This window comes from Nerophis ophidion, linkage group LG02, assembly GCF_033978795.1.
Source record: "Nerophis ophidion isolate RoL-2023_Sa linkage group LG02, RoL_Noph_v1.0, whole genome shotgun sequence".
In the NCBI taxonomy this organism is placed as follows: domain Eukaryota; kingdom Metazoa; phylum Chordata; class Actinopteri; order Syngnathiformes; family Syngnathidae; genus Nerophis; species Nerophis ophidion.
Genome location: NC_084612.1, coordinates 30,425,170 through 30,569,348, shown reverse-complemented (window position 1 = coordinate 30,569,348; position 144,179 = coordinate 30,425,170). Strand labels below are relative to the sequence as shown.

The following is a 144,179-nucleotide window of genomic DNA, read 5'->3' as shown; positions in this document are numbered from 1 at the left end:
CCCTTTTTAAGTAGCCCAAAGCGCTTTGTCAGTATTACCACATTCGCCCATTCACACACACATTCACACACTGATGGCGGGAGCCGCCATGCAAGGCGCTCACCAGGACCCATCAGGAGCAAGGGTGAAGTGTCTTGCCCAAGGACACAACAGACGTGACTAGGATGGTAGAAGGTGGGGATTGAACCAGCAACCCTGTGCTGTGTTACAGCTTAGCATAGCAGCAGAGAAAACTAAACAGAAGCCAACAAAGCCGAATTACTTGCATAAGATGGGTGAGTGCAAAATCTACGATTCATAGGTCCATAACGATCAATTTAATGCGTGCTTGAAGCTGGTGGATGGACACGTATAAAGTATTTAAGACCGGGAAGCATTTTTAAAAATTTCTGTGAAAGTGAATGAAATGATAATGTAAAAATAGAAAATCTGAGATAAATCTGTGTCAAAAGATGCTGAAACGCTACAAACACTTGCACAACTATACAAGGATCAACCTAACGCCCCCAAAGGAGTGTTATGTGGGTAAAGTGGCGCCAGTTCCTAAAGGAGATCAATATGAATTTTTTTATTACTGAAATCATACTACTACATACAGTAAGCACATGCTAATTTTGTTGTGGTAGTAGTGTATTCACAGCAGTAAAACTATAAAAAAAACACAATTATCTTATATTATTTCAATATGTATTCCAATATTTTCAGGTCAGCTTCTCATGCCTAATCTTTTCTACAAGTTTATACAGCAACTGACTGTAAAAGCTATAAAGGTTGTCTGTTTAGTGTTTACACTCATCTTATTGTGGGGTGAGGAATGCAAGGGAGATTTGCTAATGTCAACATGCCATGCCTAAATGGCATACCTAAACACTTGTCCTTGTTTATTAACACTATGTTTTCAAAAAAGTCACAAAAACAGGAAAAAATGTATTCAGACACACCTGATACCAAATGCGCTGAGCCAATTAGAATGTTATCCACATTATTCACATCCAAATTCTGTTTGAGGCCTTTCAAGCCGTAATCGTATTCCTTCTTTTTAGACAATCGCTCTGTCTGCACTCTGTTTCACAATTTTGTGCAGATACAGTAGTAGAACTATAGATGTTTTTAATCTGTTTTCTGAATCCTCACAGCCACAATAACACTTGATTGGTTTTAGACTCCCCCTGCTTCAGTATGATGCAGACTAGCAGTGCTACACTTCAACTGCTTAGTCAATTTAGCTACACTCTGTCAAGCTTTTTTTGATTTCTTTCTTTAATTCAATGAATATGATCCACTTTTTCCTCAACACTGTCCTTCAAATTAATGTTCTTCCCCCCATGCCTGGAAAAACAAAGTTATGTCAATCTCTGGCTATAAACTAATAATAGGATGTAAGATCAAAGGTTAAGGGCGCATTTTACTGGGTTCACTGTGACATTTGCTATGCCATCTAATGGCGAGGATTATGGTAACTCAAAGTTTTACTTGCAATTTAAAGCATAACTATTAGCTGAGAGACATCTATCACAAAACACTCTCAAATTGAGGTATGTGTGGAATCATTTGGATTTTTGTCATTGGAATGTCAAATCAAACTTGAATAAGTTTAGTATAACCACTGTATTGCTAAGAATGTGCTTTCCCCCTCTTTTGTCAGATTTCAGACTCCGGCCTGATAGAGATTCTACAAAAAGTCAGTCAGCAAACAAAAAACAACACAACGGTCAAAGTAAAAACACAACTAGGACAACACAGATATCCATCTTGTCAATTATTTGGTAGTAATGTATCATCATCCTTTTTCTCAGTTCAACAGGCAGAAGGTGATGGACTCGGATGAAGAAGATGATGATTAGCTGACAACCGGATCCTTGGAATTAATTCTTGAGGAATTACAGACATATATTTCACCAGGACTTTTGTTGTACTTCTGGCAACACTCCGCTGGTCTTCTTTTAGTAGTTACTTTTTTTTCCATATTCACTATGATTTCTATTTTACATACAGAGAGAAGTTAGAATAATGAGAAAAACGTGGCGCAAATGAAGCATTTGGAGGAATCCTACTCCAGTAAGAAACTTGGATCACTTGCTGATATGTATCTGAAATGTTTACAAAAAAATTAAATAAAAGGCCTTAAATGAACAAATACCGCTGTATCCATTCATTTACTAAAGGTACAAGTTCAGCTGACTTGGGGTGAGAGGTACACACATTGGACTTATCACATGTCAAACAGTTAATTAAAGGAATTTTGATATCTAACTCTTAAGAATTAAGTATTTTAAAGTTGATGAGTAACATCATGCTCTAAGGCAGGGGTCACCAACCTTTTTGAAACCAAGAGCTACTTCTTGGGTACTGATTAATGCAAAGGGCTACCAGTTTGATACAACACTTAAATAAATTGCCAAAAATAGCAAATTTGCACAATTTACCTTGAATAAATAAATCTATATATATAAAAAAAAATGGGTATTTCTGTCTGTCATTCCGTCGTACATTTTTTTCCTTTTATGGAAGGTTTTTTTGTAGAGAATAAATGATGAAAAAAACAAACGGTTTAAAAGAATGAAAAAACCCGAAAAAAAATGAAAATTTAATTTTGAAAAATAGTTTATCTTCAATTTTGACTTTAAAATTCGAAATTGAACTGAAAAAAATGAAGAGAAAAACTAGCTAATTTGAATCTTTTTGAAAAAATAATTTATGGAACATCAGTAATTTTTCCTGATTAAGATTAATTTTTGAATTTTGTTGACATGTTTTAAATAGGTTAAAATCCAATCTACACTTTGTTAGATTATATAACAAATTAGACCAAGCTATATTTCTAACAAAGACAAATCATTATTTCTTCTAGATTTTCCAAAACAAAAACTTTAAAAGAAATTCAAATGACTTTGAAATAAGATTTAAATTTGATTCTACGGCTTTTCTTGATTTGCCAGAATATTTTTTCTGAATTTTAATCATAAATTTAAAGAAATATTTCACAAATATTCTTCCATCTAAAAAACAGAAGCTAAAATTAAGAATTAACTTAAAATGTATTTATTATTCTTTAAAATAAAATAAAAAATACTTGAACATTGATTTACATTGTCAGGAAAGAAGAGGAAGGAATTTAAAAGGTAAAAAGGTATATGTGTTTAAAAATCCTAAAATAATTTTTAAGGTATTTTTTCTCTAAAATTGTCTTTCTGAAAGTTATAAGAAGCAAAGTAAAAAATAAATGAATTAAAACAAGTGAAGACCAAGTCTTTAAAATATTTTCTTGGATTTTCAAATTCTATATGAGTTTTGTCTCTTAGAATTAAGAATGTTGAGCAAAGCGAGACCAGATTGCTAGTAAATAAATAACATTTAAAAAAATAGAGGCAGCTCACTGGTAAGTGCTGCTATTTAAGCTATTTTTAGAACAGGCCAGCGGGCTACTCATCTGGTCCTTACGGGCTACCTGGTGCCCGGGGGCACCTCGTTGGTGACCCCTGCTATATGGTGATTTATAAAGAATGACATTCCCTAATCAGGACTACACTGGTTTGTCTTTAACAAATAACGAACAGCAAGAAATAACAACGATCCATTGTGTTTTAACTTTCAGTGATTATATTTTTTTTTAATCAATGTTAAGGTTGTGGCAATATGTCAAAAGTATGGGACATGGTTCGATCTAGTACGCCACTCCGCACCAGTGTGGTCAGATAATCTGCAATTGGCTAGGCAGACTGCACGCGCCAAACAGCCTAGTTTTGATTGGTTGTTGCTTTAGCCACGTGTTGAACATCAACCAATCACAATAACAGTAGTGGTGAGTCAAAGGCATGGTTCAGTTGTGCTAGCCAACATGGCTACTAAACTCTACAGTAGCCTATGTTGTGGTTTTAGATAGTGGTACTACGACAAATATTATATAGAAATGCAAATAGGCCACAAGGACAATATGGAGAAGGCACACATGATTACGTGCACAGCTCCTGTGAATATAGCTGTCGTTAAATACTGTGAGTATTATCTTGACTCATTTATATGTTTTACTGACTTTCAGCTTTCACTATAAAATGTCAATTTTTTTCCTGGCCAAGTCAATGTTGGTGGCATTTTAAAAAAATGCATGCATATTTTCAGGGGGAAAGAGAGATGAGGACCTAATCCTACCCATTAACTCATCGTTGAGCGTCACACTTCATCAAGATCAGGTAATCAAATATATACCACTGTCAGGTGTTTGTTGATTGATAACTACTAATTATGTGTGTTATCAATATGGCAGCAGTAGATAACAATAGGTACACCTACACAATCGTTGCAAACATTCTGATTTTAAACTATGACACGTAACTTCTTCCCGGTGTTGTACCGGAATCTGTTACCCATCGGAATTTGTAACTCCAGGGGGCGATGTTCCCATGGCGTTTGTTTGATGGTTAAACGGTAAGGCCAAAGAGGAGGAGAAGAAGAACGCTTGCGTAAATGGCGTAAACCAGTGGTTCTTAACCTTGTTGGAGGTACCAACCCCACCTGTTTCATATGTGCATCCACCAAACCCTTCCTTAGTGAAAAAAAAATATATATTTTTTTAAAATTCAAGACTGAAGTTCTAGTGGGGCAAAAAGTATTTAGTCAGCCACCGATTGTGCAAGTTCTCCCACTTAAAATGATGACAGAAGTCTGTAATTTTCATCATAGGTACACATCAACTGTGAGAGACAGAATGTGAAAAAAAATCCAGAAATTCACATTGTAGGAATTTTAAAGAATTTATTTGTAAATTCTGGTGGAAAATAAGTATTTGGTCAACCATTCAAAGCTCTCACTGATGGAAGGAGGTTTTGGCTCAAAATCTCACGATACATGGCTCCCTTCATTCTTTCCTTAACACGGATCAATCGTCCTGTCCCCTTAGCAGAAAAACAGCCCAAAGGCATGATGTTTCCACCCCCATGCTTCACAGTAGGTATGGTGTTCTTGGGATGCAACTCAGTATTCTTCTTCCTCCAAACATGACGAGTTGAGTATATACCAAAATGGATACATGGATGATACAGCAGAGGATTGGGAGAATGTCATGTGGTCAGATGAAACCAAATTAGAACTTTTTGGTATAAACTCAACTGGTCGTGTTTGGAGGAAGAAGAATACTGAGTTGCATCCCAAGAACACAATACCTACTGTGAAGCATGGAGGTGGAAACATCATGCTTTGGGGCTGTTTTTCTACTAAGGGGACAGGACGATTGATCCGTGTTAAGGAAAGAATGAATGGGGCCATGTATCGTGAGATTTTGAGCCAAAACCTCCTTCCATCAGCGAGAGCTTTGAATGGTTGACCAAATACTTATTTTCCACCATAATTTACAAATAGATTATTTAAAATTCCTACAATGTGAATTCCTGGATTTTTTTTCATATTCTTCCTCTCACAGTTGAAGTGTACCTATGATGAAAATTACAGACCTCTGTCATCATTTTAAGTGGGAGAACTTGCACAATCGGTGGCTGACTAAATACTTTTTTGCCCCACTGTAAAACAAGAATGGGAAAGAATTCCACTTTCAAAGCTTCAACAATTAGTTTCCACGGTTCTCAAACGTTTATTGAATGTTATTAAAAGAAAAGGTGATGAAACAGTTTTAGAACATTTCTCAACGAGCTATTGCAAGGAATTTAGGGATTTTACCATCTACGGTCCGTAAAATCATCAAAAGGTTCAGAAAATCTGGAAATATCACTGCACGTAAGCGATGATATTACAAATCTTTGATCCCTCAGGCGGTACTGCATCTACAACCGACATCAGTGTGTAAAGGATATCACCACTTGCCTTTTTAACAGTAATTCTCAGAACACAGCCTGTCACACAGCATCATGAAGCAGTTGATAGGTTGATGTTCCTGGCTAAAATATTTGTGTGTATGTCCTATAAAAATATTTACCTATAAAAATACCATTGTTAAAGGTAAATTATTTTCATGTTGCTGCTAGCGTTTAAACATGTCCTCTTAAACCAGGACACTTTATTTCACATGTTATTTTGTGTTTTTTGTTTGCAGAAGAATTGAGCATAGCTTGAAGGTTTTTTTACTTTTGTTTTTTTGAAGACGATTGGAGATTATATTTGACTTTTCTCATACCTATTAAATACTTTTTGTTTTTTCTTATCTAAAAATACCAATTAAGTTGGGATCCTACAATGTAAAACCTACTTTTCTTACTTGTCGGTACCTGTTTTGTATATTTGGGATCCCAAAAATTTTAAATGAAGACATAGTGGAGATATTTAGTTTTGTTTCGTACGTTACGTTTTGCATTTGAGGGTCAGTCTATGGGCCAAACTATATGGGATTATGAGTTTTGGTCCATATTGCAAAGCCGTACACTAATGTTAGTGACAGTGCTAGCACAATTTATGGACATTCTCTGTGTTTAATTGAGCGTTACAGTACGCCTTATGATGGCATTATATTTATATGTCATGTCATGTGCAGATAGACAGACAACATTCACACTATCTGTGTTGGCCCTGTGATGAGGTGGCGACTTGTCCAGGGTGTACCCCGCCTTCCGCCCGATTGTAGCTGAGATAGGCGCCAGCGCCCCCCGCGACCCCGAAAGGGAATAAGCGGTAGAAAATGGATGGATGGATGGATGTCATGTGCATGTGTACGTTTTTTGATTGTTTATACTGAAATTGTAGTATTTAAAACCATTCATAATGCTACAAAAAATGTCTGTGCTACAAATGTTTTTCATTCAGTAGCACTGGTGCTACTACTAAAAAAGCTAAGTGTACAGTAGTAAGTGGGTGTAAATTTGAAATCATAACCAATAACATTGTCTAAAACTTTTGCTGAAGTTTGGATTACACTCAAAGTTTGATATAGTGCGGCCCTTAACAACGCGAAATTCTACATAACGGGATTGTGCTGTTGACCCCAAATTTTAGTTTGTTTTCTTCCATTAGAGTGTATCGATTGTTTTTCATCAAATTGCCATATTTGAAAACTTACAGAGTAAATCACTTTGAAAGTCTCTAAAAACAAGAAATGGGGAAAAAATAAATACATAAAAATTAAAAAATATTGATACTACTGGTGGATAAGGCCCACCCCATTCTGTGACGTGGTAGCACAATCCAACATTCACGTCACATCACGGGCACTATCCACCAAGCAGGTTTAAGCAGCTGAGCTACGGGCATAACTTTTTCTCGAAGAACAGCTTGAAAAATAAGGATTTCTACATAATGCGATCTCGGCAATCAAGCGATTCGTATTTTATGGACCCCATTGACCGTGTTGTATGGAACTTTAAGTGTACCACTTTTAAACTGCTGTTTGATTTTGCTGACCTATGGTGTTATTATTGTACATGCATTTTGACTGTATCTTGCAGTTGTAATGTACAACTGTTAAAAAATATTAGCATGCTTATTCACTGTAAAAAAGGCAGTAACTTTTTTGTTCCGTCCAGCTAAAAACAACCACAACAGTGACCACCAGTAAGTCTTTCCAAGAAGATCGACTATGGCTCAACGGGAAAGAGGAGGATATTAGCCATCCGAGGTTACAGTCCTGTCTAAGAGAGAGTAAGACTGGTCGTCATTGTCTATTCTTATAATCAAAATTGTAATGTTATTTTCAGCATTCTGTCTTTGTCTCCTGTGTTTAGTTCGACGTCTTGCAAGGAAAAGACGAAATGACGCAGACCCCGATTTGGATTCAACTTGTTTGTCTCATAAAGTTCACATCTGTTCCGTCAACAATTTCCCCACTGCTGCTGGACTTGCTTCCTCAGCTGCTGGTTTCGCATGCTTAGGTGAGTTCATGTGTGGCGTAAATGATGATTAACTTGAAAGCACTCATATTCAGTTTCCATCACGGTTTTTACAGTGTACACGCTGGCCCAGGTTTTTGGTGTAGAAGGGGACTTGTCTGGGGTTGCTCGCCAAGGTTCAGGCAGTGCATGCAGGAGTATGTACGGGGGGTTCGTCAAGTGGATCATGGGGCATCAGAGTGACGGCAAGGACAGCATTGCCCAGCAGGTGGAGCCAGAGACTCATTGGCCCGAACTGAGAATACTTGTGCTTGTGGTATGTTGCTGATTGATGGAGGGAAGTACTTTACTTGACAACATGAAATATGAAGAAACAATACGAGTTAGGCAAGTTGGTTATAATTGGATCTATTTTCTTTGTGACAGGCCAGTGCTGAGCGCAAACCTGTGGGCAGCACGTCTGGCATGCAAACGAGCGTACAAACAAGTTTTCTTCTAAAGGTACCTTATGTAACCCCACAACATGCTGTTCATTTATGCTTGGCATTTACCAAGCAGCCAAGTTTCGGTTCTCAATTTGTGACTTAAAACAGTTATGAAGTGTTTAAAAATAACAGGCCTGAATCTTTACCACTCTTTGTACCTTTTTTTGTCACTCACTTCTAATCTTAGTTTACCGTGTAACTTTTCTTTTTTATTAAGTTATAGGCAGGTTACATTCTGTTGCATTGCTTTGGTATCTTGCTATTTATAAAAGAGTCATCCAGCCTACACACCCTGAAATGGAAACACAATCCACACCATGTCATATTTTGTCATCTTGAGCAAAACTGAATTGCGCTGATTGGTGGAAAAAGGGCTTGACATTACAATTAGAGACACATTAATTTCTCAACTATGAATTAACAGACCTGAAAACATGTTTTTGTGTTTTGTAGCACCGGGCTGAGTCGGTTGTCCCAGGACGCATGGTCGAGATGATTGAAGCAGTGCGCAGGAAAAACTTTACTGCTTTTGCTGAACTAACGATGAAGGACAGTAACCAGTTTCATGCCACCTGCCTGGACACATACCCTCCGATATTATACCTCAACAGTGTGTCTCATCAAGTCATCAACTTGGTGCATCGATATAATCGACACTACGGCGAGACCAGAGTAAGCAAGGCACTGGAAAGAAAGTTGAATGATGTCGCACACTAGTTTTAATCAGGGGCCAACTATGTAAGAAGTGACGTAACTAAACTAACACAAAAAAATGCTGAATAAAAATAGCTCCCGTCAAAGAGCTGACAGGCCACCGTTACGTACTGCACATGTTTTAACTTCCTTGTTGTTGCCACTCAGGGCATATTTTTTTTAACATGATTTTCTTGATTTAAGAACAATTGCTGTGTATGTTATTTAATGTTTGTGTCGGTCTAGGTGGCGTACACCTTTGATGCAGGACCCAATGCTGTGATATTCACTTTACAGCAGCACGTTCTTGACTTTAGTCAAGCTGTCCGACATTTCTTCCCTCCAGAAACCAATGGACAGTGAGTTGGCAATTATCTACTTTTCACCATCCATCAATTTTCTGTACCACTTGTCCTCATTAGTGTTATAGGAGCGCTGAAGCCTAAACCAGATGACTTTGGGGACATATTGTATAGACAAACAATCATTTACACTCACCAGTCACACCTGTAAGGCCTACATGCTCACCAGTGGCCAAGTGGTTAGTGTCCGCGCTGAGATCGGTAGGTTGGGAGTTCAAACCCCGGCCGAGTCATACCAATGACTATGAAAAAAATGGGACCCATTGCCTCCCTGCTTGGCACTCAGGATCAAGGGTTGGAATTGGGGGTTAAATCACCATGAAATGATTCCCGGGCGCGGCACCGCTGCTGCCCACTGCTCTCCTCACTTCCCAGGGGGTAATCAAGGGGATGGGTCAAATGCAGAGGACAAATTTCACCACACGTAGTGTGTGTGTGACAATCATTGGTACTTTAATTTTAACTTTATTAGGCCACTGTGCAGCCCTTATTAAGGATTTGTACGGTAATAAAAAAACGTGAAAAAGTCATGACATTTTCAAGTACACTTTTAAGGGCCAGAAAAAGTTGTGTACAATTATATTTCTTTCAGAAGTTTAAAAAAAAAAATCATGTAAATATATCCAAAGTTTCATTAATGCAATCGAAATTGACGTGTCGTAATAAAATTGCTAAGGACCCATCCATCCATCCATTTTCTACCGCTTGTTCCCTTTTGGGGTCGCGGGGGGCGCTGGCACCTATCTCAGCTACAATCGGGCGGAAGGCGGGGTACACCCCGGATAAGTCGCCACCTCATCGCAGGGCCAACACAGATAGACAGACAACATTCACACTCACATTCACACACTAGGGCCAATTTAGTGTTGCCAATCAACCTATACCCAGGTGCTTGTCTTTGGAAGTGGGAGGAAGCCGGACTACTCGGAGGGAACCCACGCATTCACGGGGAGAACATGCAAACTCCACACAGAAAGATCCCGAGCCTGGATTTGAACCCAGGACTGCAGGACCTTCGTATTGTGAGGCAGACGCACTAACCCCTCTGCCACAGTGAAGCCTTGCTAAGGACCACGGTGATGTTTTGGTCGTGTGGAAAATGGATTGTCTAGTCTGTGTGAGCATGGCCTTGATGAAAAATTAGAAATAATACATTAAATAAAACATGATTTTTAAAAAGTCACAATAAAAATTGTGACTAGCAAAAGACACGACATTCTAAATGCAAACTGGGCTGTAAAACATTTGACATTTCAAATTTGGGCAAGGCAGTGCTCGTTAGCCACTCAAATGAGAAAAAGCATTAAACTGTAGCCACTTTTGCTGGCAGTGCAATACTCGTAAGTGATAAAGGCTAATGCTGTGATGAGTCAGCAACAGTTCTACTGTTTCCACAGCATCAGGAAGACAACTTCGGACATTTCTGCAAAAAATTAAGTGCTCAAAGCCGAGATACCAGGGCCACAAAAATTAGTTAAGTCATACTAATTCATGTCCTCACAGGACACAAGCCGTCTTTTTTCCGCCAGGTTCCTGTACAGGCAGATTACTGCAAAATCTCCTCGTGGTGGGATGTAGTGTTCCTCTGCGTGCCTTTTGGGCTTTTTCTGCACTTTAAAGGACTCTATAAATGGTGTCTCGACAAACGACATGTAGTGCTGTTTAACAAAAACCTAAACCACCATTTGTCCGACAAATAGATATATCTGTAGGATGGAGCAGAAGTCAGAACTAAATATGTTGGAACTGTAATATGAGAATGTGTATCCATGTCTATGTCCACACGAACACAGAGAGTTTCAAAAACACATTTTTGGGGTTAAAACCATCTCCAGCTACACAAGTGTAGTTTCAAAACTGTCTTAAGTCTACACACAAACACATACATTTGATGTCATGCACATTTTGTCCAATCAGAATCCTAGTAAAAGTAGCCACAGATGACCTGGTGGCATTACACCTGTTTTTATAATGTTTATTTTGATATACTAGACGTACAATGACATGTACATTATTTTTAAAACCAGCCTCCATTTACACAGAGCCCTGGGAACATTCATGAATTTCATTTTTTGGTGTTTAAAGTGCGCATGCAGGCCTGTGCTGCTGAAACCCAACACTCATTGAATTATAACATGTTTAATCAGCAACATGTACAGCAAAGTGTACATAAATTCTAAAATCAGCACACACAAACAAGCCAAGGAAACCCTTTTGCATGTGTAAGTGCCTAAAGCGCACAGACGTGCGTGTGCAGCTGTAAAACTCTCTTTGAATTATTACACATTTAATAGTCGATACAGTGATTTATGTGCAATGAAGTGTACATTGTCTTTAACATTAACAAGGAGGAAGAACACATTGGATTTTTTTAGTCGCTCGGTTGCGTTAAATGCACATGCACAGTCGCGTGAGTTAACTACATGATCTGTCGTTAAACAATAATTAAAAACCTGAGATAATGTACTGTTCTTATGACCCAGACCAAAAAGTCTTGCCAGTCAAAGTTGTTCCATCAGGTGGAGGTCAGACAGCAATCGTATCTCAAACAGATGACTGTCATTGTTACTACTGGCAGGAGAATCGCAAAGCCCATTTTGATTTGTCTTTCTTTTTTTTTTATTGCTGTTAAGTGAAATTAGCAGCATATTTACGGTCAAACATACAGTAGTCTTCTTATAGTGTGTTTAAAGGCAGCAAGGCGTGTTTTTGAGCTTTCGAAATGACGCACAAACGTGACATCCTCAGAGGAGTTCAAGTCTCCGTTTGTGAGGTGGACATGCATACACTGGACGAAGAGTTTTGGAACTCTACAATTTGGCCAACGTTTGCAAAAGTCTGTGTTTTTAAAGGCAGAAGTATACGTTTGCGTGTGGCCAAGAGACCTAAACGCAGAGATAAGTATGCGTTTACTAAGTATCCGTTGTTTGTGTGGACATGGCCTAAGTGTGCCTCTCCGGTGTTTTTTGTTTTAAAGAGGGACCAAACATTTCTGATATTAACCTAATTTTACTTAGGATTCAAGGAACTTTATTGCCATAGCAGTACACATGGGACACATACAATGGCCCATAATGTAACACATTACTATAAAAAACAATCGTATATCCATAATAATGTAGTATTAATGTTAGGATAATTAGATTTTGGTGGTCCCATTGAGATAAAATAATGTATTTTAATCATGGAAATTCAGTGAAAGATTTTTGAAAACTCATTGAAAATCATCAATAGTGTATAAAGCGTTCATGTCACGGCTATCTAACTAGTGGCTCAAGTTTATTTCAAAACTTGGGAGACAAATATTTTTGCAGCAAATTTCTAAAAACATTAGTGACCACTTTAGACACATTGGCAGATCCCTGCTTTGACATTTTAACCTTACAAGCAAACCTAAAACACTGGGGTCCAGATTTATGATGTACATAACTGAGGCGTTCCTCAAGGCACACCTTTAAGTCCTGTCTTCTATGGTAGTAACACTTGTTTATTCGTAATGGGAATTATGTTAGTAAGGTGTTGCTTCAGATGCAGTCAGCAGTTATTTGTTTAAACCAATTTAGTTATATTATTGGTGTTCCTAAAGATTCCACTGTAGGTCCTTTTTTTCATCAGTTGGGCGATTGGTGGCTTCTGAGTTCAGTTTAAAAAAAATCTGAGACCCACATTTTTGTAGCTGATTCTTAAAAATACTATGGTGCTGTCATGGAGATGATCTTTTATTAGCTTCTTTAAAGAAAGTCCTTAAAAGCAGCAGAGCGCTCCTGCAACTCTTGACAAAATAAAAGGAGCAAAATTAAATCTGTACTGTAGAGAAAGCTGGTTCTCTAGAATATACAAAATAAGACTAATAGTGAAAAAAGAAATTTGGGCCCCCGGTCTTTGGTTCTTTGGAAATAATGTAAGACCCCTTAAACAATTTAGTTGAATATCTCTGTATGTATACTCTAAAGATGTGTATTATTGTGAGTTGTGTTTGCCCACTCTAAGTGTGTCATCAAATGTTTTCTTTTCTGTAGGTTTATAAAAGGTCTACCAATTCCTCAAGCTGATATTTCTGTGGAGCTAAAACAGGCTATTGGTTTGGAGCCCATGCCTAAAGGAATTAGCTACATTATCAGTACAAAGGTATGCACAAACAAAATACAGTTTTTCATTATTCACCAGTTTTTCATCTCAGATGCTTGAGTCCCACAGTTATACTAGATCTTAAAAAAGCTGTAGCTGCTTCAGACTGATATGATTAATTTACAAAACATATTGTGTGTGACTTGTTTTTGTACTGTACTCACTTTGTGTCTGTGGTGTATTCCAAAGGCTGGTCCAGGTCCTTGTGTTGTGAAGGATCCCACACAGCATCTGCTTGGACCTGATGGGTTACCAAAGCACAGTGAGAAACATCAAGACAATGGATTAGAACACAACATTGGTTTCTGATATGTACATGCATTTCCTATAGGTCTCTCAATTGACAGATATTTTAGAATTACTTTTTTTGTAAGGACATTGTTTTTACCACTGAACACTGATTTACAAATATGGATTTTGTCAACAAGATTGTGAATGTGTCATTGGCCTTCGATTGGCTCAGCCTCAGGCAGAAGAACATGGTAGCGGTGTAATCATGTTTTTGACCAACATACTGAACTATAAAAATGTTTGTTGTATAAGTAATTGCTTTAATTCACTGTGTATATATCTACAAAGTTATATGAAATTGTGTAATAAAGTAGTACCTCAACGGAGCTCTTAACTCAGAAACGTGTAACTCAAACCAGTGTCTCCTATTAAAATTGGAGATTTAGACTTCCTTTATTGTCATTCAAATTTGAACTTTACAGTACAGATAAGAATAAAAATGTGTTACATAAGCTCGTTGTAGTGCAGGATAAAAGAGCAATAAGGTGCAGATATAAATAGATTTACTGTACAGATAAAGATATTACACTTTTGCATATACATCCACGTTTATAGCTGTATGTTATATTGTATTTATAGTCCAGCGAGTTAATCTGTTTTTTTGGGTAATTGAGGGGATTATTATGATGCTTTCAAGAGTCTTATGGCCTGAGGGAAGAAGCTGTTACAGAACCTGTAGGTTCTGCTATGGAGTCTGCGGAACCTCTTTCCAGAGTCCAGCAGTGAAAACAGCTCTTGGTGGGGGATGGGAGGAGTCTCGACAGATTTTCTGAGCTCGGATCAGGCAGTGCCTTTTTGCGATCTCCCGGATAGGAGGAAAAGGAGTCCTGATGATCTCTTCCACCGTCCTCATCACTCTCTGCAGAGACATCCTGTCTGAAGCACTGCAAGCTCCAATACATTGATATCAATTGAATTGGGGCTTGCCCCCCAATACAGCACCCTTTTAACATGTAATATGTTTTGGGGTTTTTTAAAGTAAAAACTACAAACTCCTTTTCCATATAAGTTGGGAAATTGTGTTGGATGTAAATATAAATGGAATACAATGATTTGCAAATCCTTGTTGAAGCTTTGAAAGTGAAATTCTTTCCCATTCTTATTTTATCTAAATCTTCAGTCGTTTAACAGTCCGCTGTCGTATTTTACGTTTCATAATGCGCCACACATTTTCGATGGGAGATAGGTATGAACTACATGCGGGCCAGGAAATTACCCGCACTCTTTTTTTTACGAAGCCACGCTGTTGTAACACGTGCTGAATGTGGCTTGGCCATTGTCTTGCTGAAATAAGCAGGCCGTCCATGAAAAAGATGGTGCTTAGATGGCCGCATATGTTGTTCCAAAACCTGTTGTGTAAGTTACCCATGCCTTGGACACTAATGCACCCCCATACCATTACAGATGCTGGCTTTTGAACTTTGCGTCGATAAAAGTCTGGATTGTTCGCTTCCCCTTTGGTCCGGATGACACGATGTGGAATATTTCCAAAAACAATTTGAAATGTGGACTCGTCAGACCACAGAACACTTTTCCACTTTGCATCAGTCCATCTTAGATGATCTCGGGCCTAGAGAAGCCGGCAGCGTTTCTGGATGTTGTTGATAAATGGCTTTCGCTTTACATAGTAGAGCTTTAACTTGCACTTACAGATATAGCGACAAACTATATTTAGTGACAGTGTTTTTCTGAAGTGTTCTGAGCCCATGTGGTGATATCCTTTAGAGATTGATGTTGGTTTTTGATACAGTGCCATCTGAGGGATCGAAGATCACGGTCATTCAATGTTAGTTTCCGGCCATGCCACTTACATGGAGTGATTTCTCCAGATTCACTGAAGCTTTTGATGATATTATGGGCAGTTGATGTTGAAATCCCTAAATTTATTGCAATTTCACTTTTAGAAACGTTCTTAAACTGTTTGACTTTTTGCTCACGCAGTTGTGGACAAAGGGGTGTACCTCACCCCATCCTTTCTTGTGAAAAACTGAGCATTTTTTGGGAAGCTGTTTTTATACCCAATCATGGCACCCACCTGTTCCCAATTAGCCTGCACGCCTGTGGGATGTTCCAAATAAGTGTTTGATGAGCATTCCTCAACTTTATCAGTATTTATTGCCACCATTCCCAACTTCTTTGTCACGTGTTGTTGGCATCAAATTCAAAAGTTAATGAACATTTGCAAAAAAAAAAGTTTATCAGTTTAATCATCAAATATGTTGACTTTGTAGCATATTCAACTGAATATGGGTTGAAAATCCATCCATCCATCCATTTTCTACCGCTTATTCCCTTTCGGGGTCGCGGGCGCCTAACTCAGCTACAATCGGGCGGAAGGCGGGGTACACCCTGGACAAGTCGCCACCTCATCGCAGGGCCAACACAGATAGACAGACAACATTCACACTCACATTCACACACTACGGCCAATTTAGTGTTGCCAATCAACCTATCCCCAGGTTGAAAATGATTTGCAAATCATTGTATTCCGTTTATATTAACATCTAACACAATTTCCCAACTAATGGAAACGGGGTTTGTAATTTGTATAACAAATATTGTATGAAACAATATAATAGAATGTAGTACAAACAACTACAGTAGTTTTATGAAGTAATAATGTACAGTATTTTGGAGAGTGTACTTCTACAATATATTCTTCCAGCTGCTTCTTCAAACACACTTTGATTGATTGAAACTTTTATTAGTAGATTGCACAGTACAGTACACACTCCGTACAATTGACCACTGAATGGTGACACCCGAATAAGTTTTCCAACTTTTTTAAGTCGAGGTCCACGTTAATCAATTCATGGTACACGATAAGCAGCTTCCTTTTTTTAATGAAAAAAAAGTTTTGTTGATCCAAACCAAAATGACGAGATGTTTTGGGTGAATATTAGGGTGTTCATTGTGGCAGGGACGCTTGTAACGGAAGTTTTTGCTCGTAATTTAAAGCGTGACAATTAGCCGAGACACAGCTTTATCCAGTGACGTGCGGTGAACTAAACACCAGGTGAGGTATGCATACTTTTTTTTTTCTTCTTCTTTTTTTAACTTATATGCATATGTGCAGCTCTAGTCATTGTTGATTTAGGATGCACATTAGAGTAACAGGAAAAAGGGGGAATTATTCGCTTTCATTAAAATGGTGTAATGATATTAGGATATGATAAATGGTTCCAAAAAGTATTTAATATAGTTATTATATTAATACTTTTTGGTCCCATTTCTTTTTAACAAAATAAATCAAGTATTGTGAGTGTATCTTACCTTTCTGCATTTGTATCTGAAGCAGCAACAACTATCCTCCACGAAAACATACTGTGTATGACCACATTCATTTTATCAAAGTCTAGTTTAGAGAAGTATTTCACCTTGATACAGTATATAATCCTCCATATTGGCAGACACATTCATTTAATTTAATATCATTCCAAAAATATAAATATTTTTGCATCCGACAAAATACCCACAAACGCTGGCTTACTCTAATAAAAATGCCATGTTTGTTATATATACAGTTAAAAAAAGAAAAGAAAATGGCTGGTTTCTGCTGGAGAGACCCGTGTCTGCTAACTTGAGCGCTACCACTTCTCCCAGTGTGGCGAGTCAGAGTCCTGCTGAGGCATTGAACTGCATGTTGACAATATATCGCCCCCTACCTTGAGACAGAGGTCCATGCTGCCTCATGGCCTGCCTTTTCCCCGTGGCAACAATATGCGCCCCCTCGCACGCCCGCGCCCAGTACACACTGTGTGTAGCCGTGGAGGCACCGCCTGGGTCTGCCTCACTTCTCTTATGCTGCGTTGTTATGATTTCCGCGATTTTGACCATGAAAATTGTCAAAATTTACAGGAACCACACCAAAATCACATAGAGAGCATAAACCAAAAGAGAAATATTAAAACCTATTTTATTCTTTTACTTTGTTTTGGAACATCTCATGGTTAAGCCTCATGGTGGCAGGTGAGGCATTGCATCACTTGCCTCCCCTGACAGCACGTCACTGGCTTTATCTCAATACACTCTTAAATTGTGTAAGGTACCACTGTTTAAGACCTAATCGTAGCAGTCACTGAAAAAAAAATGAAATTGACTTATTTACACTTGTCTGTTTATTGAATATGTTTGTTGGTGTAAAAAGCAACAATTCAGCAAGCTGAATAGATGTGGATTTTACTATTAAAGAATGATATTTATTTTTCAAAAGTCATATGTGACTGGCTGTAAACTGACCTAGTGACAACAGGGATGTTTCACAAGCCGCGCTGCAGTTGCTCCTCCCCTGCCGGAAGTGACGTCAGTAGGCGGTCTCAGGTAGTCACCTTTTATATCTTGCTGCAACCCACATTTCTCATTACAGAAATCATTTCCCTGTCGAGAGCGCAGAAGAAACCATGGGGAAGATCGAGTGGGCTATGTGGGCCAATGAGCAGGCTCTAGCAGCTGGACTCAGTAAGTTTAAATACTTTTATTTTCAATTTGGTTTGTATGATGTTGATTTTTGTTGTACTATTACTGATTATTGCTTTTTCTTTTAGTTATGTGTTTTTGTAAATGTTACTCTGATATTACACTAAATTAAAACGTATTCTTTTAATGATTAAGTGTAACAAAATATTAACGTATTTTTTGACAGGGTCAGTGTACAATAAAAAAAAAAAGCACCAGAATTCATTCTTTTTTATTAATATTGATTTCTTTTATTTGGTCATTCAATTGTTTTTTTTTAAATTTGACATTTTTGACACACTTCCTTCTTTCAGTTCTGCTTACAGGCGGCATTGTGGGGGTGGCAGGACTCTTCAGAGGATGGCAGTTTGCAGCCTATGCCATGTATCCTTTTATATTTCGTTACGTACATGTACATGTACAACTCATACTGATACAAGGAACCCAAATTTATTTAAAAAAAAAAAAAAAAGTAAAATGACACAAACCGAAAGCTATTATAATTCAGCATTCAAGGAACATTACTGTGTTCTTGTATGACAATACATGCTGGAATATGATGCATCATCATTTTTGAAGGTTTTCTCTGCACATTCTCACAGACATTGTATGTAGCACCACCATAGAAAAAAGCTGGCTCTCCAAGTACCACCAAAATGTTAAAATAAGGTAGCGTAGTAGGCCCAAGTATTCATTAAAAACAAGGTAGAGGTTTTATAGTACATTTGATATTTATGGCCACTGTAACATTACACACAGGTTCAACATTAACACATTGTTTAAATATAGGAAAATAAAACACCGTACTTTAATCAAGTGATTTTGTGGTGTACCACAAAAACTGTTCACTGGTCTGTATGTTCTGAACCACTGGTATGTATTTAAAGAGGCCTTTTTCTGTTTAATTATACCCGTCGCCCAAAACCTGTTCGATAAGAAAGTTCTTGACTGCGTTGTGCAGCGCTGCTGGTGTGTTTGTGTGTCTTCTGGAGTACCCAAGAAGCAGGAAGGCAAAAGGCACGGGTGTTGAACGGAAGTAAGTGGTGCCATTTACTGATGGCTTTTGATTGATTGATTGATACTTTTATTAGTAGATTGCACAGTTCAGTACATATTCCGTACAATTGACCACTACATGGTAACACCCACATAAGTTTTCAACTTGTTTAAGTCGGGGTCCACGTTTATCAATTCATGTTATTTTAATGCTCATCCTCTCTTTTTCTGTCCTCTACAGGGGCCAGTACTGTTTCACTGTGTGCGTGAAAGCATTTGGGCCCCTGACAAGGAACTACTACATCAGAGCCTTTCTTCATGCTGCGTGAGTTGAAGAGACAAAAGCATCTTTCCATTGCAAGGCAGCATTCCTTCCAACCAAAGACTTGTTTTGTTGTTTCCTTGCTCTAATGAAGCTTCTGTTTCCCAGGCTTTGTGTTCCCGCTGGCTTTATGCTGGCGACTGTCCTTGGCTGCGTCTGCCTGGCTATCGCCAGCCTTATCTACCTTTCAGTGAGTGAAATTGTTGCATTTTAGGAAACGCCGATGCAGGAAGTTGATGAAAACAAGGAAATAGCTGCAAGGCAATAAGGAAGAGATTGTTTCAGTACTGGTGCAGCTATTGAGACATACCTCCCTAATGAAATCTGACCAGAAAGAGGCGTGGCAGAGTCATTTTGCAGTTGTTTATGTGCCGTCTCATCTCAAAGGTTTTGTGGTGAACCCAGGCCACCCCAGGCTAAACAGGGGCCCTAAGCTTATTTGTATTTGAAGGGCCCCCTCATTTTCCCCATTACATTATCTTTTTTGCACTTTTTTTATTACATAACTGTTTTTTACTTTTTTACTTAAATTTTAATTTAATTTGATGCATGTTTTTTAAGGAAACACATGTTTCAATAGTTTGTAGTGCAAAATAACAATTTTATCATTAAACATACATTTATAAACATCCCTAAATTTGACTAGGATTCGAATCTAGTACCTCTGCTTTACAAAATGAGGACGTATGCAGTGCGTCACGAGAGCAAGTGTGGCTGTAATTTGTTATCAGTGATGGAGCAGGAAGGGATGGGTTTATGGCAAAATTCATTAATTGACATTTTTCAAGACACAAAATGCTTTTTATTTGTCATTGCACTAAAACAGTACAACAAAATTCAACAGTTGACGAGGATTTGTCACAGTCATTCGTTCCTCCACACAAAACGGGGGCTCCCAGGAATCGCGGGGCCCTACTGATGGCTCATTTGTTACATCTTACTGATAAAAAGTATAGTTTTAACAGTTTGAGTCACGTCACATTTGCATTACTAAATTGTTTTTTTTACTGACTGGTTTCTTATTTGTACTCTAATTTTAGGCGGCCATTCATGGTGAACACTGGGAGCCCATTCTCCCAAAGAAGAAGCAAGTGATGAGGCCGGCTCCAAGCATTAAAAATCCCCCTCAGAATCCTCCACCAAGACCTCCACCAGAGATGCGGAGGAAAAATGTTGATTACATGGACGACGCTTCTTACGACAACCCCATGACCGTCATTGAGTCGAAGTAACCTGACATGTTTCTCCGTTTTGTGATTTTTCACCTCAAACATTGTGTTGCAAAAAGTATGTCACAATACATACATTGTAGCTGCTAATTGGCATTCACATAAAATGGAAATAAATGTTTACGCCTGTGATGAAGGTTTCTTGTTCCAGCTGCAATATCTATTCACTGCCGCAAGTTGCAACTGCACTAAACTTAACTTGAAAGCATTGATATTTGGTTTCTTTTGCCTGTGTCACACTTATAGGCTGTCATTTATTTATATATATATATATATATATATGTATGTATGTATGTATGTGTATATATATATATATATATATATATATATATATGTATATATATAAGTTGTGTTTATATGTTCTTCTCCATAATGTAAATAAATTGTTATCTTTGTTGGGTCTACATTTTATTGACTTACTTCTCCTTTTAAACCTGACAGTATATTGCGTTTCCCATTGTGAAAACACCCTGAATTTCACCAAGTTAGAATTTCCCCCGTCATATTTCCTGTACTCGTTTTCTACGCTTGTCTCAATTCCCACAAATTTATATTCTGTTCCGACACGGTAGGTTGTTGAACAGGTTCAGTGCACTGACGTTGCACATTCCAATAAGATGATCTTTTTGTTGGGTCATAGTCAATGTCTTGTGTGGGAATATGAGGAAGATTACTTCCTCATTTCCAAAACTCTATTTTTAAACAGCTGTTCAAGCTTAATCATAATATCATTGCATTAACAATGTAATTAGTGTATTTAGGTGCATATTCAAGCAGTCAATGTATATCCGTCCTAAAACAAAAAACATTCATAATTCAGTTGTTTTTTTTTCCATAAAATTATGAACTTACTGTTTATTCCATTAATTGTTAGATGCCCGGCACAGTAATTGCTACATTTTTATTGGATTTAGTTTTACAAAGCAAGCTTATCGTCATTTTAATTTTTTTTACAAAGCAAGCTTATCGTTATCTCCTCTCTGAGCTGCTACCTTACCGTGGTAGAGGAGTTTGGGTGTCCCAATGACCCCAGGAGCTATGTTGTCTGGGGGCTTTCATTCCCCCTGGTAGGGTCTCCCAAGACAAACAGGTCCTAGGTGAGTGATCAGACAAAGAGCCGCTCAAAGACTTCTATGGAATTACAACAAAATGGACTCAGATTTCCCTTGCCCGTACGTGGGTCACCGGGGCCCCCCTCTGGAGCCAAGCCCGGAGTTGGGGCACGATGGCGAGCGCTTGGTGGCCGGGCCTGTCCCCATGGGGCCCTGCCGGGCACAGCCCGAAGAGGTAACGTGGGTCACCCCTCCAATGGGCTCACCACTCATAGGAGGGGCCATAGAGGTCGGGTGCATTGTGAGCTGGGCGGCAGCCGAAAGCAGGGCACTTGGCGGTCCGATCCTTGGCTACAGAAGTCACCTCACTGGGGGGGAAGGAGGTTGAGCTAGTGCACGAAGTAGAGAAGTTCCGGCTGGATATAATCGGACTCACCTCGGCGCACAGCAAGGGCTCTGGAACCAGTTCTCTCGAGAGGGACTGGACTCTCTTCCACTCTGGCGTTGCCGGCAGTGAGAGGCGACGGGCTGGGGTGGCAATTCTTGTTGCCCCCCGGCTCAAAGCCTGCACGTTGGAGTTCAACCCAGTGGACGAGAGGGTAGCTTCCCTCCGCCTTCGGGTGGGGGGACGGGTCCTGACTGTTGTTTGTGCTTACGCACCAAACAGCAGTTAAGAGTACCCACCCATTTTGGGTACACTCAAGGGAGTACTGGAAAGTGCTCCCCTGGGTGATTCCCTTGTCCTACTGGGGGACTTCAACGCTCATGTTGGCAACAACAGTGAAACCTGGAGAGGCGTGATTGGGAAGAATGGCCGCCCGGTAGAGATGGCGGGGTTTGCTGCTAGCGGGGTGTATAAAATAGTCAGGAAGTGTCATGAATACAAAGGATTATGGGTGTTTGTTGTGTTACTGTGAGAATGTTCTCCCGAAATGTGTTTGTCGTTCTTAATACATGGGTTTCCGATGATGTCACACCCGTCCCACAATTCCCTTGTCCGCCATCTTGTGTGTAAAAAAAAAAAAACCCTCGTAACCAATGACGCCTCCGTTGTTATTTTTGTGAGAATGGGTCACACGTGTCGTTTGGGGCTGTGTAAACCGCGCCAATTCAGGACAAAGAACAACAAAGTACTACGATATCCCTAAGGTTATAGTAAAACAGGGAAAAGAAACCGAGCGATTGTCGACAGAAAGGAGCAACCTGTGGCTAGCTAGAATCAATCGAGTGGGATTTACCCCTGATCCAGCAAAACGACATTACAAAGTTTGCTCTGATCATTTTGTAACAGGTACTTTGAATTATGTTGCTCTCTGTATCGATGATAAAATGTGTTATGGTTAGAATACATATTAAAACATAGGAGGAACTACTGTGCCTGTGCTTGTACTTAATAACGCTCGACATCTGACGTCGTTATTGCACAAATATCCATCCATCCATCATCTTCCGCTTATCCGAGGTCGGGTCGCGGGGGCAACAGCCTAAGCAGGGAAACCCAGACTTCCCTCTCCCCAGCCACTTCGTCTAGCTCTTCCCGGGGGATCCCGAGGCGTTCCCAGGCCAGCCGGGAGACATAGTCTTCCCAACGTGTCCTGGGTCTTCCCCGTGGCCTCCTACCGGTTGGACGTGCCCTAAACACCTCCCTAGGGAGGCGTTCGGGTGGCATCCTGACCAGATGCCCGAACCACCTCATCTGGCTCCTCTCGATGTGAAGGAGCAGCGGCTTTACTTTGAGTTCCTCCCGGATGGCAGAGCTTCTCACCCTATCTCTAAGGGAGAGACCCGCCACACGGCGGAGGAAACTCATTTCGGCCGCTTGTACCCGTGATCTTATCCTTTCGGTCATGACCCAAAGCTCATGACCATAGGTGAGGATGGGAACGTAGATCGACCGGTAAATTGAGAGCTTTGCCTTCCGGCTCAGCTCCTTCTTCACCACAACGGACCGGTACAACGTCCGCATTACTGAAGACGCCGCACCGATCCGCCTGTCGATCTCACGATCCACTCTTCCCTCACTCGTGAACAAGACTCCTAGGTACTTGAACTCCTCCACTTGGGGCAGGGTCTCCTCCCCAACCCGGAGATGGCACTCCACCCTTTTCCGGGCGAGAACCATGGACTCGGACTTGGAGGTGCTGATTCTCATTCCGGTCGCTTCACACTCGGCTGCGAACCGATCCAGCGAGAGCTGAAGATCACGGTCAGATGAAGCCATCAGGACCACATCATCTGCAAAAAGCAGAGACCTAATCCTGCGGTTACCAAACCGGAACCCCTCAACGCCTTGACTGCGCCTAGAAATTCTGTCCATAAAAGTTATGAACAGAATCGGTGACAAAGGACAGCCTTGGCGGAGTCCAACCCTCACTGGAAATGTGTTCGACTTACTGCCGGCAATGCGGACCAAGCTCTGGCACTGATCGTACAGGGAACGGACCGCCACAATAAGACAGTCCGATACCCCATACTCTCTGAGCACTCCCCACAGGACTTCCCGAGGGACACGGTCGAATGCCTTCTCCAAGTCCACAAAGCACATGTAGACTGGTTGGGCAAACTCCCATGCACCCTCAAGAACCCTGCCGAGAGTATAAAGCTGGTCCACAGTTCCACGACCAGGACGAAAACCACACTGTTCCTCCTGAATCCGAGGTTCGACTATCCGACGTAGCCTCCTCTCCAGTACACCTGAATAAACCTTACCGGGAAGGCTGAGGAGTGTGATCCCACGATAGTTGGAACACACCCTCCGGTCCCCCTTCTTAAAGAGAGGAACCACCACCCCGGTCTGCCAATCCAGAGGTACCGCCCCCGATGTCCACGCGATGCTGCAAAGTCTTGTCAACCAAGACAGCCCCACAGCATCCAGAGCCTTAAGGAACTCCGGGCGGACCTCGTCCACCCCTGGGGCTTTGCCACCGAGGAGCTTTTTAACTACCTCAGCGACCTCAGCCCCAGAAATAGGAGAGTCCACCACAGATTCCCCAGGCACTGCTTCCTCATAGGAAGACGTGTTGGTGGGATTGAGGAGGTCTTCGAAGTATTCCTTCCACCTGTCCACAACATCCGCAGTCGAGGTCAGCAGAACACCATCCGCACCATACACGGTGTTGATAGTGCACTGCTTTCCCTTCCTGAGGCGGCGGACGGTGGTCCAAAATCGCTTCGAAGCCGTCCGGAAGTCGTTTTCCATAGCTTCCCCGAACTCTTCCCATGTCCGAGTTTTTGCCTCCGCGACCGCTGAAGCTGCACACCGCTTGGCCTGTCGGTACCTGTCCACTGCCTCCGGAGTCCTATGAGCCAAAAGGACCCGATAGGACTCCTTCTTCAGCTTGACGGCATCCCTCACCGCTGGTGTCCACCAAGGGGTTTTAGGATTGCCCCCCCGACAGGCACCAACTACCTTGCGGCCACAGCTCCGATCTGCCGCCTCGACAATAGAGGTGCGGAACATGGTCCACTCGGACTCAATGTCCAGCACCTCCCTCGTGACATGTTCAAAGTTCTTCCGGAGGTGGGAATTGAAACTTTGTCTGACAGGAGACTCTGCCAGACGTTCCCAGCAGACCCTCACAATGCGTTTGGGCCTCCCAGGTCTGTCCGGCATCCTCCCCCACCATCGCAGCCAACTCACCACCAGGTGGTGATCGGTAGAAAGCTCCGCCCCTCTCTTCACCCGAGTGTCCATAACATGAGGCCGCAAATCCGATGACACAACTACAAAGTCGATCATGGAACTGCGGCCTAGGGTGTCCTGGTGCCAAGTGCACATATGGACACCCTTATGTTTGAACATGGTGTTTGTTATGGACAAACTGTGACGAGCACGAAAGTCCAATAACAAAACACCACTCGGGTTCAGATCCGGGCGGCCATTCTTCCCAATCACGCCTCTCCAGGTTTCACTGTCGTTGCCAACGTGAGCGTTGAAGTCTCCCAGTAGGACAAGGGAATCACCCGGGGGAGCACTTTCCAGTAATCCCTCGAGCGTTCCCAAAAAGGGTGGGTACTCTGAACTGCTGTTTGGTGCATAAGCACAAACAACAGTCAGGACCCGTCCCCCCACCCGAAGGCGGAGGGAGGCTACCCTTTCGTCCACCGGGTTGAACTCCAACGTACAGGCTTTGAGCCGGGGGGAAACAAGAATTGCCACCCCAGCCCGTCGCCTCTCACTGCCGGCAACGCCAGAGTGGAAGAGGGTCCAATCCCTCTCGAGAGAAGTGGTTCCAGAGCCCTTGCTGTGCGTCGAAGTGAGTCCGACTATATCCAGCCGGAATTTTTCGACTTCGCGCACTAGCTCAGGCTCTTTCCCCCCCAGTGACGTGACGTTCCACGTCCCAAGAGCTAGCTTCTGTAGCCGAGGATCGGACCGCCAAGTGCCCTGCCTTCGGCTGTCGCCCAGCTCACAATGCACCCGACCTCTATGGCCCCTGCTATGGGTGGTGAGCCCATTGGAGGGGTGACCCACGTTGCCTCTTTGGGCTGTGCCCGGCCGGGCCCCATGGGAACAGGCCCGGCCACCAGGCGCTCGCCATCGTGCCCCACCTCCGGGCCTGGCTCCAGAGGGGGGCCCCGGTGACCCGCGTCCGGGCGAGGGAAATCTGGGTCCATGATGTTTCTTCTTCATAAAGGTCTTCGAGCTGCTCTTTGTCTGATCCCTCACCTAGAACCTGTTTGCCTTGGGAGACCCTACCAGGGGGCTTTATGCCCCCGGACAACATAGCTCCTAGGATCATTGGGACACGCAAACTCCTCTACCACGATAAGGTTGCAGCTCAGAGAGGAGTGCACAAATATAACCTTCTATATATAATATAGGAAATCGCCGCTTATTTTTGGACGATTTTATTAAAATTTGAATGAATTAAATCAAGTAACCCTAAACTATGCAGTTGCAGAGTTAGAATCATATAGTTCTGAAAACACTTTTGGGTACTTTTTATCAAGTGCTTCTGGACGTTAGTCTTTAGCATATCCTGGAATCAGAGAAAGTGAGACAGGCTTAATTTTTCGTTTGGTTTTTAATTCTCTGTACAAGTCTGACAGTTCATCTTGTGTCCCCTTCTGTACCTCCGGTAGTTTCCTCTGTTTTAATGGTGCCGGTGTATCTCCAGATACAATTACCTTGTCTAGCTTTCTCTTCATTGTCTTGGCGGATGGGAAGTTAATGTCCTGTATGGTCTTGTACCCAACTTTCTTGACTGCAGATGGAAGTAGCCAGTAAGATTTTTCCAGTGTGACTGTCGTGTTGGCCCGCATCTTGACGCTCGCTTCAATGTCAAACAACAAATGCAGAAACATGTGAACATATTTCGCCAATGCCTGCCATACACGTACAGTGTCCTGATAAAACACGACCCGTCTTCTCTGATATGACCCATGGCACCAAACACGGATCAGTTGATTTCTGAGAGTGACGAACACGAGCGATGAGCACACATTTATCTTCCATTGTAGCCAGTTTCATTTCCTGTACCCATCCACACACAAAGTAATTGTACGCTTCGAGCGACTTGTAGCCCTTGAGCTCATCCAGAGTGTAGGCACTAACATTGTTCACCAAATAGTTGACGATGTCGGGGTAAGTTATATCAGGATAACATTTCAAGTCCGTAGTCCATTCGTGCTTTCCCATCTCATACGGATCATTGTCGCCAATATCCTTCAATTTCTGTAAATACCTGGCTTTGCAAACCCCATCTAGCGTCTGTCTGTAGGGAACTTTTACGACTTCTTTCAAATTTCCCGAAGTGGACGTCATTGTTGCTGCAAAAGTGTGGAAATATATTTAGAAAACTGCCGCAGACGAGTAAACAAAGTTTTGACACACAAGATGGCGGCTGCCTCGAAGGATTATGGGTAATCGCCGCTAGCGGAAACCCATCTATTGGTGTGGCTTCACAGCGTGACGCATATTACTAAGAATGTTAAAATTGTTTATATCACAACCATTAGTGTACTCTGTGTCACCCAGTATGACTTACAGTAGTGTGCGTGACACACAACATGATGCTGGACTGACAAGCATATCGTACATGTTGTAGTAGGTGACAAAGCCAATGGCTTCATAGCACGCCCTAATACTTTTTATCTGGGTGACTACCGGCAGTCATTCAGGGGAATAATAGCGTCTCTTATTGTCTTCTTCGCTTTATGACACTTTATGGCACTTTGAAGGGCAAAGGATACCGATCACAGAACCATGCGTATCAAATATTTCCGGATGGTTCAACCGCCACCCGCCCGAATCTAATTAAAATATATTTTTTCGTCATGTCAACCGCCCGACCCGCGGTTTATCCGCGGACTCCGCGGATGAGACCGCAAACCGCGCATATCTACCGCCCGGATCTAAACCCGAGTGGCGTTTTCTTATTGGACTTTTGTGCTCATCACGGATTGTCCATAACAAACACCATGTTCAAACATAAGGGTGTCCATATGTGCACTTGGCACCAGGACACCCTAGGCCGCAGTTCCATGATCGACTTTGTAGTTGTGTCATCGGATTTGCGGCCTCATGTTTTGGACACTCGGGTGAAGAGAGGGGCGGAGCTGGTGAGTTGGCTGCGATGGTGGGAGAGGTGGCCGGACAGACCTGGCAGGCCCAAGCGCATTGTGAGGGTCTGCTGGGAACGTCTGGCAGAGTCTCCTGTCAGAGAGAGTTTCAATTCCCACCTCCGGAAGAACTTTGAACATGTCACGAGGGAGGTGCGGGACATTGAGTCCGAGTGGACCATGTTCCGAACCTCTATTGTCGAGGCGGCTGATTGGAGCTGTGGCCGCAAGGTTTTTGTTGCCTGTCCTGGCGGTAATCCCAGAACCCGTTGGTGGACACCAGCAGTGAGGGATGCCGTCAAGCTGAAGAAGGAGTCCTATCGGGTTCTTTTGGCTCATAGGACTCCGGAGGCAGTGGACGGGTACCGACGGGCCAAGCGGTGTGCAGCTTTAGCGGTCGCGGAGGCAAAAACTCGGACATGGGAAGAGTTTGGGGAAGCTATGGAAAACGACTTCCGGACGGCTTCGAAGCGATTCTGGACCACCATACGCCGCCTTAGGAAGGGGAAGCAGTGCACTATCAACACCGTGTATGGTGCGGATGGTGTTCTGCTGACTTCGACTGCGGATGTTGTGGATCGGTGGAGGGAATACTTCGAAGACCACCTCAATCCCACCAACACGTCTTCCTATGAGGAAGCAGTGCCTGGGGAATCTGTGGTGGGCTTCCCTATTTCTGGGGCTGCGGTTGATGAGGTAGTTAAAAAGCTCCTCGGTGGCAAGACGCGGGGGTAGATGAGAGTCGCCCGGAGTTCCTTAAGGCTCTGGATATTGTGGGGCTGTCTAGGTTGACCAGACTCTGCAGCACCGCGTGGACATCGGGGGCGGTACTTCTGGATTGGCAGACCGGGGTGGTGGTCCCTCTCTTTAAGAAGGGGGACTGGAGGGTGTGCTCCAACTATCGTGGGATCACACTCCTCAGCCTTCCCGGTAAGGTTTATTCAGGTGTACTGGAGAGGAGTCTACGCCGGATAGTCGAACCTCGGATTCAGGAGGAACAGTGTGGACCAACTGTGGACCAGCTCGATATTCTCGGCAGGGTTCTTGAGGGTGAATGGGAGTTTGCCCAACCAGTCTATATGTGCTTTGTGGACTTGGAGAAGGCATTCGACCATGTCCCTTGGGAAGTCCTGTGGGGAGTGCTCAGAGAGTATGGGGTACCGGACTGTCTTATTGTGGCGGTCCGCTCCCTGTATGATCAGTGTCACAGATTTGTCCGCATTGCTGGCAGTAAGTTGGACACGTTTCCAGTGAGGGTTGGACTGCGCCAAGGCTGTCCTTTGTCACCGATTCTGTTCATAACTTTTATGGACAGAATTTCTAGGCGCAGTTCCGGTTTGGTGGCCGTGGGATTAGGTCTCTGTTTTTTGCAGATGATGTGGTCCTGATGGGTTCATCAGGCCGGGATCTTCAGCTCTCACTGGATCGGCTCGCAGCCGAGTGTGAAGCGACCGGAATGAGAATCAGCACCTCCAACTCCGAGTCCATGGTTCTCGCCCGGAAAAGGGTGGATTGCCATCTCCGGGTTGGGGAGGAGACCCTGCCCCAAGTGAAGGAGTTCAAGTACCTAGGAGTCTTTTTTCACGAGTGGGGGAGGAGTGGATCATGAGATCGACAGGTGGAATGGTGCGGTGTCTTAAGTATTGCGAACGTTGTATCGATCCGTTGTGGTGAAGAAGGAGCTGAGCCGGAAGGCAAAGCTCTCAATTTACCGGTCGATCTACATTCCCATCCTCACCTATGGTCATGAGCTTTGGGTCATGACCGAAAGGGTGAGATCACGGGTACAAGCGGCCGAAATGAGTTTCCTCCGCCGAGTGGCGGGGTTCTCCCTTAGAGATAGGGTGAGAAGCTCTGCCATCCGGGAGGAGCTCAAAGTAAAGCCGCTGCTCCTCCACATCGAGAGGAGCCAGATGAGTTGGTTCGGGCATCTGGTCAGGAGGCCACCCGAACGCGTCCCTAGGGAGGTGTTAAGGGCACGTCCAACCGGTAGGAGGTCACGGGGAAGACCCAGGACACGTTGTGAAGACTATATCTCCCGGCTGGCCTGGGAATGCCTCGGCATCCCCCGGGAAGAGCTGGACGAAGTGGCTGGGGAGAGGGAAGTTGGGCTTCCCTGCTTAGGCTGCTGCCCCCGCAACCCCACCTCGGCTAAGCGGAAGATGATGGATGGATGGATGGATGGATGGGCTTATCGTTATCTATTATTATTAGAATTTAACTCCATCTTACTAATGAATTTTTTTATTCCATAGTTATTTAAGTTAATTGGCCCAAGTCACTTTCCAAATGTGAAATTAGATTTAAAAAAATAAACAACTGCTAAAGGGCATAATACAAAGTGAGGAACTTGGTGGTTTTTGTTTATATTAATATTCAGCATAAGTTTGTCACCAGTAGCACAAAGCTCTTGTTTTTCTTATCATACTGTATTAACATGTGAGCATATCTACATGGTTTGTTGATAGGCTGACCATATTCTGAAATCCCAAAAAGAGGACACATATATGCGTGCCAAGGCTGGGACTCGGTGAAAATTTGCCGATGATACTCAAACTTGCTTTATAAATAACATATTCATTTAAATAAAGCATTTTTTCTCCTATGTTGACAGCAGTGTTGGTGCTAGGAACTTTTAAAAATGGGGTCCCATGGACCCCATCAAGTCATAAAAATTGGGTCCCTTAGTAAATTTTTAGGGTACCACTTTTTTGCAAGCGTTTTGAAAAAAAAAAGATAAACGTATGCATTATCCCGTTATATCTAACATTCCATGTTGTGTTTTGGAAAAAGGTTGTCATAAACGTTATTTCGTCCATTTAAAAAATAATTAAAAAAAGAAAACACATTTGTATGCATATGTAAATGTGTTCAGTTATAAACATTCATTCACTTTCTTCTTTTCTTCATGGATCTGAACTTTACCGCTGCTGGTAGTTTTTTCTGTTTTTATTTAATAAGTTGTAGGTGTATTTATTTCAGTATAAAAGTGTAAAAAAAGTGTTTTGCTTGGGTCATGAAATGATGATAATGGTGTGCCAGGGCATACATACATTTTATATTTAACATTAAAATCTCTGGAGTCTACATCAACTTCTTATCTATCCCTCATTTCAAAATGTTTTAGTTATTTTTATGTTGTTTGTTTTCCGCCCTTTTTTTGTCACACAAAACTATGTTTTTAATGGAAAACGCACAAAATATGCAAAATCTTCCACCAAAAATATTTTTCAAAGTGGAATATTTGATGTGATGTAATGGGAACGTTGGATAGGTCAATAATTCATAATAACATTGATTTTGATTCAATATTATGTTTTGAGCAACGATATCAGTCAACATTGCAACTTTTTCTAAATTACATTTCACCTTTAAGCTTTTTTTTTCACTTTTGTTATGTTTTTGTTTATTTGAATAGTATTTTTTAGAATGTGCCATGGGCCTTTAAAACATTAACTGCAGGCCGCAAATGGCCTCCGGGGCACACTTTTGACACCACTAATTCTGATAAATATCATAAAAAGCGGAGCCTGGCCACGCATGCGCGTTTATCATAACTCTCTTGCTCTCTCTGTCCCTCCCTCACGAATGCTGCTGCGTGCGCACACACCTTCACAATTTGTTTTGTTTTTAACCCCAACCCCTTCTTAACCTTCGTACATCGAAAATACCGTGCACGCAACCCTAACTCAAAATACCGGACTTTTGAGGCATTTACGAAATTGCGCCCGGACATCTCCCGCAAAAGAGGACATGTCCGGGGGAAAGAGGACGTATGGTCAGTCTACCTTTAAAGCCTGTTTTAAACAATCCCAGAATTATTTGATTTGTGTTTTGATTGAACCTCTACTGCCATCTACTGCTGAAAAAGAAAACTACTGTATTAGCGGTCCTATGACCTCAGAGGTTCGACTGTCTTTCAGAAAGGAAACATAAGAACTAGCTTAAAAAATAGATGTGTTTCCGTCAGGGGGGTATATCTGTGGAACATCTTGGATGATTCCTTAAAATGTTCCAGTTCCATCCACACATTTAAAAACACTTTAAAACCAATGTCTTGGAAAAATATATCCCTCTTGAATCAGTATAATAGTTAATCCTATGATCAATGTTAATTACAAAACAAAATGTGGGATATAACTAATACTGGATGTATAAGTGTTTGTATATAGCATATTGTTGGTACAAATGTTTAACAAACTGCGATGAGTTGGCGACTTGTCCAGGGTGTAAACTGGCTTCCGCCCGAATGCAGCTGAGATAGGCTCCAGACCCCCCCGCTCCCCCAAATGGGACAAGCGGTAGAAAATGGATGTTTAACCAACACGTGTACAGGGATATTTCCCATGTCTTTACTGTGTATTTATTTAAACAGTGTTTATGTAGTGGAAATTTCAAATTTCTAGGAAGCTCATCTTGAATTTGAGATTTTTTATATGGTTAGCCGAAATAAGTGCTCAACTTCAGCCTAAACCCTTTCGGGTCAATTTGTGAATGTACAACTGTTTGTTTATGTAAAATTGTTTGTTTATTTTGTTGACCAATGACCGAAGAAATAATGAACTAACACAATTATTTATAAAAAACTAAACTGGCTGTTTTATTTTTTTGTTCTATTTTTCTGACCTACAATGTCTTATTTACTGTTTAATTTTTGTCTGCTATTGTTTGATTGGTTGATTGAAACTTTTATTAGTAGATTGCAAAGAAAGATAATACGTTATATGTAACTGTACAGTTTACACAGTACAGTACATATTCCGTACAATTGACCACTAAATGGTAACACCCGAATAAGTTTTTCAACTTGTTTAAGTCAGGGTCCACGTTAATCAATTCATGGTACAAATATATACTATCAGCATAATACAGTCAAATGACTGTATTATGCTGATTGTATTCTGATGATTAAGTTGTGTGATAATACACAAGTTAATCATCAGAGCAAGGATGCCATAATAGTGTAGCTCTCAGCTTCTTATGGTATGTTTTGATTGATTGAGACTTTTATTAGTAGATTGCACAGTACAGTACATATTCCGTACAATTGACCACTAAATGGTAACACCCGAATAAGTTTTTCAACTTGTTTAAGTCGGGGTCCAAGTTAATCAATTCATGTTGTTGTTTGCATTGTTTTCCAAGGCAAATTTAGCACTGTATTACTAATTATGTTATCTAATATAATAGTCATGTCTACCACATTTTTTTTTCCTGAAGGTTTCACCTCATAATGAAAAATCGCTAATACACTAACTAAGACAGTGGTTCTCAACCTTTTTTCAGTGATGTACCCCCTGTGAACATTTTTTTAATTCAAGTACCCCCTAATCAGAGCAAAGCATTTTTGGTTGAAAAAAAGAGATAAAGAAGTAAAATACAGCACTATGTCATCAGTTTCTGATTTATTAAATTGTATAACAGTGCAAAAATATTGCTAATTTGTAGTGGTCTTTCTTGAACTATTTGGGAAAAAAGATATAAAAATAACTAAAAAGTTGTTGAAAAATAAACAAGTGATTCAATTATAAAGATGTCTACACATAGAAGTAATCATCAACTTAAAGTGCCCTCTTTGGGGATTGTAATAGAGATCCACCTGGATTCATGAACTTAATTCTCAACATTTCTTCACAATAAAATACATCTTTAACATCAATATTTATGGAACATGTCAACAAAAAATCTAGCTGTCAACACTGAATATTGCATTGTTGTATTTGTTTTTTTTACAGTTTATGAATATACATTCATATTGCGTTGAAGTATTATTCAATAAATATATCTATAAAGGATTTTTGAATTGTGGCTATTTATAAAATATTTTAAAAAAAATCTCACGTACCCCTTGACGTACCTTCAAGTACCCCCAGGGGTACGCGTACCTCCATTTGAGAACCACTGATCTAAGTGTTATTCCCTTTATGTCCTGTTGGCGGCAGTAGACCTCGGTGAAGCGGTTGCACATGCCAAGAAACGGACAGAAGAAGAACAAACTCCAGAAACATGACTGTACCTGTTTATTATTTATGTTAGCTTAAAGAAAAGCTATTTTAGTCGCCATCATTGTTGTATCAGTGTCAAAGCAGGCAGTGGACAATGTCCAGCAGGGCTCTGCGAAGACTTAAAGGCAAACAGCGAGGCCAAGAGGCGGTGGCCATCGAGGAGCTAACTTTGACAGGTAGCCCCGATGAAGTGGCAGAGAGCGAGGGAGACGAACTGAACGCGGCCGGCGTCAGTCCACCGCCGCACGGCAATGGCACCAACCCAAAGTCAAAGAAAAACAGGGGGCGTAAAAACATCTGTGCCATTTTAGAGATGGTAAAGTGACACCAGTTCATATGTAATGTAATTTTGTACATATGCATGTTAGCAGAGGCTAGCTGCTGTTGGTAGCCTGTTTCATAAAGCCATTCATGTATTGCATATTTATGTTTGCATTACTTAAAATACTAGCCCTTATTCTATCTAGCTCAGAGAACAAACAGTATGTCGTTAATGCTCAACAATGGCCGTGGATTGTCAACTAAGCAAGAACTGCTAGGATTTAAAGACATGGGTTGCACAGATTAGGTGCCCACAAATGAAGCGCTAGCTGTTCAAAGTCGGAACCCGGGGTGGACCACTCATCTGTGCATCAGTTGGGGACGTCTCTGCGCTGCTGACCTGTCTCCACTCAAGATGATCTCCTGCTGGCCCCACTATGGACTGGACTCTCACACTATTAACCAGATCCACTCGACGTTGTTGTAGGCACAATACCAATGTGAGCAATTTGCAAAATGCACAACCGCATTTTGCAAGTTTGTGTAATGTGCAATCCTTTTTTGCAAATTGCTTCCAGCTATATATTTGAGTAATGTGTGGTGCACATTTTGCAAATCAATGGGCGCAAATACATGTTTTGTGGTGTCAAAATAATTGATTAAATACTTATGTAAATCTATTAATTTGTAGTTGGGACAATATAACTGAGTATTGCCCTCAAATCAGTCCAACCCTAACCACTATACAGTGTACATCCACGACTAAACTACTGACTAAACTACTACCACAACTTGGTTTACTATTTATAAAATATAATAATGTAGGGTTACTGACTAAACCATCCACAAAATCTCGTCTTAAATCTCGTCTTGCGATATGCAAATTGCTTGCGCACAATGGAAATGACATATAATTTGCAAAGTGCACGAGATAGGTGAAATGCCTACAACAACGTCCAATGCACCGATCCCCTCCAAGTATTCTCATAGTAGCCTGTTGGGTTTGGTTTTTCCTTGCCCTGATGTGGGATCTGAACTGAGGATGTCGCAGTGGCTTGTGCAGCCCTTTGAGACCCTTGTGATTTAGGGCTTTATAAATAAACTTTGATTGATTGATGTTAGCCCTGGTCGAATTGAAATGTGCCAGAAAAAAAATCCATCCATTTTCTACCGCTTATTCCCTTTTGGGGTCGCGGGGGGTGCTGCCGCCTATCTCAACTACAATCGGGCAGAAGGCGGGGTACACCCTGGACAAGTCGCCACCTCATCGCAGGGCCAGAAAAAAAAAATCAACTTTTTCAATGTCTTTTTTTTTTTTTTTTTTTTACCAGATAAGTGATCCAGAAAAAAATTCAGCAGATGAAGACCTAGAAAATGTTGAAGGAAATAAATCAGTTGAAACAGGACACATTGACAGCAAGGAAAACAGCAGTCAAAGGCCAAATGAGGTAAAGCTTAACATGGTTGGGATGTGGGACTGTCCTAAATATTAATTACTAGACAGTCTTATGTTTAATGTTGGAATGTCATTGCTTTGTATTCTTTTTCAGCCTGCGGCTTGTGTTAAGAAAAAAAAGAAGAAAAAGAAAGCAAAAGTAAAGTCGGAAAATGTGAAGGTAAATGCACTGTTTGATAAGGACCTGTGTGAAGATGCCCCTGCCCACCTTATCCAGATCTCCCCAAACATTTCCCGAATGTTTGTGCTGCCAAATATTCTTGGTCTAACTATAGTTTTTAAGTTAACATTTTATTGTTTTAATGGTATTCAAATGATTGTATTCATAACTAGCCCTCCAGACTTTCTCCAATAATTTGTGCTGCAAAACATTTTGGTCTATTCTAACTATTATAAATAAATAAATGGGTTGTACCTTCAAGGTACTCAAAGCGCTTTGACACTACTTCCACATTTACACATTCACACATACATTCACACACTGATGGAGGGAGCTGCCATGCAAGGCGCTAACCGGCACCCATCAGGAGCAAGGGTGAAGTGTCTTTCTCAGGACACAACGGACGTGACGAGGTTGGTACTAGGTGGGGATTGAACCAGGGACCCTCAGATTGCGCACGGCCACTCTTCAACTGCGCCACGCCGTCTCGCTATTATATTTTTCAAAATTCCCCTAAGCCAGTCCCAATCGTTTGTGCTGCAAACAATTTTGCTCTACCTAGTTATTATATTATTAACAAATTATGATTAATAACCAGCTCCATAAAATGTTATAAAACAATAACAGTTAGACCAAAAGTTTTGCAGCTTAAGCCAGCACAAACAAATGGTACAAGCTTAGGGAAATGTTGACATAGTTGGAGGGCTTTAAATTAATAGTAACATAAAATGTTAATAACTTAAAAACTATAAAAGTTAAACCAAAAAGGTTTGCAGCACAAACATAAAAAAACAAATTTAGACAAGGTAGGGTGAGGGGGCAACTTCTTCACACAAGTTAAAAAAACATCCACTGCTTGATTTACTGAGTCTCCCAAGTATTATTTCACAATGGATATCTCTCTGATGTCAGGAGGCACTGGTTCCAGATGACAATATTGATATATTGCTGGAAAACATAGAGCAGTCCAATGGTTTGACATTGCAAAATAATTGTGGAACATCCGACCGAAGACCCGTCTTACATGTGGAGCACAGGTGAGGAAAGTAAACAATTCTCTAGTTTGTACAGGTTAACCACACCACATTCACCACTAAACATCTCCTTTACAAAAATGATAAGCATTTTCTGTTTGAACTGACGCAAACACACAGGTTTTTATTTAATAATATATTTATTAAAGTGGTGGAGGATTACTGTAATGTATCCAACTGAGAGATGTATTTTGTATTCGGTACTTACCAATGATTGTCACACACACACACTACGTGTGGCGAAATTATTATCTGCATTTGACCCATCTAGCTGACTAATAAGATTGATTGTACAGATATGATGTTCTTTCTGCTGGGCAAGTATGCCTGACACGCCTTGGGTCAGCTGCAGGGTCGTCCGCCGGGGACCACAGTTCATTGGAGTTTCGCTCTCTTTAACCCTTGGCATTGTCTTGCTGAAATAAGCAGGAGCGTCCATGAAAAAAAGGCGCTTAGATGGCAGCATATGTTGTTCCAAAACCTGTATGTACCTTTCAGCATTAAAGGTGCCTTCACAGATGTGTAAGTTACCCATGCCTTGGGCACTAATGCACCCCCATACCATCACAGATGCTAGCTTTTGAATTTTGCATCGATAACAGTCTGGATAGTTTGCTTCCCCTTTGGTCTGGATGACACGATGTTGAATATTTCCAAAAACAATTTGAAATGTGAACACGTCAGACCACAGAACACTTTTCCACTTTGCATCAGTCCATTTTAGATGATCTCGGGCCCAGAGAAGCCGGCGGCATTTCGGGATGTTGTTGATAAATGGCTTTCGCTTTGCATAATAGAGATTTAACTTTCACTTACAGATGTAGCGACAAACTGTATTTAGTGACAGTGATTTTCTGAAGTGTTCCTGAGCCCATGTGGTGTTATCTTTCATAGATTGATGTCAGGTTTTGATACAGTGCCGTCTGAGGGATCGAAGGTAACGGTCATTCCATGTTGGTTTGCGGCCATGCCGCTTACGTGGAGTGATTCCTGCAGATTCTCTGAACCTTTTGATAATATTATGGACCGTAGATGTTGAAATCCCAAAATTTCTTGCAATTGCACTTTGAGAAACGTTGTTCCTAAACTGTTTGACTATTTGCTCACGCAGTTGTGGACAAAGGGGTGTACCTCGCCCCATTCTTTCTTGTAAAAGACTGAGCATTTTTTGGGAAGCTGTTTTTATTACCAATCATGGCACCGACCTGTTCCAATTAGCCTGCACACCTGTGAGATGTTCATAATAAGTGTTTGATGACCATTCCTCAACTTTATCATTATTTATTGCCACCTTTCCCAACTTCTTTGTCACGTGTTGCTTGCATCAAATTCTAAAGTTAATGATTATTTGCAAAAAAAAAAGTTTATCAGTTTGAACATCAAATTTGTTGTCTTTGTAGAGAATTCAACTGAATATGGGTTGAAATGGATTTGCAAATCATTGTATTCCGTTTATATTTTCATTTAACAGAATTCCCCAACTCATATAGAAACGGGGTTTGTATTAAATCCATAAACCGCTATAAAATTAAGTAGCGAGCGAGTTATTTTGATGTAGACCGTGTTCTTCGGGAAGTCCTGTGGGGAGTGCTCAAAGAGTTTGGGGTATCGGACTGTCTTATTGTGGCGGTCCGCTCCCTGTACGATCAATGTCAGAGCTTGGTCCGCATTGCCGGCAGTAAGTCGGGCACATTTCCAGTGAGGGTTGGACTCCGCCAAGGCTGCCCTTTGTCACAGATCCTGTTCATAACTTTTATGGACAGAATTTCTACGTGCAGTCAAGGCGTTGAGGGGTTCCGGTTTGGTGGCTGTGGGATCAGGTCTCTGCTTTTTGCAAATGATGTGGTCCTGATGGCTTCATCTGGCCGGGATCTTCAGCTCTCACTGGATCGGTTCGCAGCCGAGTGTGAAGCAACCGGAATGAGTACCTCCGCACCTCCAAGTCCGAGTCCATGGTTCTCGCTCGGAAAAGGGTGGAGTGCCATCTCCGGGTTGGGGAGGAGACCCTGCCCCAAGTGGAGGAGTTCAAGTACTTAGGAATCCTGTTCACGAGTGAGGGAAGAGTAGATCGTGAGGTCGACAGGCGGATTGATGCGGCGTCTTCAGTAATGTGGACGTTGTATCGATCCTTTGTGGTGAAGAAGGAGCTGAGCCAGAAGGCAAAGACACACTGGACCCTCTATAGTTTGCCTACCGATAGAACCGGTCCACTGAGGATGCAGTCAACACCGTCATCCACACCACCCTCACCCACTTAGAGGGCAAAGACACCTATGCCAGGCTAGTATTCATCGACTACAGCTCTGCTTTTAACACAGTCATCCCACAAAAACTCAGTGCTAAACTTCTCACTGCTGGTCTGACACCAATCTCTGTGACTGGGTCCTGAACTTCCTCACAAACCGGCCCCAGTCAGTCAGAATCTGCAACCTGACATCAGGCACAAAGGTTCTAAGCATAGGGACCCCCCAAGGCTGCGTGCTGAGCCCCCTACTGTACACCCTCTTCACCTTTAAATTCCTCGGGACCCACATCAGCGAGGACCTCACCTGGGATCACAACACCCAACAAACAATAAAGAAAGCCCAGCAGCGACTGTACTTCCTAAGAGGGCTGAGAAAATTTGGTATGCCACCCAAAATTCTCAGCAAGTTCTATAGAAGTACGGTTGAGAGTGTCCTTACCAGCTCAAACACGGTCTGGTATGGAAACTGCACTGCTAAGGACAGAAAGGCACTCCAGCGAGTGATTAAAAGTGCTCAGTACATATCAGGAGCAGCCTTCCCCTCACTACAGGACATGTACTCTACCACGGCCACCAGGAGAGCACACACCATCATGAAGGACAGTACACACCCCCCAGCACAGTCTCTTCAGCCTCCTACCATCAGGCAGACGTTACAGGAGCCTGAAATCCAGGACTACGAGACTGACAAACAGTTTCTACCCACAGGCCATCAGGCTTGTGAATGCTAACTTGTGAATGCTATCCCCCTGCCACCCATTCTTACTTTGTGATTTTTACTTTGTCTTTTTGAACAAAAGACAGGTACCTTGACCACCCCCGAACTGTGAACCATTACTGTAGACACTTTTCACCTTTGATCACTAAAGACACTTTAACTGCTGTTGTGACCCAAGGTCACCTCCATACTTATACTGTTGACTGTCAATCAGAATGTGCAAAAATGTTATGTTACTTACTGTGCCTTGTATATACATTTTTATTTATTTTTTATTTTTTAGCTAAGTACCGTGTGTACCGGACTAGGAAAGTAAGATTTGCATTGTACGGCAAACTGTCTAACTGTGCATATAACAATATACAATCTTGAATCTTGAATCAAAGCTCCCAATTTACCGGTCGATCTACGTTCCCATCCTCACCTATGGTCTTGAGCTTTGGGTTATGACCGAAAGGACAAGATCACGGGTACAAGCGGCCGGAATGAGTTTCCTCCGCCGGGTGGCGAGTGTCTCCCTTAGAGATCAGGTGAGAAGCTCTGTCATTCAGGAGGAGCTCAAAGTAAAGCCGCTGCTCATCCACATCGAAAGGACCCAGATGAGGTGGTTCGGGCATCTGGTCAGGATGCCACTCGAACGCCTCCCTAGGGAGGTGTTTAGGGCACGTCCAACCGGTAGGAGGCCACGGGGAAGACCCAGGACACGTTGGGAAGACTATGTCTCCCGGCTGGCTTGGGGACGCCTCGGGATCCCCCGGGAAGAGCTGGACGAAGTGGTTGGGGAGAGGGAAGTCTGGGCTTCCCTGCTTAGGCTGCTGCCCCCGCGACCCGACCTCGGATAAGCGGAAGAAGATGGATGGATGCAGAAATCCCATATTTTTACCAATGTTCCCAGGAGATTCCCCATATTAGGGAATGCAAATGTTGATGTTCCTCTTAGACACACGTAATAAAAGTGATTGTGAAATCCCATGATGTTTTTTCCAGGAATCTGAACCCAGAGACAGAGCTGAAGAGATACTTTGGGAGTAGGGCTGTTTTAGGAGATCAAAGGTAAATCTATAATTGGTGTGCATTCAAGGAACTACACATCTAACATCTTTGGTCTACATGCCCCTCATCCTCTTGTAATTTTTATAAGACCTCGACAACGAAATAGACAGTTTCATCGCAGCACCTGGATGACCAGCCCCAAGGACAGCTGGCCTCGCTTCAGCCGGCAAGGTTGGTTTTGCCTTCATTTCTTTGCCTGTTTCTATTCAGAATGAATTGAAATGTTGCAAAAGTAATGCTTGTGCATTGCATTTGTCTCGTTAGCTTTACCGGGTTTTCCCCTACCTTCATTTATTTTAGTGGTCCTCAGCTAATAAATTTAGATCCCACAAATAGATTTGAGGCTACCTCTTAGGTGGTAGTGTGCATCATAACTGCACTTCTTAAAATAGCTCAAGGCATACTGTAAGCATAATGGCATAATGTATTGATAAAAACTGAAATGGGTATTCTAACAACTAATTGTAACAAATGTGTTGTCAACCTTTTTAAACAACTACCCCAAATATATAGCATTCTGCTTTTTATAAATAATTTAAGATATTGGTCAGCTTAAGTCTGAATCTAAATCCAAGACTAAATCTGACTTATCTAAGTGTATGAGCATGAACTGGTGAAGCTTACTTGGATGAGAGGCAAAATGTCTTCAAAGAAACATTTACAGTACAGTTGCCATCAATTGAATGCCCTGGATGAATGACAATAAACTGTACATAGACATAATTTAAATAATTGTATGTTTAAACATGCACATCCTTTGAAACTTCAAGCCAATAGTAAGATTTATTACACTTACTTTAGGGTTTTTTTTTTAACATACTATTAAGAGTTTAATGCAGCTTTTGTGATACTACATGACCACGTGAGGGACAAGCGGTAGAAAATGGATTGACATACTTCTAATGACTGCCTCTGTGTGTGCACTGAAAGTCATTTTTATATGTCTTTATGAAATAATATCTCTTTGGTTTCCTTTGTCTTGCACACAGTCTGTGCTTCATGCTTTCTGTCTCTGCAGGAATTTCAATGACCTTACTTGAATCAAAAGATGGCATTCAGTACTTCACCTTTGAGCATGGCCGGGATTACCAGCAAGTACAGTTCAAGTTCCTTGATGCCGTTGAGTCCATGGATCCAAACAACATTGTGGTAAAAGACATTACTCTGCTGTGCACGTGTTTGATTCTAACTTAAGTAATAACATTCGGTTAAAATAGCGCTTCAGTTTGGCCCCCTAGACATGAGTTCAATAGGGAATTTGGCCTAAAGGGTGTTTTCAATTTAATTTAACATGTATGACAATCTGACTGTGACACATTTTCCACTATTCTGTGGACAACGTGAGTTAGGTAAATAACTGTGATTTGTGCTTTGCAGTGAATATAGCACAGCATTCACTTTTTTGACCCAATGAGCACAACTTTCCCTGGTCATGGCGCAAAAAAAATTTAACCTACACCAAAGGTCCACACATGGTCACACATTATAACCTTTTTACTAAAATCTGTGAATATTATATATATAAAAAACAACAACCAAGCACCTTAACAAAATTACACTCATTCAAATCCACTACAATGCAATATGAGAAAATGCTAAATATTCTCTCCACACTTTTCCATGTTTGGCACATTTCAGCTGCTTGATATTTCTGATTGATTACAAAACTTTAAGGACGTCGTCACAAAACACAACAAGGTAGGTGTTGAACATTCACATACGTTTAATATTCAATTATTCATCCATTTTCTACCGCTTGTCCATCTTGTGTGCATTCGGGCGGAAAGAAGGGTAAACCCTGGACAAGTCGTGATGTCCAATTATATTAATTATAAATTATATATTCATTATATTTAATATTATATATCTATCCATTCATCCATTTTCTACAGCTTGTCCCTTTCGGGGTCGCAGGTGGTGGTGAAGCCTATCTCAGCTGCATTCGGGCGGTAGGCGGGTTATACCCTGGACAAGTCGCCAGCTCATCGCAGGGCCTAAACAAATAGACAGACAACATTCACACTCACAGTGTTTCCCCCACAAAATGTTTGAGTTAAAGGCCTACTGAAATGAGATGTTCTTATTTAAACGGGAATAGCAGGTCCAGTCTATGTGTCGTACTTGATCATTTCGCGATATTGCCATATTTTTGCTGAAAGGATTTAGTAGAAAACATCCACGATAAAGTTCGCAACTGTCGGTGTTAAGAGAAAAGGCCTGCCTCTACCGGAAGTCGCAGACGATGACGTCGCAAGTGTGGGGGCTCCTCACATATTCACATTGTTTTTAATGGGGGCCTCCAAAAAAAAGTGCTATTCGGACGGAGAAAACTACAATTTCCCCATTAATTTGAGCGAGGATGAAAGATTTGTGTTTGAGGATATTGATAGCGGCGGACTAGAAAAAAAAAAAAAAACAAGTTTAAAAAACCCCCCAAAAAAACGCGATTGCATTGGGACGGATTCCGATGTTTTTAAACAAATTTACTAGGATAATTCTGGGAAATCCCTTATCTTTCTATTGTGTTGCTAGTGTTTTAGTGAGTTAAATAGTACCTGATAGTCGGAAGGGTGTCTCCACGGGTGTCTTGACGTGCAGTGTCTCAGGGGAGTCGACGGCAGCTTCATGGACGGTCCAAGCTCAGCTTTTCTCCGGTAAGAAGCGACTTTTTAACCACAATTTTGTCACCGAAACCTGCTGGTTGACATTCGGTTGGGATCCATGTCTGCTTGACCGCGCTCTGATCCATAGGAAAGTTTCACCTCCAGGAATTTTAAACAAGGAATCACCGTGTGTTTGTGTGGCTAAAGGCTAAAGCTTCCCAACTCCATCTTTCTACTGTGACTTCTCCAATATTAATTGAACAAATTGCAAAAGATTCAGCAACACTGATGTCCAAAATACTGTGTAATTATGCCGTTAAAGTAGACAACATTTAGCTGTGTGTGTGAGTACCGCTCATACTTCCTAAAAACGCATGACGTCTTCCGTACACGTCATCATTACGCGACGTTTTCAAGACGAAACTCCCGGGAAATTCAAAATTGTAATTTAGCAAACTAAAAAAGCCGTATTGGCGTGTGTTGCAATGTTAATATTTTATCATTGATGTATAAACTATCAGATTGTGTGGTGGGTAGTAGTGGGTTTCAGTAGGCCTTTAAGGTGGTGACTCTCCAGGGGGAGGGGATTGGTGAAGGGGGTAGGTGGGTGTAAGGATCAGTGTAACTCGGCAAAACCCAATAATGAAGGGTGAATCACAAAACACTTCACTGCTGGGATTTCCTTTACAGGTGACTAGAATGTAAAGTCCATGTTAATAATGGAGTTCCTTCAGAGAAATCTCAAAAAACTCGGTGCAGTTTGTTCATTCTTAGAACTTGACGGCCATTAATTTTAAATGTACAGCCCTATGAAATAAAGTGCCATAACATTTACTGTGCAAACACACTTTTAACCACATTTTTAAACAGTTAGCAGTTAAACAAAATATTTGTAAATCTTCAGTCTCAGCTTCAACAATGTTACAAAAGCAAATACAAAATTAAAGCTTATTGCCACTACCTGGGCATTAATGTTATGCTGTTCTTTATGAAAAATAAAACAAAGTCCTGAGCCTCAATCACAACAATTCTACAGGCAATTTCTGAGGTAACAACAGAAAAGTTTTACGGTCATCATGAAGCAGCATAACCAGTCTATATTCAGTACCAAATGTCCCTATTAGAGAGAGGTGATGCTCTCTCTATTTAGGAGGGCGGGGCCGTGGTTGGGGGCGTGGTTAAGAGGGGAGGAGTATATTTCCAGCTGTTTTGTGCGCAGTTGTGCACTGCACATTCTAAAAGCCGTAGATGTTATTGTCACATATGCATGATTGATTGAAACTTGTATTAGTAGATTGCACAGTACAGTACATATTCCGTACAATTGACCACTAAATGGTAACACCGCAATAAGTTTTTTAACTTATTTAAGTCGGGGTCCAGGTTAATCAATTCATGGTACAAATATATACTATCAGCATAATACAATCATCACACAAGTCAATCATCATGGTATATACATTGAATTATTTACAATACGGGGGGTGGGGGGGATGAGGAGCTTTGGTTGATATAAATAAATGGGTTAAATGGGTTGTACTTGTATAGCGCTTTTCTACCTTCAAAGTAATCAAAGCGCTTTAACACTACTTCCACATTTACCCATTCACACACACATTCACACACTGATGGAGGGAGCTGCCATGCAAGGCACTAACCAGCACACATCAGGAGCAAGGGAGAAGTGTCTTGCTGAAGGACACAACGGGCGTGACGAGGTTGGTACTAGGTGGGGATTGAACCAGGGACCCTAGGGTTGCGCACGGCCACTATCCCACTGCGCCACGTCGTCCCGTACTTTAGTCATCAACAATTGCATCAACAGAGAAATGGACATTGAAACAGTGTAGGTCTTACTTAGTAGGATATGTACAACGAGCAGAGAAAATAGTGAGTTCAAATAGCATAAGAACAAGTATATACATTAGAAATACATTCGATTATTTACATTAGGTTATTTACAATCCGGGAAGATGGGATGTGAATGTAGGAAAATTAGTAAAGGATTGAAGTTGCCTGGAGGTGTTGTGGTGCATGTACAGTAGATTGCAGTATTGTCATGTTTAAGAGTGTCACCTGCTGTTTACGGTAGACGAACTGCCTTACGATGGATGTAAACGTGGCTGCTGTTGTTGTGTGTTGTTACTGCGCTGGGAGGACGTTAATGAAACTGCCTAACAATAAACCCACATAAGAAACCAAGAACTCGCCCTCGATCATTCTATAGTTATAACGTCATTGGGCAGACACGTTCTTTGGAGGGGGCATGGCCTTCAGATCCGCCTGAATTTCGGGAGATTTTCGGGAGAAAATTTGTCCCGGGAGGTTTTCGGGAGAGGCGCTGAACTTCGGGGGTCTCCCGGAAAATCCGGGAGGGTTGGCAAGTATGCCCAAGGCAAACTGGTCCTAGGTTTGAGGGATCAGATAAAGAGCAGCTGGAAGACCTCTATGAAAAATAAAAACAAAGGACCCAGATTTCCCTCGCCCGGACGCGGGTCACCAGGGCCCCCTTCTGGAGCCAGGCCCGGAGGTGGGGCACGATGGAAAGCGCCTGGTGGCCTGGCCTGGACTAATGGGGCCTGGTCGGGCACAGCCCGAAGAGGCAACATGGGTCCCCCCTCCAATGGGCTCACCGCCCATAGCAGGGGCCATAGAGGTCGGGTGCAGTGCGAACTGGAAGGCAGCCGAAGGCAGGGCACTTGGCGGTCCTATCCTCGGCTACATAAGCTAACTCTTAGGACGTGGAACCTCACCTTGCTGGGGGGTAGGAGCCTGAGCTAGTGCGCAAAGTGGAGAAGTTCCGGCTGGATATAATCGGACTCACTTCGACGCACAGCATGGGCTCTGGAACCTTTTCTCTCGAGAGGGGCTGGACTCACTTCCACTCTGGCATTATCAGCAGTGAGAGGCGACAGGCTGGGGTGGCAAATCTTGTTGCCCCGTGTCTCAGTTCCTGCACGTTGGAGTTCAACCCAGTGGACGAGAGGGTGGCTTCCCTCCACCTTCGGGTGGGGGAACGAGTCCTGACTGTTGTTTGTGCTTACGCGCCAAACAGCACCTCAGAGTACCCACCCTTTTTGGATTCACTTGAGAGAGTACTCGAGAGTGCTCCCCCTGGTGATACCCTCGTTCTACTGGGAGACCTCAACGCTCATGTTGGCAGCGACAGTGAAACCTGGAGAGGCGTGATTTGAAAGAATGGCCGCCAGGATCTGAACCCGAGTGGTGTTTTGTTATTGGACTTTTGTGCTCGTCACAGATTGTCCATAACAAACACCATGTTCAAACATAAGGGTGTCAATATGTGCACTTGGCACCAGGACACCCTAAGCCGTAGTTCCATGATCGACTTTGTAGTTGTACCATCGGATTTGTGGCCTCATGTTTTGGACACTCGGGTGAAGAGAGGGGCGGAGCTTTCTACCGATCACCACCTTGTGGTGAGTGGCCTGCGAAGGTTGGGGAGGATGCCGGACAGACCTAGCAGGCCCAAACGCATTGTGAAGGTTTGCTGGGAGCGCCTGGCAGAGTCTCCTGTCAGAGAGAGTTTCAATTCCAACCTCCGGAAGAACTTTGAACATGTCACGAGGGAGGCGCTGGACATTGAGTCCGAGTGGACGATGTTCCGTACCTCTATTGTCGAGGCAGCTGATTGGAGCTGGGCCGCAATGTTGTTACTGCCTGTCGTGGTGGTAATCCTAGAAGCCGCTGGTGGACTTCAGTGGTGAGGGATACCGTCAAGCTGAAGTAAGAGTCCTATCGGGTTCTTTTGGCTCATAGGACTCCGGAGGCAGCAGATGGGTACCGACAGGCCAAGCCTTTTGCGGCTTCAGCTGTCGCGAAAGCAAAAACTCTGACATGGGAGGAGTTCGGGGAAGCCATGGAAAGCGACTTCCAGACAGCTTCGAAGCGATTCTGGATCTCCATCCTCCGCCTCAGGAAAGGGAAACAGTGCAGTGTCAACAGCGTGTATGGTGCGGATGGTGTTCTGCTGACCTCAACTGCGGATGTTGTGGATAGGTGGAAGGAATACTTCGAAGACCTCATCAATCCCACCAACACGTCTTCCTATGAGGAAGCAGTGCCTGGGGAATCTGTGGTGGGCTCTCCTATTTCTGGGGCTGAGGTAGCCGAGGTAGTTAAAAAGCTCCTCGGTGGCAAGGCCCCGGGGCTGGATGAGATCCTTAAGGCTCTGGATGCTGTGGGGCTGTCTTGGTTGACAAGACTCTGCGAACATCGCGTGGACCTCGGGGCGGTACCTCTGGATTGGCAGACGGGGGTGGTGGTTCCTCTCTTTAAGAAGGGGAACCGGAGGGTGTGTTCCAACTATCGTGGGATCACACTCCTCAGCCTTCCAGGTAAGGTCTATTCAGGTGTACTGGAAAGGAGGCTACGCCGGATTGTCGAACCGCGGATTCTGGAGGAACAGTGTGGTTTTCGTCCTGGTCGTGGAACTGTGGACCAGCTCTATACTCTCGGCAGGGTCCTTGAGGGTGAATGGGAGTTGGCCCAACCAGTCTACATGTGCTTTGTGGACTTGGAGAAGGCATTCGACCGTGTACCCCGGGAAGTCCTGTGGGGAGTGCACAGAGAGTATGGTGTAACGGACTGTCTTGTTGCGGCTCCTTGTATAATCAGTGTCAGAGCTTGGTCCGCATTGCCGGCAGTAAGTCGGAACCAGCTTCCAGTGAGGGTTGGACTCTGCCAAGGCTGCCCTTTGTCACCGATTCTTTACGTAACTTTTATGGACAGAATTTCTTGGCGCAGTCAGGGTTTTAAGGGTATCTGGTTTGGTGGTATTTGTAGATGATGTGGTCCTGATGGCTTCATCTGGCCAAGATCTTCAGCTCTCACTGGATCGGTTCGCAGTGTGAAGCGACTGGAATGAGAATCAGTACCTCCAAGTCCGAGTCCATGCTTCTCGCCGGGAAAAGGGTGGAGTGCCATCTCCTGGTTGGGGAGGAGATCTTGCCCCAAGTGGAGGATTTCAAGTCCCTCGGAGTCTTGTTCACGAGTGAAGGAAGAGTGGATCGTGAGATCGACAGGCAGATCGGTGCTGCGTCTTCAGTAATGCGGACGCTGTATCGATCCGTTTTAGGGAAAAAGGAGCTGAGCCGGAAGGCAAATCTCTCAATTTACGGGTCGATATATGTTCCCATCCTCACCTATGGTCATGAGCTTTAGGTCATGACCGAAAGGACAAGATCACGGGTACAAGCGGCCGAAATGAGTTTCATCCGCCGTGTGGCGGGGCTCTCCCTTAGAGATAGGGTGAGAAGCTGTGTCATCCGGGAGGAGTTCAAAGTAAAGCCGCTGCTCCTCCACATCGAGAGGAGCCAGATGAGGTCGTTCGGGCATCTGGTCAGGATGCCATCTGAACGCCTCCCTAGGGAGGTGTTTCGGGCACGTCCGACCGGTAGGAGGCCACGGAGAAGACCCAGGACACGTTGGGAAGACTATCTCTCTCGGCTGGCCTGGGAACGCCTTGGGATCCCCAGGGAGGAGCTGGACGAAGTGGTTGGGGAGAGGGAAGTCTAAGCTTCCCTGCTTAGGCTGCTGCCCCCGCAACTTGACCTCGGATAAGCGAAAGAAGATGGATGGATGGATGGATATTTATGCTGCATTTACATATTATTTCTCTCTTACATGAAATCGGACAGGCCATTGAGTAATATGATGTAAAACATACCTGCAAGATTCCAGTAGCGTTTCCAACCTCTGCAATTTGTCCATTTCAGCTGAAGTTGGCATTGCAATCTTGGTGCTTGTGGTGAGGACGTCATGCAGAGGCTGTTCGTTTCTGCGGATGCTTTTTATTTATCATGTTCAGAGTTGAATTCCATCTGGTTGTAACATCTTGCAAAGGGGCCTCTTTCTTTTGTCCATGTTCAACTTGTTTTTGCTCTAATTCTGCTGCATTTGCTGAACTGTGTTTAAAGTGCCCGACATTTTTGTGCACTTGGAAAGGACGTTGTCAAACGCACTGTTGTGCAGACAAATAATGACAGAACGCTGGAGACTCTGCACAAAGCAGGTGATATGATCAAAAGGCAGTTGTCGCGCAGCAGAAATCATATTTCGGGCACTCTCCATGCTAAGTGTGGTGAATTTATCCGTCAAATTCCACTGCTGTATAACTTCAGTGAAGTTCCCCGCACATATTTCAGCATAATGCCTCTCTTCGGTTTTCATTATAGACGGAGCATGTGAATGCAGCACCCACTTTTCATCAATATAATGCACTGTATCTCCGAAGTAATTATGGTTACCTGAGAGCAACTACAGCTGCACGTTGTAAAGTTGTCAGTTTTACAGTCCTCTCCTTTTCGTACAACTCGTGTATTCTTCGTGCGATGGTGCGTCTTAAGGGCGGCTCATACGTGCTGTCACTTGTTGCGATTCGCACAATGTTTCTCAGGCAGGCGTATTCCACAACACTAATGGGCGTACAGTCTGTAACTATCCACTTCGCTATGGCATTTGTTAGCTTCTCCCGCACGCTGCATTTAACGAAGTCTGCCGAAGACTGGCTCCACTTTCTGCTTTGTTGAATGGTTTGCTTGCATCAACAGTGTGCTTCGCGTTAAGGTGATATTTTAGTGGAAGTACTCCTGTGATAAGAAAATTCAACTTGGCAGTGGCTACAAAAGACTTTGCTTCTGTCAAATCCGCCGCCTGGAAGTGCTTTATAATGAAAATAATCCTGTAAAAAATCTGTTAAATTACCCTTCTTCTCCATGCTTGTTTTGTTTTATTCCGCGTTCTCCTTACTTTTCCGCAGGAGCCAGCAATAGGCGTTAACAAAATAAAAGCATGTAAACAACATACGCAAATGCGCGATAAATTAATTGTCGGCGTTAACAAATTGATGAGTTAACTCGAAATTAAAAGCCTGCTGAAATGAGATTTGCATTTTTAAACGGGGATAGCAGGTCCATTCTATGTGTCATACTTGATCATTTTGCGATATTGCCATATTTTTGCTGAAAGGATTTAGTAGAGAACATCGACGATAAAGTTTGCAACTTTTGGTCGCTAATAAAAAAGCCTTGCTTGTACCGGAAGTAGCAGACGATGTGCGCGTGATGTCACTGGTTGTAGAGCTCCTAACATCCTCACATTGTTTACAATCATGGACACCAGCAGCTAGAGTGATTCGGACTGAGAAAGCGACAATTTCCCCATTAATTTGAGCGAGGACGAAAGATTCGTGGATGAGGATAGTCAGAGTGAAGGATTAGGAAAAAAAAGAAAAATAGGCGAGGGCAGTGGGAGCGATTGAGATGTTTTTAGACACATTTACTAGGATAATTCTGGAAAATCCCTTATCTGCTTATTGTGTTACTAGTGTTTTAGTGAGATTATATGGTACCTGAAAGTTGTAGGGGTTTGGCCACGGGTGTGGTGACCGCCAGTGTCTCTGAGGGAAGCCACGCAGCTGCAGGAGGACGCAAGCTCCGCTCATAACTACGGTAAGAGCCGACTTATTACCACAATTTTCTCACTGAAAAATGCCGGTTGACATGTGGTCGGGAACCATGTTCGCTTGACCGCTCTGTTCCATAGTAAAGCTTCACCTTCGGTAATTTTAAACAAGGAAACACCGGCTATGTTTGTGTTTGCTAAAGGCAGCTGCAATACACCGCTTCCCACCTCCATCTTTTTACTTTGATTCGTCCATTATTGATTGAACAAATTGCAAAAGATTCAGCAACACAGATGTCCAGAATACTGTGTAATTATGCGATTAAAGCGGACTACTTATAGCTTGGATCAGGCTGGAAAAAAATGTCCGCTACAACCGGTGACGTCAAACGCACGCGTCATCATACCGCGGCGTTTTCAACAGGACACTTCGCGGGAAATTTAAAATTGCAATTTAGTAAACTAAAACGGCCATATTGGCATGTGTTGCAATGTTAATATTTCATCATTGATTTATAAACTATCAGACTACATGGTCGGTAGTAGTGGGTTTCAGTAGATCTTTAACGCATTAACTTGCCCAACCCATATATATATATACAAACCCCGTTTCCATATGAGTTGGGAAATTGTGTTCGATGTAAATATAAACGGAATACAATGATTTTCAAATCCTTTTCAACCCATATTCAATTGAATGCACTACAAAGAAAATATATTTGATGTTCAAACTCATAAACTTTATTTTTTTTTGCAAATAATAATTAACCTAGAATTTCATGGCTGCAACATGTGCCAAAGTAGTTGGGAAAGGACATGTTCACCACTGTGTTGCATCACCTTTTCTTTTAACAACAATCAATAAACGTTCGGGAACTGAGGAAACTAATAGTTGAAGCTTTGAAAGTGGAATTCTTTCCCATTCTTGTTTTAAGTAGAGCTTTAGTCGTTCAACAGTCGGGGTTCTCCGCTGTCGTATTTTATGCTTCATAATGCGCCACACATTTTCGATGGGAGACGGGTCTGGTCTACAGGCGGGCCAGGAAAGTAGCCGTACTCTTTTTTTTAAATTTTTTATTTTATTTTATTTTTTAACGAAGCCACGCTGTTGTATCACTTGTCTTGCTGAAAGGAGCAGGGGCGTCCATGATAACGTTGCTTAAATGACACCATATGTTGCTCCAAAACCTGTATGGACCTTTCAGCATTAATGGTGCCTTCACAGATGTGTAAGTTACCCATGCCTTGGGCACTAATACACCCCCATACCACCACGGATGCTGTTTTTTTAACTTTGCGCCTATAACAATCCGAATGGTTATTTTCCTCTTTGTTCTGGAGGACACCATGTCCTCTGTTTACAAATATAATTTGAAATGTGGACTCGTCAGACCACAGAACACCTTTTCACTTTGCATCAGTACATCTTAGGTGAGCTTGGGCCCGGGCAAGCCGGCGGCGTTTCAGGGTATCGTTGATAATTGGGTTTGGCTTTGCATAGTAGAGTTTTAACTTGCACTTATGGATGTAGCGACCAACTGTAGTTACTGACAGTGGTTTTATAAAGTGTTCCTGAACCCATGTGGGGATATCCTTTACACACTGATGTCAGTTTTTGATGCAGTACCGCCTGAGGGATCAAAAGTCCATAATATCATCGCTTCCCTGCAGTGATCTCTCCAGATTCTCTGAACTTTTTGATGGTTTTACAGACCGGAGATGGTAAAATCCCTAAATTCCTTGCAATAGCTCGTTGAGAAATATTGTTCTAAAACTGTTGGACAATTTGCTTACAAAGTGATGACCCTCACCCCATCCTTTTTTGTGAATTACTTAGCTGATTTTATACCCAATCATGGCACCCAACTGTTTCCAATTAGCCTGCACACCTGTGGGATGTTCCATATAAGGGTTTGATGAGCATTCCTCAACTATCAGTATTTATTGCCACCTTTCCCAACTTCTTTGTCACGTGTTGCTGGCATCAAATTCTAAAGTTAATGATTATTTGCAAAAAAAAATGTTTATCAGTTTGAACATTAAATATATTGTCTTTGTAGCATATTCAACTGAATATGGGTTGAAAATGATTTGCAAATCATTGTATTCCGTTTATATTTACATCTAACACAATTTCCTAACTCATATGGAAACAAGGTGTGTATATATATATATATATATATATATATATATATATATATACATATACACACACAATTGTGTTAGATGTAAATATAAACGGAATACAATGATTTGCAAATAATTTTCAACCCATACTTTATTTAATTGAATGTGCTACAAAGACAACATATTTGATGTTCAAACTGATAACTATTTTTTGTTGTTGCAAAAAACCATTAATTTAAGAATTTGATGCCAGTAACACGTGACAAAGAAGTTGGGAAAGGTGGCAATAAATACTGATAACGTCTATGAATGCTCATCAAACACTTATTTGGGACATCCCACAGGTGTGCAGGCTAATTGGGGACAGGTGGGTGCCATGATTGGGTATAAAAACAGCTTCCCAAAAAATGCTCAGTCTTTCACAAGAAAGGATGGGGCGAGGTACACCCCTTTGTCCACAACTGCGTGAGCAAATAATCAAACAGTTTAAGAACAACGTTTCTCAAAATGCATTTGCAAGAATTTTAGGGATTTCAACATCCACGGTCCATAATATCATCAAACGGTTCAGAGAATCTGGAGAAATCACTCCACGTAAGCGGCATGGCCGGAAACCAACATTGAATGAGCGTGACCTTCGATCCCTCAGACGGCACTGTATCAAAAACCGACATCAATCTCTAAAGGATATCACTACATGGGCTCAGGAAAACTTCAGAAAACCTTTGTCACTAAATACAGTTTGTCACTACATCTGTAAGTGCAAGTTAAAGCTGTACTATGCAAAGCGAAAGCCATTCATCAACAACATCCATAAACGCAGCCGGCTTCTCTGGGCCCGAGATCATCTAAGATGGACTGATGCAAAATGGATAAGTGTTCTGTGGTCTGACGAGTCCACATTTCAAATTTTTGGGGGAAATATTCGACATTGTGTCATCCAGACCAAAGGGGAAGCGAACCATCCAGACTGTTATCGAAGCAAAGTTCAAAAGCCAGCATCTGTGATGGTATGGGGGTGCATTAGTGCCCAAGGCATGGGTAACTTAAACATCTGTGAAGGCACCATTAATGCTGAAAGGTACATACAGGTTTTGGAACAACATATGCTGCCATCTAAGCGCCTTTTTTTCATGGACGCTCCTGCTTATTTCAGCAAGACAATGCCAAGCCACATTCAGCACGTGTTACAACAGTGTGGCTTCGTACAAAAAAAAGTGTGGGTACTTTCCTGGGCCGCCTGCAGTCAGGACCTGTCTCCCATCGAAAATGTGTGGCGCATTATGAAGCGTAAAATACGACAGCGGAGACCCCGGACTGTTGAACGACTGAAGCTCTATATAAAACAAGAATGGGAAAGAATTTCACTTTCAGTGCTTCAACAACTAGTTTCCTCAGTTGCCAAACGTTTATGGAGTGTTGTTAAAAGAAAAGGTCATGTAACACAGTGGTGAACATGCCCTTTCCCAACTACTTTGGCACGTGTTGCAGCCATGAAATTCCAAGTTAATTGTTATTTGCAAAAAAAAAGTAAAGTTTATGAGTTTAAACATCAAATATCTTGTCTTTGTAGTGCATTCAATTGAATATGGGTTGAAAAGGATTTACAAATCATTGTATTTCGTTTACATTTACATTAAACACAATTTCCCAACTCATATGGAAACGGCGTTTGTGTATGTATATGTATGTATATATGTATATATATATATATATATATATATATATATATATATATATATATATATATATATATATATATATATATATATATATATATATATATATATATATATATATATATATATATATATATATATATATACTGTATGTATATGTACATATGTATGTTAATTTATATACCGGTCTGCCTGTGAGTGGGGATATATGGATGGATGGTTACTTCACATGCTTTTGTCACCGAGTTCAGTTTGTTTTAGCCTGATGCGGCCCGCAAGTCAATACGTTTGGATACCCCTTCTCACAACAGTAAATAGCGAGAATTGAAGACCCAATGATGGGAAGCTACATTTGTAGCCCCAGCTGCCCTGGGGTAGACTTACGATACGTGGCTGCCAATTTGCACCTAATCCTCTCCGACCATTACCAAAACATTAATTTACTTACATACACACCAGTGTGAGTGGCATTGGGAGCATGTGGGTGAAGTGTCTTGCCCCAATGACTGAGATGGCGAAGCTGGATTCGTACCGGTAACCCTCAAGTTTATTTATAGCTGCTCAACCATCTGAGCCACTCTGCCCACTGAGTGTCTCTTATTGTGGCTGTATAAGATCAAAAGCTAGCTTTAGGCGCACTATTACTCTTTTTTTAAGGCTGAACGACGCGTCGACGTAGTCGACATCATCGATGACGTAAATACGTCGACGCCGTTTTTGTTCATCGACGCAACGCATATTTACGTCACACTACCGTCATGGCGGAGCGCAAAGCAGACGATGCGAGCGAGGGGAAGAAAGCATGCCAAAAGTGTGGCAGTTTTTCAATAAACGGCCTAATAATGTTGTTGAATGCACACTGTGTCGAGCGGAAATGGCCTACTATAGTAGCACAACGGCTATGAACGAACATTTGAAAAGAAAACACCCGACAGCGTTCTTGCCATCACCATCAACTAGTCAATCGTCCGCGTGAGTATACGTTGTCATCATCACACAAAAACATGAATGTGTCATTTGTATCTGCGTTGTAAATTCATAAACTTAAGCACCGTTTCGCTCTGAGAGGCGCGTTTGGCGTGCCTGTTTAGTGTTTACAAAGACACGCTCCTCTTTAACGCTAATGTTATTAAGTTGTGCAAATACCTTTTACATCATTAACAGTTACATATACTATGTACAAACAAACGATTAACTTTCACTTTAACAATACTATCATTGTTGTTTTATCAAACTAATTCAACAAGATAATGTGTGTAGTTACTAGACACACTTTTTGGCTCAGATTCAGATGAACTCAGCAACAATGAGGAAGACAACAATGACAGTAATGATGCTGAAATGGTCAGAAACGAGTTAGTGTCTTATTTTGGAGAATCCCCCATTTCCAAGGATGAAAACCCATTAAAATGGTAGAAAGAACATCAGGCAAGGTTTCCAAATCAAGCAATACTGGCTCGGCCTTACCTCTCAGTTCCAGCCACATCGACCCCTTCTGAGCGCCCATTTTCAGCTGCTGGGAATATTGTAAACAAGAAAAGAACCAGCCTCACCCCAGAGCATGTAGACATGCTAACCTTTCTTCATTACAACTGTTAGTCACTCACTGGAATGAGTAGAATTGGTTATTGTGTACTGTGTTGGACTGGATGTTTATTTTGCACATTTTAAAAGCAATACTTAATGTTTACAGGGCTCCAGAATATTTAGATTGACACTTTTCTGTGCTGGATGTTTATCTTTATTTTTGAACATTTTAAAGCAAAATAAGCAATACTTTTTCTATTGCTGAAATGTTTACACTGTTGTTACAAAATATTTTGTTTTGCACTTTTTTGTATTGGATGTCTATCTTTATTTTTGCACATTTTAGCAAATAATCAATACTTTTACTTTTGAAATGCTTATACTATTGCAGAATAGTAATTAATAATTCATCTATAGATTAATTGAAAAAAATGAAGTATAGATTAATCGATAGAAAAATAATCATCAGCGGCAGCCTTACTCTTTTCACATGATGTAGTGAACCTAGAACCCTTAGATTGCTGGCACGGCCACTACCAACCGAGCCACGCCAAGCCATGTGTTGTTTATTGTGCATTCACTGAACCTTTTTTAAAATCAAACTGCTGTTCTTTAAAAACAAACTGCCATTATTCTAAAAAAATAAATAAAATACCATCTATCTGTAATCACTCACACTTTGAAAGGGAACAAGATAATTGTAATCACAATATAATATAAATTTTAGCATAAGTGTTCTAAAAATGTTTTGAAATTTAACCATAGAGGCTTTTTTCATTACATGTATTCAGCCAAGAATTTTTTTAAATAATATCGATTGTAGCTGAGATAGGGTACAGCATCCCCCCGCGATCCCGAAGGGAATAAGCGGTAGAAAATGGATGTATGGATGGACTATTGCTCTTAGGGTTGTCAAATAACATTAACTCATGTGATTAATCACTATACCGTATTTCCTTGAATAGCCGCCGGGCATGTAATATGCACCTGCCTTGAATTACTGCCGGGTAAAACTCGCTCCCCAAATTAATAAGCGCATGCTTACTTTTACTGCCGGGTCAAATTTGTGACGTCACGCGTGACGCTTCCCCTGCTGTCATTTTCAAAATGGCGGAGGAGTTTTCTTTGCTTTTACTGTGTGTAAACCAGGGGTCTTGTTCCACAGCCATACAGATCACACTAATGGTTGTGATATAAAACAACTTCAACACTCCTACAAATACGCGCTACACTCCGCGAACCCACATTAAACGATGACGAACACACTTCTGGAGAACATCGGCCCTGCAACACACCACAAATGCAACACAACACCTACCCAGAATGCAATGCATCCACGACTCCTGCCCCCACCCCCCTCTCAGGCGGGGTTGGGGGCGCGTGTAAAATATAGCCAAGAGTCACAGATGCACAACATTATTGCTAATCCCTATGCTGCGTTTATAATGTGCCACAGAGCCAATGCTCTCCAGAAATGTGCTTGGTGTGGGTTCACAGAGTGTCGCGCATATTAGTAAGAGTTTTAAAGTTATTTATATCACAAACATCAGTGTATAAGGTATGGCTGTTGACCAAGTATGCATTGCAATCTCGTATAAGAAGCAGCGAAATGCATGCGTCAGGTCGGCACGCAGATAGCATGGTGTAAAAGTGGGCGCGATGACATGTTGTAGAGCAGTGGTCCCCAACCATTGTGCCGCGGACGCAGAATAATTTTTTATATAATTATTTTTTTTATCACGCTCAATTTTTTACTGCATGCCATTAGTAAGTGCAGGGAAGAGAAGAGGTTTTAAAATTATTAGCGCCTGCTTACTTTTACCGCATGCTTTGAATAAGCGCAGGAGTGAGAAGAGGTTTTAAGTTAATTAGCGCCCCGGCGGCTATTCAAGGAAATACGGTATACGCAAATTATTCACACAATTTATTTTGACCATACATGCTCCTTGTGGGCACGGATTGTTATACGCTCAGTGATTAGGTCAATCCATACGTCAGTGCACCCAGATGGAACTTTAGATACAATTGTTCCAAATTGTTAAGCAAATTATTATATGCATCTAAGTAAAACATTTAAAAAATTTCCATTCTGACAACAAGATAAAAAATGTTTTCAAATATTGTTAACTTAAGTTGCGCAAGTGAGTAATAACTTGTGATAAATCATAAATAATCCAAATTCGTAAATGTGATTAATCAGATTTTTTTTTTTTTTTTTTTTTAAATACTCATACGGCAGCACTAATTACTACATTGTGATTGTTAAGAATGTTGTCTTTTGTATTGAATTGATTGTTGATCAACACTTGGCTGCACATAGCTGTGGCACTCAGGCAGCTGAGTCTCAACTCCTTTGATTTCTAAAGAAGGACAACATAACAGTTATAGAACTTTATACACTTACATGACTAGTGTGATGGGGACATGGAAACAGAAGTTTAAAACATTCGGTGATTCTCAACTCTCACAAAAAATAATATATATTTTCTTAAGCAACAGTGATGCATATTGTAAAACTATGTTGATGGCTCTTTTTAGGCTCTGCTGCAGCTGAACCCATACCACATTGATTCTATGCTGCAGCTCTCTGACGTATGTCGCATACAGGAGGATCAAGAGATGGCAAGGGACCTCATTGGTGAGAATCCTTGATTCGGAAAACTGGGAACAATAATTTTTGTTCCCAGTTCATTACCCATAAACTAGCATACTTGAAAGCAGCATTATGTGATAATGTACAGTAACCTTAAACTAAAAGCATTTCCATCTTCAATCATGTATGCTCTGTGAGCTTGTAGTTATAACAGCAACTTCTGTTTTATTTCTGACCGCCGCATGATATCACTTTTCAAGTAGTCCAAAGGCAAAGTAGACCCACCCAGACTCTTTTTTTTTTTCTTTTTTTACTGTTTTACTGCAGGCATCACCATTTAATTAATTGCATGTTGTCTACAATATTTATTTGGGTGAAAAAAATACAAAAACTTGTATTTTTTGGACCACATTTCTTAACACTTTTCAACAGATAATCATCGACTACAGCTGTTGGCAAGTGTTATATGGCATTTGTCTAATAAGTATTTTATACCAAACCTTTGAATCATAATCTCCGTCACAGTAATAATTTGAACAGCTTTTGTTTATATTTTTCAGACAACAATGAATATTTAAACATACCACTTATATTTTTACATGCACTTAACTGTGAGGGAAATACATTTACTAAATGGTACAAGTTACCAGACGACTGCAGGATACCACTTGACGCCAAATCCAAGATTGATCATCATCACGGTAATGCTCGGTGTCCCACAATTTATCGCCTGACATTATATTTTAATCAACCGTGAAAGTGCCTTGGCATCATGAAAGAGTGTATCATCGCGGTGCTGTGACAACAATATGCTCTACTGTCAACCCTTGCCTAGCTAAACAGTCAATTCAAATGTAATTTATGGCGTTTTTATTTGTCCAAAGTCACCGGTATTTACCAATTATGTAAAGTATTTGCCCCGCAGAACAAAGCAACCTCATCACCATGACTTTCTTTTGAATGAATACATAAAAAATCCAATGCAGACACTCTTAGATTTATTCGGGTTATTATAAAAAAATCTAAAAAAGTAAAAAAAATAATAATAATTTTGAGCAGGAGTTTTCCATAAAGTGCCCCAAACACAATTTGCGCATGTTTCTGTTATAAGGGTGCGTAAATATGGTGCAACATCTGTAAGATTTCCAGTGATCGGCAGTAACAAGCTACACGTTTAATGGGTAGAAAAGCGCTATACAAGTACAACCCATTTACCATTTAATGAGTAGCTTTTTCTGTAGCTTAGCTACTTTTAGACCCATGTAGCTAAGCAGTTTACATTAAAGCGACAAGCTACAAAGAGAGAAAATGGACTATGAATCTAGGCCAAAAAAAGATGGAGAAAATACAATGACCTCAAAGACTAAGCACATCCATTCATATGGAAAAAAATCCATTATGATTGATTGGTGTTCGTATGAACAGTAAAAATTGGCAAAGTTAAGGGTCAAACATTACGGACTGGCCAGTCAGAGGCAAGATAAAATGGGCCATCTAAACCAGGAAGCAAAATCTTAAAAGTCACACTATCATGTCACATGACAACGAGGGAGTCAGAGACAGAGGGATGCTTCAAGCTAAATAAAAAAGAAAAAAAAGAAACATACGTAAAAATGGCAATTATTCTCTCCTATAGATTAGATGTTTCCTTTAGTGATGAAGATGACATCCAGGAAACGTAAATAATGTACGTTCTTGGCCAAATTTAGACAAATGTATGTGTTTAGAGAAAACAATGTCTTAAACCTTTGTTTTTAGTTGTTTACTCTGTAAACCGAAATCATAACTGCTCTCTTCATCTAAGATATCCAACACACATTTAGAAACACACATCCAGGTGAGTTGAGTTCATGAAAAAAGTTTGCACATTACGATGACCAGCTGTTCCCAAACAACACACATCCATCCATCTTCTTCCGCTTATCCGAGGTCGGGTCGCGGGGGCAGCAGCCTAACCAGGGAAGCCCAGACTTCCCTCTCCCAGCCACTTCGTCTAGCTCTTCCCGGGGGATCCCGAGGCGTTCCCAGGCCAGCCGGGAGACATAGGCTTCCCAACGTGTCCTGGGTCTTCCCCGTGGCCTTCTTCCGGTTGGACGTGCCCTAAACACCTCCCTAGGGAGGCGTTCGGGTGCCATCCTGACCAGATGCCCGAACCACCTCATCTGGCTCCTCTCGATGTGGAGGAGCAGCCGCTTTACTTTGAGTTCCTCCCGGATGGCTTCTCACCCTATCTCTAAGGGAGAGCCCCGCCACACGGCGGCGGAAACTCATTTCGGCCGCTTGTACCCGTGATCTTATTGTTTCGGTCATGACCCAAAGACCAATGACCATAGGTAAGGATGGGAACGTAGATCGACCGGTAAATTGAGAGCTTTGCCTTCCGGCTCAGCTCCTTCTTCACCACAACGGATCAGTAAAACGTCCGCATCACTGAAGACGCCGCACCGATCTGCCTGTCGATCTTACGATCCACTCTTCCCTCACTCGTGAACAAGACTCTTAGGTACTTGAACTCCTCCACTTGGGGCAGGGTCTCCTCCCCAACCCGGAGATGGCACTCCGCCCTTTTCCGGGCGAGAACCATGGACTCGGACTTGGAGGTGCTGATTCTCATTCCGGTCGCTGCGAACCGATCCGATGAGAGCTGAAGATCCTGGCAAGATGAAGCCATCAGGACCACATCATCTGCAAAAAGCAGAGACCTAATCCCGCGGCCACCAAACCGAAATCCCTCAACGCCTTGACTGCGCCTAGAAATTCTGTCCATAAAAGTTATGAACAGAATCGGTGACAAAGGACAGCCTTGGCGGAGTCAAATTCTCACCGGGAAGGTGTTCGACTTACTGCCGGCAATGCGAACCAAGCTCTGACACTGATCGTACAGGGAGTGGACCGCCACAATAAGACAGTCCGATACCCCATACTCTCTGAGCACTCACCACAGGACTTCCCGAGGCACACGGTTGAATGCCTTCTCCAAGTCCACAAAGCAAATGTAGACTGGCAAACTCCCATGCACCCTCAAGAACCCTGCCGAGAGTATAGAGCTGGTCCACAGTTCCACGACCAGGACGAAAACCACACTGTTCCTTCTGAATCCGAGGTTCGACTATCCGGCGTAGTCTCCTCTCCAGTACACCTGAATAAACCTTACCGGGAAGGCTGAGGAGTGTGATCCCACGATAGTTGGAACAGACCCTCCGGTCCCCCTTCTTAAAGAGAGGAACCACCACCCTTGTCTGCCAATCCAGAGGTACCGCCCCCAATGTCCATGCGATGCTGCAGAGTCTTGTCAACCAAGACAGCCCCACAGCATCCAGAGCCTTAAGGAATTCCGGGCGGATCTCATCCACCCCTGGGGCCTTGCCACCGAGGAGCTTTTTAACTACCTCAGCAACCTCAGCCCCAGAAATAGGAGAGCCCACCACAAATTCCCCAGGCACTGCTTCCTCATAGGAAGACGTGTTGGTGGGATTGAGGAGGTCTTTGAAGTATTCCTTCCACCTATCCACAACATCCGCAGTTGAGGTCAGCAGAACACCATCCGCACCATACACGGACGGTGTTGATAGTGCAATGCTTCCCCTTCCTGAGGCGGCGGATGGTGGTCAAGAATCGCTCCTCCCATGTCCGAGTTTTTGCCTCCGCGACCGCTGAAGCTGCACACAGCTTGACCTGTCGGTACCTGTCCACTGCGTCCGGAGTCCTATGAGCCAAAAGAACCCGATAGGACTCCTTCTTCAGCTTGACGGCATCCCTCACCGCTGGTGTCCACCAACGGGTTTTAGGATTACCGCCCCGACAGGCACCAACTACCTTGCGGCCACAGATCCAATCAGCCGCCTCAACAAAAGAGGTGCGGAACTCAATGTCCAGCACCTCCCTCGTGACATGTTCAAAGTTCTTCCGGAGGTGGGAATTGAAACTCTCTCTGACAGGAGACTCTGCCAGACATTCCCAGCAGACCCTCACAATGCGTTTGGGCCTGCCAGGTCTGTCCGGCATCCTTTCCCACCATCGCAGCCAACTCACCACCAGATGGTGATCGGTAGAAAGCTCTGCCCCTCTCTTCACCCAAGTGTCCAAAACATGAAGCCGCAAATCCGATGACACAACTACAAACCCCGTTACCATATGAGTTGGGAAATTGTATTAGATGTAAATATAAATGGAATACAATGATTTGCACATCATTTTCAACCCATATTCAGTTGAATATGCTACAAAGACAACATATTTGATGTTCAAACTGATAACAATTTATTTTTTTTGCAAATCATTAACTTTAGAATTTGATGCCAGCAACATGTGACAAAGTAGTTAGGAAAGGTGGCAATAAATACTGATAAAGTTGAGGAATACTCATCAAACACTTATTTGGAACATCCTAGAGGTGTGCAGGCTAATTGGGAACAGGTGGGTGCCATGATTAGGTATAAAAACAGCTTCCCAAAAAATGTGCACCCCTTTGTCCACAACTGCGTGAGCAAATAGTCAAACGGTTTAAAGGCCTTCTGAAAGGAGATTTTCTTATTTAAACGGGAATAGCAGGTCCATTCTATGTGTCATACTTGATCATTTCGCGATATTGCCATATTTTTTCTGAAAGGATTTAGTAGAGAAAATCAACGATAAAGTTCGCCCATTTTTGTACTTCCTGAAAAAGCCTCGCCTTTACCGGAAGTTGCAGACAATGACGTCACATGTTGATGGCTCCTCATATATTCACATTGATTTTAATGGGAGTCTCCAACAAAAACAGGTATTCTGACTGAAAAAAACACAATTTCCCCATTATTTTGAGCGAGGATGAAAGATTTGTCTTTAAGGATATTGATAGCGACGGACTAGAAAGAAAAAAAAAGCAAGTTAAAAAAATAAAAAACGCGATAGCATTGAGACGTATTCCGATGTTTTTAAAGACATTTACTAGGATAATTCCGGGAAATCCCTTATCTTTCTATTGTGTTGCTAGTGTTTTAGTGAGTTAAATAGTACCTGATAGTCGGAAGGGTGTCTCCACGGCCGGGTGTTGACACGCAGTGTCTCAGGCGAGTCGACGGCAGCTATGGACGGCACAAGCTCAGCTTTTATCTGGTAAGAACTGACTTTTTAACCACAATTTTCTCACCGAAACCTGCTGGTTGACATTTGGTCTGGATTCATGTTGTTTGACCGCGCTGTGATCCATAGGAATTTTTTACCTCCGTGAATTTTAAACAAGGAAACACTGTGTGTTTGTGTGGCTAAAGGCTAAAGCTTCCCAACTCCATCTTTCTACTGTGACTTCTCCAATATTAATTGAACAAATTGCAAAAGATTCAGCAACACAGATGTCCAAAATACTGTGTAATTATGCCCTTAAAGCAGACGACTTTTACCTGTGTGTGTGCGTAGCGCTCACACTTCCTAAAACCCTGTGACGTCGAGCGTACACGTCATCGTTACACGACGTTTCTGAGATGAAACTCCTGGGAAATTTAAAATTGTAATTTAGTAAACTAAAAAAGCCGTATTGGCATGTGTTGCAATGTTAATATTTCATCATTGATGTACAAACTATCAGACTGCGTGGTGGGTAGTAGGGGGGTTCAGTAGGCCTTTAAGAACAACGTTTCTCAAAGTGCAATTACAAGAAATTTAGTGATTGCAACATCTGCGGTCCATAATATCATCAAAAGGTTCAGAGAATCTGGAGAAATCACTCCACGTAAGCGACATGGCCGGAAACCAACATTGAATGACCGTGACCTTCTATCCCTCTGACGGCACTGTATCAAAAACCGACATCAATCTCTCAAGGATATCACCACATGGACTCAGGAAGACTTCAGAAAACCACTGTCCCTACATAAAGTTCGTTGCTACATCTGTAAGTGCAAGTTAAAGCTCTACTATGCAAAACAAAAGCCATTTATCAACAACATCCAGAAACGCCGCCTGCTTTTCTGGGCCTGAGATCTTCTAAGATGGACTGATGCAAAGTGGAAAAGTATCTGACGAGTCCACATTTAAAATTGTTTTTGGAAACAATGGACATGTGTGTCCTCGGGAACAAAGAGGAAAGGAACCATCCGGATTCTTATAGGCGCAAAGTTCAAAAGGCAGCATCTGTGATGGCATGGGGGTTAATTAGTGCCCAAGGAATGGGTAACTTACACATCTACGAAGGCACCATTAATGCTGAAAGGTACATACAAGTTTTGGAGCAACATATCCTGCCATTCAAGCAACATTATCATGGACGCCCCTGCTTATTTCAGCTAGACAATGCCACACCACGTGTTACAACAGCGTGGCTTCATAGTAAAAGAGTCCGGGTACTACACTGGCCTGCCTGTAGCCTGTCTCCCACTGAAAATTTTAAAGCCTAAAATACGACAACAGAGACTCTGAACTGTTGAACAACTTAAGCTGTACATCAAGCAAGAATGGGAAATAATTCCACCTGAAAAGCTTCAAAAATTTGTCTCCTCAGTTCTCCAACGTTTATTGAGTATTGTTAAAAGAAAAGGTGATGTAACACAGTGGTGAACATGCCCTTTCCCAACTACTTTGGCACGTGTTGCAGCCATGAAAGTTAAAAGATAATTATTATTTGCAAAAAAAAATAAAAGTTTATGAGTTTGAACATCAAATATCTTGTATTTGTAGTGCATTCAATTGAATATGGGTTTAAAAGGATTTGCAAATCATTGTATTCCATTTATATTTACATCTAACACAATTTCCCAACTCCTATAGAAACGGGGTTTGTACAAAGTCGATCATGGAACTGCGGCCTAGGGTGTCCTGGTGCCAAGTGCACATATGGACACCTTTATGTTTGAACATGGTGTTTGTTATGGACAAACTGTGACGAGCACAAAAGTCCAACAACAAAACACCACTCGGGTTCAGATCCGGGCGGCCATTCTTTCCAATCACGCCTCTCCAGGTTTCACTGTCGTTGCCAACATGAGCGTTGAAGTCCCCCAGTAGGACAAGGGAATCACCCTGGGGAGCACTTTCCAGTACTCCCTCGAGTGTACCCAAAAAGGGTGGGTACTCTGAACTGCTGTTTGGTGCGTAAGCACAAACAACAGTCAGGACCCGTCCCCCCACCCGAAGGCGGAGGGAAGCTACCCTCTCGTCCACTGGGTTGAACTCCAACGTGCAGGCTTTGAGCCGGGGGGCAACAAGAATTGCCACCCCAGCCCGTCGCCTCTCACTGCCGGCAACGCCAGAGTGGAAGGGAATCCAGCCCCTCTCGAGAGAAGTGGTTCCAGAGCCCTTGCTGTGCGAAGAAGTGAGTCCGATTATATCCAGCCGGAACTTCTCCACTTCGCGCACTAGCTCAGGCTCCTTCCCCCCCAGTGAGGTGACGTTCCACGTCCCAAGAGCTAGCTTCTGTAGCCGAGGATCGGACCGCCAAGTGCCCCTGCCTTCGGCTGCCGCCCAGCTCACATCGCACCCGACCTCTATGGCCCCTGCTATAGGTGGTGAGCCCATTGGAGGGGTGACCCACGTTGCCTCTTTGGGCTGTGCCCGGCCAGGCTCCATGGGAACAGGCCCGGCCACCAGGCGCTCGCCATCGTGCCCCACCTCCGGGCTTGGCTCCAGAGGGGGACCCCGGTGACCCGCGTCCGGGCGAGGGAAATCTGGGTCCATGACTTGTCTTCTTCATAAAGGTCTTCGAGCTGCTCTTTGTCTGATCCCTCACCTAGGACCTGTTTGCCTTGGGAGACCCTACCAGGGGGCATAAAGCCCCCGGACAACATAGCTCTTACGATCATTGGGACACGCAAACTCCTCTACCACGATAAGGTGGCAGCTCAGAGAGGAGTCAACAACACACAAGTCATTGTTTTTTTTGTCAATATATAGATGGATGTTACCATGAATTGATTAACGTGGACCCCGACTTAAACAAGTTGAAAAACTTATTCGGGTGTTACCATTTAGTGGTCAATTGCACGGAATATGTACTTTGCTGTGCAATCTACTAATAAAAGTTTCAATCAATTAATCAATGCTGTTTCTATACTGTAGGTAGAGAAAATGAATAACATTATAGGGGTGGGCCAAAGAAAAGGCTAACTAAAATAAATATATACAGTGGGGTGTGGGGACCCCTCACGGTAGTTGTAGGCTGTCGCCAGCTAAATCCCCCCTATTGGGTCCATTTGTATACTCTGTTACATCATCATTGATATTATACCTGTGGTCCCATAGATAGAATTGCCGTCAAATGTAGCTTTGATGTCACAAGCTACTTTTGAAGTGTAGTTTGCTATAATTCTCCGTGGATAGCTTGCCTAATAGCTAAACTACATTTATTTGAGAGTAACTTGTAGCTTACCTTTCTACATTTTCAAAGTAGCTTGCAAATCACTGTTGATTTCAAAAGAGAGACTCTGCTCAGGAAGTTTTTGGATTTTAAATTTTGCCGCATTTTTTTACCCTCAATATAGAAGAACCATATAGTCACCAGCCTGATCACACACCGCTGTGGGATGGTGTCCCATTCTTCAACCAGCATTTTCTCTGTCAGACAACGGGGTTGTGTTGGTGACTCATACATGAACAGCAAACCCAAAATGATCCCACAAGTGTGCTATGAGGTTGAGGTCAGGGCTGCTGGCAGGTCATTCTATCCTATTTTGTCACAAATTTTGGAGGTAGCCTCTGATAACCCTGCTTTGTGACGGCAAGCATTGTCACCTGGGAGGATACAGTTTGTGCTTAGACTATAGAGGAGATACGGTTGCCACTGGTTGGCGGAATCCCATCTCGATATTTCTGCATTGAGATTACCTCCAATTATGTCAAAGGTTTGTTTTTTTCCAAGGAGGGTGATGCTGCCTGCACCAAAAGATGTTGCAGCAATAAGGCTGGGCGATATATCGAATATACTCGATATATCGCAGGTTTGTCTCTGCAATATAGAAAATTACTATATCGTGATATTCGAGTATACGTCCTCATGCAGTTGCTTTTAGCTGCGGGCATTACACTACAGGCTGTTCTCAGTCTTTGTTGTCTCTCCTTCTCATGGAGACTTAAAACAAGCGCACCTTCTTACATACGTCACATACTGTCGCGCGTGCAACGTCATACGCTGTCACAGAGCATGGGTAGCTGCATGGGTAACGTTAGCTGTGATACTATTGGTGCGGTGCGAGTGGTAATACGAGAGAAAAAAGATACAAATCTGGTAACAAATGAAGGAAGAATTAATTCCGAAGAAAAACAGCCCGGGGTCTGGCGATGGTTTGGGTTCAAGCAGGAATATGTTGAACAAGTATGCGGCAAAAGCGTTGCTACAAAAAGTGGCACCACTGCTAATGTGTAGCACCATTTGAAAAGTCACCTGCTAGAGAATGAAGAGTGCTTGAAACTCTGCATGTCAACATCTCCGGCCAGTGTCACACCAACAAAATGCCCAAGCAACCATTTCCAGATCAACACCGTATGAAACAAATAGTCTCTTTGGTTCCAGTGGGGTACACATCATCCACCTTAATGTGAACAGCCTCTCTGAGAAATGTTCCACAACAACAAGGTAAAAATCCTGTGTTTCTCTGAAACTAAATTAGATGAAAGTGTTTCTGACTCGGAGATACAGATAGAAAACTTCTCGGTTATCAGAAAGGACAGGAATAAAAATGGTGGGGGTGTTTATATGTATATTCACCAGTATATAAAATACACAACTCGTACTGATCTTAACCACAATGCCCTTGAATCTACTTGGGCGGAAATCATGTTCAGAAACGCTAAGCCGGTACTGACAGGGACTGTATACAAACCTCCTAATCAGAGTGATTTCTGTGGGGCTCTCGAGGAGTGCTTAGCTGAGGTAGACAACTTGGAGGAAATTTTAACTGGAGATCTGAACACAAATATTCAACGCAGAGATGCGCCTGTCTTCAAATCTTACAGCAAGCTTTATAATCTGTACGGTCTCACCCAGCTAATAACACTACCCACAAGGGTGTGTGATTCCACCCAATCAACCATGGATGTCATTCTCACATCAGACCGGCCTAACTTAAAAAATAGTGGGGTCATGATCTGTGGTCGCTGAGACCACAATCGAACCTTCTGCACCGGCAAAATAGCTAAACCCAAAGCCAAGGGCCACATAACAGCTCAATCCAGATCCCTTAAAACATACTCCAGTGATAATTTCAACCTAAAACTAGGTGAGTGGGACTGGTCCCCTGTGCTCACAAGCAACTTGGTCGATGATGCTTGGGATCGCTTTAAAACAGCGTTTCTAGCTATACTAAATGATATGGCTCCAGTGAGAACAGTCAGGATTAAAGCCCGCTCTGAACCATGGATAAATCCTGACCTATTAGCTGCCATAGAAGACAGAGAGAGAAAATACTCCGAAAACCAAAAGTGCAAAACCGAAGTAGATAAACAACCCAATGATAACCTCAAGTCACTCCTTACAACGCTCCAAAAAAAGCAATGCAATAAATTAAGAAATAAGGCAAAAAACCTGACTAAAAAAACCTTAAAAAAAAATTATATTAACTCAAAATAGAGGAAAACACAAATAAGCCACGTGGGCTCTGGAAAATCCTCAACAACCAGCTTCCAGGCTGTGCCAGAAACATAAAACCAAACTCACCAACATCAACATCAAGGAGGGCGACTCCCTCATTACAGACAAACTGGAGGTAGCAAGCAGACTTAACACCTTTTTCACCAGCATAGCCACAACTAGGGATGATGTTTGATAAGAAATGATCGAGTTCGAGCCCATTATCGAATCCTCTTATTGAACCGATTCCTTATCGATTCTCTTATTGAATCCAGATATCTTGTAGTATATGGAAAAAACACAATATTTGGTTTAACAAAAGCTCACTTTTATTTTATAAGAAAAATAAATTATAAAATAAATAAATATTGACTGTTGTTACCTCCCTTAAAAAATTAAATAAATAAATATTGACTGTTGTTACCCAAAGTAACCTGTCTCAGTGATCACAATAAGTGTATAAATAATAAGTGTTAAAAAAAATCAGTCCCTTGGTTACATAACTGAAAATAATAGTGCTCTTTAAAAAGTGCACTTCTGCTGCTATTGGAACATACTAACTACACACACTATGACACTAAGAACGCCACAGTCATCAATCAACAATTCATCTTCCAAAAAATTAGCATGTCTGCTTTTTCAGGATCAAGTCTGACCCTCTCTTCACTAATCGTGTCGCCAGCGGTGGAAAAAACACGTTCACTTGGCGTGAAACTAGCTTGGACACACAGATAGGTTTGACCACATCCTCCTCCAGTCTGTATGTAAATCTTCTGGGGTCCATCAGTGTGGCCTCCTCCAGAAATGACTGCACGTCCTTGTCCTGGCGGGAAAATGAGGGACAGACATAGCATAGAATTAAATGGGAAATTAGCTGAATGTGAAGACTAAGGTGTCTGTTATTAAGTCTTTAGCATATCAGAATGTGGAATTAAATGATGGAATGGATTAAGTAATGAAGTTAAACATTGTACTGATATGATCCACTTTAAGAGGTTGGTCAAATTAATAGTGCTTACAAAGTACAAAGAAGAATTATGAGAAATACTTTCAAACTTTTTGAAAATAAGATATTCTTCATCTCAGTATATTAATAATGACTGAATTAATTACATATTACAAAACTGTTGTATATACTAATTCACAGATGTTATTTTATTATAAAAAGGTCAGTAAATGATGTATATATTTGTAAACGCTCTGAAGTGGGAAAGGGGTAGGATTAGATAAGATTTACTTCTTCCAACTCATTTTCAGACATGATGTAAAGTGAAATGATGTGAAACTGTGATGTGTTATGCTGTAAGTGTGTTCACGTACGAAATAAACTAAAGAAAGACAGAAAGCACTAGTTTATTAGACAGACCTGCAAACCCTGGAGTGGTGTAGGCTACAAGATACTGTTAACGTTATCAGACACATACAAAAAGGCTAACCTTAACGTTACCATTTGCCACCGACTATGACTAGGTAACGTTAAGTCTAGCTAACATTACTGCGGTCCTGGTTGACATAAGAGGTAACGTTATTTTAGCCTAAAGGCTACAAGTGAGCAGATATGGAAATAAACCGGCAGCAGTTAACGCGAGTTACTCACCAGCACTATCACTGGAACTGGGGCGGCAGGTTGAAACAGAGGAAGAGGGGCGTGCTTCGTCATCTCTGTCGCTGCTTCTCTACGTGTCGAAGACACGCCACGGTTCTCGAACCTTCCGGTTATGTGCGGCCTGAACATGCTTCAACATACTTGTTGTACTTCCCCCTTACATGAGTGCGAAACCTGGCAATAATTGCATATTTCTGTTTCCTTCGTCTTATTTTTTTGTAAAATAAAGCCGTGCCTTGAGGCGTTTTTTTCCAGTCCATTATTTTCGCTGCTTTCTGAATCTGCCGCCTAATTAACTGTGATGTCCCGCAGGGCATTTCCTGTAGGACAGGATTCGTTCCCAGGGATTCAAATAAAGAGCCAACTCTTTTTCTTTACTAGAGTGGCCTCGATAACGGGAACCGGTTCTCAAAAAGGGATTCGAGTCCATAGAATCGATTCTTTTCTTTCGAACAACCGGGAGAACCGGTTTCGAACATCATCCCTAGCCACAACTCTAGTTAACAAGCTGTCCCACCACTCTGGTCGTTTTGGTGTAGAACACATTAAAGCCTACTACAGAAAGCTAGGAGTATTCAACAACGATTTCAAATTAGAAATGGTCTCAGCTGACGAGGTGCTCAAAAAATTGAGTGCGCTCCACCTAAACAAGGCCACCTGCCTTGACAATTTCCCCTCCAAATTCCTCAGGGACTCTGCCATCACTCATCACACACGTAATAAACCTCTCAATAAAACAAGTCCATGTACCAAAAGATTTCAAGATAGCAAGCGTAACTCCCCTTTTAAAAAAGGAAAGAAATTAGAACCTGGTAACTACCGACCTGTTTCTATTCTCAGTTCCATTTCAAAAGTAATGGAAAAATAGTTTATGAACAGGTCGATAGATACCTTGCCACTAAAAAACTCATGTACAAATTCCAATCCGGCTTCAGAACTAACCATTTCACTCACACAAGCCTTTTCTATCTGACCGACCCCATCAAACATGAGGTGGATGCGGGCAAATACTGAGGCATGGTCATACTGGACTTTCAGAAGGCCTTTGACACCGTTAACCATACTATACTGTTGGATAAGCTCAGAGCAATCGGAGTTGATAAAACCTCATCGAGCTGGATGCAATCTTACCTGGAGGGAAGGAAACAGGTGTTAGAGGTGAATGGCATCGTGCCCCCAACCCCTCATTAAGCTTTGGATTCCCCTAAGGCAGCATATTAGGGTCTTTACAGTTCCTAATATACGTAAACAACATGTCATCAGCCTGCGACTTACCTGTGATAAAATGGCAACCAAGGTAATCAAAAAAGTCAACCAATTAACAGGATTTCTCTACAGAATCTCCTCTCTGGTCAACAAAAGCACCATGAAGATTCTAGCGGGAACTCTCATTCAACCCTTTTTCGACTACGCATGCACCTTCTGGTACCCCAGCACTAAAGCCTCAAATCTAGACTCCAAACATCCAAGAACAAGCTAGTCAGGTTACTTCTAGACCTCCACCCCAGAACACACCTCACTCCTACCCACTTCTCCAAAGTGGGCTGGCTCAGGGTGGAGGACAGAGTAAAACAACTTGCACTGTACCTCGTCTATAAAATTTGCTACACCTACCTGATACCGAAGTACATGTCAAAGTACTTCCATAACGTAAATGACCACCATAACCACAACACCAGGGGGAGCGCTACAAACCACGTTAAACCCAGATTCCGATCTAACAAAGGGCTCAACTCATATAAATTAAGTTGAATTGATTTGATTGTCCTTTTATGCCACATCAATGTAGAATGCACTCCCAACAGGTGTAAAATAAAGTGCATCTCTATCTCCCTTCAAAACCGCACAAAATTAACACCTCCAAGCAGCTACAACCCTAGACTAACATCCTCCCCCAACCACATCTTACCTCCCCAGATTGTAAATAATCAAATGTATATACTTGTTCTTATGCTTTCTGAGCTCACTATGTTCACTGCTCGCTGTACATATCCTATGAAGTCAGACCTACACTGTTTCAATATCAATTTCTCTGATGATATAATTGTTGATTACTGAAGTGCTGATATCAACCAAATCTAATCCCCCCACAGCCTACCCCCCGGATTGTAAATAATTCAATGTATGTACTCTGATGATTAACTTGTGTGATGACTGTATTATGCTGATAGTATATATTTCTACCATGAATTGATTAACGTGGACCCCGACTTAAACAAGTTGAAAAACTTATTTGGGTGTTACCATTTAGTGGTCAATTGTGCGGAATATGTACTGTACTGTGCAATCTACCAATAAAAGTTTCAATCAATCAAACAACAGAAGGAGATAACGTCCGCAGGAACCTACCACATAGGGAAGGACATACACTATTTGATATACTGTTATGCAACTCATTTTTATTTTACAGTTATTGAATTATCTTAGAAGTGCACTTGTTTTAAACTATTGTAGTGGCTTTCTGTACAAAAAGTGAACTTTAATTTAGTGTTTTTTTGATTAGTCATCTTAGTGACATTTAGTGCACTAATAGCTTGTTTTAAAATGTCTCTGACAATCTTGCACTTTATTTTTTAAAATTACATGAATGTTTGTGCCACTGCTTCATAGCTGTTTAATAAATGCAGTTTTGGTCAATTGACTTAGTTGTGGTTTCCCTCTCTGCATGAAAGTTTAAAATGAGCATATATTGAAGCAGTATGAACAAGAATGTTTTAACGTAGACACATAGAATCATACTGCTGTGATTATATGCATCAAGTGTTAATTCAAGGCTAGGACAAAATATGGAGATATATATCGTCAAGATGACATGGCCTTAAAATATTGAAATATTAATAAAAGGGCTGTATCGCCCAGCCCTAATCAGCATACCGTGTTATCTCCACACTTGGACCCTGCAGCTCATCTGCAGGCACCTTGGGTTACAAGAAAACTAAACTAACCATTATAAAATGTTTGCTACTGTCAACTAAGTTTTTCATGGGCACAGCTCCCATACTTATCCCTGTGGCTCATACCTTAATACATGTTCCTTTACAAATGTAGTGCCATTTATAAGGGTAACAAACAGGCTTTTCAGCTGTTTATTGATTAATATTTGCCATCCATTTATTGCCAAGAAGCGTTGTTACAACAAAGACAGCAATTTCCTGACTTATTGTTTAGTTTATAATAATCAAAATGAGTAAGAAATACAATCTTGATTTTATGTGTTGTAAATCCATCCATCCATCCAGTGTCTACCGCTTATTCCCTTTGGGGTCGCGGGGGGCGCTGGTGCCTATCTCAGCTACATTCGGGCTGAGATAGGCACCTCATCGCAGGGCCAACACAGATAGACAGAGAACATTCACACTCACATTCACACACTATGGCCAATTTAGTGTTGCCAATCAACCTATCCCCAGGTGCATGTCTTTAGAAGTGGGAGGAAGCCGGAGTACCCGGAGGGAACCCACGCATTCACTGGGAGGATATCCACATTCCACACAGAAAGATCCCGAGCCCGGTATTGAACCCCAGACAACTCAGAATCTTCGTATTATGAGGCAGACGCACTAACCCCTCTTCCACTGTGAAGCCCGTGTTGTAAATCAATACACAAAAATACTTTTTTTAGCTAGATACTTTTTAGAAAGAAAAATGTTTATCAAGTGTATCTATTTCCTTTTAAAAACTCAAAGTTGAGTTTAAAATAAATAAATAAATATACATGCTTTCAAAAACATTCAAATATATTTGGATGTGCCTGTTGTCTTGTGTTTTGTAATTATACTATAAATTACAGTAGGTAGGTATACAGTTATGCAATGAAAAAAATGTTTTGAAGCAGACAGTTACTAATGTGTGACGCAGTTCTGCACGTCTAATCTGTGCCCTTTACATGGTCGCTGGCCGTCATGCCCATGCATTATAAAGTGATTGCTGGGCATATTTAAATGTGATAAGTGCATCAAATAGCAGCCATTTACTTGCATCTCCAGCTATATAGATGTATGTGGTATGTATTTGTTTTTTAAATCTGTTTTTTTTGTTCCAGAGAGGGCCTTGTACAGCTTTGAGTGTGTGTTTCACCCTGTATTCAGCCTGACCTCTGGCACCTGCAGACTGGATTATCTCAGACCAGAAAACAGGTAGGACGGACATTTGCTTTCTTGCTTGCTCTGCTGGACTGTTCCTGTTGTCATTAATGTTTGCCTTTATTTTTAAATTGTTGTTTTTGTTACTTTCATGTTTTCAAAAGTGTTATTTATTTTCAGGGCATTTTATCTGGCTCTTTACAAGCACATGATGTTCCTTGAGAAGAGAGGATGCCCCCGGACAGCTTTGGAGTACTGCAAACTTATTTTGAGGTTGGAGAAGACAAGCAGAAACATTTAAATGTGCAAAATGGGCCATTGGATGTCATGTGATGACAGTGTGAACTAAGGAACAAAGTGTGTTAGTCAGGTTCTATGTTGTTTGCTTAGTTCCCATCATATGGAAAAGTATAAGATGACAAAACACACTGGAAGAATTTAAACATACAGATTTAAGTAATCACTGGCTGGAAATCTTCATTGTTTTACATTTAAATGCTATATTTACGCCAGCAGCCGTAGATTGTGACGCAGTCCAATCATCTATTACACTATTTCACACTACTCTGTGAACATAGTATTGTCTAATAATAATCTGAACATATTAAGGATTTTGTTGTTAACTTTTGCAGGTGACAATGTATAAAAAAACAACTTGTCTGATTTCATAAGTAGTTTTATTTTTGTTTTGTTTTTGTGAACGTCTAATAGTTTGGACCCGGATTCAGACCCACTTTGCATGCTTCTGCTCATTGATTTCCTGATGCTACGTTCCAGACAGTACCAGTCTCTCCTTCAGCTTTATGAGGACTGGGAGGTAAATCTGTGCATCAAATTCCACATCTTCCTATATATATTTGGTTTTACGTGGTCAACTTTTCAGCAATGGCCTTTAATTTGTTTTTGTATGTCTCAGGAGCACAGGAATTTATCCCAATTGCCAAACTTTGCTTTCTCCACCGCGCTCTGCCATTTCCTCCTCAGTCAACAGGAGGATATAGAGCCTGAAGAAAGTGATGAAGCTAAACTCAAAGCTGACCAGATGCTACAAGATGCGCTCATTATGTTTCCCGGAGGTCAGAAATCCTTAAAGAAGCATTCACATTGATACTTCCTCCAGTGCCATACTGTATCCGCCTGTCATATCCAAACATCTGAAATATATATATTCTACAGTCCTGATGCCTTTACTGGATCTGTGTGCTGTGCAGCCTGATGCTACAGTCACCTCCCATGCTTTCTTTGGTCCAAGCAGCCAGTTTGGGTAATGTCCATTTATTTGTATTATCCTGGTATAACTGGTCATATCTCTTTTACTTCAATCATTAATCTTTTCCATTATCCCTCTGTGACATCTCCATTTGGTCTCTTTAGACAGCCTCCAGCCTTGGTTGAACTGACTGCTTTGTATGTGGGAAGGATGTACAGCTTGTGGAGAGAAGCACATGTCATGCTTTGGTTGGAGGAGTGTGTGAAGGAAGTGCTGTGTCGAATTGATGTAAAAGACCCACTGGTGGAGGACTACCAAAACAAGTGAGACCAAAGTTAACCTGCTTCTCACAAGTGCACTCAGTAGGATGTTAAAGTGTGTCCAAATGTTTGACTGTGACTGTTAGCGATAATCTTGATCAATATTATTTTTCTCTAAGATTGCTTAACAGTTGAAGAACATGTTTTTCTGTTCACACCATTTTTACTCAACAATTACTGTGGAAAGTGTTTAGTATGTATAAATTGTAGTCCAGGGGTGTCAAACTCATTTTAACTCAGGGGCCGCAGAGAGGATAATGTATTCCAACGTGGGCCGGACAAGTAAAATCATGGCATTATAACTTAAAAATACAACAACGACAACTTAAAATTATTTTCTTTGTTTTACTTCAACCTAAAATAGAACAAGCACATTCTGAAAATGTACATAGTACAAATAATCCTTTTGACAAGACACTTCAAGTTTGTTGAAAATTCTAAGGAAATAATTGGTGCAGTTTTGAAAACACCATCTACAAAGCAATTAAACTTTAAGTCAGAGCCCATCAAGGATTGAACAAAAAAAACTAAATTACCATATGCATAGATAAAAACTCTTCTATGTATCAACTACCTCATTTGTCATTTCCACATGTTAATCCTGTGCTAACTCAAAAAACCATACAAACTGAGGTAGAAATTATTCCAAAGGGTTGAGTGACTCCCTGCCTTCTAGGCATCACTGTGTATTGATTCAGAAATAAAAGCTGTGCAATGTGTGAACAATTTCAACAAACCAAAAATAAAAAGATAAAAGACTGCAGTAAATCGCACAATGTTCACTTTATTTAAATTTGCACAGAAGACCATTATTTTCACAGAACTATATCAATGTGCAGTGTCTCGTGCAGGATTTTAAATAGGGATACCAATTTTACTCCTGTTTGTTACGTTGGATCGAGGTGGCTGGTCTCAGATGATCATGGAGGTGCACCTGCTGCCTGTGGAGGTCCTGGGCTTGTGTGGTTAAATGTTGTCTGCAGTTGTGAGGCTGATTAGATGTACTGCCAAATTCTCTGAAACCCCTTTGGAAATGGCTTATGGCAGTGGTTCTCAAATGGGGGTACGCGTACCCCTGGGGGTACCTGAAGGTATGCCAGGGGTTTGTGAGATTTTATTAAATAATTCTAAAAAAAAAAAATTAAAAAATATTTTATAAATATATTTATTGAATAATACTTCAACGAAATATGAATGCACGTTTATAAACCGTAAAAAAAAAAATAGAACAATGCAATATTCAGTATTGACAGCTAGATTTCTTGTGGACATGTTCCATAGATATTGATGTTAAAGATGTCTTTTTTTGTGAAGACATTTTTAGAATTAAATTCATTAATCCAGAATAACAGTATAAACAGTAAACTCCGGGGGGATTTCCTTTTGATACTCAATTAGAGCCGTTTTGTAAGCACGTTCACGGGCGCGGCCATCAATGCACACCTTACATGCTTGCGAATCATGATCATCCATGCTACTTGATTCGTCGCAGTGCTGTTTATAGGCTAGACAGGATTCACATTCATCCTGTGAGGATTCACCAAAAGTTATCCGTTCGCTTTCAAAGACTTGCCTGTAAAGTTCAAAGGAAACCTTTTGTTTTGTTTCGCAAAACTCACGCCACATTGAACTTATAGTTAAGCCCGGCTGCAAATACCGCCTGAGAGGAGCATGTGTGACTTTATAGTGGCTGACAACAGGATGGTAGGAATTTATATGCTCTCTTATCACACTTCTGTCTATCTTATTTGGCGGCTCATGGTGTCCTCTGCCCTCTGTTGTTGGGGAGATCGCTTTATCCGGGCTCATAACTTTGGCTTTCACATACTCAGTAATCATTCCATCAGTTTTAAGCCCTACAGTATGCATGAACATTTCTTTGCAAACAACGATATCTGTCCCAGCTGCTGGGAGTGGCAGTCTGTATGTCAGAGAGTGTTTGCGTTTGGCATGTGCACCAACTGCGCCAGTGGTGCGCTGTTTAACATCAGAAATGGTGATGTAAGCATCAAACCATCCCCTTCTTCCAGCAAAATTGAGGCCCCAAATGGTTTGGTTGATCAATGCCCTGTGTTCTTCTGTAATTTTCTCTTGGCATTTATTTCGGCAGGAGTCTTTGCAAGGTGGAAGCAGGGGGTACTTTTCTCTGTAGTGTGCAACCCTCTCCTGGTCTTTCCGTCTGCGTTTTGTGGCTGACACAGCTACACGGCTTTCCACGGCTACAACAGTTGTAGCCGTGGAAATAACATTCTTGGATTCACCAACATTGCGAGTTTCTGAAAGAAAATAATAGAAGCCTTTTGTATTTTAACAGTATGACATTTTTTTGAAAACCAATTGTTTTTCATTCCAATTTTCAAAGAATTGCTACAATACACAGACATACTGCAGAGGGAGACCAACCGAGACCCCAAACAGGCCGACAGACAGTCAAACAGAGTGACTTATAGAGCCGCTGGTCACTAATGGTAATATAAAAGGTACCTGAATCAACAAGGCCAACAACTGCAGTCAGGTTGATGGGCTGGTCCATGGGGACCGCTGGAGAGTCAGGGGTACTATTCGCCGATTCCACGTCGCTGTGTTTATCTGAAGAAAAATAATAATAAACGTTCATAAATATTCAATATATTTATGCCAATAGACTGAACTGAATGCTCACCAACCGATAAACTGATCAACCAACAGACGGGCAGACATGCAAACAAAAGCGACTTTTAGAAAAGGCTACCTGAATCTATTTGGTCGACAGCAGAAGTCTGTTGGGCGTCAGAGATTGACTGGTCCATAAGGACATGTTGCGATTCCTCGTCTCTGTGCCTGAAAAAGAAATAAAAAAGCTAATGTAGTTGACATCGAGCATTGTGTTACTCGGTTTCAGTATACCCACACGGCATCATCATTTATAAAATCGAATACAAAACGTACATGTTATGAGAACAGACAACTGCGTGGATGCGATAATATAGCCATTCTACGCCAAAAAAAGGGGATTAATTTCACTCACCTTACATTTTCCATGGCTAGAGCCACTAATCGTTTTCCTCTTCTGCAAGGCATACTTCCGAATAAAACAAGCAAGTCGCTGGACCAAATAAGCTTTGTCTGAGAACCTCAGTGAATTATGCTGCCGGGACCCGCCATCTTGTTGCCACGTGACTACAGTGTACAATCCGATTGGTCCCTTGGCATACTAGGTTTTTCTGTTGTATCTACGCGGTTATGTGGTAGTTGCTAAGTCCTGCCATGCGCGTAACACCTTACTTACGGAACAAATGACAATATCGCATACACTAATGCAGGGGTAGGGAACCTATGGCTCGAGAGCCAGATGTGGCTCTTTTGATGGATGCATCTGGCCCTCAGATTAATTTTAGCTGACATTGCTTAACACGATAAGAAATTAATATTTTCACTGGTAATCGGAGTTAAAAATAATGTTCAAAATACAAAACATTCTCCTGCATTTTAATCCATCCATTCGTTTTCTAACGCATCTGTTCAAGAAGGCGCATTAATGGTAAGAAGTATTTTTTTTAATTATTGGTTAGCTTCGGAATAAAAATGTTATTAAAAAGAATATGACACTTATTATACTGCAAAAATGTCGACGTTACTTAAAAATGCACGCATTTAGTTGTATTCAGTGTTAAAAAAATAATATAAGGCTTTCATGGAAATACATTTTAAAATATTTGGCTTTTATGGCTCTCTCTGCCAAAAAGGTTCCTGACCTCTGCACTAATGTAAAGCATATCACCTAGTAAGTCCAAGATTATTATCAGCTCAGTTTTGACCAAAATTGAGTTACTGGGTTTTGCCTTTGGACGGGAGAGATGGATCTCTATTACAATCCCCAAAGAGGGCACTTTATGTTGATGATTACTTCTATGTGTAGAAATCTTTATTTATAATTGAATCACTTGTTTATTTTTCAACGTTTTTAGTTATTTTTATATCTTTTTTTCCAAAAGTTCAAGAAAGATCACTATAAATGAGCAATATTTTGCACTGTTATACAATGTAATAAATCAGAAACTGATGACATAGTTCTGCATTTTACTACTTTATCTCTTTTTTCAACCAAAAATGCTTTGCTCTGATTAGGGGGTACTTGAATAAAAAAAATGTTCACAGGGGATACATCACTGAAAAAAGGTTGATAACCACTGGCTTATGGTAGAGAAGTGAACATCCAATTCACGGGCAACAGCTATGGTGGACATTCCTGCAGTCAGCATGCCAAAACTTGCGACATCTGTGGCATTTGTTTTGTGTGATAAAACTGCACATTTCAGAGTGGCCTTTTATTGTGGTTACCCTAAGGCATGCAAGTGTAATAATCATGCTGTTTAATCAGTATCTTGATATGCCACAGCTGTGAGGTGGGATGGATTATTTTAGCAAAGAAGATGCTTACTAAGACAGACAGATGTGTGAACAATATTTGAGAGGTATAGGTATTTTGTGTATATATAGTAAAAGTTTTAGATTTTTGAGTTCAATTTATAAAAAATGGGAGCAAAAACAAAATGTGTTTATATTTTTGCTCAGTGTATTAAATGTCATTTGAGAGCTATAATAGAAACATTGATATACTGGATTATGTTTACCATGAGATATTGTAAAATGTTGGCCAGATGTATACATTGAGGGTTCAAGTACGGGGCCTGTACTATTTAAAGGAGGCTGTCCATTCAGTTGGGGTAGGAGTCGGTAAGCTTGTTTGTGGTGGAAAGATAGAGTAATGCTAAAAGTGTTTGATGATTTTGAGCCACAGATGGGGTTTTTTGTATTCCTTTATTTGCGCTTAATTTTTGTATTTACTTACCTCATTTTTCACTCCTTTTGCACTGTATGGATTTTTGCAACCTGTGCACTGCTGTCCTTGATTTGGTGCAATAAACATCACCAACAAGAAATCTGCAACTATGCCATCATTGGTTGCATAATGATATATTTTTTGAAGCGAACCCACAGCAACGTGTCAGAATGACGTGCAAACTGACACAGTTCCACACGCGGCTACAGGATCGATGGTCATGCTGCAAAGACAGACGATGGACAGAACATCTTCTGTCTTATGTGCGTGTGCCAACATTTTGGTGGACGGTCAGAAATAGAAATATTAGACATATCTTCTATTCAGCAATTGCATTTTATAATTTTATAACTGCTAGACGACTTATGGGTCTGATCAAAATTAATTCAAATGATACGTTTTAGTGTTTGCTGGCGTGTTTTTTTTAATGTTTTTTTTTTTTAGGAAGTGTGTTACTATAATATTCCTCCTACATGAAAAGACATCTTTCCAAATGCATTATCTTGCCTTTGAGTCATTTCGGACACACAAACGCGCTGATGATGCGATTCACAGCCTCGCACAACTAATAAGTTTCAGTGTGCATATATTTTTGTTTGGATTGCGATTCAGAAAAGGTTTTATAGATAATAGGTATGTCCTGCTGGTTTAACAAATTGCACACAGGTAGGAGCATGATAACATAAGTGTGCAAAAAACGATCAAATGACATTGTGGTAAAAGGCCATGCAAAATCCTCATTTAAATAAGGGCAGTCTGGACCAAATTTTAATTGCATATACAGTGTTAGTAGATCACATGCAACACCCCACTCATAATACTCGCTATTTTATTTTTTGCACAGCACCATTGACAATAACAAAACAATTGAGGATTGAGGAAAGCATCCACACTGGAGAATAACTAAAATTAGCACCATCAAAACAAAATATACAACATTTTAAAAGATAAATAAAAAAAATTAATATAAAATGATAAAACAGTGAAATGTTTGTGGTAATTTTAGCAATGACTGAAATAGAAAATAACGATACAAACTAAGGACCTTGAAAAGAGTTTGAAATGTTCTGTAAATAGCCTGTTAAAAAGGTGTGTCTTTAACCTTTTGTAGTAATAAAAATAACACTACTATTCTACTGTACATCTCACTAAAATAAATACCCCTAAAGTCACACAAAATGACCACATCATGTACCAAGTGATGACAAAAAGTAAACATGCAATGTTAGCAATATAACTTGCTCAGTACAATATGGCTAACATCAATGATTTAGTTTTAGGTTTTAGTTGTATTATAATGCAGTCAACCTATTTTCGATGTGTTATAGGAGAAAGCAAAGATATCAAAGTGCTCCACGGAACATCCATCGACATGTTCTGCTGTCTGAGATCAAAGAAGCTACGTCCAATCTGCCTCTGGTAAGACAGTCTCCCTGCTAAAACAAGTAAAATGTTTTTCTTTAGTCTACCGCAGTGATGTCAAACTTGCTGAGGGCTACATCACAGTCATTGCCGCCCTCCAAGGGCTGCATGTAACAGTGAATTTATATTCTTACAAATGTATATAAGCGTCATTATATTATTTCACAATTTCCTATGTATTTGATTATTATATTTTTTTACATATAATTTGATGGATGAAATGGATTTGATGGAAGTGAAGAAAATATTTAGGTATTTTTATTTTAACAAAATGAAAGGTTTGAAATACATTATAATGTAGTATTTGTTTAATTATTAGATACATTAAAGATATGCAATTGCAGCATGCGGTACATGCATTTGTTATGTCAAAATGGAAAGAACGGCTACATATAGTCTGCGATGAAGTGGCGACTTGTACAGGATGTACCCCGCCTTCCGCCCAAATCTAGCTGAGATAGGCTCCAGCACCCCCCGCGTGACCCCAAAAGGGACAAGCAGTAGAAAATGGATGGATGGACTACATGTAGTAAGAAATATATTTTATTGCCAGGCATTTGCAGGCCATATCAAATTATTTTTACACCAGTGGCCTACACTAAAAGCACAGATAATAATGGGATAATAGGATTTTGGTGTTTGTTCATGTTCCAGCTGTTTTTTTCAGTTAAACTATTTAAAAAATGTGCCACTGCATCGTCTTCAGAGGATGGAAGTAGAATTGTCTCACATCAACATATATATATCAATATGATATTAATACATATGCAAATATTAATAAATATACAAATACAAATGTGATATACAAATAAATAAATAATTTGTAAAAATAAATGCGTATTTGTATATGTAATTTGGATATTTGAAAATATATACACAAACCAGATGCACAAATAAATGTGACCTACACACTTTCTGAACAACCAGCAGAGGGCACTACAGACAGAGCGCTCTGGGTCACAGAGTATTATATGCATTATATACTAAATGCCTAGAGTTCTCTGCACAAAAACAATCCACGTCGTTAAAGAGATAACGCACAACAGGCCTGAGCTAGCTAACTTTAGCGTTGTATTAGCTAATGCTAATTTATCCAGTTAATCTGAAAGACCGTGTTAGCTGCTTATTTTATTGTATCAATGCTGTTTAATGACCTTGAACGGATGTAGATACTGATCTCTTTTCAGGCGTATCTAGTTTGTGGGACGAATGTCTCATCGACACAAAAGCAAAAAGAGATCCACATATGCAAATTCAATACAAATACAAAATCCAGCATATTTACAGTATATTCAAATCTCAAAAATATGTTTACAAATACATGTTTATTTAAACAAATTCTTGATTTATTTGTACGTCACATTTTTGTATTTATAAATATTAATTGGATATATTTTCAAATCTCAAAAATATATTTACAAATATCCGTCTATTTATACAAATTATTTATTTATTTGTATATCATGAATATGATGAATATTAGACAAGAGATCAACAACAGTTCAGCTTTTATTTCCAGGTATTTACATCTGGATCTGATACACAACTTAGACGATAGCGTTATTTGTAATGTAACACAACGCTTTTAAGTGGGCAAATAAATTGGAACATCCATCCATCCATCCATTTTCTACCGCTTGTCCCTTTCGGGGTTGCGGGGGGTGCTATAGCCCATCTCAGCTGCATTCGGGCGGTAGACAGGGTACACCCTGGACAAGTCGACACCTCATCGCCGGGCCAACACTGATTGACAGACAACATTCACACTCAAATTCACACACTAGGGCCAATTTAGTGTTGCCAATCAACCTATCCACAGGTGCATGTCTTTGGAGGTGGGAGGAAGCCGGAGTACCCGGGGGGAACCCACGCAGCCACTGGGAGAACATGCAAACTCCACACAGACAGATCCCGAGCCTGGGATTGAACTGAGGATCTTCGTATTGTGAGGCACTTGCACAAACCCCTGTTTCACCGTGCTGCCCTATATTGGAATATCTAAAATTAAAATAGATTAAAGTGAATAAGACTTAATATTTAGCTGCAAATCCTTTGCTTTCATTAAGTGCATCAAGCCTGTGACCTATTGACATCACCAAACTTTTGCATTCTTCTTTTGTGATGCTTTTCCATGCTTTTGCCGCAGCCTCTTTCAGTTGTTGTTTGTTTTGGGGGTTCACTCCCTTCAGTCTCTTCTTCAGCAGGTTTTAATGCATACTCTATTGGGTGTAAGTCTGGAGACTGATTTTGGCAGTCTAAATAAAACCTTCCACTTCTTGCACCCGATGAACTCCATTGTTGTTTTGGGAGTGTGTTTTGGGTTGATATCTTGCTGCATGATGAAGGAGCTCCCAATCAGTTTGGTTGCATCTTTCTTAAAATTGACAGACAAAATGTTTCTGTAGACTTCTGAGTTCATTACTGCTGCCATCATGTGTTACATCATCAATGAAGATGACGTCCCAGAAGAAGCCATGCAAGCCAAAGCCATGACATTACAGCCGCCATGTTTCACAAATGAGCTTGTATGTTTGGGATCATGAGCAGATAATTTCTTTCTCAAAACGTGTGACTTTCGATCACTTTGGAAGAATTACATTTTTGTCTCATCAGTCCATTAAACTTTTTCCCAGAATATTTGAGGCTCATCTCTGTACCTTTTGGCAAATTCCAGCCCGGCCTTCCTATTCTTCTTGCTAATGAGTGGTTTGCATCATCAGTACTTCTGTTCATGAAGTCTTCTGCCAACAATACATTGTGACACTTTCACTCCTGCCCTCTGGAGGTTGTTACTGATGTCACTAACAGTTGTTGTTTATAGCTCTCACAATGTATTTGTCATCCACTGCTGATGTTTTCCATGGTCTACCTGTACCACATCTGTTGCTTAGTACACCAGTGGTTTCTTTCTTCTTCAGGACATTCCAAATGGTTGTACTGGCTATGGCCATTGTTTGTGCAATGGCTCAGGTTGATTTTCCATCTTCTTTCAGTTTCATAATTGCTTCTTTTTCACCCATAGACAGCTCTCTGGTTTTCATGTTGGTTCTACCTTTAAATGCAGTCTGCACAGGCAAAACCTATCCTACCAAATCTGAAACTGAGCTCAGACATTCAGTGCTATTCGTTGTTTGAATAATTTATGTAATAGGGAGACACATGGGCAACAAAACAAAACACACCTTGTTGCAATACTTTTGCTCTCATAAAAAATGGGCATGTCCAAATAAGATTTGCTATCTTTTAAGTTGTGTATCAGATCCAGATGTAAATACCTGCAAATAAAAGATTAAATGTAGATATCTTGTCGCATATTCATCTTTTGATGTCAAACCCAAGTGTTTTCGGTCCACAACAAAAATAAACTGACTGGAGTCACTGTTCCAATACTTTTGGAGGGCACTGTATATTAATGTATGTATGTATGTATGTATGTATGCATATACATACATATATCTATACAGTATATATATATATATATATATATATATACACATATATATATATATACATACATGTGTATATATATACACATATATAAGGACGGCGTGGGACAGTGGCCGTGCGCAACCCGAGGGTCCCTGGTTCAAATCCCACCTAGTACCAACCTCGTCACGTCCGTTGTGTCCTGAGCAAGACACTTCACCCTTGCTCCTGATGGGTGCTGGTTGGCGCCTTGCATGGCAGCTCCCTCCATCAGTGTGTGAATGTGTGTGGGAATGGGTAAATGTGGAAGTAGTGTCAAAGCACTTTGAGTACCTTGAAGGTAGAAAAGCGCTATACAAGTACAACCCATTTATCATTTATTTATATATATATATACACATGTATGTATATGTATATATATATATATGTGTATATATACATGTGTATATATATATATATATATATACATGTGTATATATATATATATATATATATATATACATGTATGTGTATATATATATATATATATATATATACATGTGTATACATATTTATATATATATATATATATAAATATATATATATATATATATATATATATATATATATATACAGAAGGGCAAAAAAGTATTTAGTCAGCCACCGATTGTGCAAGTTCTTCCACTTAAAATGATGACAGAGGTCTGTAATTTTCATCATAGGTACACTTTAACTGTGAGAGACAGAATGTGAAAAAAAATCCAGGAATTCACATTGTAGGAATTTTAAATAATTTATTTGTAAATTGTGGTGGAAAATAAGTATTTGGTCACTTCAAACAAGGAAGATGTCTGGCTCTCACAGACCTGTAACTAATTATTTAAGAAGCTATTCTGTCCTCCACTCGTTACCTGTATTAATGGAACCTGTTTGAACTCGTTATCTGTATAAAAGACACCTGTCCACAGCCTCAAACAGTCAGACTCCAAACTCCACTATGGCCAAGACCAAAGAGCTGTCGAAGAACACCAGGAAAATAATTGTAGACCTGCACCAGACTGGGAAGAGTGAATCTACAATGGTGTGAAAAAATCAACTGTGGGAGCAAGTATCAGAAAATAGAAGACATACAAGACCACTTACAATCTCCCTCAATCTGGGGATCCACGCAAGATCTCATCCCGTGGGGTCAAAATGATCATGAGAACGGTGAGAAAAAATCCCAGAACCACACGGGGGGACCTGGTGAATGACCTGCAGAGAGCTGGGACCAAAGTAACAAAGTTTACCATCAGTAACACACTACGCCGACAGATAATCAAATCCTGCAGTCCCAGACGTGTCCCCCTGCTTAAACCAGTGCATGTCCAGGCCCGTCTGAAGTTTGCCAGAGAGCACATGGATGATACAGCAGAGGATTGGGAGAATGTCATGTGGTCAGTTGAAACCAAAATATAACTTTTTGGTATAAACTCAACTTGTCGTGTTTGGAGGGAAAAAAATACTGAGTTGCATCCCAAGAACACCATACCTAGTGTGAAGCATGGGGGTGGAAACATCATGCTTTGGGGCTGTTTTTCTGCTAAGGGGACAGGGCGACTGATCTGTGTTAAGGAAAGAATGAATGGGGCCATATATCGTGAGATTTTGAGCCAAAACCTCCATCCATCAGTGAGAGCTTTGAAGATGAAACGTGGCTGGGTCTTCTAGCATGACAATGATCCCAAACACACCGCCAGGGCAACGAAGGAGTGGCTCCGTAAGAAGCATTTGAAAGTCCTGGAGTGGCCTAGCCAGTCTCCAGACTTCAACCCCATAGAAAATCTGTGGAGGGAGTTGAAAGTCCGTGTTGCTCGGCGACAGCCCCAAAACATCACCGCTCTCGAGAAGATCTGCATAGAGGAATGGGCCAAAATACCAGCTACTGTGTGTGCATACCTGGTAAAGACCTATAGTAATCATTTGACCTCTGTTATTGCCAACAAAGGTTATATTACAAAGTTTTGAGTTGAATTTTTGTTATTGACCAAATATTTATTTTCCACCATAATTTACAAATAAATTCTTCAAAATTCCTACAATGTGAATTCCTGGATTTTTTTTTTCACATTCTGTCTCTCACAGTTGAAGTGTACCTATGATGAAAATTACAGACCTCTGTCATCATTTTAAGTGGGAGAACTTGCACAATCGGTGGCTGACTAAATACTTTTTTGCCCCACTGTGTGTGTGTGTATGTATATATATATATATATATATATATATATATATATATATATATATATATATATATATATATATATATATATATATATATACACATATATATATATGTATACACATATATATATATGTATACAAATATATATATATATATATGTATACAAATATATATATATGTATACAAATATATATATATATATATACATATATATATATATATATATGTATACAAATATATATATATATATATATATACATATATATATATATGTATACAAATATATATATATATATATATATATATATATGTATACATATATATATATATATATATATATAAATATATATATAATCGGCGGTCACTCGGAACAAGTATGACCATCCTCCTGGTAGGGGTGTGTATCCCTTTATGGAGGATGCCTCTGCGTGACTTAGTTTAACGTGGTGCACAGACAGTATATATATATATATATATATATATATGCACATATACAATTAGGAAAACCGCAAGAAGCAAATTGAGAAAAAAAACAAAATGTTGACATCAGTCAATAATAACACAAAGCTTTATTTTTTTTAAAGAAAAACGTGTTTATTTACAGTCTTAGTTATGGAGTTATAGAGCTGCGAATATTCGGGTGTCCCACGATTCGATTCAATATCGATTCTTGGGGTCACTATTCGATAATATATGGATTTTTTTTCGATTCAACGCTATTCTCAATTCAAAAACGATATTTTTCCGATTCAAAACGATTCTGTATTCATTCAATACATAGAATTTCAGCAGGATCTACCCCAGTCTGCTGACATGCTAGCAGAGTAGTATATATTTTTTTTGAAGGTTTTATAATTGTAAAGGACAATGTTTTATCAACTAATTGCAATAATGTAAATTTGTTTTGACTATTAAACAAACCAAAAATATTACTTATTTTATCTTTGTGAAAATATTGGACAAAGTTGGTTGTCAAGCTTATGAGATGCGATGCATTCGAATCGATTTTTTCCCACACCTTTACTTGGTAGCATAGTGTATTTTTCATTCTATGGTTACCTATGGTCAGCTAATGTCAACGTCGGAAGTAGTGATATCAGCTGTTCACCTGGCGGGTATTTTGTGTTTGATAAAGAGGAGATGAACAGGAAAGTCCTTCTTCAGCCTTGTTTTATCGTATATATACTGCCTTTGCACATGTTAATGTTTACCTTGTATGCACAATAAATCAAAACTAAATAATGTATTTTGGAGCAATGTTCACAGACTTTTGCATTTTGTTTGTTGGCTTCCTTTCGCAGGCGAGTGACGATTGTCGGGGTTAAGGGAAGAGTTGTTTGATGTAGGATGCTATAAAATATCTGAATTATTGCAATAATCATCCTTATTGTATAGTTTTTGGGGGCTTTGTGCACGCATTTTTAAGGGTGAAAAAATGCATTCTTGTTGGTGGATGTGTTGGTCAATCTTCGTGTGGGGGTGACACTGATGCCATAATAATATATTTTTATTCTCTAATATTTTCGCGATTGACTGGTATGGTCTCAAAGATCGACTGGTTGTGTTGGGTTGGCGACCCCTTTTATAGAGGATGGCGGTCATTTGTCTAAGTCTAAGATATAAGTCTTAGGCCTTATCCAGGCAACACATTTTGTATTGCTGTATCGGCTGTGCAGATTAGCACCAAATAAAATGTAATACATACATGAATAAGTTATGCATAATCTCAATTCTAAACAAATAAGTTTTACGCACATGAATGTGCTTCATCAAAAATGATGTGGTTGGCAGTGAAACTGTTTTTTCTTTATTTATTATCACATATTGTCACCGACGTCCCACTGGGCCATCATTGTCACCGACGTCCCACTGGGTGTGAGTTTTCCTTGCCCTTATGTGGGCCTACCGAAGATGTCGTAGTGGTTTGTGTTGTGGTTTGTGCAGCCCTTTGAGACACTAGTGATTTAGGGCTATATAATTAAACATTGATTGATTGATTGATATTGTCTTCTTTCGTTGACACTCTCAGGAGGTGACCACTCAGCCCATGATGGGATTCGACCCTTTACCCCCGTTGGACTCGGTGGTTTCATACACAAGACCTGAGAGGTAATATAGGACATTCAGATCATCACGTGACAAATGGAGATCATAACCTTAGTTTAATGCAACGCTTTGTACCACTCTGTACATTTAGGCAGCATGTTGGAGCGTCCAATGAGAGCACATTGTCGCTGTTTTTACGTTCCTTGCTGCCAAACTTCAACCTCCAGGTGGGCGCACTTATACAGTACATTGTTGACATTGTTACGTTAACCTGCACAACCTAATGCCGTGTTACACAGACCAACTATATAAAACTATACTTGTGCTAAAGTTATGTTCAGTATTGAATGACACTCTTCGAGATATATTCCTGTACTTGTGATTATAATTTACAAAAATGTAGAATTGAACTATCGGTATTAGAAAGAACACCACCTATTAGTATGATGCAGTTCAATTCTTTTTTTTTGTGTCTTTCGAGCATTGAGGTGGTGTTCTTTCTAATATCCATTGTATTTCCTTCGACCTTATTGGAAGAAAATTGCTTTGGAACGATACATGTTTGAGGGATATGATCAAACAAATCTGCCTATCAATTGCACTTTGTTTAGCTACTGTACTTGGGAGAGACAATTAATGATTGACGCGCCTCTAAATAAATGATGCAGAGCGAGTCAGTTAAATAGATAAGATGCTATGGGCCTGATTTACTAAAGGTTTGTGAGTTAGCAGAGTAAGACGTGCAATCCATTTTGCGTCTCAGTTTTCTTTAATATGCAGAATATATGCTGATTATCAAAATGTCCACAATACTCGAAGGAGAAGTTGGATATATAAATATGGTTAGCATATAGGCCGAACAGTCAGGAGATCTGTGCGTGCGTGGGTTTTCTACAGGTAATCCTTCTCCCTCCCACATTCCAAAAATATGCATTTCTCTAAATTATCAATAGGTATGAATGTGAGTGTGATTGGCTGTGACCAGCCAACCTGGCCTCTCGCCCGAAGCAAATTTGGGTAGGCTCCAGCTCACCGTGAGGATAAGCGGTATCGAAAATAGATGGATGAATACTTATTTTCGATATTTAGCAAGTCTGGAATGTGCTTGCAAACTGACACAGGTATGCACAATTGAATGCTCTGCGGTCAGGAGGCAGCAATTACTGCTAAATGACAGATGATGGAGAGAGAATCTTCCGTGCTCGTGTCGACAGTTGACATTTCTGTCAGAAAGAAAAAATATTAGACATTCATCTTTCCAGCAGTTCTTTCTGGGAGTTGATGAATGACTTGTAGGCTGATTTGTGGCCAGCAGACACCAAAACAATGGTGTTTGCTAGTGCTGCACGATTATGGCCAAAATAACAATCCCAGTATTTTTTTTTCAATACTGTTGTGAAATCATGATTATTAAACACAATCATTCATTATATTAGATAAAACTAACTGTTTTCCATAGGTCGGCAAGTTATTACTACAATCTACTTTAATGGGTCCGGGGGGAGCAAAGGGTGCGTGAAGATGATGTTATGTAATTTGTAGTAAAAAAAAAAGTCTAATGAAAAGCCTAAATAAACAATGTACGCATATGGAATAGCACATATTTATGCTTTTGTTCATTATTAGTATTAACGTTTCAGATTTTTTATTATTACATGATGCCTTTAGCTCTATCTAACAAACTTGTCAAACTTGTTTTCATCGTGGGCCACATTCCAGTTATGGTTGCCCTCAGAGGGCCGCATGTAACAGTGAATAATATATGAATATAAATGTATAAGGTTTCACCTCATTATATTACACAGTTGGCCATGCATTTCATTATATATTTTTTTATGTACACTGGAAAAAAAATGTTTTACTGTAAAAAAAACTACCAGCTAAGACACCAGAATTTTGTGGTCTTTTTTACAGGATGTTACTGTAAATGGAACGGGATAACAGTACCAATGTTATTTTACGTTAAAACTCATGCAACGGAGCTGCCAGTTTTTTTGTTTTTTGTGATATTACTGTAAATTATAAAAGTTGTTTTTACGGTAAAAAAAAAAAAACGGAAAGTTTACCATAAAGTCTGTTGTCATTTTTACAGTGTACAGTTTATGAATTTAATACAATATTTTGTTGCATTATTAGATATTATTAAAGTTTAAAAGTGCTGTGCAAATGCACGCAGGCCAAACATTTTTTTTAATGTCAAAATGAACATTTATTAAGAAAAGATAGGGTACTTTATTGACACATATTATTTCCAAATTTTCACAGGCCATGTAAAATCATGAGGCCAGCCACATCAGGCTTCAGGGACTTTAGTTTCATACCTGTGTTCTTGGCCATTGCAAAAAACAGTTATGTTTTGTAGGTGGCTGCTGCATCATCATATGAACACTTTCTAGGGATGGGTACCGAATCCGGTACTTTTTTGACACTGACTGAAACCTGCCGGTCCAACCAGGCACCAATTCACGTAAAATTACAGTTACAGGTACAGAGTTGCGCATGACGACATGTCCAGTTGACGACTCAGGCTAACTGGGGATGTAGTGATGGACAGTATTAATGATAACCACAGTCAGTAATAATTACCGTTTTAAATTAAAATAATTGAAAAACCATGATTGATTACTGCACATTGATAAACTCACACACTGACTGGCGCTAGCTCGCCCTGCTTAAATGCTAACATAAAAACAAGAGACATTTACGTCTTTCCCAGTTAAGAAAATACCCCAATCTAATCTAAGCTGGTGTTTGGTCCGCTCCAAAACAGCACAATTTTAACATGTAACATGCGTATTGAAAATGAGAAATGTTGTATAAAAACAATATGATAGAATGTACTACAAAAAGCTACAGTAGTTTTATTTTATGAAGTAATGCATTAATAATCTACAGCATTTGTCTTGGAGAGTGGACTTCTATGGTATCACCTTCCAGCTGCTTCTCCATCAGTCACGTCAGCAGATATACCTGATTTTCATAGATAAATGTCCACCATTTAGATATTATTTTAACATTCCTGGCTTGCATTAAACTCCTCCTGCTTCAGTATGGGGGAGACTAGCAGTGATACGCTCAAACTGCTTTTCCAAGTCAGCGACACACTTTGTGACGTTTTAGATGATTTTTATTTTATTTTTTTAATTCACTGAATAGTATACACTTCTTTTGTCTTAAGGGTTGGAAAAACAAAGTTATGTTGATCTAATGCTAGTGATTAAGACCGGTTGTTTTGGTCAGATCTCACAAAAAGAGGCCACACAAACTTTAATACTGTATTTGCCAGCATGCCAGTTATTTCCAAACGCATTTCCTGTCAGTTCAGCTCCTCCCTCACTAACCATTTGCTGTATATGCTTCATGTTAACAGAAGAGCCTGAGGCGTGGTGTCATATCTGGACAGCCGTCTGTCTGTTTGGATAAAGACAATGTAGTTACGACTGCAAGCTTTATTTCTGCCCTATAAATGTAAACTTACATCATCCTATTTTACCGTCACGATTATGGCATTATATTTGTGTCTTAATGTTGAGGTTGCAAAGGCAGATTTTAACAACAGACAAATGTTTTGCAAGTACAGATGTTATATTTTGAAAAAAATCTAACTCAAGCGAAAAATATAAAAATGTATAAGGGGAAAACAAATGTATTTTGTGCACAGTAAAAGTGGTTACTTGTTTGCTATTATCCATGTTAACGCTAAATAGTTACTGCTGTCTGAAGTCAGACCGTTGCGCGCTCTCACACTCTCTCTTCCGCAACCCCTCTGCGCGTTCAGATTTTGTTCTACACTCACTCAGATTTCTGCTGTGCGTTCACGAAAGTTTAAACACACCATTGTATTTGTGTCAATCAGCGGACTGGACAAATGTATGCTCTGATTGGCTCCTTGGTCGCCAATGAGATCACTTGTTATGTTATTTCGAAAGCATTAGTTCACGCCTGAGGGAGTCAATTGTTGTGTCCTGATTCGGAGGCAGCATCCTTCCAAGAACCCAGCCCATGTGGTCGAGGGGGTCTGAGTATTGGAAAGATTCATTTAGCAGCAGCTGGAGGGATGTTAATTGGGATGAACTAAAACTCGCAACACTTTCTGTTTGTGCGTGTGTTCACATCCACCTACTTGCAGTCAGGTCCACAAAGTGGAGAACTGAAGAGAAAGAAACATAGCAATATATTAAATTATGAAGCAAAATTTTTTATATTTGTTAATTGTATGTTTTTAGCTGTCGGCGGATTTATCCCCTGCTCAGTGACAACTATTTTATTTTTAAACATAGTGAACTACTTTACACTGTAACTAACCTAAATTATGGAGCACACTGGTCAACGATATTTTTTAAATGTGCTTCAAATATGCTGTAAATTTCTGCCTTAAGAGGTTTGTAGGATATCTTCATGTTATGGATTACATTTTGTATGTATTATTTATGCATTAATTCATTTGATTATCTGGATCGAGGCACTGTAATTCTCTTTATAAAACAAATAGCTATTGAGTACGTAGTACATAAATAAATATGTGATGATTGCTTTATTATTTAGTTTTTAGATCAAATGTAACATGCAATACAACAATCAGCTTTGCAAACTCACTTGATGAGGTAGTTGGACATACTATATGTGTACCCTCAGAAACATGTTGGTGACAATCCAGGTGATGTTCTAAACAGAGACGTCTTTGTGTTTTTTCTTTTTCGAATCCGTACAGTAACATCACACAGTACTACTCATATATTGTTTACATTACTTTAAAATATGTTTGAACTTATATCTAAAAAAATGTAAATGTATTCTGTAAAAAAAAAAACAGACTATTATAGATATAAATAATTCCAAATAATCCGTTGGCTTTACAATATAGCAGTTGCTGATTTTTTTTTTTTTTTTAATCCTGTTGTAAAATGTTGTACTTCCAACTGTACTTGTAAATATTAAGTGGAATTTAATTTGTAATAACTGAATGGATTTCAATATTTTAGAATGGTTTAGAATGGTAATAGTTTCTGCACTTAGTTTATTCATTTATACAGGTAAAAACATGTTCTCTGATGATCAGCCAAACCTGCATGTTATTATATCCATGTATTTTTCCTCTGTTGTCCTTTAAATTGTCTTGAGAGTCCATTTCCTCCTTGATTGTCCTAAACAGATCAGCAGAGCAAACTTAAACCTATATCACATTAACAGTGATTCAAATACATATAGAAGTTAACATTTTCCAATGAAATAAAAATTGACATAGCGTCTGCAAACAACTAATTGTATTTAATTGAATGAAAAGGTTCAAAAAGATTAAATATTAGAGCCACACATTAGTAAGACAAGCTGTTTAGGTGTAAAAATTTAAAGAAACTATGTAATTTCCCTTTTGGATCAATAAAGTTTGTGTAAGTTTAATTATTTTACTTCTAAACATTGAAAAAGCTCTGAGAACGAAGCCTTCTGCAATGGCCGAATATGACGGTCTCTCTCAGAGCAAACAGAGGAGCGAAAAGCATGAGGTTTGCGGCATAGCTCGGTTGGTAGAGTGGCCGTGCCAGCAACTTGAGGGTTGCAGGTTCGATTCCCGCTTTCGCCATCCTAGTTACTGCCGTTGTGTCCTTGGGCAAGACACTTTACCCACCTGCTCCCAGTGCCACCCACACTGGTTTAAATGTAACTTAGATATTGGGTTTCACTATATAAAGCGCTTTGAGTCACTAGAGAAAAGTGCTATATAAATATAATTCACTTCACACTTCACTGCTCGACATTCTGATAGTCAAGGTCTCATAGTTCAACACATATTTACATCACTATTGTCACCCCAAGTTTACATGGCTGGTTTTAGATGTTTTAAATGAATAAATAAAGCTATACTTACATTTTAAAATCGCTCTTTCCGCTTCATATTGAGCCGCAATGTTGAACATTGTTTTTCCAAGCAATCTCAGCGGAGACCAAGCATCCAATCAAAGCGCAGATGTGTCCAGTTCTCTGATTGGTTGCCTTTTTGTCACAAATATAACGGTGTGTCTAAACTTGCACGAGCGCTATGGCTGCATCTAACCATTATTTTGATAGTCGATTAGTCGACGATTATCTTAACGATCCGTCGACTAATCGGATAATAAAGCGTACACATATTTAATGGGTCAAATTTTTCCATCGACTTCTAAATGGAGCTTAAGTTATTATAGGCACGTGCTTACGAACAACAAAGATGACTAATTCATTCATAAATATTTATTCATACTGTAACTGTGCTGCTCATTCAGCTGTTACATAAATTCAAATGTTGTCTATTTAAAAGAAAGGAAAGGCAAAGTGCTATAAAAAAAAAAAAACAATTAACCTTGTTTGTGTAATTTAAAATATCAGAAAGGAAAACCAACAACGAAACAAAAATTCTAACTTCCTAAAAAAAGAAAAGCATTTTGTTGTGATGTATAAAAACTGCACACTGGTTTTATGACTACTGATTAATTCTTGGCCGTTTTAGCAGTGTAAAAGACTCAATGTGTAGTGTTATATATTTGATTCATTCTTAAAGTGTTAATAGAACATACCGGTATGTTTCATTTGGTGCCTGTCTGTCTCTGTCTGTGTGTGCGTGTGTGTGTATTAAAGTGCCTTTTTTTACGACATTGCAAATTGTTCCTGCTTTAAAAAAATACTTGAATTGATGCAGACAAAGTTTAGCTGGCGGACTTTGGCTAAAATGATAGTTAGTTATTTTTCACACAACTTGGTCTCACTCTTGTTAGCTAGCTAGCAAGGTAGAAGCTAGCAGCATTGAGGCTGCGTCCGCATCCTTCCTTTCAAATGTCTGACATCATGTCTCCGCTTTAAATGCTGGCGTATCACAGATGTGCTGCCATAAAAACACGGCCTGCTTTGCAAAAATTAGCATAGTATTCATGTTTTTAACAAGAATAAGAGGAAATATCCTCACACTTCACATGTTATCACTGTCTACGTCTTACCGAGTGACCCAATTCCGGCCGGAAAAACACGAGTGATGACATCACGACTATTGTTAAGAAATATATGATTATCTGCGCCAATTTGTATGTTTCAACTGTTGCTTGTGTACAGACTGAATTTGGTAAAAGAGCTTTTGGCATTGCTGCTCCTATGGCATGGAATACATTGCAGACCAAACTGAAACTCCCAGAACTATTTCCATTCGGAGCCTTCCATTCTGTCCTGAGGGACAGACAGCGAGAGACGTTTGCACAGTGCCAGAGTTTTTAAAAGGTGTAAATCTTTATTGTTTTACAGTTCTCTTTATGTATTTAAAATATATGTCTTAACGTATTACTTTTTTGAAACTGCTCTGTGACATGTGCTGATGACCTCTTGGCCAGGTCACCCTTGTGAAAGAGATCTTGATCTCAATGGGTTTCTTATCTGGTTAAATTAAGTTTCTAAAGGTTCTAATTTGTCGACTAATGGTTGCAGCCCTAAGTCGAGCACTGAGCAGAAATCTGAGCTATTGTACATTAAGAGATTAAGACAGCGTATGGATAATAGCAAACATGAACGCTTTTATTGTGCACAAAATACCTTTATATTCACTCAAACATTTTAAGTTTTGGTTGAGTTTAATTTATTTTCAAAATATAATGTCAGTGCTTGCAAAAAACATTTTTCTGTCCTCAAAATGTGCCTTTGCAACCTCAAAATGAAGACAGAAATATAACGCCGTACACTATTTCATAGATATGCCGCATTATCACTGAGTATAAATGTTAATTACATACAGAGGGATGGCATTGTTATCATGTGTTGTATTTTAATGGCTTTAACTTTCCTTGTCAGGCTGGCCTGAGGCAGGAGGACGACTTGGAAGTGGCACGAGCCGGGCAGGAGCTAAACGAGGAAGTCAATCGCCTCATGGTGGCAATGAGGGACATGCTGGCAAACATCAGGTTTCAAGAGCCGCCCAGAGAGGACCAGTTGAGAGACGAGGAGGAATGGGACTGAGGAGGTTTGGTTGTACTGCAATGACTAAAATAAATAAAGGAAAGTTTATTGGTAGAGGCCTGAACATGAATTAAATTCACGAATAACTAAACCCTAAATTCTGGGTCAAATAATGTATTTCTTTTCTCAGATGTTTTTGTTATATTATGATTTCAAGGAACACTATTATTTTATAGCATTAAGGGAATTTTTGGTATAATCTTATTATATAATCGCTGAATGTTATCGTTCATGATATCTTCTGTACAGCCTTGGCCGACTTAATATTTTTCTGTTGTTTTATTTATTATGCAGTGTTAATTTTTGTGTTTGAAATTTGCATCACACAAGAGTGGACATGCGGGACTATTTCCAATTGTGTGCTGCTTTTAGGTTGTAACTACTCAAATTAGGGTTGGGCGATATGGCCTTTTATAAATATCTCAAAATTTTTAGGCCATGGCACAATACACGAAATATATCTCCATATTTTGCCTTAGCCTTGAATTGACTTGGTTGCATATAATCACAGCAGTATGATGATTCTATGCGTCTACATTAAAACATTTTTGTTCATATTGCATTAATACATGCTCATTTTAAACTTTCATGCAGAGGGGGAAATTACTAAGTCAATTGACCACAACTGTATTTATTAAACAGTTATTGAGCAGTGGCACAAACATTCATGTCATTTCAAAACAGAAATTGCAAAATTGTCAGAGACATTTTAAAACAAGCGAGGAGTGCACTTTTATGCATGATGTCACTAAAATGAGATATAAAAAAAACACAAAATTAAAGTGTACTTTTTGAACAGAACGCCACTACAATATCCATCCATCATCTTCCGCTTATCCGAGGTCGGGTCGCGGGGGCAGCAGCCTAAGCAGGGAAGCCCAAAATCCCTCTCCCCAGCCACTACAATAGTTTAAAACAAATAAAGTGAACTTTTGTGCATGATATTGCAATTACTGTCAAATAAAAATAAGCTGCATAATAAAAAATCAAATAGTGTATGTCCTTCACTATGTGATAGGTTCCTGCGGACGTTATCTCCTTCTGTTGTTGACTATTTTTTTCATACGGTGTTGATCTGGAAAGGGTTGCTTTGACATTTTGTTGGCGTGGCACAAAACGGAGATGTTGACATGCAGAGTTTCAAGCACTCTTCATTCTCTAGCAGGTGACTTTTAAATGGTGCTACATTATTAGAGCCGCTACTTTGTATACGCTTTTGCCACATACTTGACATATTACGGTTGTATGTTTGACATATTCCCGCTTGAAGCCAAACCACCGCCAGACGATGGACACCGTGCTGTTTTTCTTGGGAATAAATTCTTCCTTCATTTGTTAGCAGATTCGCACCTTCTCTCTCTCGTATTACCACTTGCACCGCTCCGTTAGCATCACAGCTAATGTTACCATGCCGCTACCTTTCTGCTCTGCGAGGGCGTAGACGTATATGATGTATGTAAGAAGGTGTGTTTGTTTTATGTCTCTGTGAGAAGGCGAGACAACAAAGAGTGAGAACCGCCTGTAGTGTAATGCAAACCCGCAATATATCGAGTATATCGATATATCGCCCAGTCCTAACTCATATATTTATAGTTAAAAAATGTTTCATCATCGGTACTTTTTTTCCAATGTGAAAAGACTTCAACTTTGCTGTCGACCCCTTTAAGTGTTTTTATAGGTAGGTCCTTTACTATTTTCAAGACCTTCAGCAAATAATTCTCAGCGGTCTCACCATATTGTAAGCAAGTAGGAATGTGCCTTTTGATCGGCCAACAAACGGTATCATCCAATTTCATAAAAAAGTACATTATTGCTATTGCCGATGAATGCCTTTTTATGGCGATCACAAACGCAGATCCTCAATATTGTACTTATTGTGGGACGAGATAGCAACTAATTATGTATCTTCACACTCCCCTAAGCTAACAATAATCACCTCCATCACAGTACATAAACTGCCTTTGCTTTATCAAGTAATATTATCACTGGAAACCGAGGGGAAAAATGTTACACACCGAGTGCAAGCACAAGCAGGCATTCGAGCCAAATTAGCAAGCCGCTAAACTAGCTTGAAACACAGTTTGCAAAAAATACTGTAAGTGCTTAGTTTAAGACCTCTAGTTAGAACCACGTTACAGCAGAAAGTAAGCAGATGTTAACAGGAAATTAACAAGTAGATTAACAAGAGTCTAGAGGGAGGATAACACAACTGTCGGTGTATCAGCATTGTCGCAGCCAGAAGTGCACAACACGCAAGAGGAGGGCGGATCGATCCATAAATTGGTGGTGTCGACACCAGAGGTAATATCAATACACAGTATGGTCGATACTAGAAGAAGAAGAAAAAGAAACGAGAAGTGATTTAGGCGATATTAAAAAAAAATATTTATATATTTTTGTGTTTTTGTTAATGTTTTTACAAATTCAGAATATAATTCCTTGGACACAGGGGGACTTTGAGGGCCAAAAAGGTTCCTGGCTGTCATTGTCATGTTGGAATACCCCGCCATGACCCATCTTCAATGCTCTGACTGAGGGAAGGAGGTTTTGGCCAAAATCTCTCAGTACATGACCCCATGAATTGATTTTACGTGGACCCCGACTTAAACAAGTTGAAAAACTAATTTGGGTGTTACCATTTAGTGGTCAATTGTACGGAATATGTACTGTACTGTGCGATCTACTAATAAAAGTTTCAATCAATCAATCAAAAGTTCATCCTCTCCTTAATACTGTGAAGTCGTCCTGTTCCTTTTGCTGAAAAGCACCCCCAAAGCATGATGCTTCCACCCCTTGCTTCACTGTAGGGATGGGGGTCTTGGAATGATACTCATCATTCTTTTTCCTCCAAACCAGACAAGTGGAGTTTGTATCCAAAAGTTCTATTTTGGCCTCATCTGACCACATGACTCTCTCCCATGACCCCCTCTGGATTATCCAGATGGCCACTGGCAAACCTCAGACAGGCCTGGACATGGGCTGACCTAAGCAGGGGAACCTTCTGTGCGATGTATGATTTTAAAGCACTACGTCGTAGTGTTCTACTGATAGTAGCCGTGGAAACAGTGGTCCCAGCTCTCTTCAGGTCATTCACCAGCTCCTGCGTGTAGTACTGGGCTGATTTCTCACTTTTCTTATCATGAGTGATGCCCCACCAGGAGAGATCTTACATGGAGCCCTAGTCCGAGGTAGATTAGAAGTCATGTTTAGCCTCTTCCATGTTGTAACAATTGCTGCAAGAGTTGATCTTTTCTCACCAGGCTGCTTCCCAATTGTCCCATTGCCTTTTCCAGCTTTATGGATCTTTACAATTTTGTCTCTGGCCTCTTTTGACAGCTCTTTGGTCTAGCCCTTGGTAGCATTTGGACCTTGACTGACTGTGGGCTGCACAGGTGACTTGAATGAGCTCAAAGGGGTGGTGGGCGGGTGATTAGTTGACTTTTTTCAAGGTAAACTGACAGTTCTTTGAGAGTCAGAATTCTTGCTGATTCCCATGTATGCAAATACTTATGAACCCCAGAAACATACAAATAAATCATAAAAAAATTATACAATGGGATTTTTATAGATTTTTCTTTTCTTAGATGATGTCTTTTACAGTGGCAATACATCTATGATGAACGTTTCACACCTCTCCCTTATTTCTAAGTGGGATAACTTGCAAAATTGCAGGGTGTGCAAATACTTGTGGACCTCACTGTATATTTATCCATCCATCCATCCATTTTCTACCGCTTATTCCCTTTGGTGGCAGACGCTCTAACCCCCCTCCACCATGCTCCACGGTGGCAGAGCGGGTAGTGCGTCTGCCTCACAATACGAAGGTCTTGAGTAATCCTGGGTTCAATCCCGGGGTCGGGATCTTTCTGTGTCGAGTTTGCATGTTCTCCCTGTGAATGCGTGGGTTCCCTCCGGGTACTCCGGCTTCCTCCCACTTCCAAAGACGTGCACCTGGGGGTAGGTTGATTAGCAACACTAAATTGGCCCTAGTGTGTGAATGTGAGTGTGAATGTTGTCTGTCTATCTGTGGGTACACTTGGATCCTGTTCGTGGACTTCAGCTCTGCATCCCAAATATCCTGCACTGCAAATTCCCCCAGTGCCAGCTTCTACCTTTCAGGGGCTCCCAAACTTCCTGACTGACAGAAGGCAGCAGCTAAGGCTGAGGAACATCACATCAAGAACCTGGATAAACAACACTGGTTCCCCCTGCAGGTGGGGCTAGTGACTCCTGTGGCCCCGTACTGAGCGGTCCTGCTGCGGCCTGAGGCGGGTCCCGTGATGCTCTCCTGATCGGGGTTGGATACGTGGGCACCCAGTTGCTTGTGGGGCAGGATAGTCTTCCCGCCCGGGTGTGGGGAAGTCTCTGGAACCGTCGGGACTCGGCATCCCTTCTTTCTGCTTGCGTGGGGTATGGTCTCTCGCTGGATTGTCTCCTGCTTCTCCCGGTTGTGTCACTAGGAGCTTGCCTGCATGGAACTGGTGGTCCCTTGTTCAATGTTTACCACACCTGCCGGGGCCGTACCATGACTCCCACAGATACTGGGAGACAACTATATTGTACATACAAGCATTCGTTCATACATACATACGCGCACACGGTTACCAAGCGCATACATATGTACATGCACAAGTACATACAGACACAAATACAGTACATACATATCTTAGCTGTACATCGTGTACAAGGAATGATGCTTGTTTCATAGAGGGGAGGAGGGTTTCAGCAATGTTGCCGCTGATGCCACTTGATGTGGCTGTCGAGGCGGGTGCGTGAGCTGCACTTCCGTCCACAGATAGAGCAGGGGAGCCCCGACGTTGGGTGAAGCCGGCTATCCTCTGGTGTTAATGAACACGTCTCTCAGACCTTCTTTGCTGGTTGCTGTGGTTTATTTTGGTTGTTACTCTGGCACAAGTGGCCCGCCAAGCTAAGCGGTCACATGCCAGGATTTCAAGCTGCATGGAGTTGATGGAAGTGTGCTTCAGATTGTCCTTTGGTGTAGTCCTTGTAGCGCATCTTTGGTCCCTTAGCAGCACGCTTCGCTTCATATAGTTGGCCGTAGAGAACTTAGCAGGACAGGCGGTGATCAGGCAGGCAGGTGTGTCGTAGTCACCGCTGGTGTCTTGGCCATGGCTGCCTTCATACAGTTGGATTTGGTGTGCTCCAAGATCTCATTGTATAGGACTCTTCCCAGGACTCTTCCCAGGATAAACAAATTATCTTCTGAAGGCAGTGGATGTGGAAGACCTACAAGTTGGCAATGTGCCGCCTGTATGGAGTCCATGTTTCCACCCCGTGAAGCAAAGTGGACACACATACAGCGTGGCAGATGGCGACCTTGGTGCTGACCTTCAGGTTGCGGTTTTCAAAAACCCTGCTCTGCAGGTGTTCAAAGGCTGATGAGGCTTAATTGATGAGGTTATGTATATCTACTGTATGTCGAAGGAGCAGTGGGAGGACAGTGTGGAGCCAAGGTAGGTGAAGTGATCAACCGTTTTGAGTGGGACACCATTTATATGGAAGCCGTGGGGTGGAAAAGGTTGGGCAATGAGTTGGGACATGACTCCAGTTTTATTAATGTTGACCTGGCGACTAAATGACTGGTACAGAGTGGAAATTGTGTTGAGGGCATGCTGCATAGACTGAGACAATCATCCGCATATTTGGCAGACCTTCGTCTTTGTGTGGGCTTGGAGACGGCGAAAGTTAAAAAGACTCCCATCAAGGCGGTATTGAGGTAAACAATGTCTTTATGGTTCAGGCCACAATGGATGAGGTGGGTGATGGCAGGAAGGAAGAGATTGAACAGTACTGGTGCCAGAACACAGCTTTGCTTCACCCCAACATTTACCCTGAAGAACTCTGACTGGAGTTCTCCGGTGAGGACTCTGGCTTGCATCCAATAATGCAGTTGCTGCAGGATGGAGAGAAACTGGGTTGGTACCCCAAGTTTGGACAGTTGTTTTTAGAGCATCTCATGGTGTATGGTGTCGTGGGTAGATAAGCAAGTGGCTTGCACGGAGGTAAGGATTAGGGTGAGGGTGTGGGTGTGCAATCCTTACTCCACCAGGTGAACTTCCATTGGCATGAGATACCCATGACGACCTTCTACCTGCTGGAGTAGCAGGGGATCTGGTCTTTTTGTCCCCAAGTGCAGATTTGATTTCAGGGTTTTCTCCCCTCGCCAGAGTCCCCTCCCAGGCTTACCCACTTGGCAATGGGGCAGTGGTGTGTTGGTTAGGCCCACTGCTGCCCGGCGATGCCCTACACTTTAGCCTGCGGTCTCAGGAGCCCAGGTACTGTCTGCTGCCACGAGGAGGCAAGGAAGGGGTCTTAGTGGAGGAGAGGCTATGTACTGAAATCATATTGTCTAAAAATAAATTTTCCAATCAATATCGTGACATCATCGCGTTTGCACCGCAGTCTCGGGCAAATGTGCGCTCTTTCAGTAAATTACTGCGCGAGGTATACAAATATATATATATATATATATATATATATATATATATATATATACACATACAGCCCAACCCCCGGCCACATATTTTTATCCCAATGTGGCCCCCAAGTCAGAAAGTTTGGGGACCCCTGGCTTAGTACATACATACACACACACATTCACTGTACACACAAACATATACACATGCTGTACATACACAGGCACATATGCAAACATACACTCATGCATTTAATCATGTTTCATCAAACATATATTAACGTTATCCCTCCAGAGGAAAGTGGGTAAAACACAGCACACTGATAAAGCTTATTTTTACTGTAAAAATCTATAAGGTTATTATAGTCTGCTTCTCTTTTTTTCCCTCCATTTATCTACTTTCTTTGGTAATTCAAGTTTTTCATTACATATATGTATTGTTGCATTTGAAACAATTGTATTGTCGATAATAGCGGTAATTATTGTTATTATTCATTATCAATAGTGCGCTTTGTATTGGTGTTTTTATTGTTCCATTTGTAATGCAGTAAGACTTTGTGGCCATGTCTGCTATATTACTATCTACTTTACTAACTGGTTATTTGCTATGATTTTAAGTATCATATTTGTAGATATCATATTTGCTAATAATTTATGTTATTCTTCTTCTTTTTGTTCTTATTGTCTCTTGTCCCTGCAATTTCTCACTCTGTCTTCCTTTTTTCTTCTTTCTAGCCATTCCTGCTCCGGTCCGCCTGTACCAACATTAAATAAATTCATTTTTTAAAGTCAAATACAAATAAGGCAACAAGAGAAGTATCCCACACTTCTCTTGTGTAAAGTAAATCTGTGCAGCAGTTGTGGGCATCTTGTACATCAACAATACGATTTGCCTGAGTGGCTGGACAGGACATGTTAAAAAATATCTACATATATTTATATATATATATACATACAGTATATATATATATATATATATATATATATATATATATATATATATATATACATATATATATATATATACTGAGACCAGGGATCTTGAACTCAAAATGGTTTGATGACCACTGGTATCGATATAATGACATGCTCAGATTTCTAGCCCCGAAGGCTGTGTGGTTTCCATCGAGCAGAATGAAGAATGACATGGCCTTGCTTTTTTCGTCTTTCTGTAAAATATCCAAGACAAAACTATATAATACGTATCAACATTAGTGAACTTTCATCAGCCATCCATTACAGTTATTGCCTTCTAGAAACAGTATGTATCACAAATGACCCTCATCCTATAGAGCCACATGAAGAGATGCAGTGTTCTTGATGGTAAAATGATGTCATTGTTGTCAGGTCACCTGAAGCTATGGCTGGTTTGTGCGGACTGTTCATGTGATGAACCCGGAGCTGTGATGTGTGGATATCAGAAGCTGTCTGAGCCTAATGGCGCCACTGTTACTGCACAGCCTCAATGTAATAAAACAGGCAAAGGACATACTAGATACATAGTTAAGAGCTGCAACTTTTCGGGGAAAACTAGTGTGTGAATGTTGTCTGTCTATCTGTGTTAGCCCTGCAATGAGGTGGCGACTTGTCCGTGTGCAGCTGGGAAAGGCTCCAAAACACCCCCCCACCCCCCACCATCCACCCCCCGCTAATCCATAAGGGACCAGGGGTAGAAAATGGATGGATGGATAGATGGTAAACACTGGACATTTTTTATTTTTTCCCAAATGACTGACAAAAAAACGTTTAAAAAAACGCCGAGCCCCCACGTGGTATTGATGGCAACTTTCAATCTTTAAAATAATTTTTGAAAAATCTATTTTGTAGTAGTTAATTTTGTGGTGAGTTCGGTCGGTTTTACAAAATAATAGTCACAAATCATATGGGATATTAACTTCACTGAAAGTCTACTTTTTTTTTTAAATACACACACACCGAGCACCCACGGGCAGAAATTTAGATCGGCACCTATGCTTGGGACGCACCCTTAAGTCACCTTTCTCAAAAAGGAGGACCACCACCCTGATCTGACAACTGCCAAACCCTGTTAGTGAATTCCTTGCAATGTTGAAGAAACGTTTTGGCCTACAACATCCAGGACCTTAAAAGAATTCAGACGAAAACTTGTACAACCTTGGCGCTTGAATAGTTTTTTGATTACCTTAGCAACCTCAGCCATGATGATGAGCATGTCTGTGTTCGTAACTTCAGACTTTGCTTCCTCTACAGAATGTGTGTAGTTAGGGTCAAAAAGTACCTTGCCGTATTCCTCCTACCACTTAAGTAATATCTCAGCTAAGGTCAGGAGATGTCCATCCCAAGTGTGGGCAGGGAACTGCTTCCCCTTTCTGAAGTGTCGAATGGTTAACCAGAACCTCTTTGAAGCTGACAAAGATCGTGCTGCAAGGCCTCACTAAACTGCTGCCGCTCCCCAGTTTTTACTTTGACCACAGCCAAAAACTACATGTTGCTTGTAGGTTTCTGTAAACTCTGGTATCCACCTGTGGAGGTTTCCTCCTCAGGGTTCCTTGGACCACCAAGCACTGACATGACAGTTCAGTTCCGGGTTACAACACTGTTTTATTTTGCAATAAAGTCTTTCTTTTGTTGTGCTTTTCAGCAAGTGTCTTTACCCGTCTTTCTCGCTTGTGCTCGTGCTCCACCATCCAACCACTTCTCCTTACTGACTGCTGCCTTTAACAGAGAAACAGGTGATTAGACAAACACTTTCAGCCGTGTCATCCACTCACCTGTCGCCAATCTCGAAGCCGGTCCTGCCACACCCCGCTTCGCTGTAGGTGCGCAGGCCACGGCCACCACATACGTCCACCGCCAGACTCAGACCGGGATGCCGTCCGGCCGCGCCTACTCCCCCCGGCCACCACCCCGCGCTAACGTGAGCTGGTTATTACAGGGGAGTGGAGAGGGAGGGACAGAGCGTGGGATCTCTGGTCCCAACTCCTCCTCCTCCCTCACTACTGTTACCATGGATACAGGCTCCGCCTCCCTCCATGCCTTCAGTAGGTTGAGATGGTAGATTTGCGTGTCTCAGCCCCGGTCCGAGCGTCGAACCTCGTAATCCACATCACCCACTTGCCGTTTGACCTCGAAGGGTCCTTGCCACCTCGGAAGTAATTTTGAGCTGGATGTTGGGAGTAATACAAGCACTTTTTCTCACGGGGAAATTTTCTTAGCTGGGTCCCCTTGTTATACGTGTGTTGTTGCCATTCCTGGGCACAGAGCAAATTCTCACGTGACAAGTGCCCCACCGTGTGGAGTTTCGCACGCATGTCCATGACGTACTGAATTTAATTTTTGCTGGAGCTTGGACCCTCCTCCCAACTTTTTTTAATCACGTCCAACACTCAGAGTGGTTTCCTGCCGTATAATAGTTACAAACTTGTAAAGCCAGTGGAGGTTTGGGGTACCTCCCGCATCGCAAACATGAGGGGATCCAGCCATTTATCCCAATTTGGCTTGTTCTTGTGCGTAAACTTACGGATCATGGTTTATAGCGTTTTATTTAGCCGCCCCACCAGCCCATCCGTTTGTGGATGGTACACGCTGGTGCGGATCGCTTTAATTCCCAATAACCCGTAGCGTTTCTTTATCGTCCGTGACATGAAGGAGTGCCCTGGTCAGTCAGAATCTCTTTTGGGATTTCAACTCGGGAGATGACCTTGCGCCACACTCTTTGCAAAGATGGAGCGCAGGGGCACTGCTTCGGGGTAGCGCGTTGTGTAATCCACCAGGACTAACACAAAGCCATACCCCCGTGAGCTCGGGTGAAATGGTCCGATGAGGTCCATCCCAATTCTCTCGAACGGGACCTCCATGAGCGGCAATGGGCGCAAAGGCAAAGATGCGAGAGGTGCGCGTTTACAGCTACCTCAACTCTATGCTTTTGGCCCTCATACCAAATTTCTACTGGCACCATAGGGTACTCGTGCACATCCCCATGAACACACCTGATTTTTAGCCGTGTTGCATGCCTCAAAGCCCCGGGTTGAACCAGGTTCTGGTGGATCATTGTCTGCCCGCAGCCCGAATCCACCATCGCCTGGTATTTACTCCCTTGTATCGTTACCTTGATACCGTACGTCTCACCGGGGCCGGGGGAGGACACTGAAGGGCCGACCACGCGCCCCACCCCCACCTGCTAAGGTCCCTGACGCGCGTGACTGGTCCGCCCACGCCTCCAGCACGCCTGCCCAGATGTTCTGGGGACAGCAGTCGGGACCTTCGGGGAAAGAGCAGAAGGGGAGTCACGCGCGTTAAGGTGAGGATTGTGCATTGTACTCTCCTTCTCCTGTTGGTGCGCCAGGGTTGCTGGATGCGCCTCGCAGTGGACGGCCAGGTGGTCCTCGGCGAGGGTCGCCGCAGCTGCCAGGTCTCGGGCCGGTGGTACCGGACCCAGTTAACTGTCCGCTTCGGGATCGCCTCCAGGAACTGCTCCCGGACGAACTGGTCCAGCAGCCTGCCATCTCCTTCTTCCGGCTGTAGCCAGCGCGTCGCCGCCTCCTGGAGCCGCTGGCAAAATGCAAACAGCCGGTCCTCCTTCCCCAGCCGCATGGATCTGAACTGGCGCCGGTACTCTTCAGCGGTGCGACTCGTTCGGTCCAGCACCGCCCTCCTCCGGTCCGGAAAGCGCACCCTGGACGCCGCTGGCAGACTGAGCGCCGATAGCTGCGCCTCCCCCGTGAAGAGCGGCAAGAGCCGCACCCCCCACTCTTCTTCCGGCCATGTGTATGCTCTCGCCATGGCCGAAAAAATGTCCAGAAAGGGATGGGGGTCCTCTTCATCCCCCATGCGGAGAATGGCGACGGCCGTGGGCTGTGGCCGTGCCCCCGTCCATCTGCTCGCCGCCACCTTGGTGAGCACACCCGCGAGATCCGTCGGAGGGTTGTCTATCCCCGCCTCCGGTGGTCCAGCCAGGTTGGGCGCCAAATTGTGGAGGTTCCCTCCTCAGGGTTCCTTGAACCACCAAGCACTGACATGACAGTTCAGTTCCAGGTTACAACACTGTTTTATTTTGAAATAAAGTCTTTCTTTTTTTGTGCTTTTCAGCAAGTGTCTTTGCCCGTCTTTCTCGCTCGTGCTCGTGCTCCACCAACCAACCACTTCTCCTTCCCGACTGCTGCCTTTAACAGAGAGACAGGTGATTAGACAAACACTTTCAACTGTGTCATCCACTCACCTGTCGCCAATCTCGAAGCCGGTCCTGCCACACCCCGCTTCGCTGTAGGTGCGCAGGCCATGCCCACCACACCACCTTGCTGCCACAACTGGCACCAACCACCTTGCGGATCTCAGCTTTGATCGACGACCTCAGCAATGGAACCACAGAATATAGCCAATTCAGATTCAATAGACTCCCCCCCCCGCCAAACATTCCCAGGACTTGCCTGGGTCTCCCAGGTCTGTCCAGCATGAAGGCCGATCCTCCCCATCACGTCTATCCAGATCACACTGTTGTTGCCAACATTGGTGTTAAATCCTCCCTGTAAAACTATTAAGTCACACGTAGGGATGCCTTCAAGCACTCTCCCGAGAAGACTGTGTACTCTGAACAACTCTTTGTGCATATGTACCAAACAGTCAAGACAGTCAGAACCCTGACTGGAGGGCGTAGGGAAATAACAAACTCATTTACTGGGTATGTTGAACACTTGGGCACTCAAACCCCTCTTCAGATTAATAGATATATATTTTATATGTAGTCAATGTTTCTGTGGTTTAGCGGAATATACGTTAGGTCAGAAGAAACACAGAGGCTATATCATTATGATATAGCCTCTATGTTTTTTCTGACCTAACATCTCTCTCTATATATATACATATATATATATATAAACCCTGACATTAACAAAATAAAAAAATGTTTGATATTAGGATCATGCTATGTCAGAGATGTTTTGTAATGTTATTCTGTGTTATTTGCACCTAAATAAATGCTGGTACTTAATTTAAGTGATCTGAGGATGGGTGGGGTGTGTGGGGGTTTCTGACTGGCTAAAACATGTTCTGGTCAAGTCTTCAATATCAGAATGAAGAACAGGCTCAATATTACATTTTGTTAATAGAGAAGGTTAAAAATTTGTCATCCAGCAATATGACAACCATTAACATGTACAACATATAATGTACAGAATATCAGAACATTTTATTCAGGTACAAATATCACAGATTACAGCTGGGATAGACACTACACATAAAATGATCTGTCGAGAGTACACTTAATATTGATGAAAAACTATATTTATCTGCGATTAATCACAATGAATTTTTAGTTAACCATGAACAAAATGGGATTATTGTGATTAAATTATTTGTTTGACAGCCCTTATATATATATATGTATATATATATGTATGTATGTATATATATATATATATATATATATATATATATATATATATGCTTCCACAGTGGAGTGTTTTAAGTCTCGTCTTAAGACCCACTTTTATTCTTTGGCTTTTAACACTACGTGAGTTGTGTGGTCCTCTGTTCTCTGTTGTCCTCTGTGTTTTTTATACACTTTGATTTCTATTTTACTGTTTTAATTGATTTTACCCTTTAAAATAGTTTTTAATCCTATTTGTTTTTATATTGTTTTTATTGGTTTTATATTTATTTATTTTTTGTTTTTATTCAGTCATTGGTGGAGCATAATATATATATATATATATATATATATATATATATATATACTTTTTTTTATTTTATTTTATTTATTTTTTTTACAATTGTTTTTACCTGGCTGTGCAGCACTTTGGAAACGTTATTGTTGTTTAAATGTGCTATATAAATAAAGTGGACTGGATTGATTGGATTGATGGATTGAACTTTCACAGTATCATGTTAAACCGCTCGACATCCATTGCTTTCGGTCCCCTAGGGGGGGAGGTTGCTCACATTTGTGGTCCTCTCCAAGGTTCTCATAGTCATCATTGTCACCGACGTCCCACTGGGTGTGAGTTTTCCTTGCCCTTATGTGGGTTTTTCCGAGGATGTCGTAGTCGTAGTGGTATGTACTGTCTTTTGAGACATTTGTGATTTAGGGCTATATAAGTAAACATTGATTGATCCATCCATCCATCCATTCATCTTCCGCTTATCCGAGGTCGGGTCGCGGGGGCAGCAGCCTAAGCAGGGAAGCCTAGTCTCTCCTTTCCCAGCCACTTCGTCCAGCTCTTCCTGGTAGCGATGGGATCGGCAGTTCTTTTGACTGTACTGAATCACTAGAATCAGTTCCTTAAATTGATTTGTTCAAAAGATTTGTTCACCAAATCACTTCTGCAGCAGCAGTTCTGTGTGCAGCTTCCCCAACGGCAGATCTTTGTGTGTCAGTTCGCGAACGACACAAGCCCTCAGCACCCAATGAACGACGCACACAGTGACTGAACGAGATCCTCAATGTGACGTCATCCTCCGCGACACAGTCAGTTCTCTGTGTCAGTAGGTTCGCGAACGTGATTCGCGCCAGTTCCATTCATACCGGCATGGTCGCGGCGGAGCGCAGCTGAACTAAGAAAGGAACAAATCAGTTCATAAAATGATTCGGTTCAGTATGTTTACTCAAAGGATTCATTCGTTCGTAGGAATCGTTTGTGAACGACACAACACTACTTCCCGGGGGATCCCGAGGCGTTCCCAGGCCAGCCGGGAGACAAAGTCTTGCCAACGTGTCCTGGATCTTCCCCATGGCCTCCTACCGCTCGGACGTGCCCGAAACACCTCCCTCGGGAAACGTTCAGGTAGCATCCTGAACAGATGCCTGAACCACCTCATCTGGCTCCTCTCGATGTGGAGGAGCAGCGGCTTTACTTTGAGCTCCTCCCACACTATATCTAAGGGAGAGCCCAGCCACTCGGTGGAAGAAACTCATTTCGGCCGTTTCTACCTGGGATCTTGTTCCTTCGGCTATAACCCAAAGCTCATGACCATAGGTGAGGATGGGAACCAGGGGCGTCACTAGCTTTTAAGGACAGGGGGGGGGCTTAGCCCCCAGGAGATGCACAGGATGCGAGCGAACGTAGCACACGAGTACAACACTTCACAAACGGCTAACAAATATAAATATACAATATATATATATATATATATATATATCCATCCATCCATCCATCTATTTTCTACCGCTTATTCCCTTTGGGGTCGCGATGGGCGCTGGTCCATATCTCAGCTACAATTGGGTGGAAGGCGGTGTACACCCTGGACAAGTCGCCATCTCCTCGCAGGGCCAACACAGATAGACAGACAACATTCACACTCACATTCACACACTAGGGCCAATTTAGTGTTGCCAATCAACCGATCCCCAGGTGCATGTCTTTGGAGGCGGGAGGAAGCCGGAGTACCCAGAGGGAACCCACGCTATCTCGGGAAGAACATGCAAACTCCACACAGAAAGATCCCCAGCCCGGGATTGAACCCAGGACTACTCTGTACTTTCGTATTGTGAGGCAGATAACCCCTCTGCCACCGTGCTGCCCATATATATATATAGCCCTACGATGAGGTGGCGACTTGTCCAGGGTGTACACCGCCTTCCGCCAGATTCTAGCTGAGATAGGCACCAGCGACCCCAAAAGGGAATAGGCGGTAGAAATGGATGGATGGATAGATATACAGTACAGTGGGGCAAAAAAGTATTTAGTCAGCCACTGATTGTGCAAATTCTCCCACTTAAAATGATGACAGACGTCTGTAATTTTCATCATAGGTACACTTCAACTGTGACAGACAGAATGTGAAAAAAAAAATCCAGGAATTCACATTGTAGGAATTTTAAAGAATTTATTTGTAAATTATGGTAAAAAATAAGTATTTGGACACTTCATACAAGGAAGATCTCTGGCTCTCAAAGACCTGTAACTTCTTCTTTAAAAAGCTCTTCCATCCTCCACCTGTTACCTGTATTAATGGCACTTGTTTGAAATTGTTATGTGTATAAAAGACACCTGTCCACAGCCTCAAACAGTCAGACTCCAAACTCCACTATGACCACGACCAAAGAGCTGTCGACGAACACCAGGAAAATAATTGTAGACCTGCACCAGACTGGGAAGAGTGAATCTACAATAGGCAAGCAGCTTGGTGTGAAAAAATCAACCGTGGGAGCAATTATCAAAAAATGGAAGACATACAAGACCACTGGTAATCTCCCTCGATCTAGGGGTTCACGCAAGATCTCATCCCGTGGGGTCAAAATTAACATGAGAACGGTGAGCAACAATCACAGAACCACACGGGGGGACCTGGTGAATGACCTGCAGAGAGCTGGGACCAAAGTAACAAAGTTTACCATCAGTAACACTCTACGCCGACAGGGAATCTAATCCTGCAGTGCCAGGCGTGTCTCCCTGCTTAAGCCAGTGCATGTCCAGGCCCGTCTGAAGTTTGCCAGAGAGTGAAGTGAAGTGAATTATGTTTATATAGCGCTTTTCTCAAGTGACTCAAAGCGCTTTACATAGTGAAACCCAATATCTAAGTTACATTTAAACCAGTGTGGGTGGCACTGGGAGCAGGTGGGTAAAGTGTCTTGCCCAAGGACACAACGGCAGTGACTAGGATGGCTGAAGCGGGAATCAAACCTGCAACCCTCAAGTTGCTGGCATGGCCACTCTACCAACCGAGCTATACCGCCCATATAGAGCACATGGGAGAATGTCATGTGGTCAGATGAAACCAAAATGGAACTTTTTGGTATAAACTCAACTCGTCGTGTTTGGAGGAAGAAGAATACTGAGTTGCATCCCAAGAACACCATACCTACTGTGAAGCATGGGGGTGGAAACATTATGCTTTGGGGCTGTTTTTCTGCTAAGGGGACAGGACGATTGATCCGTGTTAAGGAAAGAATGAATGGGGCCATGTATCGTGAGATTTTGAGCCAAAACCTCCTTCCATCAGTGAGAGCTTTGAATGGTTGACCAAATACTTATTTTCCACCATAATTTACAAATAAATTATTTGAAATTCCTACAATGTGAATTCCTGGATTTTTTTTTCACATTCTGTCTCTCACAGTTGAAGTGTACCTATGATGAAAATTACAGACCTCTGTCATCATTTTAAGTGGGAGAACTTGCACAATCGGTGGCTGACTAAATACTTTTTTGCACCACTGTATGTATGTATGTATATACACATATATATATATATATATATATATATATATATATATATATATATATATTGAGACAGAGTACAACAGCAAGTCAAATTAAATTAAAGACCCTCATCTCTATAGCTGAACCAGACCCAGTGTTAGTATAATAGTTTAAATCGATGAATAGTTTGGCATTGCTTGTGTTGTAAGTCCAGTTTGTTCCATTGTTTTACTCCACATACAGACACACAAAAACGTTTACGAGTGGTTTGAGCTCTCGGCAATGAAAAATATCCAAAGCCTCTCAAGTTATGAGCCTGCACTCGTCTTATAAAAATAAGTTGTAGTTTGTTAAATGTTAAATGCTTTATATAAGATTATTAATGTATTATATTTAACAAGGTCATCAAATTTGAGCAACTTTGATTGCATAAACAGATTATGAGTATGTTCTAAATAACCAACGTTGTGAATGATCCGCACTGCTCTTTTCTGTTATATGATCAGAGGGTGAATTGTGTTGTGCCAAGTATTCCCCAATACTTCAACACAGTATGTAAGGTATGGCAGCACCAAGGTGCAGTATAGAGTACAAAGGAGTATTCAACACAGTATGAATATACGACGAGTTGAGTTTATACCAAATTCTAAAAGCTTTTTTTAAAAAAATATACTACTCTGCTTGCATGTCAGCAGACTGGGGTAGATCCTGCTGAAATCCTATGTATTGAATGAATACAGAATCGTTTTGAATCGGAAAAATATCGTTTTTGAATCGAGAATCGTTTTGAATCGAAAAAAAAAAATCGATATATAATTGAATCGTGACCCAAGAATCGATATTGAATCGAATCGTGGGACACCCAAAGATTCAAAGCCCTAATATATATATATATATATATATATATAAATAAATAAATATATATATATATATATATATCCATCCATCCATTTCTACCGCTTATTCCCTTTTAGGGGTTGCGGGGGGCGCTGGCGCCTATCTCAGCTACAATCGGGCGGAAGGCGGGGTACACCCTGGACAAGTCGCCACCTCATCGCAAGGCCAACACAGATATATATATATATATATATATATATATATATATATATATACATTTATATTTATCCATATATGTACATATATATATATGTATATATATACTGTATGTATGTGCATGTATATATATGTATATATATAGTATATATATACATATTTATATATATATATATACATATATATAGGTGTGGGAAAAAATCACAAGACTACTTCATCTCTACAGATCTGTTTCATGAGGGGTTCCCTCAATCATCAGGAGATTTTTTTTATACATATATATATATATATATATATATATATATAAATAATCTCCTGATGATTGAGGGAACCCCTCATGAAACAGTTCTGTAGAGATGAAGTAGTCTTGTGATTTTTCCCACACCTACATATATATAAATATATATATATACGTATATATATATATATATATATATATATATATATATATATATATATATATATATATATATATATATATACGTATACATATATATATATATATATATATATATATATATATATATATATATATATATATATATATATATATATATATATATATGTATATGAAGTTGGCAAGATGGCGGCGCCCGGACGGGCTGCGATACTGCGGTGCTCTTGCTAAAGATGGAACATTTGGCGGAAATGCCGGACAGTTCTGCAGACTTCATGGCTGGCTCGCATCGTGGTCACTCCGTGATCACGTACGACCGCCAGACACTTCTGGATATGGACATATCGGGCCGTTTTGGACTGATAGACTTGTTCGACGTGCTAACTAGCATGGGAATACGTCGGCGGCTACATCCAGCGGCCTGTGAAGCAGCGGAGTCTAGTAGCAGCGGGGGCCGTCTACGGAGCAGACGCCAGCGGTGTGATCGGAAACGCGGATGCCGAGCGGGGCTTAAAACAAAGCAGAAGGCTAATCCCCACAGAACACTTCCCTCCATCCTGCAGCCGCATTTAAATGGAAGATGCGAGACTACTGGTCTAGGTAAGGAGTCAGTTAAATTAGAACAAGTTTTTTCTGCTTTGAGTGTTTCAGAGTTGGACATGTGTTTTACTGAGGTGGCTAACTATGATGCGTGCAGTTTATCAAAGCAACAAACAAACAATCGGAAAATCCCCGTTACTGAGGTGGCTAACTATGATGCGTGCAGTTTATCAAAGCAACAAACAAACAATCGGAAAATCCCCGTTACTGAGGAGGCTAACCATGATGCGTGCAGTTTATCAAAGCAACAATCAAACAATCGGAACATTCCCGTCGTATCAATTCCTAGATATGGTCGTAATTATACTGAATGCACTGGGCATAATAAACACAACATTATTAATATTGCTACTACGGATAATTTGATCAAAAATTCCCTAAAACAGCCCACTACCTATAATATAGGTTTTTTAAACATAAGATCATTGTCTCCCAAAACGTTATTAGTTAATGATATCATCAGAGACAACAATCTTAACGTCATCGGTCTCAGCGAAACCTGGCTTAAACCAAACGACTTTTTTGCGCTAAATGAGGCATGTCCTCCTAACTTTACACATGCGCATATTGCCCGTCCGCTTAAAAGGGGTGGGGGTGGGGGGGGGGGGGGGGGTCGCACTAATATACAACGAAAACTTTAACCGTAGTCCTAACATAAATAATAAATATAAATTGTTTGAGGTGCTTACTATGAGGTCTGTCACACCGCTGCCTCTACACCTGGCTGTTATCTACCGCCCCCCAGGGCCCTATTCGGACTTTATCAATGAATTCTCAGAGTTCGTTGCTGATCTAGTGACACACGCCGATAATATAATCATAATGGGGGACTTTAATATCCATATGAATACCCCATCGGACCCACCGTGCGTAGCGCTCCAGACTATAATTGATAGCTGTGGTCTCACACAAATAATAAATGAACCCACGCATTGCAACGGTAATATGATAGACCTAGTGCTTGTCAGGGGTATCACCGCTTCCAAAGTTGCGATACTCCCGTATACTAAAGTATTGTCCGATCATTACCTTATAAAATTCGAGGTTCAGACGCATGTTCGTCAAACTAATAATAATAATAACTGCTATAGCAGCCGCAACATTAATACAGCCACAACGACAACTCTTGCTGACCTACTGCCCTCGGTAATGGCACCATTCCCAAAATATGTGGTCTCTATTGATAACCTCACTAACAACTTTAACGACGCCCTGCGCGAAACCATTGATAACATAGCACCGCTAAAGTTAAAAAAGGCTCCAAAAAAGCGCAGCCCGTGTTTTACAGAAGAAACTAGAGCTCAGAAATTATTATGCAGAAAGCTGGAACGCAAATGGCGCACGACTAAACTTGAGGTGCACCATCAAGCATGGAGTGATGGTTTAATAACTTATAAACACATGCTTACCTTAGCTAAAGCTAATTATTACTCAAATCTCATCCACCGTAATAAAAACGATCCTAAATTTTTGTTTAGTACGGTAGCATCGCTAACCCAACAAGGGACTCCTTCCAGTAGCTCCACCCACTCAGCTGATGACTTTATGCAATTCTTTAGTAAGAAAATTTAAGTCATTAGAAAGGAGATTAAAGACAATGCGTCCCAGCTACAACGGGGTTCTATTAACACTGACACGATTGTATATACAGCGGATACTGCCCTCCAAAATAGTTTCTCTCGTTTTGAGGAAATAACATTAGAGGAATTGTTACAACGTGTAAATGGAATAAAACAAACAACATGTTTACTCGACCCTCTTCCTGGGAAACTGATCAAGGAGCTCTTTGTATTATTAGGTCCATCAGTGCTAAATATTATAAACTTATCACTTTCCTCGGGCACTGTTCCCCTAGCATTCAAAAAAGCGGTTATTCATCCTCTTCTTAAAAGACCTAACCTCGATCCTGACCTCATGGTAAACTACCGACCGGTGTCTCACCTTCCCTTTATTTCAAAAATCCCCGAAAAAATTGTTGCGGAGCAGTTAAATGAACACTTAGCGTCTAACAATCTATGTGAAACCTTTCAATCCGGTTTCAGGGCAAATCACTCGACGGAGACAGCCCTCGCAAAAATGACTAATGATCTATTGCTAACGATGGATTCTGATGCGTCATCTATGTTGCTGCTCCTCGATCTTAGCGCTGCTTTCGATACTGTCGATCATAATATTTTATTAGAACGTATCAAAACACGAATTGGTATGTCAGACTTAGCCCTGTCTTGGTTTAACTCTTATCTTACGGATAGGATGCAGTGTGTCTCCCATAACAATGTGACCTCGGACTACGTTAAGGTAACGTGTGGAGTTCCCCAGGGTTCGGTCCTTGGCCCTGCACTCTTCAGCATCTACATGCTGCCGCTAGGTGACATCATACGCAAATACGGTGTTAGCTTTCACTGTTATGCTGATGACACCCAACTCTACATGCCCCTAAAGCTGACCAACATGCCGGATTGTAGTCAGCTGGAGGCGTGTCTTAATGAAATTAAACAATGGATGTCCGCTAACTTTTTGCAACTCAACGCCAAAAAAACGGAAATGCTGATTATCGGTCCTGCTAGACACCGAACTCTATTTAATAATACAACTCTAACATTTGACAACCAAACAATTAAACAAGGCGACACGGTAAAGAATCTGGGTATTATCTTCGACCCAACTCTCTCCTTTGAGGCACACATTAAAAGCGTTACTGAAACGGCCTTCTTTCATCTCCGCAATATTGCTAAAATTTGGTCCATTCTGTCCACTAAAGACGCTGAGATCATTATCCATGCGTTTGTTACGTCTCGCCTCGACTACTGTAACGTATTATTTTCGGGTCTCCCCATGTCTAGCATTAAAAGATTACAGTTGGTACAAAATGCGGCTGCTAGACTTTTGACAAGAACAAGAAAGTTTGATCACATTACGCCTGTACTGGCTCACCTGCACTGGCTTCCTGTGCACTTAAGATGTGACTTTAAGGTTTTACTACTTACGTATAAAATACTACACGGTCTAGCTCAATCCTATCTTGCCGATTGTATTGTACCATATGTCCCGGCAAGAAATCTGCGTTCAAAGGACTCCGGCTTATTAGTGATCCCCAAAGCCCAAAAAAAGTCTGCGGGCTGTAGAGCTTTTTCATTTCGGGCTCCAGTACTCTGGAATGCCCTCCCGGTAACAGTTCGAGATGCTACCTCGGTAGAAGCATTTAAGTCTCACCTTAAAACTCATTTGTATACTCTAGCCTTTAAATAGACTCCCTTTTTAGACCAGTTGATCTGCCGTTTCTTTTCTTTTTCTTCTATGTCCCACTCTCCTTTGTGGAGGGAGTCCGGTCCGATCCGGTGGCCATGTACTGCTCGCCTGTGTATCGGCTGGGGACATCTCTGCGCTGCTGATCAGCCTCCGCTTGGGATGGTTTCCTGCTGGCTCCGCTGTGAACGGGACTCTCGCTGCTGTGTTGGATCCGCTTTGGACTGGACTCTCGCGACTGTGTTGGATCCATAATGGATTGATCTTTCACAGTAGCATGTTCTCATAGTCATCATTGTCACCGACGTCCCACTGGGTGTGAGTTTTCCTTGCCCTTATGTGGGCCTACCGAGGATGTCGTAGTGGTTTGTGCAGCCCTTTGAGACACTAGTGATTTAGGGCTATATAAGTAAACATTGATTGATTGATTGATATATATATATATATATATATATATATATACATATATATATATATATATATATATATATATATGCTGTATACAGATGAAATACATTCTTTGTGCTGATCATTATGTTTAATATTTGCATTTTGTCACTCATCATTGGTTGCGAATTAAGGTGAAACACACTTGATTGTATAAGAAACACATCTAATTCAATACTACAAAGACCAACATGTTAATACCTCTTTGTCAGATCTGGTGTACCTAATAAAGTGTCTAGTGGGTGTAGAAAAGCTAGATTAGGCATTTTCCCAGCTGTTTATAATATAATATAAAAAATAAACTTGGAACTGGGTTAATGCATTATCCATCATTTTTTTTGTCCAAACAGTGTGCTCATCATCACCGTGAAACCTTCTGATGACGTCAGCAAGCAAGGAGGAGTCCTCCTCAAGTGTCATTGCAGCCCAACACAAGGACCAAATCACTTCTCCACTCTCTCTCTGTACTCAAACACTCACATGATGCCGTCATGGCGCTCTAAAATACGGAAAAATGCAAGACAGGCTTCTTAGACGCGCCGGACAAAGAACATGATTTGGGAACATTCCTTTTTCTGGATCTTGGTGTTTGTCAGCCTGCATCCATAGAGAAGACGCCGAGGAGACACACTTTCCTCACTTACCACTGGTATGTTAAAAACACTTGAAATAGAAATATTAAATTATTGTGTTGACAGAATCAAAAATCCGCCTGTTTTGCTCTCAAAAATTGACTGAAATGAACTTTGAACCACTCTCTGGTCCCTCGTCATTCCTCATATAAAGATATAAAGACTCTCTTCAAAAATAATTTGTCTGTTTTGCAATGTTAGTCCATAACAAATCAAGTGGCTATCTGAAGGTCCTCTTTGTTCCAGTCTTATGTGTGTATAACCAATCTTATTTCTAAATGTGCCTCTATTTTTCAGTGGTATTTTTACTACCACTGATCAATTGTTGATTCTAAAGCTGCGAAAAAATTCATTATCAATACATATGAAAGAACTCCTGGTGATATAATTGATACAGTTCACTGGTTACAATTCGATACATTTGACATGATTTAAGAGAGTAGTGTACAATGCCATGCAAAGTATATTTGCTATTTAGTGTACAAACATTTTTGGTATAGACCCATTATCAAACTGTGCTACATGTAAGTGGTATGCCAAATAATCACTTGATTAAAGTACAGTGTTAATGTTCAAACTGTGTGTAATGTTGCAGGGGCCAAAAATATTAAATATACTTGTTAAATAAATCCTCTGCCTTGTTTTTAATGAATACTTGGGCCTACTATGAGACTGTATTTTAGTGTTGGTCGTTATTGTGGTACATGGAAAGCCAAGTTTTTTCTGAGGTGATACTTAATGAAAAAAGTTTGAGAACCACTAGCATACACAGCTGAGTGTGAAACGACCGGAATGAGAATCAGCACCTCCAAGTCCGAATCCATGGTTCTCTACCGGTAAAGGGTGGAGTGCCATCTCCGGGTTGGGGAGGAGACCCTGCCCCAAGTGGAGGAGTTCAAGTACCTAGGAGTCTTGTTCACGAGTGGGGGAAGAGTGGATCGTGAGATCGACAGGCGGATCGGTGCGGCGTCTTAAAGTTAAAGTTAAAGTACCAATGATTGTCACACACACACTAGGTGTGGTGAAATTTGTCCTCTGCATTTGACCCATCCCCTTGATCATCCCCTGGGAAGTGAGGGGAGCAGTGGGCAGCAGCGGTGCCGCGCCCGGGAGTCATTTATGGTGATTTAACCTCCAATTCCAACCCTTGATGCTGAGTGCCAAGCAGGGAGGTAATGGGTCCCATTTTTTATAGTCTTTGGTATTACTCGGCCGGGGTTTGAACTCACAACTTACCGATCTCAGGGCAGGCACTCTAACCACTAGGCCGCTGAGTAATGTGGAAGTTGTACCGATCCGTCGTGGTGAAGAAGGAGCTGAGCCGGAAGGCAAAGCTCTCAATTTACCGGTCGATCTACATTCCCATCCTCACCTATGGTCATGAGCTTTGGGGTCATGACCGAAAGGATAAGATCACGGGTACAAGCGGCCGAAATGAGTTTCCTCCGCCGGGTGGCAGGGCTCTCCCTTAGAGATAGGGTGAGAAGCTCTGTCATCCGGGAGGAACTCAAAGTAAAGCTGCTGCTCCTCCACATCGAGAGGAGCCAGATGAGGTGGTTCGGGCATCTGGTCAGGATGCCACCCAAACGCCTCCCTAGGGAGGTGTTTAGGGCACGTCCGACCGGTAGGAGGCCACGGAGAAGACCCAGAACACGTTGGGAAGACTATGTCTCCCGGCTGGCCTGGGAACTTCTCGGGATAGATGAAGTGGCTGGGGAGAGGGAAGTCTGGGCTTCCCTACTTAGGCTGATGCCCCCGCGACCCGACCTTGGATAAGCAGAAGAAGATGGATGGATGGATGGTATACACAGTCAATATCTATTGGTCCAGCAGTTAGGAGGAGAAAATTGTTGACAATTTTGACAAAAGTTGTTAAAAAAAATTGTCAGATTTTTTTGGGTTGAATATTTTTACGGGGCCCCAAATCCCTAGTCTTGGACTCTGTATAGTTTCTCTCAGTCCTTTTCTCTAACCAAAAAAAGCAAAGCCAAGGACCAAGGGATGAACAAGTACAAGGAGAATTGGCCCCTGAGTTGATCTTGGATTGTATGGCTACAAGTCAGTTATTTGACACCAATTATGTTTCACTCTACAGGTAATATTTTCAAAATATTATTCTGCATTCAGGTTTGACTCTGCTTAGGCTTACTTCAGCATCTAAAGACCAGCATTTTTGACTGAATGCTCCAATGCATGCGCACATTGACATAAAATGAAAGTATTGCAATCACTCCTCTCCAGTTCTTAATCATAACCACCTTTTTTCTTAACCCTCAAGATACAAAAGCTACATTTTTTTGTCCTTTCAATTATTTTTTTTTGTGATGTAAATGGGCTTCACGGTGGCAGAGGGGTTAATGCGTCTGCCTCACAATATGAAGTTCCTGAGTAGTCAGGGTTCAATCCCGTGCTCGGGATCTTTCTGTGTGGAGTTTGCATGTTCTCTCCGTGACTGTGTGGGTTCCCTCCGGGTACTCCGGCTTCCTCCCACTTCCAAAGACATGCACCTGGGGATAGGTTGATTGGCAACACTAAATTGGCCCTAGTGTGTGAATGTGAGTGTGAATGTTGTCTGTCTATCTGTGTTGGCCCTGCGAGGAGATGGCGACTTGTCCAGGGTGTACACTGCCTTCCACCCAATTGTACCCCCCCCCTCGCGACACCAAAGGGGAATAAGCGGTAGAAAAGGGATGGATGGGTGATGTAAATGTTCAATTACTACAAATCTGCATAAAATGTATTATTTTACCAGTCTAAACGTTTGACATTATCTGATCAAAATAAAAATAAAAAACATTTTTATATTGGATATTTTTTATTTGGACTGGTTAAAATTTGGCCCTGCGATGAGGTGGCGACTTATCAAGGGTGTACACCGCCTTCCACTCCAATGCAGCTGAGATAGGCTCCAGCAGCCCCCACAACCCAAAAAGGGACAAGCAGTAGAAAATGGATTGATCAATGGTGTAAATTTGAGCAAAATAAATTAAACAACAAAACATAATTCAAAATGTTTTACGCCCTTCAAAAACTTAAGAACTTTAATGTCTATTTGGCTTTAAAGATGAATAAAATGGAATGTCCCCAGATAGAAATCGAAAAGGTCAAAATAGACCGCACATGTTTGCTTCATCGTGAGTTATTTTGGTTGTGTAATGAAGAGTGTCCTTTTTTTAATGCAATTGCTCCACTCCCAAATATTAATGACAAGGGCCAACAAAGTCTGCCCCAAGTGCTTGTTGACAATGAGACAAGTTGTTATTTGTGTGTGTTTTGTTTTCATAAGATCTCTGTTAAGACAAACATTAACAACTATCTTTATTCAAACAGAGCCTAGAGACGCTGCCATATGTATATCACATGCACCACTGCTTGTAATCCTTATCTTATTCATTCAGAACTGTATTTTTAAATCAGTGTCTTTACTTACCGTTGACTCCTTTGGAGATCTACATGTACACGTAGGTACATTATTATAAGCCTCACTGGATACGTTTTATCTACAGTCATGTGTCAGATCAGCAAGAATAATGATGTCCCACTATGGTTGCGCAATATAAACGATATAAATTACACAAATGTCAGACAATTTAGTTTTTAATACCACTTTTATATTGTTGATGACACATTTTAGCTGGGCCCTGCAAATTTGATAGTGACAAGTGAATAAACGTGTCATCCAAGCACTGTAGCGTCCTTGTTAGCAGTGTAAATTACTAATCGTTTTCTCCATGGCCGCGAATAACTTGGGTTTCCTAGTCACTGGAAGACTAGAAGACAAAGAATAGCTAAACCTGATGCCAAAAAGCATAGCTAACCGTTAGGCTATAGCTCTTGAATGGTGGGCAGATCAATACAAATATAAACAGTAACAATGCAAAGTGATAGGATAGATATTTTTTTCTTTTCCCAATATTTTTTTTTGTCATTGTTCACTAACAAGAACCAATAGTAGTTTTGGCTTGTGTTTAGTTGTTTTGCAGTATAAACTTTAGTATACATTTTGTACGTAATATCAAGGAAGAAGGAAATAATTGAAACATCGATTGACATTATTACACCGCCAAATTGTGCTTTTGTCGGATTAAAGTTGTAATCAAATATGTAATAATTTAATGATCCTGAACATTTTAAGTATGAACATCGGGACGACAAATACTACCAATCTTTCCAACCCTCCCGAATTTTCCAGGAGACTCCTGAATTTCAGTGCCTCTCCCGAAAATCTCCCGGGACAACCATTCTCCAGAATTTCTCCTGATTTCCAGCCAGACCTGAGTGAGGACAGCCTATCGTCACGTCCGCTTTTCCTCCAAATAAACACTGTTTATAAGTCACAGTTTTTGGAGCTCAGTGCACAACTGCCCACACAACAAGAAGGAGACTATGTCTCATATGTCTCCATTATCCACATGTTTATCTACAACCCATAAGGTAGGCAGGCACGGAGCTATTTCTTAGCTTGTGTTTATTCCAGCCGGCACGTTAATACACTGACACACAACATGCGGATTCCCATCAGGCATTGCTTCAATACTACGGCAAGTAGTAATGTCCAGTGAAGATAGTGACAGAGAATAGAACGAAGATGGACAATTGAACCCTAAACTCACTCCTTTCCTGCAAATTAAATGTCACAGATGCTGCCCATACCTATGCTCCTTCAAAGGCTTTGCTACTGGCTGCAAAGCATTGGACTTTCAAACACAACAATGAGTAGAGAGGAGTGTTATGTGTGTGCATGTGTGTAAATATAGTAAATATATATATATATATATATATATATATATATATATAATATATGTAATAAATACTTGAATTTCAGTATATTCTAGCTATAAATGTACTCCTCTCCCCTTAACTCCGCCCCCAGTCAACTCCGCCAACCCCGATCATGCCCAGCTTACACACCCCTAACCCCTCTTCCAATCTCCCGAATTCGGAGGTTTCAAGGTTGGCAAGTATGAATACACGAATACTACCCCTGTCATGACTTGACATCGAATTGATACCCACATATCTAGTGGCGTCCAAGTAAGTAAGCCAACAACAGACGAATAAGTGATTATTACATTATAATAGTGATGGGCAAGCTACTTGGAAAGTGTAGTTTTTGATTGATTGATTTTGATTGAAACTTTTATTAGTAGATTGCACAATACAGTACATATTCCGTACAATTGACCACTAATTGGTAACACCCGAATAAGTTTTTCAACTTGTTTAAGTCGGAGTCCACGTTAATCAATTCATGGTAGTAAGCTAAGCTACTCGTTACTCTTGATTAAATGTAGCTAAGCTACAGGGGAAGCTATCCCGGGAGAATTGTAACAAGCTACACTACAAGCTACACGGCAAAAGTAGCTTGCTACTTCAAAGGGACATTAAATAAGTATGTACAACTTTCCACCAAACAAGATAAAAAAATGCTCAGTGCGATTGTTTATTAAAATAAACAGTAGCTATAGCATGCCAAAGTGTCTCGCTTTTTAACATTTCTTTTAAATTGTGTACCATGCACAAAATGAGGGGAAAAGCACAGGAAACAAATTAAATAAAAGGCAGTGAATCAATAATAATGATAAATAAACACCATAATATATACACTAATGAAGAGTTTTCAGCACAGAATAAATTACTGTTTTAAAAGAAACCACAGTGGCAAAATATCATGCTAGACCCACTTGACGTCCATTGCATCCGGTCTCCCCGAGAGTGGGGGTCACCCACATCTGCGGTCCTCTCCAAGAATTCTCATAGTCATTTACAATGATAGCCCACTGGGTTGTGAGTTTTTCCTTGCCTTTATGCGGGCTCTGAACCGAGGATGTCGTTGTGGCTTGTGCAGCCCTTTGAGACACTTATGATTTAGGGCTATATAAATAAACATTGATCATTTTATTGCTTGACAATGACAATAACTCGGCAAAAGGAACAAAACATTTGTCTCCCAAAAGAGAAATTAAAGGTTATCTACACTTTTTTGGAATTTTGCCTATTGTTCACAATCATTATGAAAGACGTGACGACGGATGGATTTAAAAAAAAATGCATTTTAACTCAAAAATAAACTTAAAATAGGAGCCAGCTCACAGTGGAGCCAATGGAAGGTCCTCTATTCTGCCCAAAAAACTCAATAAATAACCATCCAAAAAGCACCAACAATACTCAATTTACAGTTGGTGACTTGATTATTAAACAAGTATTAGTTATATTGTTACTATAAGTGCTAACGGAGACAAACTATTTATAGCTGCAATGTGATCACCAGTTTATGCTGCTATGGTTACATCTTGAGTGGTCAGCTGTGTCCTTGCTACCCTGCTCCTTGGAAGTTTATTGTAGATCATAAAACATACATCTCACCTGGATAGAAGAAGACTGAGGCAAATTCCAACAAGTTGGTACATTTTGACGAGAACAACACAAAAAGACACTTGGATCCACATCCCTTTTCTTCGTGTGGATTAAGAGTCATTCTTTATCTAAACAGGAATATCAGTCTATCAGTCAGCATCCTAATGAAAACAGACATTATACAGTAAGTATAACGTCTGCTAACTTTTTCATTTTAATGTAAACGTTTATTAATGTAAATGTAACTGAGAGTGTACATATGGAACTAAATGGCCCCAATACGAGTATTTAACTATTAACTATCTGCCATTTAGCTGGGGACCCCCTACAACTCCCTCTTGGGGTCCCCACACCCCACTGTATGTTTTTATGTTAGTATGCCTTTTCTTTGGCCCAACCCTAGAATGTTATTCATTGGTAAATAAAAACTACATCCATCTATAAATATGACATAAAAACAACGACTTGTGTGTTGTATGGGAACTGTTGATAATATTTATGTGCCGTAAAACTTTGAACTCAACTCACCTTAATGTGTGTTCTCAAATGTGTGTTTCATGTCTTCCATGTCAAGAGCACTTTTGATTTGGACTTAAGGTAAACAACTAAAATATGTTGGGCGTTGTTTTATCCATATAATAATATCCAAATAATATTTAATTACATCAAGGCTTAGTTATTGCAAAGTCTGCTCCATGGCACCACCACGAAAGGCATCAACAAACTAGAGGATGGGCAGAACTCTCCTGCCCGCCTTCGACCCTGCACACGGTCCAGAGAACACATCATACCAGTCCTCCGTGACCTTCCCCGGCTTTCAGTCCGATACAGAATCAACTTCAAAATTCTACTCACCACCTCCAAGGCCTTTACCAACCATGCTACTCACTACATCCTAAACTTCTTCTACCAGTGTGTGCCCTCCTGATCCCTCAGGTCTGGCAATTCCAACCTCCTGCAAATCCCCAAGACCACATGGAGGAAAATCTTTTAACCAGTGGGTTGGACTGGTAAAATCATGGCATGATAACTTAAAGATAAATACAACTTCGGATTGTTTTCTTTGTTTGAAAATAGACCAGGCAGATTTTGAAAATTAAAAAATCATAATGTTTTTTTTTACACTTAAATGTTGCGGTTAATATTATTCTATCTTCATTTGTCAGTCAAATAGGTAGAATTGAGGCTGGCAGAGTTTTAAAATGCTCCCATTGTTTTAAATGTGTATTCTATTAGAAGATTAAGTTAATAATAATATAAAAACTACAGGATTGTATCAATGTAATTTAAAAAAAATATTCAACTGATGTACTCCCATCAAGTGGTTTATAATGTACATATATTGCATCATCCACAACAAAACTTCAGAATTTGGACTCATTTCATTAATCACACATGAAATTAGAAGGGCATACACACTAGGTGTGGTGAAATTTGTCCTCTGCATTTGACTCATTCCGTTGTTCACCCCTTGAGAGGTGAGGGGAGCCCCCAGAAAGTGTGTCCTCACTCCCCAGTCATAAGTGCAACACGAAATGTAAAGATTATCAAAGCATTTATTTGCGTAGAAATGTCACAGGTAATATTAACAACAACATTTTTAACAACCAAGACATGAATGCAACAATCCACCTTTTTTATACGAACACTGATAATCAGCGTAAAAACCCGAAAACGCGGAAGTGTTGCCTCTATCTTAACACAAGAGTTAAGTCATGCATGCTCTTCCGGCAGGGGATACAGAAAATCTGCTAATTTTTATACTTTGCAAACTCATCTCATGGGCCAGATAAAACATGTGCACGGGCCCGGCTGTACATTGGACTCCCCGATTCTTCTTCTTCTTTTTGTGTCTTTGAAGCATGTAGTTATATGACAGTTTCACATTTCTTTACACATTATTTTGCATTGTCATTGAACTCTGCGAGATCTCTTAAGCTGCACTGGTTGGGTAGCAGAGGACAGACAAGGCAGTGCTGCATCGTATGGACCTCTTCTCCACATTTGCAGGTGGTTGGGCCGGTTTTGTAGACCCATCTGCCCATAGCAGCTTTTGATTGCCCTGTTCCTGTTCTCAGGCGGTTTAGTGTCTTCCACTGGACCCATAGTGTTTCTGACCCGGGGGCAAGTCTTCATAAGGGGGGATTTCCATGCCAATAGGAAGGGGGTCTTTCTCTAGTCTTTGTGTCCATAGCTGTAGTATGGTTTCTTCCCGGGATGTTGTTAGGGGCTGGACATTGCTGTGGAATCTTCTCCTTGACTTAAGACGTTGAGCTGAGGGTTCACATCCATAGAGGAGGTGGCGTTCATCACTGGTAGCTTTTGTGAACTTTACTTGGCTGGCAACTTCCCTTCTCACGTCTGCAGGGGCAATACCAGCGAGGAGATGTAGGTTGTTCAGGCTGGTAGGTTTCAAGCAACCAGCGATCAAGCGGCATGTGTTGTTCAGTGCTGGGTCGAGTTTCTTGGCATGGGTTGAGCTCTCCCAGACAGAACAAGGTTACTCCGCCAAAGCAGTACATCTTAGTGTGTGTGCTGTGGCTCCCCATTTGCAATTTGTCAGTTTCCGTAAGATGCTGTTTCGGGAGCTGACTTTCAGTTTGGTGTTTTTAATGTGTTCCTTGAAGGAGAGGGTGCAGTCCAGGGTTATGCCAGGGTAGACAGGGTTGGTACAGTTCTCAAGTGGTGTTCCAGAACATTTGATGTTAAGAGGTCGGTTCGTATCCCGGTTCCTGAGATGGAACGAGCAGACTTGGGTCTTCGCAGTGTTTGAGTGTGGATGGTTTTGCTCGTAGTAGAGGAACAGCTCATCTAAGGCTGAGGTGAGGTTTGTTTCTACCGCTTCAAACGTACTCTTTTGAGATTTTACACAGAGATCGTCAGCGTAGATGAATCATTCAGTGTTCTGGTCCATTGGCTGGTCGTTGGTAAAGATGTTGTACAGTAGTGGAGCCAGCACACTTCCTTGAGGTTGGCCGTTTTTTTGTCATCGCCACCGACTTTGTTTGTTGTTTAAAGTAACATAGAAGTAAGTGCCTGTCTTTCAAGAGGACTCCAATGAGGTCTGTGAGTGCCTTTATTAGGAGGAGACGGTGGTTCACAGTGTCATACGCAGCAGACCGATCGACAAAGATGGCACCCGTTACCAGTCCATTCTGAAACCCATCTTCAATATGTTGGATGAGATTCAGAATTTGGCTTGTTGAGGATTTGCCAGGTCAAAATCCAGCTTGTTGGAGGATGATGGCAGGTTCAACAACTGGGGCCAGCCTGTTGAGGATCAGGCGGTCAAAGAGTTTATATGGGTGACATAGCAGGGAGAATGGGCGGAAACTTTTTGCATTGGATGGATCTTTATCAGGTTTGAGAAGAGCTATGATTCTGTTTTTTCGGTCTACCTCTGGTCTTGGCTGTTTGGTTTTGGATTTTCCATTGAGCAGCAGCTGATGAGCAACTTGGTTGGCAGCGGTGATATACTGTTGCTGTGTTGGGGTTGGGTCATTGCTGAATTTTTGGATCAGGCTCCATGCCTTTTAGCTGTTTTTCACCATATTAGTTGTCTCCATCATGTTTTGCCATTTCCTTTGGCGGCATTCTGATAGGGAAGTCATGAGGCTCTCACCTACTTAGATAGTGCTTTCAGCAAAGGGGTCAGTACACCCCGGATGTAAAGCATCTGTGAGTATTTATAAAAGCACTATAATAATTTGAAATATTGTTGTTAATATTATATTATTATTACTATTATTATTATTATTATTATTATTATTATTATTATTAAAGCAATGCAGCCGGACGTTGAGCCAATCAGTGTCCACGATGCTGAACAGTGCGCTTTCATTGGTTTGGTCTCTTCTGGTGGCCAATACTACTGTAGTATTGATATTTTTTGTTTAATCTGCCATTTTTTTGCTTAAAAAGGCTTCATTTAGTACCCAAATTTTTTTAAATATGCTTTGTAGAAATAAAGAAAGACCAAAAAATAAATCTGCGATGTGGAGAGCAGCATATTTGAAGCGCAATGTGACAAGGTATTATTGTATTATTTATTTAATATTATCCTTTCTTTTTTAAATTATGATATGTATCCTACTTTTTTGTTGCGCTCCTCTTGTTCTGGCCAATGGCTTGGCATAATGTCCAAATAAGTACGTCCACCCAACTGTTACATCACGACGTTGCGGACTCCAAAATTCCGCAAACAGAAGCATCCAAAACTGCATATAAGTTCTCGCCAAATTGCATAATCATTATGCTTTAATGCAGGGGTCCCAAGGTGAAAACATTTTATTTTTTATTTTTTTCCTGTAAATTATTATTTATTCAAATATGTCCTTTCTAATCCATTTTCTACCACTTGTTACTCTCGGTGACTCCTAGCCACTCAAGCAAATCATATTGTCTAAAAATGCATATTCCCATCAATCATTGCACTCGGAATAAATAAATATATATATGTATGGGGCGGTATAGCTCAGTTGGTAGAGTGGCCGTGCCAGCAACTTGAGGGTTGCAGGTTCGATCCCCGCTTCCGCCATCTTAGATACTGCCGTTGTGTCCTTGGGCAAGACACTTTACCCACCTGCTCCCAGTGCCACCCACACTGGTTTAAATGTAACTTAGTTATTGGGTTTCACTATGTAATGTGCTTTGAGTCACTAGAGAAAAAGCGCTATATAAATATAATTCACTTCACTATATATATATATATATATATATATATATATATATGTATATATATATATTTATATGTATGTTTTTATGTATGTATGTATGTATATATATATAATATATATATATAAATATATATACATATATATAAATATATATATATATACATATATACAGCTATGTATATACATATATATATATATATATATATGTATATATATATATATATATATATATATACATATATATATATATATATATATATATATATATATATATATATATATATATATATACAGCTCCCGGCCAAATTTTCTTAACCCAATGGGGCCCCCATGCCAAAAAGTTTGGGGACCCCTGCTTTAATGCTTTAGCAGTGTTCAGCCTCAGTATCTGTCGTTGTAACAACATTTATAAGTCAGAAAAGACTACATTTTAACACTTTTTTTAACTGTCCACATTTTCCCTTTCAGGAGCTATGGAGTTCTCCAATAGTTCCCAAGGTAACCTCTTCATCCACCATGACTACTCTGGCAACATGACAAAGGACAATGAGACCAACTCAAGCGGTTCTGAAACCAACTCCATGGCTTGCTTTCAGCTGCAGATCCCGCAGGAACTGTTCTTGTCGCTAGGCCTCATCAGCCTGTTGGAGAACATTCTGGTGGTGGTGGCCATCATCAAGAATCGCAACCTGCACTCCCCCATGTATTACTTCATCTGCTGCCTGGCCGTGTCCGACATGCTGGTGAGCGTCAGCAATGTGGTGGAGACCATCGTCATGCTTCTGCACGACCACGGCCTGATGGACCTGTACCCGGGTATTCTGCGTCACCTGGACAACATCATCGACGTGATGATCTGCAGCTCGGTGGTGTCCTCGCTCTCCTTCCTGAGCACCATCGCGGCGGACCGCTATATCACCATCTTCTACGCGCTGCGTTACCACAGCATCATGACCACGCAGCGGGCCGTGACCATCATCGCCGCCGTGTGGCTGGCCAGCATCACCTCCAGCATCTTCTTCATCGTCTACCACACAGACAACGCCGTCATCGTGTGCCTGGTGACCTTCTTCTGCTCCAGCCTGGTCTTCAACGCCGTGCTCTACATGCACATGTTCCTTCTGGCCCGCATGCACTCACGGAGCATCCCCGCCAACTTTAATAAGAAGCGGCGGCCTTCTACCAGCATGAAGGGAGCCATCACGCTCACCATCCTACTGGGCGTCTTCATCGTATGCTGGGGACCTTTCTTCCTGCACCTCATCCTCATACTCACCTGCCCCACCAGCCCCTTCTGCAACTGCTTCTTCCAGAACTTTAACCTCTTTCTCATCCTTATCATCTGTAACTCCCTTATAGACCCACTCATCTACGCCTACAGGAGCCAGGAGCTGCGCAAAACACTCAAGGAGCTTCTCTTGTGCTCCTGGTTCTTTGGCTCCGACTGACTTTACTTCATGACTTTAACTTGTTTGAAACGTTTCGCATTTTTTGCTCATTTAAACTTGCTCCAGTAACAACATTTTACAGTTTTGTGGGACAGGCTGACCGAAATATGGATAATATTATTTTTTTATGACGAAAGCCTTACTCAAACAAAAACAGAAATGGACCAAACAAAGTACAGTGCTGTATTTTTTTGCAGCCATTATTGACTGTAAACATAAAAATCCTTTCAATCCTACTTGTAGTTTTAAAAAAGAAAGGCACTTTAATTTTTTTTTTTTTTTTTTTTTTCTCTCGGCCAACCAATGCACAGGTGCCTAGCTCCACCACACTATCGTTACATCACACTTTATTTACACTGGCACAATTGACTAGGATTTCACAGCATTTAAAGTATTTTTTATTGTAAACTCAAAGTCATGTTTCTCCTAATGCAGGGGTCGGCAACCCAAAATCTTGAAAGAGCCATATTGGTCCAAAAATACAAAAACACATCTGTCTGGAGCCGCAAAAAATTAAAAGCCATATTACATACAGATAGTGTGTCATGAGATATAAATTGAATTATGAGGACTTAAAGGAAACTAAATGAGCTAAAAAATAGCTACAAATGAGGCATAGTAATGCAATATGTACATACAGCTAGCCTAAAAAGCATGTTAGCATCGATTAGCTTACAGTCATGCAGTGACCAAATATGTCTGATTAGCACACTCCACATAAGTCAATAACATCAACAAAACTCACCTTTGGGCATACGTGCGCAACATTATAAGTTTGGTGTACAAAATGGGATGGAAAAAAAGTGGCATAAAACCCGTCCTAGGAAGTCGGAGAAAGTTATGCATCTAAACAAACTAGGGTGAGTTCAAGGACCACCAAAATTAGTAGGACAAAACAGCGCTTGCCAAATACTCGAATCAGTGAAGCATGTTTAATATAAACAGTGTGCTTTATAGCAATTAGGGAGGCTTGTGTCATGTTTGTCCTCCTACAGAAACCAAATTAAAAGAAAAAATATGTTTTTTTCCCCTCATCATTTCCATTTTTCATATATTTTTGAAAAATCTCCAGAGAGCCACTAGGGCGGCGCTAAAGAGATGCTTGCGGCTCCGGAGCCACGAATTGCCGACCCCTGTCCTAATGGTTTCTGTACACTACATTGCACACTCTTGTACAGTAGGTGGCGGTATGTTTTTTTTAACCTAAGAGAGTGAATAACAATAAAATTTAAATTTTGAAGTTACAGAATATAGTTGTAATTAATTTTACGGTATTCAGCTATAAAATTACAATTGTGAAGTTACAACATATAGTTGTAATTTTATTGTAATTTACTGTAATATCAAAGTTCTGCAGTTACAGTATTGTTCTGTAAAGATATTTATACGAATATAATACAATTATTAGCCAACAATTTGCTGTCAATTTCCAATAAGTTTGAACAGTGATATTAGATTTCTAGCACAAGAATACCATAGATTTTTTAGGCTTTAATTAGGGATATTCACAGAGAAAAAACTTGTGTATATTGTCGAAAAAAAGGTTTGTCTTCAATCATTATTTTTGTATGTTGTTCTAAGGACATACAAAACAGTATTTTTGTATTTTACAAAATACAATCATGCAGATCTAATTGGCATAAAAATATCCATTTACCGTTAAGTCTTAACATTTCACTTCTAAATACAAATTTGGTGGAAAAAGGAAATGTCTCTTCTTATGTGCGTGCGTGCGTGCGTGCGTGCGTGCGTGCGTGCGTGCGTGTGTGTGTGTGTGTGTGTGTTGTGGGGTGGGTTCACGGTATTTCGGGGACTGAAGTAAGTTCATCCATGACGGTTAAACTGATGCCTATCAATAACGCCCTGTGATATATTGGTCTTACTTGTTTTTTTGTGCATGACTTAGTGGATTTCAAAGTCCAAGCATGCATTCAGCACTGGATTCATGCACTGGAACTGGGTTGATGCACTGGAACTGGATTCATACACTGGAACTCTCCTGTAAAGAACTAACATCTTATTGTTATTAATAACTATGATTATTTTTGTTTTCTGACAATGTGAAATATGCTGCTTCTGCGTGTTACCTTTTAAAGACTGGAGTGCTCATAAAAGTATTAAAATTGTCACAAAGTAAATACAAACCCCGTTTCCATATGAGTTGTGTTGGATGTAAATATAAACAGAATACAATTTGCAAATCATTTTGCAAATTGTTGAATTTGCTACAAAGACAACATATTTGATGTTCAAACTGATAAACATTTTTTTGTTGCAGCAAATATTTTTTAGAATTTTAGAATTTGATGCCAGGAACATGTGACAAAGAAGTTGGGAAAAGTGGAAATGAATGCTGATAATGTTAAGGAATGCTCATCAAACACTTATTTGGAACAACCCAGAGGTGTGCAGGCTAATTGGAACAGGTGGGTGCCATGATTGGGTATAAAAACAGCTTCCCAAAAAATGCTGTCTTTCACAAGAAGTACACCCCTTTATCGTGTGAACAAATAGTCAAACAATTTAAGAACAACCTTTCTCAAAGTGCAATTGCAAGAAATTTAGGGATTTCAACATCTACGTTCCATAATATCATCAAAAGGTTCAGAGAATCTGGAGAAATCACTCCTCGTAAGCGGCATGGCCGGAAACTAACATTGAATGACCGTGACCTTTGATCCCTCAGATGGCACTGTATCAAAAACCGACATCAATCTCTAAAGGATATCATCACATGGGCTCAGGAACACTTCAGAAAACCACTGTCACTAAATACAGTTTGTCGCTACATCTGTAAGTGCAAGTTAAAGCTCTACTATGCAAAGCGAAAGCCATTTATCAACAACATCCAGAAAAGCCACCGGCTTCTCTGGGCCCGAGATCATCTAAGATGGACTGATGCAAAATGGAAAAGTGTTCTGTGGCCTGATGAGTCCACATTTCAAATTATTTTTGGAAATATTCGACATCGTGTCATCCGGACCAAAGGGGAAGCAAACCATCCAGACTGATGCAAAGTTCAAAAGCCAGCATCTGTGATGGTATGGGGGTGCATTAGTGCCCATGACATGGGTAACTTACACATCTGTGAAGGCACCATTAATGCTGAAAGGTACATACAGGTTTTGGAACAACATATGCTGCCATTTAAGCGCCGTCTTTTTCATGGATGCCCCTGATTATTTCAGCAAGACAATGCCAAGCCACATTCAGCACGTGTTACAACAGCGTGGCTTCGTAAAAAAAGAGTGCGGGTACTTTCCTGTCCCAGCTGCAGTCCAGACCTGTCTCCCATGGAAAATGTGTGGTGCATTATGAAGCGTAAAATACGACAGCGGACACCCCGGACTGTTGAACGACTGAAGCTCTACATAAAACAAAAATGGGAAAGAATTCCACTTCCAAAGCTTCAACAATTAGTTTCCTCAGTTCCCGAATGTTTATTGAGTGTGGTTAAAAAAAAGGTGATGTAACACAGTGGTGAACATGCCCTTTCCCAACTACGTTGGCACGTGTTGCAGCCATCAAATTCAAAGTTAATTATTATTTGCAAAAAAAAAAAAAAAAAAGTTTATGAGTTTGAACATCAAATATCTTGCCTTTGTAGTGCGTTCATTTGTATGCGGGTTGAAAAGGATTTGGAAATCATTGTATTCCATTTATATATACATCCAACACAACTTCCCAACTCATATGGAAACGGAGTTTGTATGTCAAGCTGAAATTAAATTAATTTAGATGTTGAAAAATAGTGATTGTGTATATATTTGCATAAATGAACTGAAGACCATGTGCTACTAGAAGTCTAATGTATATTGTATTTTTCTTTCCAATTAAAACAAAGAGTGAATGTAATTTTTGAACGTACTATAATGACTGACAACTACAATAATGGATTGACATATAAAATGTGCCTTACAATTATTAGAAATGTAGATTTCTGAAGATTGTTTATTAGACCTAATTTCTTCCAGTATGTAACTCACCTTATTGATATGTTGCGCTTTACTAAAGACATACTGACAGTAAAGTACACCTAAAGTGGCTAACTCAAGATCCAAGATTTTACTGTCGAGTCGATTGTCACTTTTTTTTACCGTAGTTTGACATCAAACATAACTTAACTGTGATTCCTACATTAAATTGAAGCTGGTAATGGTGTGGCTTTGAAATGTATATGTGAACTATGTGATATTTATGAATATATGACTATACAACACAACAAACCCCAAAGAGAATGTGATGACCAAACCCAACTGGAATTTTTGTGATATAGCATCAAGGCTAACAATTGTGTTCGCAGGCTGATAACGATCCAAACTGCTTTCCCGTCACACTTTTAAAGATAACAATTATTCTGTTAATGTGTAAAAGCCTGAAAGACATATACTAAGGAGCTGAACATTTAGAATTTGACAAGAAAACCCACAAAAATCATGGAGGTAAATCACAGCCAAAATTTACTTTGAAACTGAATGTTCAGGTTTTGATGTTGAACGTTGAAAAATATCAATCAATCAATCAATCAATCAATCAATGTTTACTTATATAGCCCTAAATCACCAGTGTCTCAAAGGGCTTCACAAACCATAACGACATACTCGATAGAGCCCACATAAGGGCGAAGAAAACTCACCCCAATGGGACGTCGGTGACAGTGACAATGATGACAATGAGAAACCTTGGAGAGGACCGCATATGTGCGACCGAAAGCAATGGATGTCGAGCAGGTCTAACATGATACTGTGAAAGTTCAATTCATAGTGGATCCAACACAACCGTGAGAGTACAGTCCAAAGTGGATCGAACACAGTAGCGAGAGTCTCGTCCATAGTGGAGGCGGATTAGCAGTGCAGAGACGACCCCAACCGATACACAGGCGAGCGGTCCATCCTGGGTCCCGATTCTGGACGAGCGGTCCATCCTGGGTCCCGACTCTGGACAGCCAGTATTTCATCCATGGCCACCGGACCGGAACCTACACAAGGGACAGGGGGACAGAGGAGAAAAAGAAAAGAAACGGAAGATCAACCGATCTAAAAAGGGAGTGTATTTAAAGGCCAGAGTATACAAATGAGTTTTAAGGTGAGACTTACATGCTTCTACTGAGGTAGCATCTCGAACTGTTACCGGGAGGGCACTCCAGACTACTGGAGCCCGAACGGAAAATGCTCTGTAGCCCGCAGACTTTTTTTGGGCTCTGGGAATCACTAATAAGCCATAGTCCTTTGAACGCAGATTTCTTGCCGGGACATATGGTACAATACAATCGGCAAGATAGGATGGAGCTAGACCGTGTAGTATTTTATACGTAAGTAGTAAAACCTTAAAGTCACATCTTAAGTGCACAGGAAGCCAGTGCAGGTGAGCCAGTACAGGCGTAATATGATCAAACTTTCTTGTTCTTGTCAAAAGTCTAGCAGCCGCATTTTGTACCAACTGTAATCTTTTAATGCTAGACATGGGGAGACCCGAAAATAATACGTTACAGTAATCGAGACAAGATGTAACAAACGCATGGATAATGATCTCAGCGTCGTCAGTGGACAAAATCGAGTGAATTTTAGCGATATTACAGAGATGAAAGAAGGCCGTTTTAGTAACGCTTTCAATGTGTGACTCAAAGGAGAGAGTTGGGTCGAAGATAATACCCAGATTCTTTACCGAGTCGCCTTGTTTAATTGTTTGGTTATCAAATGTTAAAGTTGTATTATTAACTAGAGGTCGGTGTCTAGCAGGACCGATAATCAGCATTTCCGTTTTTTTGGCGTTGAGTTGCAAAAAGTTAGCGGACATCCATTGTTTAATTTAAATAATTAAAGCCTACAGCTGACTACAATCCGGTGTGTTGGTCTGCTTTAGGGGCATGTAGAGTTGGGTGTCATCAGCATAACAGTGAAAGCTAACACCATATTTGCGTATGATGTCACCTAGCGGCAGCATGTATATGCTGAAGAGTGCAGGGCCAAGGACCGAACCCTGGGGAACGCCACACGTTACTTTAACATAGTCCGAGGTCACATTGTTATGGGAGACGCACTGCATCCTGTCAGTAAGATAAGAGTTAAACCAAGGTAGGGCTAAGTCCGACATACCAATTCGTGTTTTGGTACGCTCTAATAAAATATTATGATCGACGGTATCGAAAGCAGCGCTAAGATCGAGGAGCAGCAACATGACGCATCAGAATCCATCGTTAGCAATAGATCATTAGTCATTTTTGAGAGGGCTGTCTCCGTGGAGTGATTTGCCCTGAAACCAGATTGAAAGGTTTTACATAGATTGTTGGACGCTAAGTGTTCATTTAGCTGCTCTGCAACAATTTTTTCACGGATTTTTGAAATAAAGGGAAGGTGAGACACTGGTCGGTAGTTTACCATGAGGTCAGGATCGAGGTTAGGTCTCTTAAAGAGAGGATGAATAACCGCTTTTTTGAATGCTAGTGGAACAGTGCCAGAGGAAAGTGATACATTTATAATATTTAGCACTGATGGACCTAATAATACAAAGTGCTCCTTGATAAGTTTCCCAGGAAGTGGGTCAAGTAAACATGTTGTTTGTTTTATTCCATTTACACGTCGTAACAATTCTTCTAATGTTATTTCATCAAAACGAGAGAAACTATTTTGGAGGGCAGCATCCGCCGTATATACAGTCGTATCAGTGTTAATAGAACCCAGTTGTTGCTGGGACGCATTGTCTTTAATCTCCTTTCTAATGAGTTCAATTTTCTTATTAAATAATTTCATAAAGTCATCTGCTGAGTGGGTAGAGCTACTGGTAGGAGTCCCTTGTTTGGTTAGCGATGCTACCGTAATAAACAACAATTTAGGATTGTTTTTATTAAGGCGGATGAGATTTGAGTAATATTTAGCTTTAACTAAGGTAAGCATGTGTTTATAAGTTATTAAACTATCACTCCATGCTTGATGGAAAACCTCAAGTTTAGTCGCGACCCATTTGCGTTCCAGACAGTGTTAATTTTGTTGATGAAAAATTTTCGTCATAGTTATCGTCAATGACCATTTTTTCTGACTAAAACGAGACAATAACTAAATAAAAAATAATTTGCGTGGACTAAGACGATGACGAGGTGTATTGACATATTTGTCAACGAATAAAAACGAGACGAAAATGTCTGCCAGAGACAAGATCTAATTGGAACTCATTTCGTTAGGAAGACGCGGGAGGAGTGGGGAAGAGAACCAATCAGAGGGACGTGGTTAGGAAGTTACGTAAACGTAGTTTGCGTTTGAGACTGACCCGGGAAGGCGCTGCAGAAGACAACATTTGCTGGCACAGGAAGAGGAGAGAGGTCATATGGGGAAATTTTATATTTGATGTCAAGATAACAAGACGCAGTGTAAGAAATGCAGCGCGAGGATTACGGGGAAAAACACAACAAACTTGAAGCGACATTTACAGTCGAATCACCGCGAAACCCACATACAGGTAAGCATTTTCCACAACATACAACTCACTCGACGTTATCCCGTTTATTACACGGCTTACTCGTGAAATACTAAATTTGAGACATGATTTTCATCAAAATACGACTTGTATCGGTGATTTTTCCGCTGTTTTGCTTTGACTTTCAGAAATTGAAGGGAAAGTTTTCATATTACCCTTTAGTCGACTAAATCTACTGTAGTTTTCGTCGACTATAATCTTATGATATTTCGTCAACTAAAACTAGAGTAAAACTAAAACAATTTAAATAACTAAATTATGACTAAAACTAAATTACATTTTAGTCAAAAGACTATGACTAAAACAAAATCAAATTTTGCTGTCAAAATTAACACTGGTTCCAGCTTTCTACATGATAATTTATGAGCTCTAGTTTGTTCTGTAAACCATGGGGTACGCCTTTTTTAACTTTTGCGGTGCTATACTATCTATGGTTTCGCGCAGGGTTTTGTTAAACTTGTTAGTGAGGTTATCAATGGAGCCCACATACTTTGGAAATGGTACCATTACCGAGAGCAGTAGGCCAGCAAGAGTTGTCGTTGTGGCAGCATTAATGTTGCGGCTGCTACAGAAGTTATTATCATTATTAGCCTGCCGAACATGAGTCTGAACTTCAAATTTTATAAGGTGCATTAGTGTATTAAAATAAAAAGAAATGTGTCATGAAACGTTGCCCAGACATGTTTAGTTTAGTATTTCTTAATTGTTTATTTCTGTTTCAGCACCCTCGTTGAGGTTCTTAGTTGCCGTGAGTGCCGATTTTCGTCACCTCCCTCAGATTAGTGGTCCGGACGCTCATCTGCCCCCGGTTACTAATCAGAGAGCTATTTATTTCTGCCTAGCGCCTCACTCTGCCTAGCAGTCTTGCTCATTCTTTGCGACTTTTACGTTTGTTCCTGTTTTCACCACGCGTTTGTATTTTCCTAGTGTAAGACTTTCCCGCTGTTCGCCCCTAACGATTATTTTGGTTTTGGGCTCCACATTTGACTAGTGTCTGAGTGTTTAAACTTGTTGCCCTGCTTACTGGAGTATATCACCTTCTTACCTGGATGCTGCTTCCGGACGTTTTTCTTCATCTTGGGGATACAACCACCCAAAACCATGTGACCCCGACGAAACAAAAGACTGCCAGTTTTAAATTTCCTTGCATTGCACGATATGTGTCGGGGCAACATGGAGGTATGAGACGAAGAGCCTTGGCTGGTGCTAAAGGCGATTCTATTGAGGAGACCGAAAGTCTGATGTGGGGTACTGAGGGTTCGCTTGTCACCATCCACTCCGTTTGGTCTGAAGACATTGTTGTATCACCGTCCCGTGCGCTTTAACGAAGCCGGAAGCCGCCCATAAATTTTTGTACTTGCTACCAAGACACGCTGACCCCTCAAGGTCCTCCACAGGATCAACGCACGCCTCAAACAACCTTTTCATCCTCGCCGCCTAGGTTTGGTAATCCCATTGATCATTTTGCCAAACATTTCACCTCACAGGCTAACGGTTAGCCAGGTCACTAAGCACGTTAATGAAGTCACGCTACACAAAGATTTTTTTCCTCAAACTGTTTGAGAGGATCAAAAAAAGGAAACAGTTGATTATTTCTGTCAGCCTCCCTTTAAAGACATTATGTTATCTATTTCTGACTACCAGGACATTTTTTAAAGACGAGAGCAGCAAGTCAGTCCCAGCCGTCCAAATCTCAGGCTCCGCCCCTAAGGTCTCATGCTCCGACAAAAATGATTTTCCAGCTTCCCAAAGCTGAAACCAAAGCTAGACCAGCAAAGACCCTACACCAGACCGCCCTCCTCCCACCTGTGACTTCTTCTCTCACTGTGGGTGCTAACGTCTGGTATCCGCTTCCTGAGGGTGGAGGGCTACTGCTGGTAGCTGTGCCACTGGGGAGGCACAGCTGCGTCCAGCTAAACGGCCACTTCCCGCGCGCCCTCTGCTGCCTGTCATGCGCCCAGCCAGGCTGCTGCCTCCTTTTTGGCGTCCGCCGCCTGTGCGACGCCTTGCTCGGCCTACGCCCTGCTTCTCCAGCTCTGCAGACGCCGACAGTCCAGCCGCCTGCTGCTCCAACTCTGCAGACGCCAACAGTCCAGCCTCCTGCTACTCCAGCTCTGCAGACGCTGACGGTCAAGCCACCATCATCGTCTTCTGCGGGTCTTTCTACGACACCGCCATAATTGTCTCCAGCGAGTCTTTCCACGACGCAGCCCTTATTGTCTCCAGCGGGTCTTTCCATGACGCCACCATCATCAGTTTCAACGGGTCTTTCCACGACGCCACCATCATCGTCCGCGACCTCCATCTTACCAAGCAGCCATCAGGCGCCAGCATGCGGCCCCCTTGTTGGCCAAGAATTTGGCTGTTTCTGGACGCTCTCCGCGCTATCAACAGCTAGGCCCAGGACCCGGGTAAGGACAGGTACAGCTGC

General features: G+C 41.2%; 6 protein-coding genes across 7 annotated transcripts in view; 5 read left to right on the top strand and 1 right to left on the bottom strand.

The window, feature by feature from the left end:
• The window catches only part of pdcd5 (programmed cell death 5), a 10,893-nt gene extending 8,756 nt beyond the window's left edge, over positions 1-2,137 (top strand). The window contains exons 5-6 of the mRNA XM_061881369.1: positions 1,646-1,717; positions 1,797-2,137. Coding sequence (XP_061737353.1) covers positions 1,646-1,717; positions 1,797-1,844 — 120 coding nt within the window. The 3' untranslated portion in view covers positions 1,845-2,137. The remainder of the gene's footprint in view (positions 1-1,645; positions 1,718-1,796) is intronic.
• Positions 2,138-3,772: 1,635 nt separating this feature from the next.
• mvda (mevalonate (diphospho) decarboxylase a) lies at positions 3,773-14,051 on the top strand. The gene is made up of 10 exons (XM_061881301.1): positions 3,773-3,995; positions 4,120-4,190; positions 7,464-7,578; positions 7,662-7,808; positions 7,883-8,082; positions 8,193-8,267; positions 8,705-8,923; positions 9,191-9,303; positions 13,326-13,434; positions 13,624-14,051. The coding sequence occupies exons 1-10, from the start codon at positions 3,911-3,913 to the stop codon at positions 13,741-13,743; spliced, it is 1,254 nt and encodes a 417-aa protein (XP_061737285.1). The 5' UTR covers positions 3,773-3,910; the 3' UTR covers positions 13,744-14,051.
• Positions 14,052-18,021: 3,970 nt separating this feature from the next.
• LOC133539176 (cytochrome b-245 light chain) lies at positions 18,022-20,859 on the top strand. Its single transcript, XM_061881314.1, has 6 exons — positions 18,022-18,183; positions 18,495-18,564; positions 19,142-19,216; positions 19,418-19,501; positions 19,607-19,688; positions 20,539-20,859. The coding sequence occupies exons 1-6, from the start codon at positions 18,126-18,128 to the stop codon at positions 20,728-20,730; spliced, it is 561 nt and encodes a 186-aa protein (XP_061737298.1). The 5' UTR covers positions 18,022-18,125; the 3' UTR covers positions 20,731-20,859.
• Positions 20,860-34,298: 13,439 nt separating this feature from the next.
• Positions 34,299-98,969, top strand: tcf25 (transcription factor 25 (basic helix-loop-helix)). Its single transcript, XM_061881266.1, has 18 exons — positions 34,299-34,664; positions 35,941-36,057; positions 36,160-36,225; positions 37,138-37,262; positions 41,210-41,275; positions 41,364-41,446; positions 42,294-42,424; positions 59,175-59,274; positions 75,415-75,508; positions 75,635-75,727; positions 76,166-76,271; positions 76,371-76,530; positions 76,631-76,718; positions 76,829-76,987; positions 83,135-83,225; positions 90,884-90,963; positions 91,052-91,127; positions 98,707-98,969. The coding sequence occupies exons 1-18, from the start codon at positions 34,443-34,445 to the stop codon at positions 98,869-98,871; spliced, it is 2,022 nt and encodes a 673-aa protein (XP_061737250.1). The 5' UTR covers positions 34,299-34,442; the 3' UTR covers positions 98,872-98,969.
• Positions 77,749-80,161, bottom strand: LOC133539160 (uncharacterized). 2 transcript variants are annotated; one of them, XM_061881286.1, is made up of 4 exons: positions 79,997-80,161; positions 79,716-79,804; positions 79,469-79,573; positions 77,749-79,260 (listed from the first exon to the last, which is right to left on the bottom strand). In XM_061881286.1, coding segments are annotated over exons 1-4 (1,137 nt in total). In that variant the 5' UTR covers positions 79,999-80,161; the 3' UTR covers positions 77,749-78,319. The 2 variants fall into 2 exon arrangements, with proteins under 2 accessions (XP_061737270.1, XP_061737262.1); XM_061881278.1 differs by having other exon boundaries at positions 79,992-80,159.
• An 18,093-nt stretch (positions 98,970-117,062) lies between the features above and the next one.
• mc1r (melanocortin 1 receptor) lies at positions 117,063-138,483 on the top strand. Its single transcript, XM_061881255.1, has 3 exons — positions 117,063-117,472; positions 121,516-121,814; positions 133,299-138,483. The coding sequence occupies exon 3, from the start codon at positions 133,304-133,306 to the stop codon at positions 134,276-134,278; it is 975 nt and encodes a 324-aa protein (XP_061737239.1). The 5' UTR covers positions 117,063-117,472; positions 121,516-121,814; positions 133,299-133,303; the 3' UTR covers positions 134,279-138,483.
• The last annotated feature ends 5,696 nt before the right edge of the window (positions 138,484-144,179 follow it).

Bases quoted from the DNA above. Each gene is read 5' to 3' on its own strand.
- LOC133539176 (XM_061881314.1), top strand. From the start codon at position 18,126: ATGGGGAAGATCGAGTGGGCTATGTGGGCCAATGAGCAGGCTCTAGCA. The intron at 18,565-19,141 runs GTATCCTTTTAT...TGCGTTGTGCAG, and splicing joins CAGTTTGCAGCCTATGCCAT to CGCTGCTGGTGTGTTTGTGT. The intron at 19,502-19,606 runs GTGAGTTGAAGA...TCTGTTTCCCAG, and splicing joins AGAGCCTTTCTTCATGCTGC to GCTTTGTGTTCCCGCTGGCT.
- mc1r (XM_061881255.1), top strand. From the start codon at position 133,304: ATGGAGTTCTCCAATAGTTCCCAAGGTAACCTCTTCATCCACCATGAC.
- LOC133539160 (XM_061881278.1), bottom strand. From the start codon at position 80,044: ATGCCTTGCAGAAGAGGAAAACGATTAGTGGCTCTAGCCATGGAAAAT. The intron at 79,574-79,715 runs GTAGCCTTTTCT...ATTTTTCTTCAG, and splicing joins TGTCGACCAAATAGATTCAG to ATAAACACAGCGACGTGGAA. The intron at 79,261-79,468 runs GTACCTTTTATA...ATTTTCTTTCAG, and splicing joins TGTTGGCCTTGTTGATTCAG to AAACTCGCAATGTTGGTGAA.
- mvda (XM_061881301.1), top strand. From the start codon at position 3,911: ATGCAAATAGGCCACAAGGACAATATGGAGAAGGCACACATGATTACG. The intron at 7,579-7,661 runs GTAAGACTGGTC...TCCTGTGTTTAG, and splicing joins ACAGTCCTGTCTAAGAGAGA to TTCGACGTCTTGCAAGGAAA. The intron at 8,924-9,190 runs GTAAGCAAGGCA...GTGTCGGTCTAG, and splicing joins GACACTACGGCGAGACCAGA to GTGGCGTACACCTTTGATGC.
- tcf25 (XM_061881266.1), top strand. From the start codon at position 34,443: ATGTCCAGCAGGGCTCTGCGAAGACTTAAAGGCAAACAGCGAGGCCAA. The intron at 37,263-41,209 runs GTGAGGAAAGTA...TGTTTTTTCCAG, and splicing joins GTCTTACATGTGGAGCACAG to GAATCTGAACCCAGAGACAG. The intron at 75,728-76,165 runs GTTGGAGAAGAC...AACGTCTAATAG, and splicing joins TACTGCAAACTTATTTTGAG to TTTGGACCCGGATTCAGACC.